Here is a 132440-nt window from a genome sequence, read left to right as displayed (position 1 = left end):
GGGTCCTGGCAGTCTGGCTGAGTGCTGTCTGTACCCACCATGGGCTCATAAAAGGGATAAGCATTCACCTTGATTGTACATTACACTGAGCCCTGATCATGCATGGGGGAAACTGTTACCCCCCCTCCTTTGCAGACAAAGCTGCTTCAAGCAGCTGAAACACACCTGAGCAATTATGTGGGAAAAGTCAGAAATACCCAACCTCCAGCTTTACCTGTCAGACTGACTAGGAAAAACAGACTTCCAGTCCTTTATTCTTTCTTAAAAGTTACAGCTAACATGCATTTACAAGAGTGAAACAACCTGCCATTAGCTATTACTTGTCATTTCTAAAAAGGCTTTGTTAAATTAATGGTTGCAATGCACTGGTGCCTGGACTCATTCAGCAGCATAAATTATGAATCTGCTTTCATACACACTGAGAAGGGACACAGAGTCTGGCTGTGTGCTTCCCTCTCACATGCACAGAGTAGAATCTTATTACATTATTGGCAACGTATAGAGAGACTCAGAAACTGGAAGGGATGGGGGAATAGGAGGGAGGAAAAACTACATATGGTCAAGGCACATCATGAATTAGTAAATCCAGGATCTTTCCTCACCTCAACAGTTAACTTGACATCACCATGAACTTATTTTTTTGTTTAGTTTTCACTCCTAGAACCAAGGTGAGTGCAACATCTTATATTGTTACATTTCTGGTATTGGCAAAACATATAAGCAGCACACAGAAAAGTCATCTCCCGTGTTTTGGCAGGTGAAACTGAGGTTAAAAGGAGCAATGGTGATTTGAGAAAGCAAAGATGGAGCCAAATTCTTCTCTGTGCAATCACAATGAACAAAAGGAAATGGGTGCAGACTGAAACATGGGAAATTCCATTTACACAAAAGATGACACAGGAGAAGGAGGAGGAGAAAAATGACACTTTTTTACTCTGGGGGTAGGGAAGCGCTAGGACAGGTTGCCCAGAGAGGATGTAGTCTCCATCTTTTGAAGATATTCAGAATCTTACAGAGCATGGTCCTGGGCAGACTGCTGTAGCCAGCATCAACTATGCCAGGATTCTGAAGCTGACAAAAAGTCATTGGCCAAAGGCATAATAACAAGAACTATTTTTCTTCAGGAAAAAAGAATTTCTTATCAAGCAAAAGTGAAATGTGCGTGGTACTCAGTCCTCAAATAGTATTTCTTTACAACACAAACACTGAATGGAAATATAAATAAATGGAGCAGATTAGTTCCATACTGGCAGACCTACCCTGCATTTTGACTTTTGACTTTATCAGTTTTTTTCCAGTAACTTCCCTGAGATCATGCTGCATTTTGACCTTTTAAAAAGTCCCACGGATTAAATCTCCCTTTGTTTCTGTTCATATTTGTGCAATTCTCAAGTGTTCTGCTCATCTCCTGTGCCCATGCTGTAACTTCCAAGGGTGACAAATCCTGTCAGCTGGACATGTCTGCTGCCCCATTCCTGAAGCAGCCTTAACTCGTTCATTCCTAGCAAGATATCTTCAAAACAGATGGCTAAAAAGAGTCACATGCTTTTTTAGAACAGTACAGAAATATTCCAGCTGGTCTCCATACCTCTTTGTCTACATTTACTAGATGTGTCTGTTCCTTTCCAATAGAACCAGTTAAGACAAGTCTTAGGAAACCCATTATTGAATTAGATTTGTGCTTAGGATTTATGCAGACTTGAGAAATGTTCAATATTCCCAGTGGGTTAAGAATAGCTCTCAGTTTCACCAGCATTTTCATAGTATGGTCTTGTTACAGATTCCTCTGGATTATAACAGCGGTAATAGCCCAGCAAAACATTCTGCTAAAAAAAATCCAGCTGGGTTAATAAGCAACAAAGCTGTGAGATGGTTTGGTAACTTTTCCAAAGAGAAATCAGAAGTTTTATCTTAAAAATGTAAAATTACTTCTCTGGTGCACTGCAGCCTTGGTGAGGGCACAGGGTTAATCACCCATCTGTGGGTGGATATTTTCTTTTATAGAATCCCACTTGACAATGTCCTTGCTCCCAGTCCAGCCATCCTCCATCACTGGTGGAGTACACGTGGCAGACAAACAACACTTAGGGCTCTGCACAACTTTTCCATCAGGAATCAGCTGGTTTGACTCTCCTTTTTCCCCTACAGACCAGCTGATCCAACACTGAATTATTGTCTTGAATCAGCTTTGACAGCAGCTAATTATGGGTGTGAAAGTCAGCATTTACCACCACAGTCACTTTTTCACCATTTGTGACACTGCTTTTGCCAGCTCTCAGCACGAGCTCTTTGCTATAACCAGCTGTCCTGGTGATCCTTCTCCTGGACTTCTGCTCCATCTTTGCTGTCAGCTTCAGCACAGCAGCCCCTGCAGGCTGGGCAGCAGGTCCTGCAGAGCCTGTCTGACACCAAAGCTCTGTCATGCTGTTCAAGTGCTGGGGCCTCCAACTCAGCTGAGGTTCTGGCATCCAGCACTGCAAAACCAGCTGTGCTCAGTGCCCAATTCTGCAAAATGTACGAGTTGGGGCTCCAGCAGAAAGCAATTCTGGTGGGTACAGCTCTTTATGTGCTGTCAGAAAGGATCAAGCAACCCCCAACTAAGAGTTACCCACAGCAATTATTACCTAGACTAAAAAAATAGAAGAATTTTTGCCCATTAGGCCCCATCATACATTCAGTCTTTCACCACAGTCACTATGGCTGACTGAAAAGCCAAGACCCAGGAGCAGAAGTACCACCCTCCCCAAAAAGTCCTCTCAGATGAAGCAGCATGGGTGTTGTGCTCAGCAGTGCCTCTCCAAAGGCAGTCTGAGAAATGGGAGCAGCTTAGGGAAAGTGATGCAATAAGCAGAATTTGACACTGCAGACACCACGCTGCCTAATCCCCAGTCTACAGTTCTGTCCAATTAGGGTTTCTAGGTCACATGTATTTGCTTCCCTTGGTATTATTTCTACCTGAAAGGCAGGTCAGTTACAGGAATTGGCATTTTACTGTACCATACCTCAGTAGATTGTAACTCAAATTGTATTTGACATAACCTGAGTGGATTTCTGGAAAGAAAAACATAAGCCTTGCTTTGCAGTAACCTTTTTCCAGAACTGAAGAGTCATGTTTGAAATGCATTTGAAAAGGCCAGCAAAAGTATTACTTCCAGTGCAGCTGAAACAAATATTTGCTTAGTAGAACATGACTCCAGGGTCTTGGCACAAAGGCCTTCTTTTCCTCAAACAATTGTCTGCAGTTTTTTTAAATTTAAATTAAGATGTGATCTTCCAACCACTGAGCAGCACTGAACACAACTGATCAGAGTACCCAAAACAGGAGTTTTGCCTGAAAGAGTCATTTATGCTCCCATATTTCCATGGCACTTTAAAAGTTCTGAAAACCGAAGATAATATTTCTTAACCCTGAGTAGCTGTTTGCTAATGCCAGGAAGTTGATTTTCTCCTTGCTGCTGACTGTAATACAAGCACTGAGGCATCAGGAGCCTTTCCAGGCTGAGGTATCCAGTTGCCTTTTGTTTGCTCATGCAGGTGTTTTACGTAATTGCCCCAGTAAGGCTGACGCTGACGGAAAGCAGCTGCAGCACAGGCAGTGGTGGAGGTGCTCACCCCTCACAGCTCAGCTCAGCTCTAAGAGCACAGGAAAACAAGCCCTGTGCCCCCTGACAGGCAAATGGAAGTGTTCAAATTGTATTATGGCTTTGCATAAAAATATAGAGACATTAAAAAGGGATGGGGGGAGCCCACCAAAACTGTTTTTCATCTTGTGTCACAGTCGTGTCCAGCCTAGTCTAATGTACCTGAATTAATTATTAATTCAAAGTTCTTATATTAAATAATAAAATTATCAAGAAAAACCTGAAGCTAACTTATTTACCAGAGAAACATAGGCAAAGTCCCCCTGTTTAATTTTCTAAAGAGTCTTAAAAACAGCTGAGTTTCCTTTCAACCAACCAAAGAGGGGCCTTCACCTGTTTAAATACTTGAGCAGATGAGCCCAGCTGGGAACCTATCTTCCTATGACAGGAAGGGAGAACTTTCTTAAGGATTTAACTCCTTCCCTACCTGAGAAAAGATGAGACTTCAGAAGCACATTTCTTTTAGGCAGTGACTGCAGTATGCCCTTTGGAAAAGGGAAGAGCTCATTGATATGTATGAATATCTGCTGGAAGGGAGTGGAGAGGATGGAGCCAGGCTTCACTCAGCAGTATCCACTGACAGGACAAGAGGCCATGAGATCAGATTGAAATACAGGAAATTTCACTTAGCAGAAAAAAACCCAACCTTTTCTGCTGGTAAGGTGGTAAAACACTGGACTATGTTTCCCAAGCAGGTTTTGGAGTCTCCATGCTTGAAGACACCATAAGCCCAATACAGGACGTGGTCCTGGGCAATCTCTCCTGGAGCTGACTCTGCTTCCAGCAGGAACCAGGTGATATAATCCCCAAAGGCCCCTCCCCACCTTGAACCATCCCATCATTCTGTGTCCCTGTAGGACACAGGACAGACAGACAGCCACCACAGTGTGACTGTGCACGATCCTCTGAGGTCTGTAACTGTTCTCTGTTATCTCAAACAATCTCTCCATGTGAGTATACATGTGAAGAGACTGTAAATCCCAAGAACTAAAAATGTGATGGTGGATGAGTGAGGAAGCCTCTGCCTTCCCTTCAGGAGACCCTGTGCAATAATTAATTAAATGGGCTTATTTTTTTGCAACATTATTGATTCTTCATTGAAGTAATATTTTTTAATTTCACTTCTCCTCACTTCCTTTAAGTTTTCCCTTTTGGTCAATTTGCCCAGATTCAAGGGTGAAAGTGACAGTGCATCATCTCCATCTGAGCAGTGTGTCAGTACATTTAATTCCTTCCCTTAGTACAAAGGAATTATTATTTCATTTTATTTCTGTTGGCTACTACTGGGAATACACCCGGTCATTCACCTGTGGGAATCCTTTGTACCAGGATTCTGTTTTTAGAAACATCTCATATGAGTTGGATCAAGGATTAGCAGTTGGCATTTGTGGTCACAATTAACATCCTTTGGGCTTCTTCTACTATCAGAAGGAATTTTCTTCTGCCCTTCCTGGAGTATTTCCATCTGAAACTAAATGAAATTATTCATTGGTCAAGGAATACCACATTCTTCCTGTGAGCAATCCCATGATTTGCAGACAGCTAGACTCTTTCCAGAATAGGCCAGAGGGAGATTCTGCTAAAATCTTTGTGAAATAGCTTTTAAGATTTGTATTTGGGCACTAGCAAGGCCCTATTTCTACGGCCTCAAAGGGAAAACAAAAGCAAACCTTTGTTTTCTCTGCCCCTTGCCTGTATGGATTGCTCCTCCATTAAGGCTTATCTACTTTCACATAATGAAGCCTGCAACTTAATCAAGGGAGGCAGCAACAGGCCTGGACTTTCAAGACAATTTTGGCTCCTCACACTTATTTATCCATTTTACCCAGCCCCAAGTAAACCTCATTTAAAAAAAAAAAAAAAAAAAAAAAAGGATGGTCTCAAGCATGCAGGAGTTGTGCACCTTTGTGTTTCTCCTGGCACTGAAGTAAGTGCTTCAGCCATGCTTGGAGACAGGACAGATTGATTCCACTAATTGTATGACAATGACTTGGGCAAGGTATGCATCAAATCATCAGCTGAAGCAGGAATTCAATGCCAGATCCCAAACTGTCCTTTGCCCTTGCTGTACTGATATCTTATCTGCTTCAGCAAGGATTCAATAGCTGAGCTGCTGAGGGCTGTAGCTCTCAGGCACATTCCTGATCAAAACACAATTACCTGGCAACTTGATTCTCTGGGCTGTGAAACCAGGGAAAGGGAAGGTGAAAGATGCTGACCCTGCTGCAGCCTCACCCAGGCTGTTTGAGTGTTGATACTGCAGGTCTGTGTAAAGAGAGCCCTGCCTCCAGTGGCTTTTAGCTGCTGCTCAGAGACCAAAATCTTATTATCCTCAACACAAACTTACACCATATTTGGGAATCCAAATCCACCCGTTGTAAAAAGACCTCATCCTCCCTCTGAATACAGGGCTCCTTAAAACATTAGTTTGTGCAAATATGAGTGGTGTGAAAACAGTCCATTGAACTGATGTTGTACCAAGGAGCTGCAACAGAGTTCAGGATGTATTGTGTGCACAGACTGTCACCCACTTAGGGACCAGGAAGAGTGAAAAACACTTCCACCTGAAGTTTATAGCCTGCAAGCCATAAACAAGAGCAGCCTTAACTTGATAACAGCCTGATCCTTTATCCTAAAAGCAAACTAGCCCTTCTCCCCTCTCCTGTCCTACTCTACAGAGGTCTGCTCCACAGCCACCTCTGAACACCTAACACCTCAGAGTCTGAAGTGTTAAACAGCAAAACAAGGCACAAGAGCACGACAGTAATACCAAGCAAGACAATGCTCTTAAGTATTCTTAAGAAAAGAAACCCAGCAATGTAAAAGGCAACCTAAAACTTTATTTAGTAGGAAACTTTCAGAAGACAATTTGTTTTAATATTTGAAGCACTACACGGACAACATACTCAATAAAGACAATTCCTGTTCTCCCAAGGTATAATCCCGTTTCATACTGCACCCTTTATTTGTTGCTTTCATCCTGACAGAGAGGCTGTAGAGCTCTTCTTCTGCAATGCCATCAAAAAAGAAATCCTCATTGAAGATGGGGTTTCTGCTTCTCTTTATAACTGTGCTTCTCTGCTTCTGCGCTTTCCCTGGCACCAGGGAGAAGGAGATCCGGCAGTTGATGTTTTTGGGCTCTACAGAATCGTCGTACAAACCCTCTGCACTGATCAGGCGGATCCGCAGCCTCTCGTTCTCTGAGCAGTACTCGGCTGACAGCCTTAACACCCCTCCCTTGTCCATGACCACAGTGCTTTCTCCCACCAGCCTCTCACGACTGCAAGGCAGGTCCACTGGAAACAAGGGAGAACGGGAGGTGCTGAAGCTCCGTATGCCAAGCAGCCCCTCGGAGGCTCTCCTGGTGGCACTGGGGCTGTTATCAGTGGAGCTGCTCTCCTCTGTAGAGAGAGAATTGTTCCTGGGCACTCTGTGTTTGCTCTTGTCTTTCAGTGCTCTGCAGAGCAATCCCTCCTGGCTCTGTGCTTTGATCAGGGAGCAGGGTCTGGGGGGTGACCTGCTGAGAAGTGGAGAACTGAAAGGAGAAGAATCACTGGAAGAGGCGGTGTCGCTGTCACAGGCGCCTTGCCTGTGCAGAGAGAGATGCTTGGGCGGCAGTCTGACCGAAGCAAAGCTGATGGCAATGGGATTAGACATACTCCCTTTGCCACTGAAGGTGTTAGCTCTGGACCGAGACAGTTTCAGGCCGGGCAGAGCACCACGTGGATCCCCGTGGAAGATGGACTCCTTCCTCCTGGTGTGGGGGCTCTCCAGCAAGGTGCAGAAGCCGTAGGAAGTGGGGGCTCTGGGAAAGTGGGGCAGGGAGAGCGCTGCTTGGGACTGTGGGTCCGCATTGGTGCTTTCTTCCTCCAGGGCTGAAATCTCCTCTTCAACACTTTCCACCTGAATGAGATGTGGGAAAGAGCTATAACCAGAAGTAAGAGCTCCATCCACTGAACTGTGATCCTGCTGGAAGCCGCTGTTCTTAATGGAGCCAGCGTTGGTCAGCTTGGGGGGAATGCAGAATTCAGGGATTCTGTCAGGAGTGATCACATTTGGAAAAGCAGCAGCCCTCAGTCGGGCTTTTTCTGGCAGATTTTGGCCTTGTGGCAGTCCCAGGAAGGAAGAGCTGGGGAGGTTTCCATTTTCATGCGACACTCTCATCTTTTCCAAGAACCACATCATTGTAGCTAGGCAGCAGGTCCTGAAAGGGAAAAAGTTTGAAGGAGAAATCCACCTGCAAACACACAGAGAGGAAAAAGGACATGAACATCCTTCTTGGACACACTACTACCAAGCAAGGCACAGAGGGTGCCATTCGAGGCAGGACTAGCAAACCCCATGTTCAAAACAGCACCCACCCAGCACGCTGCCCTTAGCGAAGCCAAACGGTGCAAGAACGGAACAAAACCACTAAGGGGAGAAAACAGCATCGAGGAAAGAGTCCCTCTCGCATAATCCCTACCGTGATTTTCCCTTAGCAGAGGACGCACCTTGCCGAGTGCAGCCTCGCTCCTCGCAGCAGCCCCAGCGCGATGCGCGGCGCTCGCCCCGGGCAGCGCTTTTGTAGCCGCGCCGGGCGCCTCCCAGCCCGGGGAAGGGGCGGGCGCTGCACCGCACCTCCTGCTCTCCGTGCTGCCCTGCCGGGCACCGGGGCCGTGCCTGCAGCAACGGGGAGGGACTTGCCAAAGGGGCCTCTCGCGGGAAAGCGCTTTTGGAGCGGCTCTTTCGCCCCCGCAGAGCGGCAGATGCTCCCGGCGCTCGGCATTGCCTGCGGGCGCGGGGGGACGCGCCCGGCCCCTCTTCTTTCCCCTATGTCCAGTTTCTTTTTGATTAGTATCTGTTTACAGAGGCGTCCCGAGGTGTTTCGAGATAAATAACAAACCCAGGACAAAAGCAACATTGTCCTGGGGATTCTTTTCTTCCGGAGATCCTGGCGGCTTTCCATCGTTAGAGCCGTAGGAAGCGGGGATTGCGGTTTTCAAGCTCATTTGCAAAGAACTTTGTTGCGCTTCTACATCTGAATGTGTGTCCACCCCCTCGTTACTCACAAAGAACGCGAGACGGCAGAACCCTGACAAAGTGTTCTTATCACTGACACTGAGCAACAACAGAAAAGGGAATGCAGATGCAGCGAGGAAAAAGACAAGGCACAAAATGCCTTGGCAAAGTCACCTTGAAAAGCAGCGTGTCAAAAAGCCAGGCACGCGTGACGCTTGACAGAATGTACAAAGCCAGGTGGGATCCATGAGCTTCCTCACCAACGCTGCAGATCCTGAACGGACCTCTGCAAACTCTGTTTTTAGAGCAGCAGAACTATTCTGCAAGCTGCAAATAGGAATCTTCAATGCAAAGCCGAGGAAGGCCTGCCAAACTGGTTGGCTAAATACTCTAACATAAGGATAGTAGACAAATAATATTCTTCTTCCCTGTTCCGCTGAAGAGCTAAAGTGCATGTTTATGGAGTGCTTGGAATAGACGACATGTGCTCAGAGAAAACAAATCCCGTGGGCAACAGGGGTAGGGAACATTTTGAACCTGCTGAAGGATTTAGTTGGGTACACACGTGTTGCGGGTGTAAGCCCTGCCTTCTCTCCTGTTTGTTTTATACCAGTTAAGCTTCATTTGCATAACAATCTGCTAGTGATTAAAATCTGATAAAACCCTTTCTGCTTTGTAAAAACGTTCAAGACACACCAAACATCCCAGTGACATTTCAGCTCGTGTAGTTTACTTAGATGAGCTTACTTGATACGGGTGTGCTTCAAATAATCTCCAATATAATTTAGAGCCTTCTGGAGAGGGTTAGTACTCTCTGCAGCCAATGAGACTTTATAGCAGTGTAGTAAGAGGAGTTACTGGAAAAGCTTCTCTTTGGGAAGCAGTATGTGCACTTATAGCTGTTGTTCATTCATACCATGGATGTTACACCACGTATCCACTTCCAAAGAGTGAGTTTGTTCCAATATATATGCACCTCTGCCTTTAACACCAAAGAAAAAATTAACTCTAAACAGGGTGAAAAATCAAGGAAATGGAGCTGTTTAGTGGAAATCTTATTGCCTTCAGTAACAGGTCACAGGAGTTGCTCATATACAGCAATCATGGCAACCAGCCTCAGGTGTACAAAGTTCACAGCTAGCATCAGGGATGAAATAAAATAGCTACCCTGTTATAGCTACATGATTTCAGTCTCTTTACTCTTCCTCTACCACCAGGGAAAAGAGTTAGGGCTTTTTCCAGAGGTGATCAGAGTCTCTGGATCACAGCTGTCTCCCTCCAGTGTGTGTACAGAGGAAGCAGTGCCTGATGCTGGGTGGATCCTCCCCTTGCTATGCAAGCCAGCCCTTTACAGACATTCAACAGATTGCTCATGTGCTAGGAGTTCAGCAACACTTAAGCACTTGTACCTGCTCCTGGAAACAGGCACTCAAATGTGTATGTGCAGCTTCCTGTGTTCAGAGCAGATTCTCTTTGCTTGATTAGCTTCAAGCATAATTAAAATATGCTGCCAACAAGACTTCCTGTTGCTATAAAAAATGTGGCTACAATGATCCACTTTTAAACCGGATACAATTTGTGGCAAGTCTTTATTACAACCCCTGCACCAGCAACAGGTGAAACCCTGGGATCTGGGAAAGGGCTGTAAAAAAGTGGAATCTCCTACCAATGCAGGAAAAGTGGAATCTCCTACCAATGCAGGAGAAGTTGGGAGTTTTCCTGCATGTGTTATTGATATTATTTATCTCCTGCCATTCGAGAATCCAAAACATAGTTGAAGCTGACTGGTTCAAGGGCCTGGAACTGCAAGGAGAACCCTTTCAAGTGGTTTACAGGGGATAGGGAGGTAGGAGAGCTGCAGGAGCTGACAGCCCTTGGAGGATGTGCACCAGGGGAGAGGAAAACATTCCCTGCCTGGTCAAAATGGCTGGAAAGATAAAAAACCAAAAAACTTCTGCTATGAAAGGGGGAGATGTGAATGCCAGTCCTGGATGAGACAGCACATTACAGCTCACCATTCTTAAAGCAATGGCTGTGCATTGTATTACCTAAAATATTCAAAATTTCCACAAGCTTTTGTGAGAATAGAGAACCCAGTACAGCTTTATTTTCCTAAAGGATGCAGCAGTAACTCAGCTGTAGCTTACTGAAAGAAGACTTCAATCAACTGACAGGCACTTAGATACTTTTTTTTTTTTTTTTGTTAGAGATTGATATCATGAACAAATATAGCACATTGTATAGCACAATAATTCCTTCCTGTCACTTTGACAAATGTCAAAGATATCTATTAGTAGACTGCTCACCATTTCTGGCCTAAATCAATGGCCAAATCATTCTGCATTATTTTCATAGTAATATGAAGTAGTAGCAGAGGCTCAGCAAAACTCATCTGACAACTTGACCTTTCTTTTTTGTATCAAAGTAGCTTATATTTTATCTCTGCAGCAAAGACAAGTTTCTGCCTAGCTTTACAAGAAATGTCCATGCTCCTTTCAATGAACAAATGAATGAACAGATGCCAAGTGCTGGCAGCAAGAGCTCAGGAGCTGCAGGGCCCTTCAGGCAATTGGGGACTTTATGCCAGATATCTCAAGTATGTCGTGTCACAGCAGTGTGAACTGTAAAAATCTAAAGGTATGAACTGAAGAATTCATTCTTGATAGCATATTACATAGTCCTGTTACTATGAAGCTAAGAATTGCCATGCAAAAATCCAAGAAATGTGTGCTGTTCCTAATTCCACTCAGCCAGTTTCCCAAAACAGTAAGTTTCTACAGGTTGATAATCAGGATAAAAATTCAACAGCAAAGTGGAGCAGATTTCCCAGGACCAGAGGGTTTAGTAGACAGCCTGGGCAGTTTAGGTATGCTGATGGAAAGGATCCTAAAGAAGTCTGGAACTAGTTTGAGAGAGGAAGATAAAAGAAAGTGAGATTATTTATTAAAAAAAAAAAAAAATACAATAGGCAGAAAGATTGCTTGCTTCTGGGAAAAAGAATAGGAATTTTTGAGCTGTGTTACACAGCTCCAACTTTGAAGGCACATGTGACTCTCAGCCAAGGCTTGGCAAACTGCTGCCTTTCAGTGTGCTATTTCAGTGACTTTCAGTGGTAAATCTTAAACTTCAAAGGGGAAAAGGGCTCAGGTACTCAAAAGGAGGCTGCTGGTACCCTCTGTATGGCCATCATTCTGAAGCATGAAAGTGTCTGATCTTTCTCCAGTGAATTAATATAACCAGCAGAGCTAGAGGATGTCCAGTCAGGAAGACAATTTTGTTGCTGGACATGTGCTCACTGAGAAGCCAGATGTAAGGTCACAGCCAAGTCATGCAGACACAAAGAATGGAAATTGCATTTCCTTTAAAAGATTTACATTCCATAGAATACTCTGCAAGTGCCTTTAATTCACATTCTTGAAGCCATGGCAGTGGCAGAGATGCACAGTGTGGGCAGGATTGCAGCAAGACAGAAGGAATGCATATCCAAACTGATCCTTGCCCATTGGATTGTTTTTCCTCCAAGAAAATGGATGCCACTATAGACTTAACCAGTTTTTCATTTTCATTGTTGCTACAGTCACAGCTCTGACTATGCTGCTATTGCTGAGACATTCAATCCTGATGCTGGCTGCTGAATCAGGGCCTAGAAAAACAATCTGACACACAGAGCTTTGTCAGAGTGGTAGATCGAGGCAATGCAAAGAAAATCCTGACAAAAACAAAAGGAATCCAAAGGTGCCAATAGTTACTGAAGCTCTGTGGAAAATACATTTGACAAAGTAAGGGGGTTTTGAGTATTGTAACGTGTAGATCAATTGACATTTAATGGCATGGATGAGTTCTCCCCAGACACTGAGTGCTGTACATTGTGACGCTTCAGTATCATTCCTCAAAGTGCAATAGTGAAGGGAAACTCATTTTTGCCCCTGGTGTGGCAGTATTCCTGCTAAATCCATCAGTGTTTGTCTCACAGAGGTGGCTGCACCTAATACAGTGTAAGTAAGTTCTATTATATTTATTTAGGTGTTTGGGCAAATCTGCAGTTTAGACTCCTGCATGGAAATCCAGATTAGTAGCCACAAAAGAGATGACACTTCTGGGCAAGGGAAGACTATTCATCTCAGAAAGCTTAGAAGACAAAAATGGTTGGAAATGTGCCACCAGAGAAAGTTACTCATTGAGCTGAGCAACAATTGGAGACATTATTACAATATCTTCTGGACAGAACTGTGGAAAAGTAAAAGTAACACTTTTGAATGACTGATTATTCATAGACCGATTCTCGATCCCATAGACTATTCTCTACCCCTCACTTCCTCCACCAATTCAGAGCAGGCTGCTTCACAAAGGCTCACAAAAGCCTAAGAGCATTCTCTGCAGCTCTGACATCTGGAGCACTCTCCTGCATTTCTCCACCTTGCCTCTTCTGGCTGCACACCACATAATTTTGTCTGTCTGTAAATATCCATGGGTGTCTGCTACTATTCATCAATAGTTTTCCTGACAGTTGTTTTTAAAGCAGTATCTGTTTGATTTGTGAAGTGGCTAATGAGTAATTGAATGTATTCTATTTGGAATACACAGTGAATGCAAGCCAACCACCAGAGCTGGCTCAAGGCTTATCAGCATAAGCAAACTAGGTGGTGCTGCCCTGAGGATGAAGTGCATATATTACAAAGAGATCTGGCTTTTTCTGCCACAGAAAAGTGAACAGGATCCAGGAAAGGTTCTCATGACCCATTTTTCCTGAAGTAGCTGTTGTTTCATACATTCTCATCCCCTTTCCTGGCAGCAGCAGCTGCCAGGCTGGTTTCCAGGGCTTTGCCAGAGCCCACTCTGCCATCACTGCTGCTGCCTCCTTTGCCTGTGCCTGGATCTGGCCCTGCCAACTGAGAGATTAGCCCATTCAAAAGTAAAACCAAAATCCCCAAATCAACTCTGCCTATGAGTTTTACCTATGCATATACTTTTATCTTACCAGAAATTATTTATCTATCAATAACCTTGCCTGCAAAGTTGAAACAAAATTATGTGCAGTATGTCTCAATTCCCACCTTGTCTTGAGTTAAACTCTTACTGAAATCTGCTGCATTATATTAAAAGGAAAAAAAAAAAAACCACCTCTACCCAAATTGCCAAGGTCCCCACTAATTGCTTCTCTTTGGTAAATGACTAGGCATGCACATGCACACACATTTCACAGACACCTACTGCATTCAAAAGGCAAAGAACTTGTTTTGTGCTTTATTTGAATGATCAAATTTTTGCAAGGTCATTTGAAAGAAAACACAAACTCTAAAGCCAGCTATGCACAATGCAGGGTGCAGAATGGCATGTGAAGCCTGAGAATGACACCAAGTTCCCATTAGGATACATGCCCCAGTGAAGTCTCAGCTCATGCTGCATAATTAAAAAAGGTGTACTACACTTGAGAAATCTCTCAACAGCCTTCATGAGCACAAGGGAGTGTGATATAAAAGAACTTGTACTGCTCCCTTGCTTTGGGATACATCTTTTTCTTAGCAACTGACCACAAAATGTGTAATAATGCATGCTCCTACGGAATACATTCCAGCAAGTAAAGCATCTGGGATTTATCCACACAAAAGTTTCAGATCTCTCATTCCCTCTTCCTGCAAGATAAGGAGGAGGAGCATACAGCACAGTGAAGACTAAACCATTCTGGAAGGAATGCAGGTCTGCACTGAAACAGTGAATTTTGCTCTTGAGGTCATAAATACAATCCAACAAGAGCAAATAATTTTGTAGAATGCATTACTTCTGTGGGAAGAAATCCCTGGGTCCATTTTCCAGAGCTTGGACAAGCTGTCTCAGGTACAGCCTTGCAAAGTGTTAAGCTGTGGGAAGGAAGGGGTGGCTTGGCAGAAATGATAAAGCTGGTCAGGGACTAAGGGAAAACTGCCAAATACACAAGCTCTGATTACAATTAGTAGATCTAAAGACTCTTCTGTTATGAGATCTCTAAAACGAAAAAGAAAAGGTTGGGGGATGTTTAGCCCTGCTCCAGTGGTATAGATGGGTGCATTAGCTGCCCCAGGATTCCCCACCTCATTGGCATTACAAGCAGCAGAAAAGCAATGGACATGGCCTTTCAGGGAATAATGTCCCTAGAAGGGGGTCGATGGCAGCACAGGGCTGGCAGTGCAGCTTCCTAGAGAAATACAAGGGACTTGTGCTTGGAGTGGTGTGGGAGAAGGAGCAGTGCCAGCCATGCTTGACTTCCCACCAGCCAGCAGGAGATGGGGCAACTGAACATAAACAAGTCCAACCCTGAAAGTTAAAATGTCCCCAAAAACCAGAAAGCCAAAGGTGTCACACAGTTGAGAATAAAATCTAGAGCCATAGCTGTTGCACTTATGCTCCCCCCAGACCTCAGACATGCCAGAAGTAGTACAGCTCTCATTAGTAACTGCTATTATTATTTTTAAAAAGCTCATTCAATCATTATTGACTTAATATATCAACAAAGATCATAACAATCAAGAGATTTATCAATGAAGTCACAGAAAAGGCAGCTTACTTTCAAAACAGTCTAAGACAAGGATTCATAGGACACAAAAAGGATGTACTGATCTATTTTTATAGAAATATAAATTACATGGAATATTATATTATGTGCTACCCATGATTTCATATGAAGAGTATGAATTTTTCATTTTACTGAGGGGAAAATCTAATTTGCTATTCCCATGGCTAAAAAGCTGATTATATGTGAACTTGACAATCATAATCAGAAATTATTAATTGCTTGGCTGAGACTTTTATTCTTATAAACCTATGCATGAACATAGGTTCATGAGGAACATATGTATAAACAAAATTATGTGCTCTGGTTAGAGCAGGAAGCAGAAATAAGAGCATTAGCACAAATGTCTATAAAATGCCTCTGCAAATAAGAATACAACAAGATCTAGACATCACTTCAGTTAGATATAAGCCATCCTGGTGTGAATAAAGAACATGCACACAGGTAGAGGTTGCTTGCTCAGTACTGCCAGACATTTGCACACTTACCTTTAAGACACATTATGCAGAATTATGAATTATGTATAATCATGGTCTCACACTTAATGGCAGAAGTGGCTCTTTTCTTCCCACACAGACCTTGAAAAACTTGATCTTTTTCATCAGGTTTTTGTAATGTTGCATTCTTCACCCATTTGGATGAACTGACCTAGGACTTTATTGTAGAAGACAGATTCTTAAAAATCTACTGCCCTCTTTATGGTAACTCCTTTTATCCTCCAAGTTATTGACTGTGGGTGTCTTCTTCCCTCTTCACCAAATATCACAACTACAAAACCAGCACACCTAGTTAAAGAATTACAATAAATTTACTCTTTATTCCAGAAACAGAGTTAATGTATTGGAACATCTGGTGATCCAGGGAGACAGCAATGCATTTCCTAAAATACCTGGCATTGTTCCAGTGCTTTATCAGCATCCTGAAAATACAGGCAATTGAAAAAATACCATTATTGCTGCATGATGTGAATTTCAGACAAAGCAAAAGGTTCAGCATAATTCCATACAAGTCACATCCAATTTGGATCACATCATGTGGCAGGAAAAGACAATCTTAGAAGTGAAGTCAGGTGTCCAATAGAATGCCTTAATTTCAAAATGTTTTCTAAATATAAATAAAGCCTAGAAGCATTACTGAAATAATCAAAGCTGAATCCTCACATGACAGATTGACAGAATACCTTATTCATTACTGCATTATTTTTATCAAGGATTCTTACTGTAGAGTGCAGGTATGTGCTCAGACCACCATTTGATATGACACAAACAGAGGGGGAAAAAAAACCAAACAAAGCTGGTTTGCTCCAAAGCAAGTCCCTAGCTGGGCACATAGGGAAATAGTAAATGTGTCCAGACACACAGATGTACTGGGAGGAATAAGACACAGAAATGATACAGGGGAGCCTGGTCTGGACATTGCATTCCACATTGCAGTGAAATTTTGTTCTTTGGGATTGGGGGTACATTTACTGACATTCTGCTGAAATGTCTTTGCAGAGATTTCAAAGGAGCTATTTGAGGTCAATGCAGCACAGAGGTTTAAACAGCTTTTCTGTGAGGTGAGAGGAAACAGAAATGACAAGGGCAAAAGAGACTGGAATTGTGGCCTTGCATGTTACTATGTGAGAGAACACATAGATTAGGAAAAGGTTTAAAAGTGAAGGGAGAAAAAGATAATGCAATCGAGTAAAGTCATGGAGTACAGGAAGTTTCTCTTGAAGCAGTATTGCAGCCAGGAAATAGGATACTACTACATAAAGAGAAGAATTAAATGTATCATTGTGCATATTTTTAGAGGAAAGTTTATGCCACACAGGGAAAACCACATTGTTGGAAGCTTATCATCATGGCAGTAATAGGTCAGGAAAAAACTCAAACCAAACAAAAAAACCAACAAACCAAAACACCCCAAACTGCTCTTTATGTAAATATTATGATGTTCCCAGGTAACTTACATGTGCAAAAGTACCTCTAAATCACAAAAACATACTTTAATTAGCCTTGTTTTAATAACAGGTTGGATAGTATCTCTTTAGTAACAATGATAACAATAACTCCTTTGTAAAACTTGTAATATTGTCAAGTATTGGCATGCTATAAGGAAATCCTGTGTAGCCTCTATTTTAGTTAACAGCAGACACTTCTTGTTTGTTTGTTTGTTTGTTTGTTTGTTTGTTTGTTTGATAAAGCTGGCACAGCTCAGGATAACCATTTGGGATGTCAAAATTGTGACGCCTTAGATTCTGTAGGGTGGGTGTATAGAATAATCTGGTTGGGTTTTATATCTACAGAATGCCTTAAACATGCCCACCAAGTGTATTGCTACAACCTGTGTAACTGTTGGATTGTGTCACCATGCATTGTGAGTGTCTCAAGATTACTCTGAAAGGAAAAACCAGCTGTATACTGACAGCTCTTTTAAACTGGTTCCAAGTAAAAATATTTACTAATTACTTCACTTCAGTTAAATCAGGTGAAATTTTTTAAACTGCATGATTTTCAACTCTTGCAGTTGTTTTTCAGAGGCCCCAGTATATAGGGCACTAATCCATTTAAGGCTCTAAGCCGGAGTAGGTATTTCTTTTCTCACATTTGTATCAATATACTGCTGTGAAATATACATTTACACTTATACAACATTACATTTATACAACTCTAACAGTGTCTTTTCTCAGATTTGTATCAATATACTGCTGTGAAATATACATTTACACTTCTACAACTTATTACATTTATACAACTCTTAACAGTGTTCAAATGTTACAAACTGTGTAAGGGAAGCCCGAGGTCTCCCTCGCTGCTACAGCAGTTCATGTGTTGGATCCTGGTCTGTTTCAGGAATAGCGTGGCCAGCAGGACAAGGGGTGGGATTCTTCCACCGGTGGGGCCACACGTGGAGTTGTGTCCTGTTCTGAGTCCCTCGATTCAGAAGAGACATCGAGGTTCTGAAAGGGGTCCAGGGAAGGGTAATAGTGCTGCACAGGTGTGAGGAGCGGCTGAGGGTGCTCAGCCTGGAGGAGGTGCAGGCCTCCATCACCGCACACTTCCCTGAAAGGAGATGGAGCCAGCTCGGGGTCGGGTTCTTTTCCCAGGCAACCAGTAATAGGACAAGAGGACGCAGTCTTACACTGTGCCAGGGGAGGTTTTGATTGGACATTAGGAGGAATTTCTTCACAGAGAGGGCGATTAAAGACGCGAACAGGCTGCCCGGGATGGTGGTGCTGTCACCATCTCTAGAGACGTTCAAGAAACGTCTGGCATCACTAGAACTCGATTACCTCAGTTGTCTTTTCCAGCCTAATGGATTCCGTGATTTATGAGTGCTTAGCACGACTCTCCGTGGGCGGTGCGGGTCCCTCTGCACGCCTGCGGACCGGACCCAGCGTTTCTGGCCCCGCGGCTCTGGAGGCTCCTGAGGGGCGCTCGTGCCCCACAGTGGCCATTGCTGCTCGCGCTGCCCTGCGGGGTCTTTCCCCTCCCCGTGGGGCTGCTCCAGCTTTCCTCCTCCTCTCCCAAGGAGCTGCCATGCCCCGGTGCGGGGCGGGCAGAGCGAAATCGCCGCTACCTCACTGCCCGGCTGAGGGCTGTGCCTCCCCCTCAGGCCCAGGTAAAGGCGAGCTCCGAGCCGCAGCCCAGCCGGGCGCCGCTCCCGGTGCCCGGGTCCCTCCGAGCGGGCCGGGCGGAGGGCGGCGGAGCGGCCCGGAGTGATGACGCGCTTCCTGCCCTCCCTGGCGGGGGTCTGCGTCTGGAGTCCGCAGCGGCGGCGGCTGCGGGCGGCGGTGGAACCAGCGGGCGAGAGGCGAGCGGGGGGAAGGAAGGAAGCGAGAGAGCGGCGGGGCTCATGCGCTCCGCAATGCCGCAGTAACAGCGTTCCCGGTAGGAGCCCGCAGGACCCCCGCAGTGCCCCGCCGTTGTATATTGCATGGAGCGTGTGGTCTGTGCGGAGCCGCCGGGAGGGGGAAGACTCGGCGCGGGGTTGAGCGGCGGCAGCGCGGGGCTCTCGGTGCAGGCTGTCCCCGAGCGGCGGCAGCGCGGGGCTCTCGGTGCCCCCGAGCGGCGGCAGCGCGGGGCTCTCGGTGCCCCCGAACGGCGGCACCCGCTCCGCCTGCGGGCAGCGCTGCCCGCCTAACAAGTTGCGCGTTCCAGGGAGGACAGCGGCAGCCCGGCCCAGCGCCGTGAGGGCTGAGCCCGGGGAGGGGAGAGCGGCCTCGGCTCACCTATCGGGATGAGAGGCAAGCAGCGGTCTTTCGGGGTTCCGCTGGGTCGTGTAGGGCTGGAATAGGAGGTGGGTGCTGGGGCGGCCGGCCCCTCGCATCATGCCTGGGGCAGAGCGGCGTGGCCGGCTCGGAGCTGGGTTTGTCCGGGGAACGGAGCTGTTGGGCGCTATTGGCGACCGTGATGGAGAAAAAAAACCTTTCCGCGGTACGTAGCGAAGTGACGACCTCCCAAGGACGATCCGCGTCTCCATACGCGCGGATCTCCATCTGTCTGTGTCTCCGCTCGCATCTTCCCACGAGGCCGGCGGGCCGGTCCGCAGGAGCGGGATGGGCGGGCGGCGCTCTGCGGGCTCCGGGCTCCCTGCCCCGGGCAGGCTTCGTGTCCGGGGCTGAGCACAGCGCAGAACCTTCCGTAGAGCAGGGCTGGGCTCCTCCTGTGTGCCCGCGTACCTGTGCTTCTCCCACGCCCTCCTAGCAGATCGCTGTCTGTGCCTTCGGGTGTCCGGAGAGCCCCGGCGCAGTGTCACTGCCTGTCACCTCTCTGAGAGCTGGGGCCTCTGCTGGCTTCATGCTCACCTTCTACAGCTCTTTTGTTCTCCTGACCAGCCACTTCAGTTTTTCTAGGCTTTACTTTTTGTGCATTAAAATGCTGCTATGACGTCTAGTTAGAAAGATTCATCGATCCAAAAACCTCTTGTCAGATTAAACAATTGTCCCCTTACCTCCAATTTTTTTAAAAAGTTTGTTTTGTAGACCTATATTTTGGGAGCAAAGTTTGAACCGTGTTAAATTTCAAGGCATTTCTGGGTTTGGAAGTATGTTACTTAGAGGCGTTGAGGAGTTGTGCATTCTCAAAAGAGCCCTGTAGCTATGGAGCAGTGTCCCTATGATTTAAAAACAAAGAAGCAACACATTTCTGGGATTGCTCTTGCTTATATAAGACAGGACTTACTTGTATGTCCATGGCAGTTTTAAGTAGGAATGCAAGCTGCCAGTGTTAATTAAAAATACCTTACAAATTATAGTATATGAAAAGCTTTCACATCTGTATGATGTAATGGTCAGCCCTACTTCCAACAGAACAGCTGTTAGACAAGTTAACTAAGTTAAGTTGGCTGAACTGCCATTTCTGCTTTAATTTTCATAATGTGACATTTTCAAGGGAGATTAAAGGTTATCATGCAGCTGAGGAAGGAGGGGAAGTGTCTCTTGCCTTTTGGAAGTGCATTTCATTTGAGTTTCCTAATACCTCATTTAACTCACTGGTCACTGCAGAACTAAAGGGTTAAGTGGAATTCTAGCTTATCTATTTGTGACAAAATTATTTAGCGTATGTAAGATAAGAATACTTCTTGTTTCTGGTTGCCAGCCTAAGTGGGTTAGCTATGGCAAACTTGGATAATATTCAAGTTCTCTGCATAAAGTTAGATAAAGTCTACAGCCATTACATATGCCATACCCATTCATTTTACCATTCAGATTACAGGAGTTTATCCTGAATAATTGTTCTGTGTGTTTTTAGAGTAACATCTGTTGCATGATATCATGTAATGGAATGTAGCACAGCCTAATTTAAGTTGATTTGAGACATTGCCATTGCACTGTAGTAGTGCCTGAGAGGGCGAGAGGTTTTGTGGTGCCTGTGATGGATAGATTGGTTACAAGTAGACAATATTGAGAAAGATGAACTTGCATTTGAACTGCAAAGGATTAAGTAATTTTACTCTGAGCTTGGTTTGTTATAGTTTTACTTAGACTTCTTTCATCATTTGCCAGCTAATGCAATGACTGAATTCTACTTATTTTAGGAAATCCATCTACAGTTATAAATATAATTGTCAATACAGAACACCACTACAGTAGAATTTAGTCTTATTTTGGAGTGGGAGAAGTGAGCTTGAAAGAACTGTCTAGCTGTGTCATAACTTGAACTGCATGATGACTTAGAAGTTTTGCTGTGAAAACTTTCTTGTATTTGGTATTGTTTCTACAAAGATTTGACTCCACACAGCAAGGATGTTCTGAGGCATTAATATTTGTCTTATCACTTTATATACTTACCTATGTGATATGTATCTATTAAGCCTGTGCATATGTAGTTTAGATGGCTTGCAAAAATGGCAGTGTGTAATTAGCCACCATAAACATCTGACCTCCATTCCTTTTTGTGGCATTGTAGTGTCAGATGACTGTTGGGTTATCAGTGTTGTATGCTCATCAAATATGAGCAATACTATTTGTTGAAGTATCCCTCCAATCCATAATTTTAGCATTATAATACTGAAAACACCCTTTGAGTTGATTCTCAGCTGCCAGTCCTGTCTGACCTTTGGAGATTTTGGTAAGCTGCCAAATGTGTAGACATCTTGATACTGTTTTTTTTTTTTTTTTTAAATATGCAGTTTCTTGCTAAGCAGTGTTTTCCAGATGCTGCCTTTGCACCAGGCCCTAATTAGGCAACAAGTGTGAATGTCTTTACAGACTACTGTACCAGCTTTCAGAAATTATTTCCTCCTCCCTGCTTTTGAATCTTTAAAATTTTTGGCAAGTCTGCTTATGCATGTTTCTACAGACAGTAGAATGCTGATGCAAATTGAGAACAACAAGCAAAATGTTGGGTGTTGTTGCAAATGAGGGGAGGATGTCTTAGTAAAGTGATGTGATGTTTCATTTGTTTACTCTTGAGACATTTTTCATTTGGGACAAATGAGGTATTATGTTTCAGTTGGGACAAATGGAGGTGGAAATTGCAGTTTCAGGTAGTCCTGGAGGAGAATGCAGGCTTTTGCTTCCAGGGTTCTGCTTTTGACCACATATGGTTATAAAAATACACAGTAAATTGATCTGCAAAAATTTTGGGGCAAAGGAGATGCAAATGATAAAGCAAAAGGTTTTTTCACAGTAGTTTATCTTACAACTTCTAGAGATGATGTTAAGCAAAATAATCTAGGGTTTTGCCACTCAGTGGATGAGATTATGGTTATGGATATCATGCTGTGTCTTAAGATCTTTTATACTTTATTGTTGTGATTAAACAGTCTATTCTTTTATGAGAATGCCTGGAAGGTAGGCTGAGCTCTTTAGATGTGTAAGTGCTAATCCACAGCACGTGATACAATCCTGGGGCTGATCAGTGTTCAGAGAATTGTGCCTTTTGTCTCTGGGTGCAGGGAAGTTCCACCTTTGGAGTGAGGCTGGTATGCTTGAGGATCAGAAGGAGTCCTGTGCTTGATTTTAACACCAGACTTTTAACTGTGTACAATGAATTCTGTAGCTTTCTGTCCCTGCTAAGGCTGCTGAAAAACCCATTTCACAGCAGTCAGAGAACCATTTCCCATGACCCATGCTTGTATTGGAATTGAGTTTGAATCAGCCTGCATACTTGAACAAATTGTGATAACATTTTGGTATTTTCCACTTCCAGTTGCAAGCTGGAATTTCATCCCCAGACATCCACCTCCTCGATTCTCAAAGCTCCAGCACCTTTTTACTCAAGCATCTTCATAAAGCTAGAAAATGCACTGACTGACTTCACAAGGTGAGGGTGACTACATAGCAGTAAGTCTTGGCTTAAAATATCTTTATGGAATTACAGTGCTGACTTATTTGTAGTCCATTTACTTGGCAGCTACTGGTTGATTTCCTGCCAAGATGGGCCAGACTGGCACTTGAATCTGCTTTCCTTTCATTCTCAGTAGGTAGCTCATCTTTCTGTGCTTGGGCAGGGAAAAACGTATGGCCTGAAGTGAATTGTAAATGGACATTGTGTCTTTCTCTATGGCAACTTTTTTAAGGTTGAGATTTCCTATTTTCTTGAGAAATCGACATATAACCCAGGAACAAGCAGGAGACTCTCAGTCTTCTAAATCACAGCAATAACAATTGAGGTGATAAAGAATCAATCATTCTACATGGGCTGATTACTTTTTCAAGTTGAATAAAAATTTACATTTGCCAGCTGTGGTGATTTGTTGCTTTAATATCTTGAAGAGTTTAGTGTTTTGCTGAAGTATTTGGTGTAGTGGTGTGAGAACCTCTTAAACAATGGCATTGTCTTCAGCTTAAAAAGGCCTTTGGTTGTGTAATCCTTTTCTTATTGCATGTTGTTTATTTTCATATAATGACCTCTCTTTACCTTTCTTGAGAGTTGATATCTGTAATGTGCTAAGTAACCCTTTGTCTCAGCAACCTCAAGTCCAGCCTATCCTGTGGTTTGGTTTCAGTCATGTTCTGTAATAGCTGGAAAGTTCTGATGTTTCTGGAATGTGTGATTTAAGCTTTGTGTATAGTTGACAGAAATATACGCATAAAACTGTTCCAAAAATTGCTCACTTGAATTTGTACCTATGGAAACATTAATTAGACTTAAAGTAATTTACAGCAAGTACCTTTTAGCTTTGTTCAATTTACATGTGCCAAGTGCTGTGTAGCAGGAAATGGCAAAGTGGGACTTGGCAGACAGAACAGCAGCAGGAGAACATTATCAATGTCTGACAGAGGTGATGGTGCCTGTTTAAGAAAAGTCTGATGATAGTAGGAGGGATGGTGTCAGGAATGTGATGGTGGTGCACAACTGATGGGCATAATCCCTTAGACACAATAAATCTATTTAGATGCCATCAAGAAGCACAACTTAAATATTTCAGTTCACTGTAGTTTGCAATTTTTGTAATTCTTGTAATTCTTTATCATTTGTGACTGAAAGATTTTCTTAGATGATTTTTTGTTGTGGTGTAAGGACACATCTGACAAGGGCATGTCTGGACTCCCTGGGGAAAGGATTGAGCCAGAGTCATGACTGCACAGCCAGCATGCAGGGTCTAGCAAAAGGAGCCAGTGGTGTCTCCTGGGTCAGGGTATCACTAAAGGCACTGGTAGAGGGGGGAAGAGATAAATGTCCAGCTTCACTTGAAAAAGGCAAAGGCTGTGGGAAATGAGATCACTCTGCTGTGATGTTTAAAGTACACTTTGGAAATGTTATGTGCAACAGCTGAGGATGTACAGACCCCAGGTGAGAACCCAAGATGCTGTAGAATGCACCAACTCTGAAGAATATTTGGGTTTTTTAAATTAAAAATAAATAAAAAATCAGTGACTGTGTGAGTAAGGTCCAGATAAGCCTGGTTGTTTGCTGGGTTGCCTGTTCAGCTGCACTGTGATACCAATGAGACAAAACCAGCTGATTAGTATAGGTGTGTGTACTGAAGACTAAAACCTGTGAGAAAAGGGTGGCTAACTTTGCCTCCTGAGCTTGGGCAGACCTGACTATGGATTAAGTACAAAACAAATCCAGACATTGAAGAGGGGCTGCAGGGGATGTAATGAGTTTTTATGTAGGAGGTCAGTTCAAATGGATCAGAGGTGGTGTATGAGTGAGTGAAAATTTGTTCTCTCTGTCCTAGAGAATATATTTTTAGAGTTTTCATGTCAGAGCTTTAGCTGACTCTGTAATACCACTCCCAAGGGAATGGCAGGGCTTTGGTGATGAAGAGATGAGGCAGAAAACAGCTTGACTGGGTACAGGTGTGTGGTTAAGGTGAGTTACTTCTACAGCAGTTTGCAGCTGGAGGTCATTCAGCACAGATAAAGGAAGCCTGCAAGCAGTAAAAAGGGTAGATGTGGCCTGAGGAACCAAGCAGATCAGGATGGGAGCAACTGCAAGGCCAGGCTATGAAAGCAGCTCAGTAATGAGTGTGAATATCTGTGTGGGAACAATGTGTTCCTGCCTCAATGCCATTATCATTCCTTTTCAGAGATAAATTGCAGTCTGAAGTGGTACAAATGCAGTCTGTATATCAGGGTAAAAATCCTCTGGTACTTTGTGTTGAAAACTAAAAACAAAGCACTCTTTTCCTTGTGAATCTTGGTATAATCAGCCACTGCCTTAACTTCTCTGGGATAATATTGCCACAGCCTACTGGGTCCTTTAAGGCAATGGTTTTAAAAGAGTTTTTTTTTTTTTTACTCACACCTTAACACTAAAAGATTTGTGAGCACACACACCAAAAATATATGTATTATTTTTAAATTTACACACCTACTACTCTACTATTATTATACACATTACACAGAAAATAGAAATTAATAAAGGAGAAGACACATCATTAGAATTTTTTTTGTTTTTTAACAAAGTCCTTTTTTACTTTCATTAAGGAATAATTCAGTAAGAGCTATGTTTTTGAACATGCCTCCATAATTTTTTTTTTAATTTTGGTTCATCACTTGTATACAGCCACTTTAAGGGCTGGTTTTAGGTCAAATTTATTTCAATACTTGATTTTAATGACTTTCCTAGCCAAATAAGATGCCTCACAAAGACAGATCCAAGTGGAAGAAGTGCATTGTTGGTTGTGCTTACTAAATAATGATACTAATTTTCCACTCCTATATACTAACTATGCATTCTTCTTGGGATTCATCTATTAAATTTCCATCTTCCCTGTTGTCAATTACTTCTTATTGCAGACTAGTGGGAAGATGTTGCATTATTCTCTTTTCCTGAAGCACTTCTTTTGGGAGATTTTTAAAAATGTTGGGGTTTAAAAAAAATATTTTAAAGTTTAGGAAATTATGTAAAGCTTTTGGAGGTTTTTATAAGAGATTTTTCCAGTGGAAACATTTCCAAACATCTATTTTCAAAGCAGTTTCTGTAATGTGAATTTCTTCTGCAGAGCAGTTACTCTCTTGCTCCCTGTTAAAATGTCAGCTTCACCTTGAAGGAACACCTTAGGTGTGCAGTTATTTGAAGATATCTGGTAGGTAGGATAATGCTGACAGCTCCTTGTCATCACAGAAAAAAGATCAGCCAGTTTTGAACAGTTGCCTTTGTAGGAAAAAACATGTTGTGTCATTAAGTTTGAGAACTGGTCTAAGCCCTTTGCTACAAGATAACTAACAGAACTTACTGTGGGAATGTGAATTTCATGGTCACTCCCCATCTTGTAACAAGGTATTCTACTGCTTGAAGATCTTATTTTATTTTTTTTTATATGATCAATGACATCCTGTAGCACTTGGTGCACTTCTGCCTCTGGTGTTGCTGTGTTGGTTTATCCATGAATGATTCAGTGAAAGAATTTCATGTGTGGTTATGGAGTGACTGCTTTAACTGGAATAAAAAAATAAAAGGATTCTGGTGTAAAGGTCACAGATAAAATCACAGAAGTGTACACTTGCACAGTTTTCTCATAAAATATTTTTTATATTAAAGAAATAATTTACTGTTGAGTCTACTCTGATACATCATTCCTGCAGTGACTTGCAAAAGAGAATTTCCCAGTATGTTTCACTGTTGAAACAATCCAGCATATACCCTAAGATGAGGCATGGAAGAAACTCCCACACTGCATAATTTGTTCTATTATTTGTTTCCTCAATACTTGCTTCCTCAAATCTTCAGCTGCTTTCTGTGAGTATTCCAGCAGTATTTGCTGACAAAGGGATGCCATATTGTCTTCCATGTATGATTCCAGCCTTTTTTCACTGCAATAGGAACACCAAATACTTCCCCAATGCTATATGCCTCTGTCTCCTCTGCTGTAAAGTAAGAAACCTTAAAAAAGGCTTTCCAAGATTTGCCATTGGGTTCAGGTGGTTGGGGTTTAAGTGAAGTACTGTGTTGAAGAAATTGTAAAGATTTGTCCTCACCTCACTGGGTACTTAATATTTAAATGCCTTGCTAATCATGATGGCTTCATATTATCATCTTCTAATATCTCAAGGCAAAATGTGTAGTTAGAGTGAGGTTCATTGTTAATGATGGTAGCTGTAAATCCATATTTCAAATTGTTATCATCCTAACTTCATTTTTTTGGCCATTTTTTTGTCAGATCTGATTAGATTGTTGATTTTTACCTCAATGTGTGTGACAAGTAGCTTTTACTGAGAATAGGAAGTCAGTTGTTGCATATGGATTTTAAAGCAGATCTGTCTTTGCATCTGTTTATCTGACATAATAACACAGAGTCTTCAGGATCAGAGGTGATTTTAGCAAGATTTACAGTTGTAGAGGGCCCTAAAGGCCCTAAACCATTTGTGTGTTTCTCTGGTTAGAATTCCTTGCCTTAATTTTTCTCATGTTACCATACTTGAAAATAAATTTAATTATGTGGTCCACAAGTCTTGTGACAGCATTCTAATTTCTATAAGCATGCCTTTGTGAATTGAGGTCTTGGGCTGTGCCAGTTAAACTTTTAGAAATAAGCATTCCTAGATAATGGAAGTTTTATTTTGGTGAGTTTTGGTCTTTTTTTTTTTTTTTTGCATCTGGGACTTGTAAGAAGGGACAGCAGTTCTTCCAATTTGTTTGTAGCAGCCAATATAGTGTAGTTCTCATCCTGCTTGAGGCTGCAGCAGATAAATTCCAATTACCTGCAAAACATCTGCTATCAAGCACCAGTACTGTCTTGGTAGCCACCCAAAAAGTGTATCTTCTCACGTGCAGCTTGTCTTTCTGTAGCTGCCAAGGAGTGAAACACAATTTTAGCCCATGAAGAAGATGCAAAAGAAAGGTGGGATTGCAGATAATTGTTTTGGGTAAAAAGAGAAGATAAAGCAGGGAGTTGCTTTATAAAAGTTGTTTACAAGACACTTAAAACTAAAGGAAGAAATGTGGAATGAAGACAGAAAATGGTAGAATAGAAAGAAAAATGAAAAAATGCTTTTCTGCAAACTTTAGTTACAGCTTTGTAAGGACTGAAGATTTCAGGTAGTGTATAATGAATAATTGTTTGGTTGGGTTGTGGGGTTTTTTTTTGCTGGACTGTATACTCATGCCAAATTTCTTGCTTCATGTTTACCTCTCATTATTTTAACCAGAACTTTATAACTGCTTGTCAAATACTCTTTGTGTTATTATGACCAGATACAGAAAGGAACCCTGTCATCACAGAAACAGACCTTCTAGAACAGCTGTATTTTGTATCAACACTTGCTCTGATGTCTTTAGTAGTTTTGCTATTTCCTTCTGAATTTGAGTTGTTCTGTAAGAACTCTCTAATTTAGCTTTCTTTTATTTGGAATATTTTTCAATACATGTATTCTATGAGATTTAACTCTCCCATGATGTGATGAATGAATCAGGGTGCTGGAGACCTGTGCAAGTGAAATTTGTCCTTTTTCTGGGCCTCTAGTGTTTAGTAGAAGTTCTGTTTTTTTCCTGGTTAGTCTACAGATGCTTGAAAGAAATACTTGTGCTTGTTAGAAGTGTCCATTTGAATCTAAGCAAATCATACTTTAGATATCTCCAAGTACCTTAGAAGTAGAAAAGCTTTCATCTGGCAACAGTCATGGGATATTGAAGTAAGCAACTGCTTTGTTTTTTAAGGTGCTCTTAACAGTCATACGAGCTGGAAATGCAAAATTGGGCCACTAATAGTTTAGGTTTCCATGGTGACCATGGGATCTTGAAAATAAAGGAAAGTATATTTGACTTCCTAGGACTCTTGGTTACTCCTATGAGTTTAGGCTTAGAGTGGCAAAAAGTGTTTCTTCAGGTAGTGTGGAAAACTATATGCAATATAGAACATAAACCCCAGGTTTGTAATTACAGGAGAGACACCTTGGTAGTGTTCAAGTAAAAAAGCAATTGGAAACCTTTGAGGGCATCTACAGAGATGAATTACACTTTACAAATGACTTCACAACAATCTTATAAATAGTACTCTGGGCTGCCTTCATAAAGTGCCAAAATAATAAGCTTGCTGTATGGCAAGTTACTACACCTGAAGACAATATAAGTTATTAATGAGATAGTGAAATTGTGCTTTCTGTTGCATATATTTGATATCTTCTAATCTACTGAACCCAGATTTTTAGTTAGTTCTATACAAAGGCACGAGTCAAAGTCATTGAAGCTCTGTTGAAATCTGAGGATGAGGAACAGCTCTGAGGAAATGTCTGTAAAATGAGCACATATATGATGTGTCACATCTGTCTAAATGTCTAACAGCCTGTGGCTTTGCCAGTTGATTACTTATTATAATTCAACTCTCACATCAAAATAAATTCACTTATTTAGTGATTATGGTTAAGAAGAATAAATATACATTCATTTTGAAAAGTGGAAATAACATAACTTCAACATGGTTTGTGTGACTTTGCAAGGATAAATAGGCCCAGAAGTACATGGTGTTGATTTTGAGTGCTTTAGCATAGTTACTATGAGTTGGAGACAAGAACCAGTCTTTATTGACATTGAATTGAAATCTGAACTATTTTTGTAGCATTCTCCTGTGTAGAATGGAGTAACATACCCAGTATCAATAAATTACTGGCATTCATGTTTTGTTTCTGCATTCTCCTTTGGAGAAAAATGGGTTTGCTAGTTGAAGGCAAAGCCAAAAAAAAGGTTTTTTTCCTTGCATTGCATATGCAGGCATAGCTGAACAATCAGGATTTTACCCTTCTCAGAGGCATTAGAGGTAGCTAATTGCTCTGTCAAAGGTAAAGGCAGAAATCTTGATGGGCAAGGGCAAAGTAACTTTGTGTGTCGCAGCAAATTGAGTTCTTGAAATGTCAAGTTTTTTCAAGATTTGAAAATTTAATTTGAAATGCTGACTTTGAAAGTATATTCTGACCTACAGCTTGAGTTTTATTAAACTTGCATCCCTCTACCCTTTCTTTCTCATGCCATTCTCCAATAATGTTTCATATGCTCACTGAGCATGATGGAAATAACAAATCTGAGTTGCTATATTCTGATGATGCTTAAGAAACTCATGAAATGAATGTTGCACACCAGTATTAGTAGTGTGAAAAGTCTCTTCTAAATTTGCAAAAGGATATAATTTTTCAGGGAAAAAAAGACTAATATGTTCCAATTGTTGCATTATTAAAAATAAAAGCCAAAAAATTGGCAGCAATTCAGGAGAATTTAAAAATGCTGCAGTTTCCCAGGGATGTATTTCTCTTTTTGTACTCAGTGGCATAACTGATCCCAACTTGCAGTGACATGTAATTTAAGTTTATTCCAGCTTCCTAAGCATTAATGGCACTTCAACTTGAAGAACTTGTAAATAGGTTTTTAGATTGTGCCTTACTCTCTCTTTAAAGTACCTTGTTTAGGATTTAGTAAGTTAAAAGTTTAGTTATAATTAAAATTAAGGTGAACTGTTAAGTGCATGATTTTAAGTTGTTTGTTTCTAATAGCCAGCTAGAGAAAGGGGAAAGGTCATGCTAAGCAGATTGCATCCATCTGGAATGTGAGCAGCCCCTTTTGGTATGCTGTAAATATTATGCATTCTTAAAGTGAAGATGGATCCAATCTCAGTTATGTTCTGTTACTCTTTATCCCAAAGCTCAAAACGAAGCTTCTTCAATCTTGGTTGTTGGATTTGATTCTTGAATTTGTGCTGCCTCATTCCCCTCCCATACTCCAGCTTTTTGGGCATTCTTTTCCCCCAGAGTGCTGCTGTGGGGAGCATTACTGAAATACTTTTCAGCTGCATATTGGTGTACAGCCTGTGACAATACAGGGGTCATTCCTTGGAAGGTGAGTGAGTACCTAACTCGCTGAACTGTGCAGCAAACCCTCATTGCTCTGCACATTGCTAGAGTTAGTACTCCATCTTTCTATTTTATAAAGAGATAATCCCATTTTATTAAAATTAAGACTTTGGGAAAAAAGTGTCCCTCTAGCAAGGTTTGGGTTTCAACACTTGGGCTGAATACCATAAAAATAATTTCCTGTCCAGCTACCACTTGCCCTCTGCAAGAAGCAGCTCTTTGTTTGAAGCTTGTCAGGTTACAGGACTGACACTTGCTTCCCTTTGGTTCCTCCTCAGCTGCTCTGAATAGGGAACATATTTTCCAGTTGCCTGCTGCTAACACTGAAGTGAAGCCTTGTTTTTAAATGTGGGATGAGTTTGGCAACAAATACCTAATTTCTTATGGAATATCTAGAAATGTTCATTACCAAGTAACAAACTTTATTCCAGCATCACAAAGCACATCATCTGTATTTAGCAATTGTTGTTAATGCTATTTTCTTCTCAGATTGTCTGTTCTGTGTGAAAATAGGGATCTTATTCACACACTGGTGTTTATTGAATCTTGCATGAATACTGCTGTCATGGCACATTAAGGGGTGGGATTTGGACATGCAGCAGTTGTTTGCAAACCAGTGAGGACTCTGCCCTTGGTGTGACATGCAGTGTGTGGTGCACGTGGAAATTCTGTGAAGCTGGAGATGCTGATGTTGGGTGACTTGTCATCTTTTTCTTAAATACAGTTTTTGGAAGACTTGGACATGTTAAAAAGAGGATGTTAATTCAACTAGTGCCAAACTTCCTGGCTGCTAATCTGGGTTCTACTGTGAGCTCTGAAAGAGAATCTCATCAACAGTTAATATAATTCCATGTGTCTTTTCCTCTGGAAACCCTTTTGTTTCATTTCGAGGAAAGTTATATTGATATGCTGTTAGTTTATGACAGCCTTTCATCAGGGGTGAAACTTCTGGTGCCAACTTTCAAGAACAGAATTCTCATCAGTTTTCTGTATTAAGTACTCTAGTAAACGTGGTTCCAGAGACTGTTTCCTGCTGTAGGTTATCAAAGAGAATGCAGAGCTCTCCACTGATTATTGTGGTTGTGATGAATTCCAACAGTGCAAAAAACTCTTTCACAGTCTCTTGTTGCAGAAACATCTACAAACAAGCTTCCTGATGGGATTAGCTACACTGCTGACCACTGTTCAGTTTTTCCTGAAATCAGTAGCTTAAGTGGACTGTAGTACAATATCTATCTGCTTGGTGTAGATGAGGCAGTGTATTAACAGAAGATTTAGTTGACTTCTAGTGTTTTTCTCCTCAGCCCTCAAAATTTGAAAGCATTCTTATGTTCATTATTTTAAATTTAAATGAGAGAGTGTTAGGAGAGATTCTGAATAACAGTGGGACAGAAGTTTTAATCAAGTGTGTGTTTTGATACTTTCGTTGTGTGAACGCAAATAATGATGTATATCAATTTACACACTTTTTGGGTTGAGCTAGAAACTGGAAATTCCTTTTAAAGGAACATTTTTCTGAGGAGTGAAGCCTTGATGGAACAGACTTGCTGCCAAACTAAATTGTCAAATGAGAACAACCAATGCAAAATACAGACTTTCAGCTGAAAAACTGTGGGGAAGCTAGTATTAGTTTTCCTTGTTTACTCCTTATTTCAGTGCCAGGTACTTCCAAGTTCACTGCATTTGGCATTAAAATAAATGTTCTACACAGAACACTAAATGTTAGCTTTTATTAATTTGTGTTGTAGAAATGGTTAATGTGTTTTGTGCAGGTGAAGCCTAAAAATGTTGTGTTTGGAATACTTCTACCTTTTGTTTTTCTCTCTTCCCTGCAGAAAAAGTTGCTTTAAGAACTGCCTGTGAAATTGGAAATGACCTTACTTGCCTTCAGTTATAAATAGCAGTAAAAGGAAGGGGATTCCCCTGCTGTCAAACCCCATTCATGGCTTTCTATTTTGGTTGAAGCCATGTCTTACAATGAGTGCACTGTTCCAGCCCTCAGCATGCTGCAACAAATGTAGTTGCATTTTAAAAACTTTATGCTTGAGGTCATAAACAGGTAACATTGCTCTGGTACAAGCCTTTTTTTTTTTTTTTTTTTTTTTTTTTTTTAAGTTAGTGGAGTTATAGATGTCACAATAAGTATTGAAACAGTGGTCATGTGCTGATTGTTTGCCTCATGCATTCCTTTAATCTCTGTTGAATAATGAGAAGCTGTTCATGGTGAAACACTGCTGTACCTGAAATTTGAAGTGAAGAAATATTCTGTATATGACAGCTTGGAAGGGCAATCCTTTTCCTTTGTTCATATTGCTTTCCCTTAGAGGGCTGTGGTTCATGTACTGCTGAAGCAAAGCACTTGAAATAAATGGCAAAACACCTTAGTCATGTTTTGATGTGTGTTCTTTAAGACTACATTTAAAGATAATTTTGAAAATATGTTGTATAAAATGTTAGTAAAAATACACCCTAATTTAATACTAGAAGTATTAACTATTCTCAACAATTTAATTATATATTGTGTATCTTACTAGCTGATCAGTTTTCTTGTTAAAATTAATCTTTGGCCAAATGTCAGTTGTTACTGGTGTCCTGTTTACACCTCATTTTCAAGTCACACTGTTTATATCTTCAGCTCTGCAATTCAGTAAGTGTGAATGTGTTGGAGGAAGCATTTGATCATTTAAAATATGATCACATGATACTTGATCTTGCAGGTAGTGTCACTGCACAACAGGATTCCTAATCAAAGGTTTATGGTGAAAAACCAGCTTCTGTAATGCAGTGCAAAAAGCTCTGTATCTGTGAGGTGCAGGGCATAATTAGTGCTATTCCATTATTTTGTACATCACTATAACCTAGATTTGAAGGGAGAATGAAGGCAGACTTGGCCTCTGACTTCAAGTTCTAGTTAAATTGCTTTTCCATAAGTAGTAGTTTTGTGTCATTTCCCAAAACAAGACAACAGAACTGTAGGCAAAGGTAGAATTAGTTTGAAAAGTGTCATCTGTCATAGGCTCATGTCAATCCTTTTCTGTCCTTTTGCTCATGTCAGGCAAACTAAAACCAGATTTCTCTGGTTCAGCTTCTCTCTGATTGACACAAGTAGGTTATGAGTGGTGATTGTACTTTCAGTTGTTGAGATTAGGAAATAGCTGCAGTTGTGGGTTTTTCAGTGCTCCAGTGCTCTTCAATAAATGAAGGAAGCTGCTCAACTTCATCTGCTTCTCTTTGCAAAGATATTCTGTTGCAGCCAAAGCCATTCTTTACATGTATCATGCAAAAATTGAGTATTTAGTCCTGTATGAAATTTAAGAAGATTGTGGTATGTGTGGCTGTTAATAAGGTATAATTTATCTTGACAGAACATTGACTATCTCCTGAGACAAGGATAATTTTGGGGTAATTTAGATCATCAGGTTTAAAAGTATTAACCACCATCAGCTATTCTTTGTATTTTTGTTTTTGAAGGGAGCAGCAAAAGACCAGAATATTTATATAAGTATCAGTCTGGGAGGATGTATGAAATGTAATTAACTAGCTGAACTGCATGGAAATGAAATCAGTTTTGTGTGCTCCATCTGAGATGGCTCTAATGATTTTTGAGTGACTAGCTTATCAATATTCAGTACCTTGGCAATGTATTCCTTCTCTGACTATGTAACCATTTGAAAACTGGGTCTGGGCAGTTTTTATTCAACACTGCAAGGACTTTGACATGCACAAACTGAAGCATCTTTGAATTCAACCCAGATGTCACAGAGAAGAGTCTGAATTCTGCACTATTTATGGTATGCTGCTAGTATTTAAGTAGAGATTGACTGCAGGTCCTTACTGATCCCTTATCTGCAATCTCAGAGTATTCATTGTAGAATTTTGTAGCATAATACTACATTCTTTACCTTATAAACACGGGGACTGTAGTTTCCTATTTTGGGAACAGCTAGTCTTGTAAAAATTCCCCAAGAGTGCAGCAAGTTCACCCAGTGCTACAGCAGTGCTGGCTGTGTTGTGTTCTCCCCAGTTCCCATCCAGTGGGTTGCTGAAGTCTTACAGTTGCAGTGCAGAGACCTCAGAATTTAACCTGGCATTTGATGTTTGAGGTTCCTATTTCACTAATATCTCTGACAGGTCAGCAGTCCTTAAATGAGGTGAGGTTGGTGGTGGCAGCAGGCACAGGATCAGTCCAGTAAGGACTTGGGGTAAGATAGATACTAACAATAGATTGCAGTGTGGGTTTGTTTTGAATCCCCAGTTATTTCTGGCATGGCTTCAGTTTTCTTATTTAAGATTAGCATTGCCCTTATCTGTAAACTCTAGAGATGAAATCACTTAAAATAGCTTGTACATGTATATGAAGTACTACTTTCTACTGAGCCTTAAAACTGAAGGAAAGCTATTGATGCACTTCATTTTCCTTAAATCAAAGGGAAAAAGGCTAATATTTTACACTAAGTTTTGTACATTACCTTCAGTAGGTGCAGAATAGTGAATTGAAGGGCAGGAGGGCAGGTGCTCATTTTTTGGATTGCAATATTTGCTCCATTACTGGCTCTAGTGTAATTTTTTTTGCTTAGTTTGCTTTGTGAAGTTTAGCCTAAATATGTCAATGCTGAATTGATGAGTTGCATGAGAAGGAAATACGGGATTTTTAGAAATAAGTTAAATTTGGCAATTCTTAAAGGTACTTTGTTATGATTTGGCAAAAATACTGTCATTTTTGACAGCCTCAGACTGTGGCCTTCAGGTTCATAGATGTCAGTGAGGACAAATGACTTTGGCATTTAAAGAGAAACTGGATTCAGAAACAATGAGAGTGACTGAAGTGTCACTGATTCTCTGTAGTGTTTTATCAAAGATATCTTGAAAATTAGGATACCTTTTCTACAAGTAAATGTTGGGTGATGCAGTGACACTGCAGATCTTAAAATTATCTATCAAGAGTTGCTTTCTTCTCCACACATCTCTAATATGAATTTCTTGGAAGCATTGATCAAATGCTGTAGGTATGCTATAGCCCATGTGTGTTTGGACAGCAGTTGCTGCTGTCAGGTCATTCCAGCTCAGTTCTGCAATTTGAGCTGCCTTAGTTTGATATTAACTTTACTCTGAAGGACTGAAATGTGGTTGCTTTGCTGCCACGAGCCAAGTTATTCAGGTTTTTGTTATTTGGCGTGGTTTGTCTGTCATTTTGAAAAGCAGTGTCACAACATGCTGTTTCTTTCACAAACCTCTCAGCTTAATCTGAGCATGTCTCCCCACAAGTGTACTCTGATGTGAGTTGATACCTAAGTCTTGCTTGCTGCTAGACTATTTCATTATTTAGAGATCCCAGACTGGCAGGAAGGAACTAGTAAATACAATGATATGGGGCAATATTTTACTGACATTTAATGCTCTACATAACTCAAAGCCAGTCAGAGTGTGTGCTCTAAGAAACCTGGCAAAACCAGTGGCCAGTGCCAGCATTTATTTTATCCTTAGTCTTTAGTGGTTAGTATATGCAGCTGACCAGTAATCAGACTTTAGGCACTGCTGTCTTAGTACTGTGTTTTACATCTGCATCCCTTAAAATATTAAATATAAAAAAAAGGAGAAAATTATCTTAACATAACTATCTTCTTTAGAGTCCTACCATCTTAGAGAAAATATTTGACTCCATAACTCATAAAATTGTATCAACAGGAGGAAGAACACTATAAAGTATTCAAAATAACAATATGATCATATTTAATTTGACAGTCTGGAGTTTGGTATGAGGAACTTTTGTCTTTGACAGGACAGTGCCTTTGCTGCTTGCTGCTTTGTTTTGTTGCTGCAAAGTTGTGGATAAGACTAGGAATATCCTATTAGAATGATTACTCTGGATGAAGTGATATTATCTGTAGAATGGAAAATGAAGAGAATGGTTACTGAAATAATTGTTATAGCAAAAACAATGAAAAAGAAAAAAAGTTTGGGTTTTTGGTTTTTTTTTTGTGCAATTCATTAGGCTCTCCTTACTGGAGTGCCATAATAAACATTGCATAATATTCCAATATCTGTCATGCTAGAGAAACATGTGAACTGAAAAAAACCTGGTTTTTGTTGCCAGGATTTCATACTGTCATAGTTCAGAAATAGGAAATGCTAGATTATTTTTTTGTCATCGCCTCAATTTGCTATGAGAGGAGGCAGAAACATGAAAACACTTCAGTCAGAATGTGATTCAAATGTGATGGGAAAGTGCACATCTCCCTTTAAGAGAATCTATTGGTCAAGTTATCTTGCTCTGAAAACAAAGGTTTCTTCATCATATGACAAGTGTTTAAAATATTTTGTTCTTTTTCTCTCTCTTTTAATGAAGATTGGCATGGTAGTTTAGCTTCCCCAGTATTTTGAGACCATTTTTGGGCACAAGAACATTCAAGTGTAAATAAAATCCATTTTCTTCTCCCACTGCCATTCCTGTCTCCCTGGCATGGCTTTCTTCTGTCAATACAGTTGATTCTTAGTGTTAGTTATATTTAATTGTCTGAATACTGCCTTGATTTTGAAGTGCAAACACTCTGATCTGGAATTTTCACCCCTATACTGCCCTGCTGATATTTATCTCTCATATTTGGGGCTGCTGCTATACATCACTGGTCACAGCTACTGCCATGAAGTTTTGCCTCCTCTGTTCCAAATTTGAATACAACTAAGAAAAAAAAAGTGTAATTTACTTTCTTTCCTTATCTCACTATATATATATATATGTATGTAGAGTAACTCTTAAAAGCTTTGAGGTTAATTTATTTTAATAGGCTTAATTATATGCTAATTTTTAAGAAGGAGAACAGAGTATAATAAAAAGGGGAAAATGTTGAGCCTGACAGACCCAGGTGTACCAACCTCCACTGCATTGTCAGTCCAACAATAAAGTTACTGTTCAGGCAGTGCTTCCCAGTTTATTTGGCTTTTTGGCTTCTGAGGGCTTATCTTAGGGCAGCATTGAAGTTGTAGCTGAAACATTCTTTAATGTAGTTAGGGCTTGTGGTGTGTCACAGTGTTGCCCAAGTGTCCTTGACTTCTGCTCAGATTGAGCTCCAGGACCTTAGCCAGTTTGTTGTTTTTCAGCTTCTTCAAAAACCTGCTTGTGGTTTTTATTTACCAGTTTCAATACACTAATTTCCTAATCTGGGGATTTTACTCATTCTTTCTCTTCCTGCAGGGAATGTGGTTAAAAGAAAGGTGTCTACAAACTTGTCAGTACAGATTTGTCACTGTCAAGTTATATCTGAATCTCAATCTCATTATTGTGAACTTCTGTTTAGAGCTCAGCCATCCTTCCATTTATGCAGGGGGAAAAAAACCCAAAACAAACCCTGCATTTTCATTGCAGTTGTGCTCTAATGTAAAAATTTTTAACTGTTGAAGTCCATACTTGGATCATCTTTAAACAAGAATTTTGTTTGAGGTAAATTGAGTTTACTGGAAGGAGAGATGCTGGGGTGTCTCAGTCTTCATTTGATGCTTTAATTCTCCTAATGCTGCAGCTGCCTCTCAACCTCTTTTGCTACAAGCCACTGGAACTGTTGTGGTCCTGGCTGTTCAGTGTGCACTATTGCTTCATGGCACATTTAACTTACTCAGCACCTGCATGCTGTCAGCTTTCTCTTTTTTTGCAGCCTGAATTTCCTGACTTGGCTTTTTGCCTGCTTGCTGCAGAAGGCTCCTAAGGGAATAATATCAGAAAGGTCTAGCTTCTTTAATATGACAACTCTGTCATTGTTTGTTATTTTAAGTAGTTTTTTTTCACTTTCCCATTTTCAAATATTATAAATTATTTTTTATACCCAGTGTAACTTTTTAGTTGTTACTTAGAGTTTAAGGGTGCCATGCGTGTGGTTGAGGTCAGTTTTTCATTTAGGAATTAAACAGTTAGCATCTGTTTAATACTGCTAACATTCATTTAGCTACAAGTGAGGGGCTGTATTTTTTTCCCATTGCATCCAAGTGAAGTTGGTGCAGCTGAAAATCTGAGCTCTGAGCATGGGTCAGCAAATGGGTGACTTTTCCCTAATACTGACAGGGGGCTCTGGTGATGGGGCAGCAAAAGCTGCAGTTCTGCAGTGGATTGACTTATAGAGATATAAGATATTGATTTATAGAGATATAATTGCATAAGGCAATTGTTTTGGTGGTTTCCCAGATGTTCAGCCTCCTGTGGTTGAGTCTCAAACTTCTTATCAAATGTGAATGCCACAGATAGTTTTGTCATAAGCACTACATAGGAGGAGGAATTGCTGCCAAACACTTCTCTTTATCTTCCCCTTCAGTCTGTTGTTTTCTACCCTCTGGTCTTCAGGTTGCACAGCCATTGCTGCTCCATTTAAAGCTGTATTTTTGCTTTGGAAAGGGCACTGTTATTCCTCTCTGTATCCAGAGAACAGAGGCAGCTGAAGCAATCTCAAGCTATCAAGCACCTGTGCAAGGCTGTGAAAGATTTCATAGCTTGGCTATAGAAAAGAAATACTCAGTTGTGGTCCCCTTCCTTTTGTGGTTTGTGTGGTTGGTTGCCTTTTCAAGGGTAAAGGGCTTGGAAACCACAGGACTTAGTTTTTATCTGGGCCTTATTGAGGGGGTGGGGACCCTATTTATGTCTCAACCTGGTGGGGAAAGGGTCTTCTCCACTAATGGGGAGAGCAGTTAATCTCTTCCCATCTTGAACTGAGGATTTATATCAAGCAATTCTAATAGGAATTATAGAATTACGTTAATTATGTAATTAATAAAGAAATTAATAAAGGCACATTTGAGGCTAAAAAGTGTGACAAACCTGTCCAAGTTCTCCCTTGTAATGCCTGATTTTATATCTCTATGAGACTTAACCTAGCCCACAGAAACTTTCCATCAGGAGTTTAATATTTACTCTTAACAGTTCTCTTCAACACATGCATTGCCTTTTAGATTTAAATAGTGTAATCTGAGATGAGAGCCATATATCAGCACTAAATATATCCTTGCAGCAGGGCCCAGAAGTCCAGCATTTCAAATCTAGTTTTTGAAAATAAGAAAGACTTTGATATTTTTTATAACAATACTATGTAAACAGTCATTTTTTCATGTGGTAGTGTAATTTATTTTTAATTTATTTGTACATTCTCCTGAGGTACTATTAGGGGTATAGAAGCTGGTACTATGAAGTTAATGTGAAACAAATCAATTTAGGCTAAATGGTCATGTTTAGTTTGTGGGGACCATGGATTTGCTTAAGTAATAAGGTGTCAGACTATAAGTTGTAGGCTGTCCTAATTGTCATGTAATGCCATAATTTATTCCATTTGATGGCAGAAATGGTTGAAATAGTACTGAAGTGTCCATAGTGGAATATGTTAATTGAATGTTAATGGAAAAACACATAGTTGTTGAAGATTTCTGTATAATTATTGCATGAATATCTTTCCAGAAACTCTGTGCATGTAACTAAGGTGGTGTTTCATGGCCTGGATTTTAGTGTTTGCCTGCCTTTTTGTCATACTCAGAACTGTGTAGGAAAGTCCAGAATTAGAATCTGTTTTACTTTTCCTTCCACTTGGCTGGGCTGTCATTTAGCATGCCCAAAGTGCTCTCTTGGATAGTAGTGCTAAAAAATGTGCATATTCACCTTTCTCTGGTTCATTTTGTAAATTCCTTTTTTGTAGGCTCATCTTAGACTGAATCAAGCAAGAAAGCCTTGTATGAAACAAACCATGTCAGAATCAGAAGTCATTAAACTATGGCTTTAAATAGCATAGCTGTCAAATTACCTGAAATTATCTAAAAATGGTCAAAGAAAGCATTCACAGCATATTAACAGATACAGAAGGTATCAGTCTTGGCTAGATCACACCAGTGATTTTTTTTTTTCCCCCCATCTCTAAATTAAAACATTACCAGAAACATTTTCAGTTAAGTAGAAGATGCAGCTGACTGTGCAGGGCTGTGTTGTGCAGTTGTATGTGCTGTGGATTCTGATGCCCCTTTCTTGCACAGAGCCAAATAAATCAGCTGATTTCCCAGTTAACTCTGAGCATGCTCATGGTCTGCACACTTTGCATTGTGCATCCAGAATTCAACTGCTAAGTGAAGAGCACTGTACATACTGGTTGAAAATACTCATTTTTTGTAAGAAAGAATTAACGTTCCCCTCAGTTTGATTTAAGAAACAGAAATGCCCCAACATCAAACTAACAGTAAAACAACCTTTGCAAACAGTTTTCCAACAGAGAACTCTTTAAGTCAGTCTTTATTCTAATATTACAGTAGACATTCCTCAAAAATAAATTTAAGAGCAATACCAGGATGTCCGGTTGTCTAGGAAAAAAACCTCAGATTTCCAGTTATCTTTAGCAGATATCAAATAGCACAGTAATTAATTGTCTTGGAATCATTACTTCTGTTTGTAAAATTTAGTTTTGTTTGGAAATTTGACTTCTTGTGGATGAATTTTCTGACATAGTTGTCTACAAATCTTAGTTACAGAAAAGATAGAAGAACAACTGTTCAGAGTATCATTCAAATTTACAGCTTGTGTGGGAAGGCAAATTCCTTGGGAAGACTGAATCATGTAATCCCCTGAACTTACTGGAAACTTGTCTCATTGGAAGTTTCTTTTTGTGTGACTATTTAATTTGGAGCAGGGATCTTTGAAAATTTAGATTTTATAGTTCATAACTACAGAAACACAGATTTTTTTTTTCCTCTGGGCTAAATTCAAGTATTGTTAGCTCATATCACCCCACTGCAGTGTATTGGAATAAGGTCACAGCTGGAATTTGACCATGTGGCTGAAATGTGCTTTGCTTGTTGACAATGTCTTCTCATTCTCCAGCTCATATTGCTGTGCACAGTGCCTTCTGTGAAATAAAGCCCTGGAATTACAGTGGAAGTTTGTTCTGGACAGCTGGATTAAAGCAGGGCTTGTGCAGCCTCAAAGGAAGATGTGGAGGTCCAGTGCAAGTTCAGTAAGTTTTTACAGGTGTCACTTTCAGAATTCAGCAGTATTGTGCAGTAGGGAGAATTGTGTGGTTGCACTTATGGTTTCTTCTTCCAAGGGTAGTTTAGGGCCTTGGCATCTCTGCTGTAATTGTCACTTTTAAGGCTGACAGCTTACTCTAGTCCTCAGAGAGGGGTCTGCATAAATGAAAATAGTGAAAATGGACCACGTGGCAGAAACAACTGCTTGTTTTTTGGACCAGTGGGAAAGCTGGGAGTGCTTCTAAATCCCTGTGGAGAATGAGAGATGCCCTGGAACTTGGCCTAAGTCCTGGTTGTTATAAGGGAGTGCCTGGTAGGGGGAATTGGAAAGCTGTTGTGGAGCAGTTGCTGCCAGAAATGAAAGGTAAAGGGAAGAAAACCTCCTTTGCAACTTGAAGATGAAAACTTCAGAGAAACTGGGCTTCTAGTAGAGAGCACAGAAGTTTCTGGGAGAATTTTAAACCCCCCCCTTTTGAAGAAAGCTACCATGTTTTTGTGAGGGTACATTTGGGTCCTTTGTGGTGAAAACCCCTCAACCTGCCAAGGTCCTGGTTGTTTTTACATGTCCCTCTTTGCAGCTACTTCCATCTCTGAAATTCTTAAGAATATGTTTTGTTGTCTTAGAGAGTTGCAATCATTGGGCAGGTGAGCATGGCTAGGTGTCCCTTTCTTCCACAGTGCCTGATTTTTGTGATGGTTTTGTGCAGCAATGACCTGTCAGTTCAGCTGAAGCACAGATGTCAAGGCAGAAGTTCTGCAGATACAGCTATTAGATTATGCTTTTAGTGTTGTCTTGATTTTGTTGTAAATTTTTATTTTGTTGTTTTAAAAGTATTCTGTGATAGCTGTACAGCACCCTTATATACATTTCCTTTGCACAGAGGCATTTCCTCTCAACTCTTTAGTTTAATGTGTCAATATTACTTGTCTGATGACAGTGGTGCTTCTAAGTACAGGACTTGATCTGTCATCTTCCATGCCCTCTGACTGATGTGCCCCCTGTCAGTGTCCAACCAAGAAAAAAGTTTCCTCTGTAAATATTTGCCAGTTGCCAGTTCAGGGCAGTATTCCAAGTGGCAAACATGTCAACCAGAAGTGTGGTTCTTCCCACATGCTGTTCCCCATGCCAGTCCAAAAGGAGCATTTGGCTTGGACATTCCTGGCAGAATTGCTTCCAAAAGCTTGTCCATCTGCTCCTATAGCTGAGTGCTGTCCAAGGAGCCAGTAATGCATAGCTGTAGAAGACTTGAGTGTTAATCATTCACGAGAGCAGCTGGAGTGAAAGTAAATCCAGAGCACAGCTCTGAGCTGGGCTGCTCTGAATTTTCAGACAAGTCAGAAGCTTTACTTCAGCGTGCACTATGACAGAAGTGGACTCTATCACTTAAAGCTTAATGAGGAGCACTTAAAAAGTTATGATAAAACCCACTTATTATCTAAACCACATATTTACAAACAGGACAATAAAGATGCAGCTTGAATTCAGGTATTGCCACTTGGCCGTTTGACCTGTTAAATGCTACCTACCAAAGAGGATTTGTATTATTTCACCAGTGTTCAGGGACATCCTCACTTGCTCTGTTCATCCAAAATGGCTTACATATAATGTCATGCTAAATAATTTGCTTTGTGTTCGTCCATACATTCCTGTGATCTGTGACCAGAATGAGTGTTACTGAGCAGGTATTTTAGTTGCTGCATTTAACAGTCACTTGCATTCTTGGTAGACTGTTTAATTTTAAGATCTATGCCTTTTCACAGCAAGATCTCTCTGGGCAGAAGTTTCAGACTTTTTTGCATCTCTGATTAATGCCTGTTCTCTGATTGCTGGGTTCAATCTGTAGCTGAGCTGTTGCATTACTGGACCTCCAGACCTGAAAGTTACACATCAGCTTCATTTATCATTAACTGGAGTCTGCCTGGATTTGCTGTTGCTCTTCTCATGTGACACAATTTGCGTGTCTGTGACACTGAGGTCACTTGTCACCTATGTGCTAACTTGATCCAATAAAACCATTAAATGCAGAATTGGATGCAGGTCATGATTATCCAATTTTGCTTTTAGTGCAAATTCTCAATGTAGTGTTTTGGCTTTTTGGCAGAGAATGAGAAGGTTAGGGAGTGTTGTATGCAGATGCCAAGACTTAGCTAGATGCTTCTAGTTGCCTGCACTACAAGTTTTGGGTTGCTTTCATCTGCCTTCTTAAATGTATTTTTCTGCCTAAAAGTTGAATATAGGCTTTGTATGCTTGGAGAATTAATACACAGAAAAAATGTCTTTTCTGAAGTGAGGCTTTGGGATGAAAACCAGAGAGATTTTAGCAGAGCTGTTACAACGACTCAGCTGAGTTATAACAGCAATTTCTCCTTTCAAAACCTGGAAGGAATAAACACTTCAGATGTTTGTAGTGGAATCAGTCCCTTGGACAGATGTTGTATGAAAAAACTTTTGGAATGAACTTTGGATATCAACTATATGCTATTGTGAAAATACTGAAATGCAATATGCTGACTGGAGCTAAGCATGCAGTGTTTTACTTTTTCTCTTCCTTTTTGCCTTCATTCTGTGCACACTGATGTTACAGGGTTTCAGAAAGACCAGGTAGGATAATTGCTTGCTTTAGTTGTTGTTTTTTTGGCTTCAACTCCAGGGCAATGAATGGAAAATCAGTGAAAATATATCTTTCTGGGATCTCTGTCATTTCAAGTCAGTTAGAAGTCAGTTCATTCTTCCATACAAACTGTTTGATCTGTTGCTGATGTGCTGAATGTGGTGTAGTTATGTTTTAATTTTTTTTTGCATTTGATGGTTTTGTTTTGGGGGGAGAGCTTTGGTTGAGGGTTTTTTTGTTTTTTTAGCCACAGAATCCTGCAGCTGTATAGGGCAACTATGCTAACTCCACTTCTCAGTGGCAGGTAAAGGGCATTTTCTCCATCTGCAGCTGCAGTTTTGCAGGTCTACAGTCACCATAAGCAACTGAAACCAGTTCTGAGCGACTGAGGCTGTTGAGTACTTGTAGTTTTTTTTTGCAGTATTTAAGTAGCTTAGTTGACCCAAAGGCAAACAATGCTTCCTCTTTACCAAATTGCCTCAGGGTGACCTGATTTAAGTTTTTTCACAGCAGGATTATGGTGGTCTGGGCTGGTGTGTGGAGGAAGCTTCCAGGAGGTGACTTGAAGGTGACCCATAGTGAGGCAGGAGATTTGAAATGGAAGCAGTTCCAGGATGGGGGAGATTGGAAAGGGCATTACTTGGGATTTGACAATCTGTGTACACAACTGGGGGTCTGACTTGGTTCAAGACTGTGTCAGTGCACAAGTGTGATGGAGATTTGCTTGCTCCTCACTCTATTGAATAAATATAAAATCTTTAAATAAAAATCCCATGGTCTAAGACCACCACATATCTAGAAGTAGGGGGAGCAACTTGAAAAGTATAATTTCATTTTTTCCACCCTAACTAAGGTGCTGTCTCATTCCAGAAGCATGTGCTTGGAAAGCTCAGTCTGTCAAGAGAAGGCATCTCTCCTCCATTTACTGGGAGGGGGGAGTGAGAAGGAGATTGAGCTTCTCATATATTCGATTTCAATTGAGTATTAACAGTATGCATTTCTTAAGTATGTGTTTTCCAGCATTGGCTCTCCTCCTTTCCCCACTTAAATAGCCCTTCCTGATGGTGTTGTCCCCTAGGACACAGTAAGTGCTGTTCATCCTGTCTGTGAATTCTGCAAGGCATTGCTTTTGTTCTTTAGGGGACTTGAAGGGAAGTAATTAAAATGACAGGAAGTGCTTGGGACTGAAAGATTTATGTCTGTGGAAAGATCTTATGAAATTCAAAGCATATTTGAATCAGGAAGAATCGATTTGGCAGCTGCATAGTTAAAGAAGTGCTGTTTCTTTCTGAAATACTGAATTAATGTCCTCCAAGGCAAATCAAGCAGAAAGGGAACTGCTTTATGCACTTCTGGTATAGTGAGCAGCAGTAACATGTACAGCCTGTAAACACTGTAAATTCTCAGTCACTGAGGAACACTAATAAGTAGTAGTGATTAAAGCTGCCTTTTAAATTCCCCTTCCCACAGTCACATCAAAAAATATGTACCTCCTTCAAGAAGTAAATGCAGGAGGTAGACACTCAGCTGCTTCATCTGTTTGATGTGTTTTCACTCACTTGCATAAATGGCTGTTATATGGACAGGAAAGTGTATTCAAATTAGTTTAGAAATCATGGTTGGTGTTGAAATTTTGTATAGGAGGCTCGATACCAAATCACAGTACTGGGAGAACATGAGCTTTGAGAATACAAGAAAATCAACAAGTTGTGCCTTGGCCTTTACTTCCCCCAGAAATGGTTTATTGGATTTTCTTCCTCCTACTGGAAACTTCTCTCCTTGACTGTGTTGAAATGCAGAGTGAGCTTTTGGTGATGGATTGTGGACAGCACCTAGCTAAGGCCATGATGAGCTCTGTGTGCTTGCATGTCTAAACAAATATCTACATATGTCTATGTGTATGGAGTTGGCCCAGGATTGCTTCCTCCCACACCTCAGTGTAGTTGCATTTTTTTTTGGTAGCCAGGTTTCAGTCTCAGGAGGTCTAGGACTGGTGCTGTTTGTTCATTCTCTGATGCAGAATGGCCTGGTCCATCAAAGGTTTGTTGGTATGCTAACAGAAATTAATTTAAATTTGTTTTGTATCATTCTGGTTTGATTTCAAAATACTTTCTCACTCCATATGGCATAAATTTATATGTTAACATGAATTTTGAATATTTAGTATATTGATCATAGAACTAAGCTCTCCAATGTTCCAGATGTCCTAAACTAAACTTTCCAATGTCCCAAAGTAACTATTACCTTGTCTATAGCTTTAAAATATTAAGCTCTTGATATTAATTAATTATTAATTATTAAGATTCATTCAGCAGAGGTGATACAGTAAAGGGATGGTGAATGCCAACAGGATTGATGTAATGGACCATAGATTATTATTTGGATATGGTGAAAACCCCCCAACAATCAAAGAAGCACAAACAAAAAGAACAGCCCACAAAATACAGCACAGGAAGAACCCACATCATAAACCCAAAGGAAATACATAGGCAGAAATATCTTCCACATTCAGAAAATGTAGTATGAGGTGATGCTGGAATTTGTGTTTAATCTCAGTGAGCCTCAAGTCCAAATGCTACTGGATTAAACTGTTATCACCCAGAATTTAGAGAATACCTAGGAAATATCTGTTAAGGCGAAACTGTAATTTACTTCTAATTCATAGCATAGAATCTGCAATAGATTGGAGAAAAGCACTGAAGTAGAATGCACTTTCTTTAATCATAAATAACATCACTAGCATTTGAACCAAAAACATTTCATAGAAATGTAGCTGCTGCTAAGGAAAAAGAAGGAGAGGGGGGAGCCAGGAGTCTACTGCTAAGAAATACTCCAAATATTCAGAAAACCCTTTGTAGACTTCTGGAATTAGGTGCTTGATGCACTCATTGCTCCCACCCTCAACAGATTGTAAACAAATCCTGGGTTCAGGGCAGCTGCTTTGCTGACTGGGCTTCTGGGCACTCCAGTTCCATTTCTGACTGCATTCCAGGAAGTGAGGACAATGGAATAAAAAGACAGTGATTATGAGTTTTTTTTATTTCCCTGTTGATAAGTAAAAAAATACATGGCTGCTTCAGCAGTAAATAACCCATTTGAAAAATGAGTTTTGTTTCCACAGTCACAGGCTGCTGGCATACCTTTAATTGGACATAGCTGCACATTATTTGTGCTTTACTGGAGACTTGGCAGGCAGGGAAAGTTGGATGAGTGTGATCAGAGATCTGAATTTCAAAGTAGCAAACTACTGCATTGCTAATTTTAATGCAGGTGCAGGTGATCTGTTGGGTTCTGAAATAATTGTCTGAAGTATATTGCATTTACTCTGGCCTGCATTGCATCTGGTAACCTGCAGTTAATAGCTGTGTGGGCATAGAGCTGATGTTGGTTAAAAGTCCACTGAAAGCAAAAAAGTCACTTTTCTAACCAAACAAGACAAGAAAAACAGTCAGTGATGAATTTGTTTTATCAGAAATGTTTTTGCCAGCTTTGGTTGGTTAACATTTGCAAGAATTCTTCTGTTGCTGTGGGCTTTTCTCAGCTAAAAGGCATTCCCTGCTATGTAATGTATGAAAGTGTAACTTTATTCTTTAGCAACCTGGTTTTTCTAAATTGATGCATGAACTGGTTTCAAATTTGGATAGCTGCTGTGGATCAGAACTTCATTTGCACTTTTATGTTGTCCAGGAGGTATAAAAATGGGATGAGAGCCTCCCATACTGCACACATGGAACACAATCTTTGCTAGCAGCACGACCCAGGCATGGATAATGCTGTGCCTGGAGGTGCTTTGAGATGCTGGTGTTTGTTTCAGAGCACTGTGGGGCTCCAGAATTGCTAAATGGCTCATGTGCAAACTGATTTGCCCTCATGATTATTAATAATCCCCATGGTTATTAAACCACTATGATATATTAGCTTTTGTTAAGAGTAAAAGCTGACAAAAGATCCTGAGAAACCTAGGGGAAAAAGAAAACAAAGTCTAATGAAGCCTGAAAATATCCAAACAAGAAAACCTACTTCTTCAAAACAGCTGAAGCCTTGAAACAGAGTTTGTCATCTTTTAAAACCAAACCAAAACAAAACTCTATTTCTACCTTTTTTCCACAATCATACTTAAAGAAGGGAGGTTGCCCAGAGAGAACTGAGTTGTGGTGCTTCAGACTGTATTCTACACAGGGACAGTAAACCATGGAAAACCACAGTTAATGCAAAATAAATAGTTCTGAGAGGTCAGTGTGATAGTTTAATTTATGTTAACACCCAGACTTGTGCTACCAAGTGTTTTCATAATTGACTGGCCAGTTTCAAAGTGTTTACCTGTGAAAACTCATTAATTAATTTATTATAAGGTCTCATGTGTAATTTAGAAGCCTGGACTGAAATTTATTTTCTTGAGCACAAAGACATCTTGGCAATGGAAATTCTGGCTCCAGAAGGGAAAAGGAAACTTACAACTTCCTGAGTTGTTTTCTTTCCAGTGTGTTGACAGAGAAGGTACTTGAAAAATAGAAATTGTTGAACTGGGGATAAGAAAGTAACTTGTTTGTGTTTTGTGTTACAGACTTGATTGCTGGAAGCCTTCCATGTGATCAAATAGTACTTTCAGACAAACTTATTTTCTACTAAATGAAGTTTAATTTTGAGGTAAGGTCCTGTTTAGTTTTTTTTTTTGTTATCCGTATAATGACATAAAACCTACAGTAATTTAAAACCTTGTGTATATTAGTATAAAAGTTTCTTTATAGAGTCTGTGAAATATATACTTCTGTGGCTGTGTTTATGAAGAGAAACGTTGAGCTGAAAAATAAATGTGATGTGTGAATATTGAAGTGTCAAGTAAATATTGTCCCTAACAGCCTGGAGATTAACCTATAACAGACATTGACTGTTTTGGAACAGTTGCCAGGGAGACTGGAGAATATGATCATGTAATAAGTGATTTCTCTAAGCCTTAAGAAAAAGGGCCATGACTTGAATTGGTATGAAACAAATGGCTGAGAAGATGACTTAACTCTTTCATCTGAATATGTGTAAGAAGTGGCAAAAAGAACAAGGAAAAACCATTACTAGAATGACTTAGATACATTAGCATTTCTATGGTGTAATGCTCTCAGAAGAGAATGCACAAAGCCAATTTTACCATTGAGTGACCAAATGTTGATAAATCTAATCCCATGTTTTCTTAATCCTGACTGCCATAGTGAAGGCTCTTGCTCCTGAGGCTTGTGATTTCTCTGTTACAATTAGCTCCAGTCCAGCTCTTTGCTTATCTTATCTAAAAGCTGCTTTAGCTCTGTTTGGGACAGTGACATTCCTCCTGTAGCTCCTTGTAATTTACACTTTCTTTTGAAGATACAAGCAAGTTAGTTTGCAAATATGCCTTTTGACTTAAAAAGCAAGCTGAAGTTCAATTGCTAATAAGCTGACTGTCCTATAAACAGCTCTAAGACCCAAATATTTTAGTCTCTTACATAATTTGCTTGAGGGAACTTCCTTGCAATGTTCTTAGCAGAATAGATGCTGTTGGTGTATGACTAAAAAGTGTGGACTGAGAATGGCATCTATTAATACTTGCTAATAATTACAGCCTGCTCTCATAGTAATCTTTCAAAGCTTGTCCTGGTTTATCTTTGTTCTGCTGTGGGGATTTTTTTTCCCAAGTAGTTAGTAAAATTTCATACTGCATGCTACAGATAAATGCAGTGAATTCTTCCTGAGAATCTTGAAGGTTTTTAAAGTGAACTTGGTTATCAGGTTAATCAGGGGTGTGTGTGTGCAGCCAGAGTGATTGAGCAGGGGTTTTTCTTAGGGCAAGGGGGCATGTGAGAGTTCTTGCATTTTAATTGTCTGTGCATACTTGCAGACAGAATAAACAATGTTTAGTGATGTACAGTGTGAAGTTCCTTGTATTCTAACCAGTGAAAGGAAGGGTTATACTTTTTTGGTTCTGATCAGCCACCCCAGACAGACAGTGTGTATCTGAGGATGTCAGGCTACTTCTGGACCCTCCAAACTGATATCTTTGCACTTACTGCCCATTTAGGACATCAGCTTTTACTCTGGTTTACTGCTCTTTCCTCCCACTTTAGCCAATTGGAGGGAAACTGAGAGAGATTGTTTTGTTTCCTTTCTGACCAGAAGAGATTCCAGCCTTACTGACAAGACAACTTCCAGCCCACTGTTTTTCCAAGTGTGATATTTATGCATGAGTGATTGTTACCCCTGAAAACACCTCTCTACACAGTTCCCAGTGGAGTGGCAATAACCAGTGGTGACATTTCCACAGTGCCTTGTCCAGCAAGGAGCTGATGGTGGCTTTGCTGTGGCATGTGGACATACGTTTCAGGCATGCAACCCACAGATAATAGTTTGGTTCCTGTACCATTTTTGGTGGAGGATCAGCTTAGTCTTCTAAGAAATTCTATTAATGGAATTCTATTTAGAATTCCAGTATTATAGAATTCTGGAAATTCTGTTAATTCTATTAATGACAGCCCTTAAGCCCTGTTGAGAGCATTGTGGTAAATGAGTTACAAGCTGTCAGGGATGGAGCACTGAAGAGAGGGCTCCTTGAAAGCTGCAGTGTTGCCTCTTTTATGTTAAAATGCTGACATAGGTGCCATTGTGAGTTAGAGTAAAATGGGTGATGTTACTCTCTATGCCTGTGCAATCAGCTGCCTGTCTGCCTGCCTGGATGTTCCATTATTCTTGATTTTTGACAGATGATGCTTTGATTTGCATTCATAATTTTGGAAGTATACAAAGCTATCAGTTTAACTGGGTTTGTATTTCACAGTGCATTTTCCTCATAGAGATGGCAGGCACCAGTCCACTAAACAAGTATTTCATATGTATGATAGAATTAGATGTTCAACCTCTGTGATCAGCAGAAAATGTCAAGTGTCCTGTACTGCTGGTGCCCACTGCCAGCAGGGAGTTGGTGGGGACACTGAAAAGAATAAAGGACTTCTGTTCCATTGGATTTTGTTACAAATTTAGTCTAGTATAAAAAATTTGTAGCTTTGCTTCTACTAGCATGTACACATGCAGGTTTTTAGGCTGTGACAGTCTCATGACCTAGATTTCTGTTTGCTCAAGCTTGAATGAACCAGTTAAGAAATATCTCCAGGGAGACAGACCTTTACTAAATCATGGCAGAGCTTTGCTTTTAACCATAGCACTGGCAGGGACAAGTTCCCTTTAGCTGAATGGGTGTGGTCAGTGTGGTGGCTGTTTCAGGGTTACTTGGTTTTGAAATGCAGGTGCTTTTGGGCTGTGTGACCTCAGCACTCAGCTGGTGAGGATGTGAAATGCACATACTACCCACATAGCACTGAGCTGACATTTTGTATTCTCTGTTTGCTTAGCACTGCAGTTCAGAATATACAGATAAAATCTTGGCCTCATCAGCTCAGACACCACAGATACCAGGGTAGGAATGGTAGAATTAAGCCAGCTGAGTGGGTAAATGATCAGGGAGGTCAGTGTGCACTAACTGGTCTCCTCTCTAAATCCCCTTTCTCCCATGCATCTTCATTTTGCTGTTTTATTTTATTTTATGCTTTTGGCTTAATGATAGTTGATTCCTGTTGAAATTAGGTGTCTGTCCTTGTCATTACTGGGAGAAACAGCCATTTACCTTGTGTTACATGTCTCTTGAGAGGCCTTGTAAAATACTTGATAGTTTTGCTGCCCCTTCCCTTGATCTGTCTCTGTGTACAGCAGCTGATGAGGCCAGTGCCACCTTCCAGTCTAGCAGAGCTGGACTCTTAAGTACAATTTAGTTTCTTGGGAAAGCATTTCTGGAATTTCTGTAATTGTGGTTTTATCATGTTGTTTATCTCAGGAAGGTATTGTGGAATGGAGACCTGTTTTGTACATTACCTGAGGCTTACATTCAGAGTATTGGTTTGACTTGTGAAATTTTCAGTAGTGTAGAGTTGGATCCTACACTAATTTAGTAGTCACTGAATGAGTCTGACAAAAAAATGATGGAAGCTCTCTAACTAGGGAGCTTGATCATATGTGTGTCATCCATCTCAATGCTTTTAACATTTTAACATAGATGCTTTCACAGAAGCAGGCAACTCATTTTTGCATAATGTTACAGAAGGTTTTTTAAGGAGCTGGTTGAGAAAGCCATTTGTTGGTGAAGCAGAATGGCACAAAGAAGTTTGGGTGTAAATCCATGTAAAAGCTGTTCATTTGCTATGGTGGCACAGGCAGTGTATAGAAATCACTGTTTAATTAGAAAAAGCTTGTTTAGAAATTACTGTTGGGACTGATGGAGGAAGAGGTGCAGTAAGATATGAATAAATTCATTTGTTGCTCAGCTTTGGCAGTCCTTCTAGGTGTTGTTAGTTCTATTTGCTCCTCTTGGATGATACCAGGAGGAAAAAGCAATTTTAAATTAATTTGCAGTGGAAATTAAGGGTGGGGTTGTTTTGGAATCAACTTTCCTCCTGTTAATTTCAGGACATTTCTCAAACAATATTGGAGCTTTTGTTCAAATTATTGGTTTGTTACTTGTTTTACTTTTCAGTCCTTGATAACATCTTGGGATAATATCTTATTACTTTCTTTATATCTTATCATCTTGGATAGTTTGTGGTTGAAATATTTGTGCTTGTTTGCTTTGTTGGCAAGGTATCTCTGTGATATTCAACCACTGGTTAGAATTTTGAATTGTTCAGATTTTCCAGAGCATGAGCCCTGTGATGGTTCAGTTCAAGACCTTGACACACACACTCTAATATATATCTGCAGGCACTGGGTTCTCTGAGTTATGCTCTGTGGCTTTTTTAGGAGCTCAAAGCAGCTTCTATCCTTCCCAAAGCTGTCAGATCCATAATTTATTATTCCAGTCTCCCACCTTACAAGCACAGATCTGTCACAGTCTGATTTAGAAATTTCCTACTTTATTACTCTCAGAGAATTAGACAGTAGCAGGCAAACTGTTTCATGGAAAATTTTCTTAATTTCCAGGATCCTTTAATTTTTGGTCAGGGATTCTGCAGACTGAGTGATTTTGGGTGAGTCCATTACTTGCACAGAGAAATATTTAAATGTGGTGTGAATCAATGTATAGAAGATAAAGGAAATGTGGAAGATATTTTCCCCTTGTTTTTTTTCTTTGATCTCAGCCCTTGTCTTGACCAAGTTCTTAGATCTTTTGAGAAAAAGCAGCTGTCCTGTTCTGGCTGTTACCCAGGAGATGGGAATTGTCTGTCCCATTTATTACTGAAAGCCAAGTGGGGAGATTTAGAGCCTCAGGATATACTGGAGGAGGCAAATGAAAACATTTCTCTTGAGTTTGACAATGCAGTATTGGGGGAAGCTAATAAGATGAGCTCTTTTCATAAGTTCTTTCTCAGATGAAGCATCCTTTGGTTCTCTGAAACCAAAAGCACTGGGCTGAAGGAAACCAGACCACAAATGTATTTAGGTCTTTCTTTCTTGGAGTTGAATTTGACCCTGGGGAAAAAAAAAAAAACAAGGGTGGTGGTGAGAGGACACAGTAACAGGTTTCCTGAATTGAGGAAAACAAACTTCCAGCTCTTCAAGTTAGTCATTAGAATCCCCTGGGAAACACACACACAAATTTATGCAGAAATTAGTTGGGCTTTCTAGTGCATTCTGTATTTATGGAGAAAGGATTTAAGTTCTGAAGAGTTCTTGGAGATCATTGTGGAAAGTCTAGTGATGGAAGAGTGGTCTGGACAGTTAAAACAGCAAGGGAAGACACTGGAGACAAAACCCAGACTATCTACAAAATGAAACAATACAAAAAGCATCTGTAACTTCCCTTTTCTGTAAAAAAGTGCTGTCAGTTTCTGAAATATAACTGAAATGAAAAATAGCTGTACTTGAAGCTCTCTGTAGCTGTGCAACAGGCTAAAAACGTCTAGCAGGTCTATGTGGAGACTTGAGAAAAACCATGACACTGTATTGCACACTTCAGAATCTTCAGGAAAGAGTAGTTATGTGCTAAGAAAATCCTACTTTTGATGAAGCAGTTATTTTAAGCTGTTGCTTACCAGCTAATAAAAATGTATGGTGAGAGGAAGATAATTTTCTGTCAACAGTAAATGTGTTGCCAATATACCCAATAAGTATGTTGGTTTTTTATGCATCATTTCAACCTACCTCAAAGAAAGTGTGAACATTTTGTATATGTACATGAAGTTTTTGAGAAATGAATTTTTGTTATACCAAGAAAAAGACATATTTTGGCTAGTTTCTATCTTGAGGATTCTAATGAGACTAGATAGAAGTGCATTTAAATAAATGTAATTCTACTGAACTGGTTTTATTTGTTTAATGAAAAGGTGAGTATATTCAAGCATGAAATGGAAAACTGTAAGCAGCAATGCCATTACTGCTTTTTCAGGTACTTTAGTGGGAACCTGCAGTGAGTTGGCACCATGGTGGCTCTTTCCTTGAAGATCTGTGTCCGTCAGTGCAATGTGGTGAAGACAATGCAGTTTGAGCCATCCACTGCTGTGTATGATGCCTGCAGAGTCATCCGTGAGCGAGTGCCAGAGGCTCAGACAGGGCAAGGTGAGATCCTCAGTTTGTCCTCACTCAGTTCCTTGGCTGGATTGAAAATGGAACGTAAAACCATGGGGTTTTCTGACATTATCCTGTTTCTTCTTTTTTTATTTTTTTTTTATTTTTTTTTTTTTTGTTAGAGGGATTTTTATTTTTTAAGTTGTTAAATTTAAGTTGTAGGGCTCTGGTGTGAAAAGAAACAAGTGCAAACAGATTTTTAAGCAACAGAAAGTAGCTGAGTTGTTTTTCTTCCTTTTGTCCTGACAAAGGTTTTCCCACAATGGATGTCTCTAGTGAAACTTTGACTTCTTAAATAAATATCTTGTTTGCCTAATGGATGAGAAATTGTTCTCCTACTTGGAGAGCATTTTTTTTTCTTTTGGTATTATCTACTTAAAGCAGTATTTCTGGCAATGTTTTCTAAGAAGATCTGCACAGAATTATTTTGTGCCTCAGCAAAGGAAGTGACAACATGAATTACAGAAGAATAGCTGGATGCCTCCAAAATGTGCAAAGAGAAATGTTTGGAACTAGCTAATAACTAAAATCATCACCATGCTGTGCATACCATGGTTACCATGGTGCTGCATGTTAATCAAAGGTAACTGTCTCTACCTATTGAGTGAATTAGGTGAATATGGACTGGGAAGCACCATGGACAAAAGATCTGGTTTTAGCACTGCCAAAGGTGTCAAAAAACTTGGGTTCATCAAAGCCCTTTGGTGCTGCATTGTAAATAATGCTACCAGAATGTGATTCTTAAAGCAAGTTGTTTATTGAGGTTTATGCTCTCAGTCTTTACAGCCATTTCAAAACTCTTGTCTGAATTGTTAGAAATTGTTACTAGTAGTGAACTTCATTACTGTTACTGAGAATTGCTTCTCCTTTGCAGAATCCTTTGTAAATCTTTGTTACAGAGCTTCAGCTTTCAAAAAAAAGTTGTGCATTTTTGCCATTCTGGTCTCTCAAGGCAGTGATTGTAGGCAGCTGTTGAATTCGGAGGAGTTGAGTGATAAATATCCCTGAAGATCATGAACATCAGAGAAAAGCCAAGAAGTTCTCAGATTTTATAGTAGGGCTTTTTCTTTTGGTTAAGACTGCAGTGCAGTGACAAACTTCAAAAATGAAGTTGGGTGATGAACAGAAATGTTTCCAACAATTCCTTTCCCTTTTTTGTGGATGTTAAAATGTGTGTGTTTGCCTTTTAGTTCAGAAGACTCACAGTGGTGCAGCAGAGTTGATAAGCTGGTTCTGCACAGCAGAAAATGTACTTATAGCTATCAGCTTTGCACATTTCACTTCTCCCACAAGCCTGGTCCTAGCACAAAGGTGACCATGATTTTCATGTGCAGAGCTCCTGCTACTGCATTACCAGGTGCATAAATACCAGAAATGAATATCAGAGCAGTCTGTGCTTCCTTGGTACTGTGCTCTGTGCAAGGCATTTTGTCTGCTTCTAAAGGTCACAACCTATTTATAGGCACAAATTCTAAAATCTTACAGAATGATTCTGTATTCAATCTGTATCATAAGTGTCCCTCTATGTACAGATCACTTGACATTTCAGGGGAGTTTTTAATTAAGGTCAGCAGGAAAGTTTTTGGAAAGGTTTTTCCTTTTAAATTTGGTATCTGTAAGTCAGTTCCACCTCTATCAATTAAGTGTATGGTCTTTTATATAATTGCATAAGCAATCTTGTGTTTAAGGTAGATGCCGTTAAATGTAAATTATTGCTATGTGTGGCGTTTATGGATGAAATATTATCTGAAAATTGTTGGTATTTTTACCTGGCTTTCCTAACACATGGCTGAAAGTAAACAAGGTATGGCCCAGAGCTGCTGTAACAGACTGTGCTGCTGGCCCTGAGAAGGGGCAGCTTAACCTGCAGAGCTGCAAACAGAGCAGGCTCAGCTGCTGAGTGGTTGTTTGCTGCTTGTGAAGTATGATCTGTATTGATTCTTCATGCATATGGATAGGCCTTAAATTAACAGTCATGATTACTTCATTTTGTGTATCCACAGTTAAGTCTTTGTGAACTAAACCTGGGTTTGTTTTTGTGTGGCAATGGAAATTTTATAGTTCTGAAGGAATCAATTGACATTCTTTAGCCTTCAAAAGATACAAGTTTTTGCTGTGTTTGCTATGGATATAATTCTAGAAGCCTTGTGTATTTTTAAATACCTAAATTTGAATCATCTACCAGAAAGATTTCCAAGTTTGTAAAAAACTCATTTGTGGAGAGTTGAAAGCAAACTGTGTTTTGAAAATAGAACTGCTGCTTGAAATAGTGCACTGTGGTTAAGGCCAAACTTGCTTGTATTCTTGGTTAGTCAATTCCAAAGCAGGCCCTGTGAGCATTTCAAAAAGGTTGTCTCAAAGAAAAGTAGTTACAAATATAATACACAGTTGATGTGATTGCATAGTGAAGCTTTTGTTTAAGTTGTCTGTCAAGCCTGATGTACCCTGCTATCTGCTGCTGAGCTAAATATTTCATGAAGCATAGAAAAAAAAATTCTCTCTAAGTTTATTGAGAATGGAAGGTAAGTGTAATGGAGGTTTAACCCTGAATAAAACCATGTTGACTTTATTAGGTTTGCTATTTTTCAATGTGTCTCTCTCTGTTCTGTTCCACAGCCTCTGACTATGGATTATTCTTGTCAGATGATGATCCTCGAAAAGGGATATGGCTGGAGGCTGGAAGAACACTGGATTATTACATGCTGAGAAATGGGGTATGGTGAAAGTCTGTTTCCTTCATCACCATGTTCTTGGAAAACTTGTTTCCTAAATAGCAAGAAGAATGTTTAGCACTTAGAGGGGTAGAAAGGTCTTGGGTCTGTTCCTGAGCTTGACCTAGTCCTGTTCCTTGCTGTGCCTCAGATGTCAGTTTTTTCCTGCATTCAGGTTGTGACTGTGAGCTATTGTGGTCAGTAGTGTCTTCATAGAATGATTAACAGAAAGTTGAAGAGTAACTTTTGTTATATGCTTTATATTTGATGTGACCTTGTGTTGGGGCTGGTTTGAGGTGGTGAGGTCCTACTGGCTCATGTTATGGCCAGCTTGCTGCAGTGCTTTTGAAATTCTGGACTAGATTTCACAGCTCAAAGGTTCTTTGGTCTCTCCTGCTCTGACTAGGTCTTGCACTCAGGACAAGTCTTGAGAAATGACATTGGCAGATTTCAAAGTAGTCACTGCTCAAGTTTATTAAATGAGTACATTTGCCTATACTGTAACAAAGGAAAAATCCACCCTTGGAGGGTGGGAAGGGAATCCTGTTTTAGGCATCTAAGCCAGTGGGTTGGCTTGTGGTGGCTTCCAAAAGCATTTAGAAAGTTGTGTTTGCTTCCTAGGATATACTGGAGTACAAAAAGAAACAGAGACCTCAGAAAATACGTATGTTGGATGGTTCAGTGAAAACAGTCATGGTGGATGATTCTAAAACAGTGGGAGAATTGCTGGTTACCATTTGCAGCAGGATAGGTAAGGTTTTGGGACCCACATGCTTAAGAGTTTGTTTTCCTGTCATACTTAAATGTTGGTTGTTAGGGTGTTATGTGGCTAGAATTGGCATACATGTGAAAAATTTAATTTTGCTTCAAGTTACTAATTACCAAACACTTTCTTGAAACCTGTTGTTCAGGTTTTATCAAAGTCTGTAGAGAGTCAGCTGTATCCTTAAACTTCATTCAGGATTTAGCAGTTAAAGTCACAAGGTTATCCAACAGTACAGGTACCAATTTTTTTATTGTACATTACATTTACATACTCTTTCCTGCTATGAGATAGAGATTTAGAACTGAATTTATACTTGGTGTTAATTGGACAAAAGAGGAACATTGTTGACCTTGTAATGTACCCAAGCTTAGGACTTTGTGTTGTTATGATTAAGAGTTGATCATAAAATTGTATCATTTGTAAAACAACATAGAGAAGCCATTCAGAGCAGCTGGTCAAAAATGTGTCCTATTGCTTATAGTCTGTCTCAATACTTAGCTAAATAGACATTTTTGAAAACAAATTCATACTTAATACATGCACTACAAGTATGCATCCAACATAGATTAATTTAAGTCTTAAAACAATGCTTAAATCTCATTTAGAATTCAAGCAGCCTTAATTTGATTTTGATCACTTTACTTGAAAAGTGAATTGTCTGTTTCAGTTTTGAGGTTTTGTATGTTGGGTTCTAATGTGCTGTAACTAATTTACCTCAAAAACTAGTTTGACTTATTTTTGTGAATGAAAGTCAGGTGAGCATTTAATTTGCTGTCTGGTATAACATAAACATTACATACAAAAAAAAAACAAACAGAACAAAGATAGGGGAACAACTTAGCACATGAGCTAAGTATTTTGAACTGATTTTTGATTCAGTTTCAGGTAAAATTCACAGGAAGGGTTGAAATAATAAATAATAAATTTCACGTGGCTTCTGTTCCTCAGTTGGCTCTGCCACATTTCTTTTGTATCATGGACATGCTGAAATTACTTAGTCCTCAGGAAGCAATTGTAGGCTGAATTTCCATTAATGGGAATTTACTAGAGCCTGTCTGCATTTTGGAATTTACAGTTATTTTACATTCCATCATGGCAGCTTCTCTTGGTAGGCATCAGCAAAAAAACCCTTATATTTAACACCTTTCTGAAAGTGGTAAATGCAGCATATGACAAAGATACCATGTATTGGATTTATTTGTAATTCCAGGAATAACAAATTATGAGGAATATTCATTAATCCAGGAGAACCTTGAAGAGAAGAAAGAGGAGAGTACAGGAACACTTAAGAAAGACAGGACACTGCTACGTGATGAAAGAAAAATGGAAAAACTGAAGGCAAAGCTTCATACAGATGATGATTGTGAGTAATGTATTCCAGGGTAATTCTTTGATTAATGTCTTTCCACAGTATAATGCAAAGAAGCCATGCAGAAATGCATTTTTAGACTATTCAGTTGGTTCCTGGCTGTATTTTGCATCCCTTTGTGTGTAGTACTGTCTGCAGCTGAGTATTTTTGAAATGAAGTGAATGGGCAAGTTGATGCCTTTGACAGTTAGCAGGTGTTTTGAAGTGTTTTTTGGTTTGGTAGGTGAAGGTGAAGGATTGTTTTTGTCCCTTCATTGAAGTTGGATATTTAAGAATTTATTCCTGCTGAAAGCCATGAAAAAGTAGTTTTGTGTTTGAAGGTGTAAGTTTTAACTGTAAGTGAAGTGTGCCAAAGAACTAAGACAGTATTTGATTTGTGTGCTAAGTTATGATAAATGGTTTTTTCTGCTTTGCTGTAACACTAGGGTTAACTGTAAGTGGCAGGAAGATGTTTTAAAATTGTGTTCAGGGATAAGAAAGATAAACAGAATCACTTGTTTTAGAGGTAAAATGTGGCAAACTTATTTTGTTGTGAAGTTTGAAGATGTGAGTTTAGTGGTAAAACATTACTATAGTTGTTTATTCAATATTAACAATGATTATGCTGTAGATTATTATTTCAGTTCTCATTTGTAGCAAACCCTAAGCACTGATGATTAGAAACAGAAATGAGAGTACCATTTCTTGTGAAGTTCCCCCCCACAGTGGAACCCCCAGTTATCCCATGAGTTTCACAAGGCTTTTAACACTTTTCCCCAGTTCCCAGTGTGGATTTAACCACGTGCATGTCTGTGGCTCTGTTGCAGTAAATTGGCTGGATCACAGCAGGACCTTCAGAGAGCAAGGAGTGGATGAAAATGAAACATTGCTCTTGAGACGAAAATTCTTTTATTCAGACCAGAATGTAGATTCAAGAGATCCTGTTCAGCTTAATTTGCTTTATGTTCAGGTACAGTACTTTCTATCTTGTCTGAGGAAACCTATGTTGGTTAGTTAGAAAAAATTTGCTGCTCCATCTTCTAGAATTCCAGTTCTGGATGTGCTTTAGTTTCACTCTTTTGTCTAGCCTTCCAAATACACATGATAATACAGAGGCTTTGCTGATTTTTTTTTTTTTTGATTAAAGATTTTGAACCCAGTAATGGACACTGAGCCAAAAATCCACTGGCTTTCACATCCCAATTCCTTAAAATTGGTACATGTCTTTAGTCCCAAATTGCTGGTTTTAGTGCTTCTCCCTCTTCTCTGGATGGTGATGTGTAATCTCAGGTCAGTCTTGTGAACAGCTTTCTGTTTCTCATGTCTTTTTCTCTTCTGCCTGATCAGTGAGAGAGTTTCTTCTGCACTCCTTTCCAGTCTTAACCCAGACAGCACACAAGGCAGCAGGCTTTCTGTCAAGGGAACCATGTCATGTAACACAGTAGGAGTCCATCTAGGCAGGTTTCCTGAACTGTGCATACCTCAACAAAGCCAGGAGCTTTATGCAGAAGACAGGATTTAACTGAAGGTGCCATTGCAGTTGCCTGCAATTCAGTCAGAAAAATACAGGCTTTTAAATTTGTTAAAGTTTTGGGGGCTTTTTCCAAAGAAAAAAAAAAATTGAAAGTTTAATGGAATGTGCTGTTGTTATACTTGATGTTGCTATAAATTGCATTTAAAAAATCTGAGGCAAAAGGTAAGGCTGTTCTATTGCTTGTAGAACAGTGGTACCTTTTTGAAGTATTTTAGAAGGCTATCACACCTGAGGTGTTGTCCTGCCACTAAAATATTTCATTCAGGCTGGTGTGAGAGTGTGTTGATAATGCTTTGTCATTGCTTTGTCTGTGGGTAAATAAGATGGAGCCTTCTACTTCCAGAACTATAAAATCTGTCATCTTCAATGACCACCAAATCTACATGGGAGAAAAATGCTGTGTGCTTGTCCCCGTTGCCATATCTGTAACAGTAATTTTGTTTTTACCTACTAATTATGGAGATCTTTTTCCTTTTTATATAGGCAGTGGGATGAAAGCTTTTCAATGTGTGTGTTTGCACACACATGCATCTGTACATATGTGTCCACACACTAAAGTGTATGTGCATGTTGTGTTTTATTTACATGTGCATCAGGAAATGGCTGTCAAATTGTCTTTTTGATCAAAGCTGATACAATCATAGCTTAAATAAATCTCCATAGATACTCACAATGAAATGATCTAGCCCTTTGTTTTATTAGTCACATACACATCCAGAATGGAATAACTGCGACATTCAGAAGGAGAAGGGTGTGTTGCTGGCTGTTTTCAAGATTTCAAGGAATTTGAGATGGAATAGTTGCTTTGGGTGTCTCTGACACATCTTTGTTTATCTCCTCCAGGCTCGTGATGACATTCTGAATGGTTCCCATCCTGTCTCCTTTGAGAAGGCTTGTGAATTTGGAGGCTTTCAAGCACAGATCCAGTTTGGACCTCATGTAGAACACAAACATAAACCTGGATTTTTAGAGTAAACACTTCTAACTTCTAAATTTGGGTGACCTCAAGTGTAACTAATATTGAGTTGTCACAGATTAAGCACATTTTGTTACTCCAAGCAGAGGTAATCAGATTCAGTGTATTTTCAGTAGCAAATCTCCCAGTGAAAGGAGCTTTATTGCACAAATCAGCACCCTCAGCTGATGAAGGGACCTTTGGCAGTGGCTCATTAGACAGCACTAATAAGGGCACTGGCTCCTCCCAGAGTGCCAGTAAAGTACACACTTAGGACCAGGAAAGTACAAGAGTGGAAAGAAGTTTTGTGATTTGAAAAAAGTGAATACTCCTGTGTAGAAATGAAAATTTCCAAACTTTTTGGGATTCAAGCTTTGTCAGATTCTCGTTCTCATGGTGTTGTATGAATGGATTTCTACAACTGTGCTCTTTGTTTCTGGCATGGACAGAGGTCCTGCTTACAAGAGGCTCATCCTTTAATCTTTATTGTGATACTTAATTTGCTGCTGTCAGGAGGGCAAGTTAAGTTTAACTGCAATTTAGATGTCCCATTTTTCTACTGATTTTGATTTTCTGATTGGTTTACCTGCAGTAGAATTAACCAAGGGCCGAAGTCTGAGGAAAGCAATGTAGGAAGGTAAAAGAGATCTATTTACTGCACAGTCCATCCAGCCTTGCCTACATATGAGGCTCATAAATACCTTAATTGGAGGCACAAAACAATGGGTGGGTATTTGCTTTCTGTCCTGTTCCACTGGCAGAGTGCTCAGTGCTTCCTTTGTGAGCCACTTTGGGTTTTGTGGTATCTTAGGGGATCTCTTTGAAGTGGTGTCTTGCTGTGGAACGTGCAGTGCTGCAGCACTGGCTGTTTGAAACACTTCCCTTCTCAAGGCTGTTCCTGAAGTAGCAGTTCAGTTGTGTGAATAAACATCTTTCAGTTCCAATTAATCATCTTTTTACTGTCTGTCTGCTCCTCATTGGCCCATGAACCTTTCCTATTAGAACTAAGAATTGCAGTGTAACAGATTCAGTGTACTCCTGATTTTTATTTCCTGGAGCTGTGACACAACAACTTTTCTCTGGGATTTGTCCATTGACCATGTCTAGAGTATGTTTGAGTAGAGAGACCTTTCATGTCCTTTTTTGTCATTGCTCAAATATTCTTGGCACAAATGAAGATCATTGCCTGTGTCTTGCTAAGACATTGGTGTTGGTTGTTGGAATTCCCTTGAAGCTCATACCAAAGTAAATTGTGAAAGCATTAAACTGTTAATTTAAAAGTAGTCCTCCTTCATGCCCTTCATGGTACAGATGTAGTTTTGCATGGCACCTTCAGAGGGTACCTTGAGGCTGAATTTGCTGAGAGAATATCTAATAAAGAGCTCACATTGTTCATCTTCAGGTAGGAAAGGGGCTCCTCAAACTGCACACCTCCACTTCTTTGCAAACACACTGACAAACAGAAAAGCTGCAAATGATAAGTGAGCTTGATGCTGATTAATTCTTAAATTCTTAATTCTTAAATCAAATTTGGTTTGCTGAATTAAGCTGTATTTTTCAAGAACACACTTATGCTAATGAAAAACAACCAAAGTGTCAGCGCTCCTATGATTTTTTAAGGGACTGGAAACTCAGTGTAAGCCAAGTTAAATCAATGCTGCTTGCTATTAGCTGGTTTTTTTGACTGAGTTCAATGTCCATTCTAATATGTGTAATTTAAGGGATTAAAGAAGGCCAAATGATATTTCCATTCTTTTTGCTAGCTCCATTAAAAAGCAAAATAAAGTGAAACTGTGTCTGCAAAGAAAATATCTGGATTATAGGTAGAATTAAAATACTTTCAGTCTGTTCCCAACTGGCATTTCACTCTTGCAGCTGAGATGATCAGTTGCCTCTTGATTTAAAAGTAGTGGAAGGTGATAGAAGGAAAAACCTTCCAATCCAACTGCCACCCACATGTGCAGGGGTATTACAATTGAGCATTTTTTTGCAAATTTTGTTTAAAACCATTCATCCTTCTCAAAACATCTCACTTTGTATCCTAGTAGATAGTCTAGCCTTCAATGTTGCTTGTTTACTGAATAAATCAAAACAAGGAGGACATTCTCCAGTCATTCTCTTTCTGTGATTCTTTCTATGATTCAAGTCCAAAGTAGGGGGAATCCTTAGGGACTAATTATCTTAACTGTGCAAGTTCCTTCAGGTGGAAAATGACCTTCTGAATATATGACATGGTTTCATCAGAGTAGAATATTCCAGATGGGAAGGTACAATTCAGAACAGTTGTTAGTTGAAGTGTCATGCTGCTGTGCCATCAGATTAGGGTGAAATCTGGCTGAGATAAAGGGTTATTTTATTATACAGCAAGGAGGGGCAGATGAGGTGTTCTGACTGAGCTCTGTAAAGGAGGGTGAACTTGTTTGATTTAATCTGTGTTCTGAGAGCTTAGTGAGCCTGAGTGCTGTAGAAATTAAAACTGCTCCTTTTTTACTTTGTGACAGCACAATGGTATTAAGTGTCCACTTAGATTACTTTCTAGTTTTTCAGTACAATATTAGTGTTCTGACACTTCTTGGGTGACACAGAGAAAGAACTTGGTCCCATATGCCAGTAAATCAAAGTGATGCTATAAAGTAAGAGCAGTGTCTGAACTCAGAGCTGGCTCAAGCCTCCATGTCCCCTTCTCCCAGATTACAGTAATTTTAGTTGCATTTAGATGGGAAACCCTGCTGAGAGGCATCCTGTAATTTAAGAATGGAAATGTCCCAGCTGTTGTTTATTTTTGATGATTTTTCAAAACATTAAAAGGTACTGCATGGGGCAGCTACTCAAGTGGAAAGGTAACCACTTGTTCTTGCTCTACTTAGTTTTGTTGTGGAGTTATTTAACACCCATATTAGAAGGCTGGGGGACCTAGTGCCAGTAAAGATGTATGAAAAGCATCCCTCCTCAAGAAAAAAATCATTAACTTTGGAATTTCTTTTTTTTTTCCACCCCCCCAGCCTGAAAGAATTCCTGCCTAAAGAATATACCAAACAAAGAGGGGCTGAAAAGAGAATATTTCAGGTATTTGTGAGACTGAAAAAACTATTGTAATTTCACTACTTTTATAAGAAAAAATCTGAGATTTCCTAGGTGTGTACTTTGTATATACTTGAACTATATCAGAAAATGAAGTATCAAGTATTGGACAGCTTTTATTTTATTTCTTCAGCAGATTTTTTGTCCTGAAAAAAAAAAAAAGCCAGTTTTAATTTCATGCTTCATTCAAACGTGTGCCTCAATTCTGCTTGTTACTGCTTGAATTCAGTGGTGTGTGTGGGAATCTCCCCATTGTAAAAGACTGGAGAAGTTAAATATAAATGGTAAAATGTACTGATACTGTTAGGAGTGGTCTCAGTCTGAGTACTGTAGATGCACCAGGTATCTCTGTCCATGAAGTACAGGTTTGGCAATACAATGGAAGTTGGAGAATTCTGAGGTCAACAGGGGAGATGAAGTCCTATGGAAGGACACACCAGTGATCTGTGATCTTAGCTAGGGAGACAAGTTGAAGAGAGGAACAGGTCACATCCTTTCTTTTATCTGCTACACTCCCAGCTGAAAAATACTCTAACTTAGTGAGTCTGTTCTGCCTTGAGTTTTCAGTACTTCCTTGTAGATGAGTGTCTCTGACACTTTTATTATGTGCACCTTTAGGTGGTTCATTGACATTGCAGTTTAAGCAAAAACCAGATTAATTCACTTCTGACTGTCATGGCCATGCTGTTCATAGCATGGGATTTTCACCCACGTCAGTCATGAGCTCTGAGTAGTTTCAATCATTATGTGCTTTAGTGCATGGACAGAAGCTCATCAGTGAGGACACTGATCTGGGCAGAGAATTGACAACAAGGTAGAATACATGAGCTGTATTTTTGGAAAAAACTCAGCTGCTTCCCAAGTCATGAACTTCTGGAGCTTGGCAGGTGCTACATTTGTGCTCCTTGCTCTTTTGGGATCCTGGTTGTGTTGTCTGGGCTGAAGCTGACAGGTGGGAGCAGCCTGTGTTCTTGGGATGCAGGAGGTGTTTGGAGTTGCAGTTGCTCCTCCCAGCACTCCCCCTTGGAGGTAGGAACAAGAGGAATAAAAAGGAATAAAAAGGTGTTTCCCACATACCTGGTGCTCCCCCTGCTGCCTTCTGTGAGCATCAAAGAGGTGGCAACCAGCAGTTCAGACTCACTGAGGGGAAGATGGGGTGGGATAGGGAATCCCCAAGCAGGATTTAAATAGTGAGACATTTGGATATGGTTTTCAGCACAGTGGTCTGGATAGCAGAGCAGGTGCTGGGGTGGAATTTAACCATAAGATGGGTACCTGTCATTACTTACATATATTCATCAATCTACTAATGACCAAATTGTTTAAATAATAAATAGATACTGAGTTACAGAACACACTTAGATGAGTATTTCAGGAGAAACTATTCAGAGAAATTGTTTGTTACTCAGCTTTAGAATTATTTTCATGTGATGGAAAAAAAATTAAGCTGTGTCAGAAGGGATTTAATGTACATAGTCTGAGGTACAGATTGAATGGTTGATGGTCAAAGAGGAGTGTTCTATTTGCCCAGGTTGCTTATTTTCTCTGATGTGAGGCATTATATGATAGTTTTGCTAACATTTCTACCCAGTATTTTTTAAAATATTCTAATTGTATTGATTATTAACTAAGCATCCTGAAATAGATAAAAGCTGTACCCTTTTCCTTTTTCTTTGTTTCTAGAAGGCTTTGGTTCTGCCTATTTGATTCTGAACTCTCTTACAGGAGCACAAAAACTGTGGTGAGATGAGTGAAATAGAAGCCAAAGTGAAGTATGTGAAGCTGGCACGCTCCCTGCGCACCTACGGGGTCTCGTTTTTCCTTGTCAAGGTACTGCAGCTCTTGCTGTGACCATCCTGCATCCTTGCTCATGGATTATCTCAGCTCCCTCTGCCTTGACCACTAAGATATTTCAGTTTCCTGGTGGAGTGAGAAAAGATACTAAAGATTCACTAAAGACCAGAGCTTCTTAATGCACTGCTGAAAATCATTGTAAACAGACAAACCAAGCCTGGAGTTTTTAATTGTCACTGTCTGCATGCCAGTTGCTTCCTTCCTTCTGTCAGTATATTCTATCTTGCTTTTCCTTTGTCCTGTGGGAAGCTGCATTTGTATGGAAAATAATCTTCCACACCTTGTTATAGGAAAAAATGAAAGGCAAGAACAAGCTGGTTCCTCGTTTGCTGGGGGTCACCAAAGACTCGGTGATGCGTGTGGATGAGAAGACCAAGGAGGTGCTGCAGGAGTGGCCACTGACAACTGTGAAACGCTGGGCTGCCTCCCCTAAGAGCTTCACTCTGGTAATCCTTCTGTGGAGATTCAGAGGATGAGGGATTTATGTGGCAAGGAGACTTAGAACAGTTTCTGTACTGTGATTTGTTGTATCTCTAATTTTCTGGCTGTACAGAGTCACTGAGCCCTCAAGTAATAAATTGGCACATACTGTAGTCAGGTTCAATCTGTAGTTTGGTGCTTCTAGATAGACCAGTTTCTCAGAAGTACTGTTTAAATCTGTCAACAAATCACTGTTTAAATCAGGTTTGTTCCTAACTAATAAAACAGTTAAGAAAGGATTATTATTCACACTTGTGTAAATAGTCATGGTGCTTGTCATTCATAATGTACTTTGTGACTTGCAAGATACATACACAAAGTTGGCTCATCCATGTTTTTGATAATTATGAATTTAGAGAAGCTTCATGAATGTGATATTTTGCTAATTATTTGGTCCATAGGAGACCACTGCAGCATAAGTTTGTATATGAAAGGTTGTTTAAAGTGCTGGAGCAAGAGACAAAGGGTAGAAAATTGCATCCACTTGATTAATGTGCATCTAATTTACAGTTGCACAGATGATTATGCTCTAGGGATTAAATTCTAAAAAAACTTTCCTCCATCCTCAAGTGACTGATAAAGTTAGATGAAGTATCTCTTGGGTGTTTCAAGTTATGAAACATCTGTGATTAAACTGAAATAAAAAGCATTTTTTTATTTCCTCCCTCAGTCTTGCATGCAGACTGGTTTAGAGTCTTGGAGAAGTTTAACTTACTGTTGGATATAATAAAATGTTGATATAATTTCAGAATTTGAATTTTTGCACTCGTATTCGGTACTGTTTCTTCATTTACTTACTTCACATTTTCAAATAAGATTTGGGGTTTTTCCCTTTTTTTTCAGGATTTTGGTGAATATCAGGAAAGCTATTATTCAGTACAGACCACTGAAGGAGAACAGATCTCTCAATTAATTGCAGGTTACATTGATATCATCCTAAAGAAGGTACAGTATTAACATCTTGGCCTGTAGCAAAAAAGCCAATGCAAAAACTGGAATATGTGCAGACTACAGTTTTTCTCTCATGGAGTCAGTGTTGAATCTTGTGTTTTGATGCTGTATATTTTTGCCTGTGAGTAAGGCACTACTTCTGGAAAAATCAAGGCTGTTTATTACATTTAAATTTAAAACAATGGATCTATTTTTTTTTTTTTTACTTCACATTATTACAGAAGTAAAGCACAATCTTGACTAGAAATAGGGAGTTTCAATTCATGCATAAAATCAAACTTTACTAGTAAAAACTTTTCTCCACAATTGTGTGTTCATGTAGATGTGCTTGAGGAGTTCCTCCTGAATGGAAGGTCATAGTGGATCTCTATTTATATTCATCTCTGTGGACTCAGACTACAAATCATGCAGCTTGCAGGAGGGAAAGCAGAGAGTTTCTCTGCACTAGGCAACAAGTAGAAATAGGCTCTTTTTATAAGGCACATTTCTGTGATTTGTAGCTTCCTGTTGTTTCAGTGATTTAGACTTTGTGCCTTTGTGTATGTTTACAAATCTCTCTTGGCACTAAAAAACCTCAGTCTTCAGCCTGAAGTCAGACTGTCCTGAACTTTAAAGTACCTATGATAAAATGACTTTTTATTCAATTTATTGTCCTCATTTATGGCTATGTATTTCCTACTGCCTTTTTCAGGCTTACATAGCAACAGAGGTCAGACAAAGTTAAAATTTATATATATTTAATGAAAGGCCTTCAGGTACATTAAGGGCAAACAAAACCTCCCCAAGGGGCTACACTCAAAGTGGATGATGGTCACTAGTTTTTCAGACAGATGTAAGTTTGATCCATTTACTTATCAGGGGTTAATCCTCCAATTACAGCTTCAGGTAATGAAGTTGTATTCCCCCAGTTTACTTTTGTTTATACTTTTTGGGGCCTGAGGCTGTGGGATATCCTTGGATCTCAGACCTAGAGGAATTGTTTTGTCTGACCAAAATGTGAAGACAGTTAACTAACACTTTATATGGAGTTTAGAGTTATGCACTAATGCAGTATGGGATTTGAAAAATATAAAGGCTGAAATCATAAGGCATCAGTAGGTAGCACCATACAGTAACAATTCAGCACTTTCCTTTTACCTTTGTTCAAAAAGGCACCAGCAGGCTTTTTTCCTTTACATGCTTCATCTGCCAGGGTATGGAACCTGGGCTGTTAAATGCTGAAGAGTTCCTCCTCTCTGGAGAGGTTGTATTGTCACTCACTGCACAACAGCCTGGTGTTCAGCACCAGACAAGGCTCTGCAGGTCATTTGTTTAGATTTGTGATAAATGGCAAGGAAATGATGGAGAGAAAGCAGCAACACATTGTTTAAATTGTCTTTTTTTTCCCCCCTCCAGAAACAAAGTAAAGATAGATTTGGGCTTGAAGGTGATGAGGAATCAACCATGTTGGAAGAATCTGTTTCACCTAAGAAGTGAGTGCATGCAACAGGAGAAAATGATCTTTTAGAGTGGCAGCTTCTTCAAATGAAGTAGTACAGTTATTACTGTTAAAGAATGGTTTTCTGCTGAGTATTTCAATAGAAGGAAATTGAAGAACAGATATTTGTCACAAAATTGTTGTTTAGGACAGCCAGCAATGGCAGCAGTTTGTGCTAATTTTACCCTTGAACAAGGGCACTCAGGCTGTAATTCCATAAAATGCTGGGGCAGAGAGGGGGATGGTGAAGCAGAGCTGAAAAGTTGTATTTTTTTCATCTTCATGTATGATTTTCAAGGTTTTAGTTGCTTGTGTCTGCTAGTTTCATGGTTTACAGTAGATTTGACACCTGTTAGTTTAGTTGTACACAGTGTTATGAGCAGAGCTGGCTTATTTCACCAGCCAAACCCATCAGACATTTGGTGTGGGTAGAAGAAAGGGTTTGCTACAAGTAGATCAGGTTAAGGTTTGATGGGAGAGGAACTGGATTCAGCAAAACACAGAACTGTAGAGTTGCCCACACTCTTGAAAAGGAATGTCAAATCTTTCTGTGCAGTGAGGCAATAAAAACAAATTTGTAATTTGGGACATTATAAGCTGTAATGAGCCACTCAGGTTTTTTCTTGGAACTCTTGAGGGTGTCACCAGTGTGTATGTGAAAAGTCCATTTGATTTATTGTTAAGTGTATGGTTTATGAGACATTGATTTGTTAGGTATTTCACGTGGCCTTGTGGTCTTTTGATGGCTCACACATGTTCAGATATGCTTTATTTTCCTATGGCCCTTTCCAAATCACTTCCAGAATATACTGTTAATTAGGTGCTGTGCAGAGAAGCCCAAAATTTGTAGTAGATAAATACAAGGTTTTTTCATAGTTTAAATCTTTTTTTTTTTTTTTTTTTTACCCCTCAGCAGAATGTTGTTGTTGCAGCCTGAATTTCTGTCAATGCTTCTAGCTATTAAAGGTTGAATCATGTTGAAGTATGAGCAGTATATCTGGCAAAGCAATTCATGACCATGGATGGCAGTAACTTTATTTATTATTCTCCAGCCCAGTATCTGATGGAACTGCCAGATTATTTGCAAGTACTGTGTGTGCTTGTTTGTATAAAGGGGGAAGAAAGAAAGTTTTTATCCCAGTTCTTGGGAGTACTTGCAAAAGATCTCCACAAGGTTCATGCTTCTATTTTCTATTGATCAGCCTGTGATACAACTGAAATGAAGCAGTTGTTATTTCATAAACCCTGTTGTGATTCTGTCTGCCATGCTTCTAAAAGGGGTAAAGCTATTGTATCATGTTTAACCAAACTGCACATTGCCATCTTTTCTTGGTGCCTGATCATGAGTGCAATTAATAATTGATGTACCAGAAGCCCCAGATTATCTTTTTTCCAATAGGATAGAAAATTATTAGAAGGAATAACCACAAAGCTTTCCAGCTTCTCCAAATGACAGAACTGGATTTTCAGGAGCTCACTAATGCTGTGCTGGATGTTTTTTTGCCAGATCCACCATTCTGCAGCAGCAGTTTAACAGGACTGGAAAAGTGGAGCACGGCTCGGTGGCGCTGCCGGCCGTGATGCGCTCCGGCTCCAGTGGCCCTGAGACCTTCAACGTTGGCATCATGCCCTCTCCTCAGCAGCAAGTCACAACTGGCCAGATGCACAGAGGACACATGCCCCCACTTGTGAGAAGCCTCCTTGTTTTGAGGGTGAAACCTGTCTGTGCAGCAAGTAGTCAGAAACAGAATGTTATGCGCATTTCTAAAACCGGGAGTCCTGGCTGTTATGTCCTGACTGTTCTACCAAACTTAAATTTTGAGTGTCCCTTAAATATTTAGGGTGTCACATTTTGACTTATTTCCTCATTTTCATTAAAACACACTCTTCTACCCTCTTTTAGTGCTAAGTAGTTAAAACAAGTATTCAAAAGGGAAAAAAAGAGGTTTAAAGATTGGCAAAGGTAAGCAATTGTAAGACCAAGGCTTACTTCTAGCTTATCACTAGATGTATATGTCACTAACTTTGAAATTTTTTAGCAGGCTTAAAGCTGATAGTGCTTTTTCCCATTTAAATGGAAAGACTTTCACAAGCCCTGAACAGCATTTAGAGAATATAATCAATGCTTAAAATCATGACATACTGCTAGAAGTATAATCCATGTTGTGAATTGACCTTGGCTGTTTGCCAGATGCCTGCTCAGCAGGCACCCCTACTCCTCAACTGAAGGAGTGTGTATATAAGATTAAAGAAAGCTTTACATCAGTGTAGGTCAAGATACAGACAGGGAGATCATCAATTTTGTTCATGGCCGAAACAGAATCAGCTTGGAGAAAATGATTTTGATTAATGGTCAATTAAAATACAGTTGGATGTTGAGAAACAGATGAAAGCTAAAAATCCTTCTAGCATGGGGCAGCCCCTGGCTAATTCTCACAGAGGCAACCCCTGCAGCCAAAACTTTGCCTCAAATACCCAATACAGACAGCATCTTGCTCTGCCTAAACCCCTTCAGTTTTCTGTAAGCATATGCACATTGATGACAATTGAGTTTTGGAATCATCCTTGATTGTATTGGGAGGCTGTCCCAGGAAATCAGTAATGGTCTTCTAGAAGCAAATGGAGTTTTCATGTTGCTTGAATGCAACAGTAGGTTTGTGTGTCTGTTGGCCATTGTTTGAGCTGAGAAAGTTGAGCAGTTTATATGTGTGTGAAAGTAGTGCAGAGTGTAAAATGGCATGAGCAGGATCAAGACTTTGGGAAGACTTTGGGCTTGGCTTTCTCCATTGTGCCAGGGAAAAGGCAGCTCTGCAATGGCCTGATGTGGTTGCTGGGCTGCTGTCACTCAGGCTCTCTGCATGCACACATGTGCTTGCAGTGCTGTGTGGAGCACAGCCCAGCCATTGCCTTGCTCTGCCTTGCAGACCTCAGCTCAGCAGGCCCTGATGGGGACCATCAACACGAGCATGCACGCGGTTCAGCAGGCACAGGCTGACCTCAGTGAAGTGGATAACCTGCCACCTCTGGGGCAGGACATGGTGAGTTCTTCTAATCCATCTGAAATGGGCCTAAGGGCTTTGGGTTAGTCATTGTCCTCAGATCTAAAGTGATACTGCTAAAGCTTTTAAGACAAGGTAAAACTTCTCTGCTCTCTTTAAGAAATTCATTTACAGTGGTTCACCTCAGTCTTCTGAGATCAGATGTTGCAAACTTCCTTGCATAAACCTGCCTGGAATGCTGCTGTTTTCTGGGCATATGTACAGTTAAACACAAACTATGGTAACATTAGTGGTTGGACTTAGTGCCTCACAGAGACGTGGAAAATAAGAACATGATTGTGTTGTTCATGATCCAGGTTAGGGCAGGAGGACAAAGCCAGAGGGTTATTGCTTATGTGGGACTGTCAGTCAAGAGTGTTTAGCTTTTCTTATGGCATTTACCTTAAAAGGGCAGCTGTTGAAATGGGAGAGCAAATCTAATTAATGAATTAGCAGAAGAAAATGCTTGCTTTCATATTTCACTCTAAGAGCCTGCTGCTTGTCTTCTGTTTCACCTTGAAAATTTCACAAAGGAAGGGGATAAGTACATAGTATCTTGCCTTACAGAACCTCACTGCAGTTCTTAATTCTTCTTTTTGTTCTTGTTCTTTAGGCATCAAGAGTTTGGGTTCAGAACAAGGTTGATGAATCAAAACATGAAATACACTCTCAAGTTGATGCAATCACTGCAGGAACTGCATCTGTTGTTAACCTTACAGCAGGTAAATTTCAATGGGAAGGATTTCCTTACAAACATAATTTTTTCTACCTTCAGTTTCTCTAAAGGTGTAACAGTCAGTGAAGATAAAATGTAGCTTGCTTATCCAATGGAGTAGAGAGTGCAAGATTACTACATGAAAGCATCATTGATCTGGCAGTTCTTAAGGAGAGATTATGTTTTTATTGACAGAGGGTTTTTCTTCAGTATATTACAAGTTGAGGGAGCTGTGAGTGGCTTAAAGGAGACAAGACTATTACATTAAGTTCTTTTAGTACTGAAAGAGGCTGAAACTTCTCAGCAAATTGTATTGAATGAAGAATCATTCTATTAGAGGATAGATTATTGCAGAAGAAATGTAGGAATCTGAAAATTTATAGCAATCTAATGGGTTTTTTTCAGTGACACATTATTTAGTAGGAATTGCTTGGCTGTCTTGAAATGTCTCTTATCTCTCACCAGAGTGTAGCTTGTTGTAGCTGCCCCTCTTTCCCTTTTAGCCACTAAAGCATTCTGATCATTGGAAAACATTTGCCTTGCAGGGGACCCAGTTGACACTGATTACACTGCTGTGGGATGTGCAATTACAACTATCTCCTCCAACCTCACTGAGATGTCCAAAGGTGTGAAACTGCTTGCTGCTCTCATGGATGATGAAATTGGAAGTGGAGAAGACCTCCTGAAAGCTGCTCGAACCTTGGCCAGTGCTGTCTCAGACTTGCTGAAGGCTGTGCAGCCCACTTCAGGAGAGGTGAGCAAAGAAAAACTTCCCAGGTTCCCTCTTTCTTGGCCATATTTCTTGCACACTAATGCAGAAGTTCCTTGAGGAAATCTAAAATGCAAGTAAAGCTCATTTTCTTTGAATTGATGCATTTCACCTCTTCCCAGCCTCGCCAGACAGTTTTGACTGCAGCTGGAAGCATTGGACAAGCAAGTGGGGAGCTGCTGAGACAAATTGGGGAGAATGAAACAGATGAAAGGTTCCAGGTAATGAGGGGGTTGCTTGTCACTGTCAGAACTGTGCAGTTCTGTAATGAGGAGGTCCCTGCATAAAACCAGGCTGCTTGAAGTGTGGTTAGAAAATGCTGGAGTTTCTCTGTGTTAATTGAATCAATTTTGAAGCTGGTTTTAGCTACACAATCACAGAGTGCTGATTTCATAGGAACCCCTGCTTTGTTTTGTGCATCATACAGATGCTTCATAGAGAGCTTTTTGTACTATGTTTCTGCTCATTAAATATAGTGGGGTTTATGTGTTTTCTGTGTCTGTATGTATACATGCAAGTATGTAGATATACATGGTAAACTGAGTAGAAAAAAACCATTGTATTGCAAACAAAATTTCTATAAGATGAATCATAGCATCAATTACAAAATCATAATGCCTTATGACTTAACAGTGTTTGCTGTTAGCAGCTTAAGACCAGTGCTCTTAAATCCTCTGTAAAAATCATGTGTGGATTTTTTCACTGTGTGCCAAGGACATGTTTGCACCAGAACCAGGGGAAGGTACTTTTCAGCAGGAGATAGACCTCTGGAGTGCACTGTGTGTGCTAATACAACTTATAGGCCACTTTTACCACTTCATCCAGCAGTGAATCTGTGAACTCCATCAGAATTCTCATTTGTGTTAAATATATGTATTACAGCTCTTGGCTAAGAGAAAGATTTTAAGCATTCTTATCTATGTTAGGGAGTGTTGGAGAAAGTGGGTAAGGAAAGAGATGGTTTATCATATCTAAAAGCAAAACAAAAAGCAGTGGGTTTGATTTTTGAAATGCAAGATTTTCTGCCTGCTGTGAAGTTTACATTATAAATAAATGTATTGGAAGTATTTTCTTTACTAGAAAACCAGGTCATTTTAACAGTAGAGGCATTAAGAAGACTCCATCCTACTAAAAATGTGAAGTATGGATGAGATTTTAAGTGGGGAAATGGGAAGAAATTATTTGAACTTAGGGATTGCAGGAATTAACACCTGAGTGCTTTTGTTGTCTCAGACTGAGTTGCCCTTTACTTTACCAGGATGTTCTGATGAGTTTGGCCAAAGCTGTTGCCAACGCTGCTGCCATGGTGGTGCTGAAGGCCAAGAATGTAGCCCAGGTGGCTGAGGACACTGTCCTGCAGAACAGGGTCATTGCTGCTGCTACCCAGTGTGCACTCTCCACTTCCCAGCTTGTGGCTTGTGCTAAGGTGAGGCAGTGGTTCTTACAAAGGGGCAGAGCATCGTGTCCAGTGAGTGCTGCTGCGTGCTAGGAATGAGCTGTTAAGTGTTTCTGGATGCTCTGGGCGCTCTCTCCCTGCAGGTGGTGAGTCCCACCATCAGCTCCCCAGTGTGCCAGGAGCAGCTGATTGAGGCAGGCAAGCTGGTGGACCGCTCAGTGGAGAACTGTGTGCGGGCCTGCCAGGCTGCTACAGACGACAGCGAGCTGCTGAAGCAGGTGAGTGCAGCTGCCAGCATCGTCAGCCAGGCGCTGAGCGACCTCCTGCAGCACGTGCGGCAGTTCGCCAGCCGGGGAGAGCCCATCGGCCGCTACGACCAGGCCACCGACACCATCATGTGCGTCACCGAGAGCATCTTCAGCTCCATGGGGGATGCTGGTGAGTGCCTGTCACTGTACTCACACCTGTGCTGTCGGAGTCAGTGAGTTCTTCAGAGAAATCAGAGTGCGGGGATTGAATCAAAGCCTTGGGATGGATTGAAGTACATTAAGCCGCTCGCACATAAAGCAGGCATTTAAGTAGAAGTAAGTCAGTAATTTTAGGGTGAGCTCTAATGATTTTAATAAGTGAAAGCTTTCAAACGCCACAGTAGCAGTATGAGTTCTAGTGAAGTTGAAACATACTGATATCTTCAGTAGAGGCTCCAGGCCCACAGTTGTAGACAGGACTTAGACATAAAGGAGCTCTAGTAAGAATATTGCTGACATTTTTCAAATAGAACAAGATAGGGTGTATGTGTAGTTCTATAACCTGGTGTGCTGAGAAACTAGAATTCTAATAGGTTAAGGAGTGGTGGTCTGAGCTTGCATCTTAGCTTGTTGGAAAAATCCTATATAAGAGTTTGTATTGGGGAGAGTTGTTGCTTTTAGCCATTGGCTTTTGCCAGGGGTTTTAGCCATTTGCATTCACTTATTGACACTGCTTTTGCTATTGCTTTGAGACTGATGTGCTTTGTAATAAATAACCTTTTTAACTGCTTTGCTTATTTAAGATAACCCAATGAAGTAGGAGCCAAGAGCTCCAGAGTTGGTGCCATAGAGCACCAGAGGTCCAAGAACCTCCACAGTACCTTTCAAGTCGAGAAAATAAAAAACCTTCTTCTCTGTTTTGTGCTTCTAAGCTAGTGCTGTGTCACTATGGGTGGTGATCCAGCCCATAATATAAATCAGCAACATGCACATAGCTGTGTGCTGGATGGGGTAAATATTCAGTGAAAACAATCAATACCGTGCTAAAGGAACACAGTGATATTTTGTCTGTTTTCTGCTGCTGCTTCACTTCATAGAATTGTATAGCAATTTCTCATCTCCAGATAAGAAGACAGGCAGCTGGGCAGATATTTAGCAGTAGTTGGTGTTACTATGCATAGATTTTGTTGTAGGTTTTTAAACTTACATCTGCTTTTTCTTCTGAGATGTTTCTAAAAAGTTCAGCTTCTAAAACAAGGAACAAGATGGTTTTGGCTAAAGCAATGGTGCTAAGTGTTTTCTGACAAAGTTCTCAGTTTATATTAGACAAAAGATTATTCCCCAGAAACACTGGAAGAAGATGGATAATTTTTATTAAAGGAGTGAAATCTTCACTGTGATTTGAAAGCAAAATTATTAGTCTTTGCTGGGACAGGAGTTTCCTTGAACTGTATATTCAAAATTACATAAAAATACAGATTGTGTACAGGTTTTTGTCTTGCTATCTAGATTGCAAATACTACACTTTTTTCTTGATTCTACTGTTGTGGTTTCTGTCATGTATATTGGGACCCAAGATTTGTTTACAAAACTTTCAAGTTACGTGTATATATATATATGTGTGTGTGTGTGTGTGATTTTCAAATGGAAAAATACTTCAGCAAATATAATTTCATTTTTGCCTTGGGAAATGATGCTGAATTTTGAAACCAAGACTGAAATGCAGAGAGGAGAAGGTAAAAATGCAGCTGTGCTCCCCAGGTGAAATGGTGCGGCAGGCGCGGGTGCTGGCGCAGGCGACCTCCGACCTGGTCAATGCCATGAGGTCTGATGCAGAGGCAGAGATTGACATGGAGAACTCCAAGAAGCTTCTGGCTGCTGCAAAGCTCCTGGCAGATTCCACAGCCCGCATGGTTGAAGCTGCAAAGGTACCAGAAAAATGAAGCATCAACTTAAAATTGTAATGTATAATGTAAATATATGTAATACCCTCTCTTCGTTGTGTATGTGGGATTTATGGATAGGATCTGGCTGATAGTAAAGATGGTTTCTCTCATCCTGTAAAAGTTTGGCATTTAATGGCTTACCCTAGGTACATTCAAAAAAACAATTTATTAGCCAGCTGAATTTTTTTGGTTTTAAGATATCTTGCACTGCTTTCCTGTGTGCATAGTGGTCACAACTCAAGCCATGTAGGGCAGTTACCACCTGCTGTGGTGCAGAGTTCTGTATCAGTACAAATGGAACAGCAAAACCACTGCAATCTCTTACTCAAGCTATTACAAACCAACAAGAAACAGTTTCCTCTACCTGGGGAATCTTGCCTGTGTTGTTCCCCTCAACATCCTTCCTTCCTTGTTCTCACAAGAGAGGCAAATATCACAACTTTTCTTCCCTTCTTGTGCTGGAAACCTGTTTCAATCTGCTAGGGGAGAATATGTCCTTTGAATTGTTTCCCAGATCCTGCACTAAAATGATTTTTATGGCAGCAGGGCCAGCCATTCTGCTGAGACTCCAGAAGTCCTGTATGCTTGGCTGCCTGTCCTTGACTTTCCTGTATTTTCTGACTTCAAATGAAGAAAAATCTACCATGCTGAGCTTCAAGTTTTGGACTGCAGTTACTGAAAGACATATCGAGTTGGGAATTTTAAAAACTGGGATTTTTTCAAAAACCTGTGTTCATACAAGTACATTATTTCAGATCATAGGGGAAGCAGTTAAAAAAGGCTTTTTTCCCAAGCACCTGAAGTGGTATATGAATCAAATGTTCAGCTCTCTTCCTGTAAGTAGCAGACATAGACAGTAACAGCCTTCCACTGGAAACAGACTTTCTCCTTTGAAGTTTTATAATACGTCAGTGTTTTTTAAGTTTCCTTAAGATAATTTAAAGAAAATGAATGCTGATGTAGCAGATGCTGTCTGAACTTAAGTCTTGATGTTCATCCATTTTTTTCCATTCATTTTTACTCAGACTTACGGTTTTTGCTTGGAAATTTTGTGCAGGGAGCTGCAGCCAATCCTGAAAATGAGGATCAGCAGCAACGTCTGAGAGAAGCAGCAGAGGGGCTGCGGGTTGCTACAAATGCTGCTGCACAGAATGCCATCAAGAAGAAAATTGTCAACAGATTAGAGGTTGGAAACCATGTAGTGGAAGTGCTAAGCTGAGAACGACAGCTCCATAAACTCAGTTCCAGAGTACAAAGCTTAGAATTAGACGTGCCAGTATATCATGACACAGTCCTCAGGAAATTGAGTAACTTGTATCACAGAAATGATGGTGTAAGGATTTGACTCAGAAGGCATTTGGTGATGGCTTAGTCCTAAAATTAAACAGCTGAGCTGAAACTGCTTCGTTGCTGTGTTACTTTATCTCTGTGATGAGCCTGTTACACACAGCATCTCTTGGGGACTTTAATAGGATATAGAGTTCTATATGAATTTCTGCACACAGTTAGTTGAATCACAGCATATCCAGTTGAACTGGGAAATTACTCAGAGTCAAGAAGCAGAAATGGAAGTAAAAAGTACATCCTATCTAGTGGCCCAGCCAAGAGAGAGGCAATTTAGTAAGGATAAAATACCTTGGAAGTTTGTTTTGTAGGCAAAGTTTGATCTTCAATTCTCAACTAAAATTGAGAAAAGACAGATTAAAATAAGAAAGGTTTTGTAATTCCTAGTTTGCAACTGTGATTTTTACATTGGTATAATTCAAATACAGCAAGGTGACCATGTTCCAGAAATACATTAAGTTCCTATATCTGTCTAGAACTAAAAATCAGAAGTGCTTTAGGAAATAAAGGCTAATGCCTGTAATTTTCTAACTGCATTCAAGAAAGTTCTATGCAAAGAGTATTTTTATATGTTTGGCTGTTATACACTGCCTTACAAAAACTTCATGCTTGCTTCTATTTAGTGGTCCTGTTAGTGCAGTACAACCTTGCATGACTTGTTGAATTTTTATTTTTGTAATGGGGAGATGTAGATAATAACATTTGAAGAAGGTCTTCACAATGCTTTTAGACTCAGAAATATTAGTATTTTGTACCTCTGTGTCATTTTAGTACCTTCATTTTTGCCATAGAGCAGTCTCAGGAGAAATTGGCTCCCTTGCATCCTGGGTCAGAGGTATCAGTGTAGCAGTGTGAGGCATTGTGTGCACTTTGCCTGTTTTCTCTGGCCTTCATTAGGAGCTCATGGTTTACACCATTTTTGCTGTTTTTAGTTCACTTATCTTCCTCCTGTTGGAACCTAATCTGTGAAAGTGTAAGGGCATAGAATGCTTCTAAGTCTGCCTTTTTCTTTATTGGTAAATTAGATATGGATAGCAGTATTCAAATAATTTTCACCTTGAGAGAAGAGCAGTGGCAGTCAGTTGAAGTTTTCTTAAGGCAAGTCAAATTAAGGGATAAAAGGTATTAATTTGTTGATGTTGTTACTGTCAAAGTTACCTATGGTAATGTATATTTCATCCTCTGAATTACTGTTTTAGCACTGATTTAGCTTTCTTTTTCTCCAAAGATTGCAGCTAAACAAGCTGCAGCTGCTGCTACCCAGACTATTGCAGCTTCTCAGAATGCAGCTGTTTCCAATAAGAACACAGCAGCCCACCAGCAACTTGTACAGAGCTGCAAGGTAAACACAGCACAGCCTGTGACAAATAACTCTTGAGTTCTGCTTCATGGGGAGCTGATGAGATCACCTTCTGTAATACTGTCACAACCTCAAAAGGAGCTTTAAAAAAAAAACCCACAACAAAAACCCCACTATATATGTTCATGTGCATGGATTCTGGAGAGCCCCCATTTACTGTGCATTGCTGTTTGTAGAGCTTTGCAAAGCTGAGCTACTGTTAGTGCCACGTAAGACTTGACTTACACACACCTTAGAGAAGGATGCTCAGGTGGGTAACTGCTCAGTAACAGCCAATTCACCTGGAGTAGGTACTTTTTGTACAAGTTTTGGTACAGATCAGCCAGTGGTGGAACATGTGCAGAGCTGTGCTGAAAGCACTGTGCAGAGGGGTCCAGTTGCTCAGGAATTTGTGATTCCCTGACTCTGATTCTAAGCCTTGGCCGTGCATTCAGTGCATGAGTGTGATCTTCAGCAAGGGAGCAGTGCCATGATCATCAAAACAGGCTCTTGAATCATATATGCAGTGAAATGGGACTGGGGGATGTTGTGGGATAAAGGTAACCTTTGGATTTTCTGTAATGAAGAATGGAGTAGCAATAGTGGTTTATACTATGATGAGTGAAATTCTTGTTTAACTTACCAGTTATGTAATTGGTCATAAACTAACAACTCCTCCTGCTGTTCTGATGTTCCCCTTCCAAGCACCTGGGACCTTAAATGTCACCATAAAAACATAAGTGACAGACCTTACTGTAGGGTTACCATGATTCCTAGCTTGAAGTTAAAGCTGTAAGATCTCAGATTTTAAGGTATGCCTGCTGGCGTTTGAACATGTGAAGAAAATAATTAATACTAGATGTACACAATTCTGCATAAAAATCTTGGATTGTCTTGTAGGAGCCTTTAATTAATAAGTAGATTGAATAATTATTTTTTTTTTAAGTAGAACATCTCTAAAAAAGTATTATTGAATATTAATTTGGTTCCATGCATCCTAGATTAATTCTGTGACAGCACAGGAGTATTTTACTTCAGAATGCTGCAGTTGTCTTTAAGGGGGGGTGGGAAGCCTGCTTGTTTTATTTTCAGAGGATTTTGAGTTTTTGTTTATTTACTAAAAATCTTTTCCCTTTCTCTGTTTTAGAATGTTGCAGACCACATTCCTCAGCTGGTGCAGGGTGTGAGAGGAAGTCAAGCTCAGGCAGAAGACCTCAGTGCCCAGCTTGCTTTAATAAATTCCAGCCAGAATTTCCTTCAGGTGAAGTGAATCAATCATTGCAGTGGATGCAAAAAAAACCATTTTTTTAGTGCTGTATGTTCTCATGTGTGACAAATAACCAGTAAACTGTTAAGAGCCATGTGAAGAAGTTCAGTGCTGACTATGTGCCATAGATAGGGAGAATTTAGCTCCTTTAGGTCTGAGTCTGAATATGTGACAGGCTTTTTTAACCTTTTTAGGCAAGGTGAACTTAGCAACAAGTTTCAGAATTCCTGAGAAATAAAATGGAATTCTAGTGTGGATTTTTAGATATTAGGCTGCATAATAGATCTAGATTGACAGTTGGGGGAAAACACGAAATTTGACTGCATGCTTTTTCTAAACCATCTTAAAATAGATAGAATATTGAGTATTGATAACAGAACTATTGGCTTATTGTTAACATTACAAGAAACAACACCAGAAACCAATTCTCTGTGTAATGCTGAATGGCAAAATTTCACATTTCAGTATTTTGTAGTAGTCTGCATGAGTATTCAAAGTCCTCAGGCAGACTTTGGAACCAAGGGAGTAGTTGTTGTCCCAGTAAAGCAAAGATGAGCCCTGCTGCAGAGGACTAAGAAATGTGATAGATTTGTGACAGGATGCTCCAACTTAAGGAGCAGGAATGTGCTAGTCATTGAAGAAAAATCTAGGAACCTCATGAGTGTGTGAATGGAGGAAGCAGTTTGTTTACTGAATCCTAAACCTTCTTTAAAGAAAATGAACTGGCAAAACCAATTGTGTTCACTGTTGTTCTTTGAACAGCCTGGAAGTAAAATGGTGGCATCTGCTAAAGCTGCTGTCCCCACAGTGACTGACCAAGCAGCAGCAATGCAGCTCAGCCAGTGTGCAAAGAATCTTGCTACCAGCTTGGCTGAGCTACGAACTGCCTCCCAGAAGGTGGGTAAATGCTGCTTTTAATCAGCTGAAACAAAAGGACTTCTTGTCTCCCCTGAGGGAATGGCTCATGCTCCTTGTTCACCTCTTACTGCTCTGTTTTGTGAGCACTTTGCTCACACTCCCAGGTGTCCTCAGTATCATGAGAGAAAGGGGAGGGAGAAGTGACATGAAAACTTAAAAAGCTTGTGCTACCCTTTCCATACCAGACAAATGTGAGCAGAGTATACAGGGCAGCACATCAGGACTCTGAGCTGCTGTTACATTCCAGGGAGACCAGGAAAAGGGAGCACATCTGTGCCCACCAAACCAGTGAGACCCCAGCTGTGCTTACTGCTGTAATTGTGAACTGGAATCATCACCTCTAAAATTCAGGGAAGCAGAGGCTCTCAGTGTCTCACCCACAGATTTCTACACTATGTGGGCCTTTAAAAAAAGATGCAAGTGGAAAGTCTGATCTTTTTTGTGTGCTTATTTGTACACTGAGGCCTGAAACCAGGATTGTAGCATTGAGGTGGCTACACCTGAGCTAATGCTAAAATTTCTCACTTGTACTGATGAGTGTGGGCTGCCACATCAGGGGGTCAGTGTGGGTTTGAAGAAACATGTACACAAGCCAAGTGCACCTCATTCCCCTGCTATTATTCCCTTCACAGACTGCAAATATTGTTCAGGAGTTTGGAATCCATGCTGTGTAACATTTAGAGGGCTCACAATGGCCTCTAAAGTAGGAAGAGGAGATTAGATCTGAAGCATTTTCTGTTTCTGAAAGTTGTGTACAGCTGCTAACAGTGGCACTGATCTGCTTTCTGAACAGGCTCATGAAGCTTGTGGCCCAATGGAAATTGATTCTGCTTTGAATACAGTCCAGACACTCAAAAATGAACTGCAGGATGCGAAGATGGCAGCTATGGATGGACAGTTAAAACCTCTTCCAGGAGAAACTGTAATTGAGGACGGATGTTCTTCATTTAAAAACAGACAAAGTTAGCTGTTAAAAAACTTAAATCTTAGAGACAAAGCAAGTCATGAGGCTTTAGATAATGATGATGCTGATAGGATTTGGCACTGATTCTCTTAAAAAGAGTCTACTACACCAACAGTATGTTCTGTAGTAGAGTTATTCATAGGACTGTAGGGCCTCCTTCTCTATTGTACAAATTACAATTTGGTAACAGTAAAATTTTGGTCCTGTCAAAAAGAATTTGTTTCTAATAGTGACAATGATGAGAACTCAGGAGAGCCAGTTCTAGTAGGCTTAGAAAGTGAAATGGTTTATTTTGGGAGAAAAAAAAAAGTCCTTCCTAGGTGAAGGTATTTACTTCTGTTGCTAATTGTAAAATAGTTTTATTGTTCACACTACCTAATATGTTAATTTATTTAACAACCAGCTGGTCAGATTTCAGAGAAACTGTATGTATTCAGTAGCTGAGGTGAAAGTTCAGGTTTTTTGTGCAATGAGGAGTTTTTCAGTACTATTTAAAATGAAGTGCATTTTTGTTGAGCTTAAACTAAGTATTTTGTCCTTTGCAATTTTTTACAGCTTGAGAAATGCACTCAGGACCTGGGAAGCACATCCAAAGCAGTGGGTTCTTCAATGGCCCAGTTGTTAACTTGTGCTGCTCAGGGCAATGAGCACTACACAGGTACTGTTTTATTCATAATGGCTCTGAAACCTCTGCTTTCCATCAAATACTTGATGAAAAGTTTTCTTGTCAAAGACTACTTAAATCAAGGAATTACTCCATTTTTTTTAGTACTGGTAGTGAATTGTGGCAAGTTACAAAGAATTGTAACTTCATAAAGGAACAGTGATGCAATCTGCTCTGTCTTTAATAGTTTAGCAACAAAAAATACCTTGATAAGAAAAATGTTCTACAGGAGGGACAAAAGTTTGCTCATAGATGTTAAAATGTTCTGTGACCTTATTTCTGTTAGAAATGAAAACTGCTGTTGCAAATGCTCCCATAAGATTTTTTTGTCTAATATTACTGATAAAGTGTGTTATGGCAATAACCACATCATTGGTTATGATTGCCATCTGAGCTCTAGAACTTACAGCTGATTTCATTTGCAGCAGATGGAATTTCATCAAGGTAACTCATGTTTCTGTCACACAGCTGTGCAGAAGCAGGCACTGGGAGTCAGGCAAGGGAGTACAGATACTTGCAGCTGATAATGAATAGCTAAATCTAGTAGCTCTCTTATCATCAGATTGTAGGAAACCCTACAAAGCAATGAGTTCCTTTTCAATAATTTCATAAATAGAAGAAGACCATTATTCGTGTAATCCTACCCCTTAGCACTGGAGTTGATAGATGTCCTTTAGACAGAAGGTAATTTTATTATATCCATTCTGTGACTTCATTCAGTAATTTTTATGTTTTTACTCACAGTGATGTTAGATTATATCAAGTTGTATCATTCCTAAGAATCTCTTTTTTGATTGTTTGAAGTTAAACTATTGTTGTGCTGTGGCTCTGAACACCATTCTTGCAGACAATCACTTCCCCCATAGCTTAGAGTATGAGTTTTTCCTCATCTACAGGTTTTAGCTTTTCTTTTTCGGTGCTTGGCTAAGATGTAGTCACTGGTGTAGAGAATTGTGCCCAGAATGTGGTCTTTGGGCTACAACATTTACTTTATGGCTTCACTACAGTAATTTCTCTCAGCAAATTACACTGTGTGTTTCAAACAGGTTCCTTTTTGAAGATTTTCTTTTAAGTTGCACTTGCAGGGTTACTTTGCAATAGGATCATGTCATGAAATACAAAAAGATTGTCTTTAAAGGTACTAATAGAATCCTTGGTGCCATGTGACCATAGGAGTTGCTGCCAGAGAAACTGCTCAGGCCTTGAAGACTTTGGCTCAGGCAGCACGAGGGGTTGCAGCATCTACCACTGACCCTGTGGCAGCCCATGCCATGCTGGACTCAGCCAGGGATGTCATGGAAGGCTCTGCAATGCTGATCCAAGAGGCCAAGCAGGCCCTGGCTGTCCCAGGGGATGCAGACAGTCAGCAGAGATTAGCCCAGGTAAGCTGGGACTTGAGCAGCTGCATGAGCTGTCAAACACTCAGTGAATTTACTCCAAATCAGCATTAAATAAGGGAAGAGAATGGCAGGAAATAAGGCTGCTAAGGATGTCAACTTTCTGTTCCTTTCAACAGCTCTCAGACAATAACATCATGCCTGTGTTAAACAACACAGATGGTATAAAGTATGGTGTTTTAGTCATCTCTTAGAAAATTATACAAAGATGCAGCTCCATGCTTTTAAATATGTGAGGAGGCTGCTTGACTGCAAAAGTCAGATAGCCAGTAAACTGATAATTTTCAAATAAAAGATCTATATCCATGTTATATTCAAAAAGTGAGTGCCTGTTTTCTTCATGTGTGCCACTACTATGTTTGAATACTTTAGGAGTGATGGGTTCTTTTTTTTACTTATTAGAAAAGTTCTAGAATTGGCCTGCAGGTCAGCAAACTGAGAAAGTTCAAGCCTCAAAACTGCTCCTGTAAGGGTCAGAATGTAGGAATTGCTGGCTGTGGAGTAGCTGTGCCTCCTATTAATGAGCACTTAAGCCTCTCTCAGTGTGAGTGTGTTTATTTGTGTGTTGTAGGTGGCAAAAGCAGTGTCTCACTCCTTGAATAACTGTGTGAATTGTCTGCCTGGACAAAAGGATGTGGATGTGGCCTTAAAGAGCATTGGGGAATCCAGCAAGAAGCTCCTTGTTGATTCGGTGAGATGGCTTTTAATGTGGAAATATGTTTTAGAAAGCTGAACAGCAGATCTGGGTTCCCATGTGTCAAATCATTATTTAGTAAATGTAACCTAAATATACTTTGTGTAAGCTGTGTTTGAATTTATGCACTTTCAAGCAGCTGCTACTTAGACTGAAATACTGTTTTTGTAGTTTTATGGGTAAGCTGAAACGTGTCTGAGACTTGTGAAAGCAGTATTAAAATTTTCATAAATTGGTATAAACCTTTTGGTTTTGAAAATAGCAACTATGACTTAACATTCCAAAGAATAAGAAAATTAGAAAATTATAGTTTGTCTCCCACCTAGAAGTGATCAGTTTACTTGAAGAAGCAATGTGATGTGTCAAAAAATGCTTGGTCATTTTGTGTAAAGAGTAGAATTGTTACTTTGTTTAACTGCATTCATATCAAAAAACCTTTTTTGCATTATACATTGGAACAGCCTTTTTTCTGCATCTGTCATTGACCTTACTGTCCTGTGAATGAAGGAGGAATTGTGTTTTAATATGTTTGTGCAATGCCTTTTGATAAAACCAGGGTTTTTTTTTTTACCAAACTGGTTTAGTAGAGAGAGTTTAGAGTAATTCTGAAGAGCTGCCAGTACTTGTGTCCCTTGGATATCTTACAGATTTGTCTGTCCATTGAAGGAAACAGCAAGACACAAGTTGATGAACAGATTTCTGGTTGACAGCTGTCCATAGTTCCAGCTCCATTGCATTTGCTATTCTCAGCATGTGTTGAACTCTCCAGTTAAGAAAGACTGGTGTGATGTGGCTGACAATGAAATATTGAACTTTGTCTCTTCCAGCTTCCTCCAAGTTCCAAGTCATTTCAAGAAGCCCAGAGTGAACTGAACCGGGCAGCAGCAGACCTGAATCAGTCAGCTGGAGAGGTTGTCCATGCCACACGTGGCCAGAGTGGGGAGCTGGCTGCAGCCTCTGGGAAATTCAGTGATGATTTTGATGAGTTTCTTGATGCTGGTATTGAAATGGCTGGCCAAGCACAGGTAAGTTCTGGATCATGCTAATTGAGGGATGATCTTGGCCATAACCTCTGGCAGGGGAGTACATTGTTTATGTAGCATGCTGGTGTGTGAAGAGATGTTTGTTGTGAGGGAGTAATCTGGGGCTGTTATCTGGAAAGAAGGGAACTCAGCATTTGCATCTTCCACAGGATATTGGTATTTGTTCCTGTGTCCAGTCAGAGATAACTCTTTGTCCTCCTCTGTGTAGTTTGAGCAAAGGTACAGAGGTGTGCTGAACCTCTGAGCTTGTGGGAAGGGTTGCTTCTATTTTGGTGGAACCACCATGGATCATAACTGAGGTGAACACTGTTCAAAATGCAGCACCTTTCTTTGCTACTTTTGAAATGCTTTGGAGTAGATGGAGGAAAAGATGCTTTGATATCACTCCGTGGTGCTGTGGACCTGCTGCAGAGTGGAGCAAGCACTTGCAGAGGGCTGCCTAAAATGCCATCCTTGGATCTGACAGCAAGCACTTGGGCTTGTGTTCAGTGATTTAAAACCTGGCAGAATTCTACTCTGATGAGCTCTTAACAACCAGGAATGTTGTCACATGTTGCTGAGCTCGTTCATGGTAGCTGGAGATAGCACCTTCAGTTGTGCTGAGCTACAGTAATTGGTCATTTGGCAATGATTTAGCTTAACAAATGTCAGCATGTGAAAAGGAATTGTGTATCAGAAGAGATGGGAGGACTTGCACAAAAAAGAATCTGCAGGTGGTTTTGCCCTGGTTAGTAGGAGGACCCTGCAAATCTAAAATGATTGCCACTGGAAAATGGCCAGAAGGCTCTGACACTGTCACTCCTTTGAAGTCTTTTATGAAACATCTCTCTGGAGCAGATGCTTTGTAGATAGAACTGAGTAGAGAGATTTGGCAGTGGTTGGTGGTTATTCTCCATCAGAATTTCATCATTCAGCTTCACATGTGTGAAGTGAGTTGGGCTCCATATGCAGCTGACTCTGAAAGTGAGTAGTAGTGGGTACCTGACTGTCTCTCTAGCTGGGGACCACTTTGACTTTTAGAATGTTTTGTCTGAGGTGATTCAATGAAGGCAAAGGTAGAAATGATACTGCAAGTGGCTGCTTGAAATGAGAATCCAGGTGCTGATGACCTTGTGGCCCTTGTGAATTTTCTTATCCTGCTGACACAGGAGATGGTAACCATCTTAGTTATTAATGGCTGATCTTTCAAAAGAGAAGGCCTCCTGTGTGTAGTCATTTGTCTGAACAGAAGCAATATTAGGTATTTTGGGTGACAAGCAAAATGTAGGGGTAGGGAGGAAGTAGAATGTAGTAAATATAGAGTGAAAGCTGTTCATATCAGCTGAATAATATGCAACCTCTTCACATAAAACAGACAGACTGTTAGAAAAAATGGGTTGGCTTCTACTGATGATTGGCAGAAGAATCTAGTCACAGCTGTTTCTGTGAAGATGCAATACTTTTCTGTAACTGTGTTTAATTACAGATTTCCCTTTTCAAGCAGTGGCTTAAAATAAGTAATAGAACATCCAAGTCAGAATGTTGACTGAAGTGGGCTTGTAGAAACCTATTTTATTAGGAAAGATGACTTTCTGGAGGATCTTTTTGTATCAGCAATCCCAGTTAGATGCTTGAGAGCCTGCAGGCTGCACAAAGGATGCCAGAATACAGAGAGGGTACACTGACTGAATAATGTGAAGCAGTTGTGCCAGGCACAGACACATGAGTCTTGACAACAAAAGCATTGTTCAAAAAGTAGTGAAGTTTCTCCATTGCTCATTTGTGAATACTACCATTATTAGAAGCCAAGCTATTTGTTGTAAGGGTCTTTTTCTGTGATGGGAGTGAAGCTACCTGTCTGGGTGAACAGAGGCTTGGGCCATCCACCTCTGAGCTCATGTACATCAGGGGTTTCAGGTGGATAAACAAGCTGGTTTTCCATGTGTGGTTTTAGCACACTCTCTTGATTGCTAATTTTGTACTTAATGTTATGCTGCTGTGGCCTTCCAGACTAAAGAGGACCAGATTCAAGTCATAGGTAACCTCAAGAGCATTTCTATGGCTTCCAGCAAGCTGTTACTGGCTGCCAAATCTCTGTCTGTGGATCCTGGAGCTCCTAATGCCAAGAACCTCTTAGCAGCTGCAGCAAGGTAAGGATGTGTTGCTTGCTTTGTTTTCCTGGGATATTTGCTTTTCTCTGTGGTATTTATATTGTGTTTATATATTCTTCTGCTATTGACAATTAAGTCAGTGGTTGGAACCTGTAGTTCTGTTTAAATTTAAGTAGGCCAGAGGAGAGTTACTTATGTTGGAGTAGTTCCCCAGCTGGTATAACTTGTTACCCTTAGTGGAAATAGGAGGCAGCCTTTGAAGACTTGGCCTGGTTTTTTAAAGGAACCAGTGTATTTTATGTGCTATTTTCTCACCATCTGTGTTCTGACAAGGCAGTAGCTAACACTAAGCCTCTCAATTCCTGAAAGACAAGAAATTGAGTAATATTCTTAGATAAAATGTGCTTAAAAATTGTAGCTAACTATCACTAAGTGTGCACGTGTGTATGATCAGGAGTGCTTGAAAGGGTTAGATGTTACATTTCTTCAGTGGAGCATCCCCTTACTTTAAGGATTATAAATCCACTCCCTCAGTAAAGGGCTTCCTTAAGAACTTACTTCATTGTAGTTTGTTTAAAAAAAATTGCATCTGTCTTGTCTCTCTGGAAATAAATAGCATCTATGAAAATTGTAGATAACTAAGGCTGCTTAAAAGTGAAGGAGTCACATGAGACTTTGTTCCTGCTGCAGCATCAAACTGCTCTGGATTTCTGCTTTAGGCTTGGAGCATTCCTGATGAGTGTAGAGGGATTTCACCCCAGTGAAATCCAGGTAGTTGTAAGTTCCTGCCAATATTCCCTCTGTGGAAGTATGGAATAGGAAAAGGGAGGTGAGCCAGGTTGAGCCTTTAGCTGTTCTCTGTGTGCATGTGTGAGACTGTGCACAGACACCATACAGCTCTGTGAAGTAAATACTGCACCAGCTCTCAGTTTGTGTTTAAAGTGCCAAGGAGACACTACTTCCTTTCTCAGATCCTCTGTTCTGGCTTGTGACAAGCTTGTCAGGGCTCTCTTTCCTTTCCCTGCTAGGGTATGTTCAGGGTCAAATATTTTTATTTTCTCTCTTCTTATGAAAATAAAAAAAGAGGCACAGCTTCCTTATTACAAAATAGCTTTCCTTCTCATTTTTCTCTCATCATCTATGGTACTATGACTAGTCTGGGGGTTTTGTTGGGTTTGTGTTGCTTTCTTCCCCATTTGCACCAGCTGCAAGAGCCACTTCATCTTTTTCAGTAGCTTTGTCTTCCTTGTGGATGCATTTTTCTTGACCACCTCTGACAGGGCAGCAGCAGTGTTTGTGTGTTGTATTTGATGGAAACAGATGTGGGATTCAGAGTCCCAGCAGCTCACCTCCACTCTGGGATTGGTGTTTGAGGGGCCACCTTCCTGGTTATACTGTGTCCAAATGGTTTTCAGAATAATGTTTGTACATTGGATAGATTCCTGGAGAACAGGTACCTGGTGTATAATAATGATATTTGTGAAACCATGTGGCCTCCTCTACAAAGCTGGTAGTTCTCTCTTCAATTGCTGATACTCTCTGAGCCAGGGTCTCAGATTAAAATCAACAACAGACAAGATATATTTGTGTGAAGTTTCTTTGAGAGTGAACAGAACTTTAAAATTTTTGTGATGTATTACTATGTCTGTATGCAATATTTTTCTGATGCATACAAATCACTGATGTTCAGCAGGTGAATACCAGGTATTCCACAAGGAAACCAAAGTTTCTGAAAAGGGTAGGAGTCTCAGTTAAGCAACTATGTCTATTAGTTTCCATTATTTTTGCTCTGGAGTTTAACACAAACATGTTAAATGGAACAAGGACACCCTGTTTCCTTTTGTAACAGTAGGATAACATCCAGGTAATTATATTGTTGATACATTATCAAGTGCCTGTTTTCATAAGCTATAGTTACCCAAATGCCTTTCAGTTTCCAAGGCCAGAGGAAAGCATATTCTCCATGCACTCCAATTTCACTGATTTTCTCTTCTTCTAGAAGCCACTTTCCTGGGTTGTTAGTCATGAGTCTACAATGAATGTAGTTATAATGAATTTTATTTATTATCAGAGCATTGATCAGAAAGACAGATGGTGACTGTTTTATGTCAGGTTCAGCCTATGTCCAAGAGCTGTGAACTCAATAGAAAGAGAATGCCTTTGCACAACTTGTTATCTGTGAATATAAACTTATGGGAGAATATAAGTTATTAGTTAAAGAGGAAAAAAATTTGCTAAGAGACTATAGAGATATATAGCAGGATTGTGTGTATGTGTGTGTATTACAGAAAGACACAAGACTTTGCTAGAGAAAGGTAAACAACATTTACTTTACATTCAACCATTGTTTTCCATACCAAATACTTGTTTCTGTATCCTTTAGGCCTTCTGGGGTGGTAGCTGAGAAATTATTCAGTTAGTGTCAGACCTGGAGAAGTGCTGAAATACCTTTTAGCAGTTTTACACTCTGTGCCAATGTAATATGTTGGCCTTGGCCTGCTGCCAGATGGTTTTCTGTCCTTTGGCACCAGTGCTTTCCCAGAGATGCCACTGCTGGGCTCAGCCTTGTAGTAGGAGATCCAAATTTTATATCTTTATGCAGTGTACAGTTAGTGACAAAAGTTTTACTGAGAGGAATAACTCTTAGGGGTTCAACTTTAAAATCCACCTTTTTTCCTCCTCCTCTCCCCAGAGCTGTGACTGAGAGCATAAACCAGCTCATCACACTGTGCACCCAACAGGCTCCCGGGCAGAAGGAATGTGATAATGCACTCAGAGAACTGGAGGTATTACCATATTTCAAAAGTTCTTATAAACAGAAGTGGGTCCTGCATGTTTGTTTCCCTTGTATTCTTTGTCTGAATAGCTCCTGTTACTGTCTTCTCACTTGATATCTGTGGCAGGGTTTTAATTGGGTACAAGGTGAGCATGGAACCCATGTAAATACCTTGTAGGTTTGGCCAGAATGAAATTTGCTCCCCTGTCCCCATCTCATCTTTCCTGCACTCCAAAGATACAGTTTAGTCCCTATTATTCATACTTACTGTCACTTGAGGAAGAATCATGACATTTCTAATACCACCAGTGCACTGGAGGGAGCTGCAATATCTTGGTTTTGCCACTTGCAAGATGTTGTTGCTGACATCCCACTTTGGGATGATGTTTGCCATCTTCTACCTTGACCTTTCTTAGAGTAGATTTTTAATGCCTTGTTTCTGCCTTCTGTATCTAACTGAAATGATGCATGTGTCACACAGGCTCTTGCAAGGTATGTTATTGATCCTGAGTGAAATGTTTGGCTGGCTAAATAATGGGTCAGTTAAAAGACCTCCACTGATCACAGAGAGGGCAACTTTCAGTAGTAGGAAATAATAGCTTTTCATTTAAGCTAGATGTTTGTTGTTTACTCTCAAGGTCAAAACATCAAGGGGTGACTGGCCTGTGTCAAGAGCATAAAAAAATTAAACTTTTTATTTATAGCCCTTAGTGTCACAAGGATACAAAAGTCATTGCAGTGTATTCCAGGAGATTGTGAGTTTTTATAATATGCAAGTACATGGTTATCATCCCAAAATGCTGTAAGAGTTCCCCTAGGAGCCACTTTGTCCTTCTGAATTCTTAGCTTCTTAAGTTTTCTCTCCTTGGTCACAGGGAGCAGTAGCAAATCCAAAGAATAGAAACAGAAACCAGGAAATCAGTCTGTAATGTAAAGAAGCAAGCAGGGGGAATATTTTTCTCTTTCTATTCAAGTGCTATTTCTCAGGGCTTCCTGAAAGACTAATGGGGAGAGATCTGTGAAACAGTAGGGATGGGAAAGGTGAGAATTTCCAGCTAATGAGCCACAGAAAACTGAGAGCTTAGAGGAGAAAAGTGTAGTAATTATGTTGTTGTTGAGACAGACAGGACTGGCACCATCACCAGTCCTTTATTAAAAACTTTTTGTGCTTTCTGTCAGTGGGCTTTTGTCAGGCAACTCCACACAGCACCGACTCCTCCTCTCTGCAAGTTTCCTTCTGCATGACCAGCTAACCCCACCCTGTCTCTTACCCTGTCTGACCCTCACAGAGCATCTTGCCCTGTCTGCCCCTTGCCTGGCTGCATGTCCCTCCCTCCTCACATCACATCACAGCCAGCAGACCCCATCCCAAACTGCAGCAGACCCTGGTTCTCTAACTCTTAGCCAGCTAACCCATTCTTTTATAACACCCACCCTCACTGGACAGGCAAGGCTGTCTCCACTTCTCAGTAATCAGTACAGCTGTAATTCATTGAGGAAAATTGTCTTCTGCACTGTCCTTACAAACCATCCTCCTACAGAAATAACAAACAAACAGCCTTAGGAAGCCCTTGCAGAGGATTGTGCCAATAGCACAGAATCACACATGCTGGCATGGATTGTGAGCAGGGATGGCAAAGGGCAGAAGGGATCTGTAGCATTTTGAACTTCCCAGAGAGAGAGGGAGTTAATGAGAGAAGCCTGGATATATGGAGTTAAATTAATTTCTGGAAAAAGGGAAAACAAGGCATAGCAAACAGTCCTGAAATCAGACTCACATCAAAGTAACTGGAGGAACCAATGACATTTTAGAAGTCTTAACTTTTAATTTCTCTTTGCAGTGATTAAACTTTTGCCTCTTCCCTTCATTTCCCAAAGTTATCACACACTATTCCTAGTCTTTCTTGGGCTTCTTAACTACTAAAAAATCATTTTTTCTGTAGAGTATGTCTCAGCATGGATTTGATAGACTGTCAGTAGTCTCTGTGGTCTTTGGAGACTGTGGAATATGTTTTTAGAGAGGACCTTATTGTCTAACCTCCAATGAGGTAGCTAAACTTGCCCAGAATTGCAGCTGAAAAGAGTGCCAGGGGTGTTGCAGTAATTGCAAAAGTATGTTAGTGAGAAGTTTGTGCTGGCTTGTGTTTTGCCATTCTGTTCCTTAGATTCTGAGGGGCTCTGTCCCCAAAGTAGTGTAAGTGCTGTAAGAACCTTGTTTTCTTTTCAAGTTGTTATTTAATAGAGCACAACATGAAGAGATGCTGCAATGTTAATTAGTGAGAACTGGCTGATAGAAGAGACAACTGGAAATTGCTTTCTAGACACCATGTCTTCACCTTCTCATTTTTAATTGCTATAAGGCTTTAAGACAAAGTTTTACAAAGCAATAGCTGAGCTGTAAAAAAAAAAAAAAAAAAAAAAAAAAAGAAAAAAAAGTGGGTGTTTCCATAATATCTTAAAATTAGAAGTTGTGTTATGAGAAAAGTCCAAGTGTTTAAAATCATGCCTTGATTTCCTTTAGATGAAAAGCAAATGTCCAGATGTCAGATACACATGCTAGCATCTTTCTCTACTTAATTGATTTCACTACCATCAGAAGGATTAAAAGTCTTTTCTGCATGATACTTGGCAGTAAAATAGTGTTCCTTAAAACTTGGAAAAAGGTGTGCTACAGATATCTTTATGTATAAAAGACTTAATTTCCTGAATTTTGCAGCTTTTTACAAGTTTTGTTATCTAATTGCATTCATTCTTCTCATTGAATATATGACTGATTGTCACATTGTTATTTTCAGGACTCAGAATCACCTCAGAAAAAGAAATTAAATCCAACTATATGCAGTTTCCTGACAGAAATCCTCCCTGTGTTGGGGGAATCTGTTGACACTGTAAGAGGCAGGCAGGTGGTGGATGTGTAGTCAGTTCAGTAACCCTTTGTGTTTCCAGACTGTCCTCAACAAATGGCAGCTGTTCCTCTCATCACTCCTTTAAATTTTTGATTTCCTGCATGACACACCCCCAGCTTTGACAAAGGTGTGAGATTACACTGGGATAAGCAGGATAGGCATGATGGTCTGTGTTCTCAGCTCAGGATTTCTGACTGTCAATAATGAGTTTCTCTCATTATTTCAGACAGTTAAGGGAATGCTGGATAACCCAAATGAACCTGTGAGTGATCTCTCATATTTTGACTGTATTGAGGGCGTCATGGAAAACTCAAAGGTAATTTCTTTTTCCCACCTCTGTGTCAGTTATAAAGTGTGTTTGGATTTTCAGAAGTTTCCACATGCATATTGAATGTTAGAGTGTGCAGTCAGTGTTTATAGCTAAAATGTCTGCTACCCTCCTTGATAAACTCTGCCTGAGATTGGTCCCTTACAGGTAATTTCAGGTTTTGGTCACTTAGAAGGTGTGCTGCCTCAGTAAGAAATTTTAAATTAAGTGACTGGTGCACAATTCTCTGAAAGCTTCTCCTCTCTCCCTCCCTCTCCTGTGCACTAGACAGCATGTCATATTTTGGGGTGCTGTATTTTGACTGCAGCTATGTTAGAATGGCCCAAAGCATGCATGGGAGGGCTTGGCAATGAAATCCCATTGTATTGTTCTATGCAGAACAGCTTTGCCAAATGTCTGAGCAGTCCAGACACACCAGTACATCAGAAAACCTGTGGGAAACATCTTCAGTTATTTTGAATTAAACCTGTACTTCTTCCTTTGAAGCTGTCATGTTCTGCAGTCTGTGAAATGCACCTAGTGCAGGTTAGCTGTGATAACTAATGGAGGACAGCAAAATTAATAAGGGTTAAATTAATTAAGTTGTTAAATTGTACCCTCTTAGTCATTTGAGCTGTGGTAGTGCTTGTGTTCCTGTCAGTCCAGTGTTGGTGTACATGCCTGACCCTTCACACCACACAGAGGAATGTGCCCAGTTCAGTGAAGTCTAAAAGTTCTGGAAGCCAAGTCCAGGGGGTTTGTGGGCCAAAATTGGTTTCAGGCCAGCAATTGCTTGTCTCTAAATGGTATAGAAAGCATGCATATGAGATAACTTTGTTTTTTAATTTCTGAGGTTCTTGGAGAATCAATGGCAGGCATTTCCCAAAATGCAAAAACTGGGGATCTTTTAGTCTTTGGAGAATGTGTTGGAGTTGCATCCAAGGCTCTTTGTGGCCTCACAGAGGCAGCAGCTCAGGTAAGAAACTATATATAAGGCTATAAAGCAATTAAGTTTTTTTTATTTTTTTTTTAGCAAGCTCATATTCTGGGTTTGTAAATCTGAATGAAAGTCACTTCCCTGTGGTCAATCAAGTGATGACTTTGTATTACACAGCATTTTCTGTGTAGATCCACAGAAATTGCTCAAACTGCAGGAGGAGCAGAGTGCAATAACATGGATTTTCTAAGGAAGGTAAATGTCATCTAGAAGGAAGCTTTGCTGAGGATAAAGCAAAGCTGCAGCATATGGAATTCATGTTAACAGCTCAAGCTCAGAACTATAATATAATAGAAAAATGCACATAGAATTCACAGTTAAAAGTAATTAATCAGTTTCTAGTTTGTGAAATTCTTAAGGAGCACTACAAATTTCAGACATTGGAACTAAGAAAAAACCTGTTTCAGCTGTTCAGATACTTTGGAATAACCAAAATTTTTAAACTACTACAACAAATCAGGGTCTGATCTCTGTGGTGTCACTGATCTGATAACTGAGTGAACTATAAAGAGCTGATCCAGTCACCTTGGTGAAGGATTTGGCTGTGGGGGACTGTGCTCTGCATCTGAAAACAACTTGATTTCCCCAAATGTGTAATACCTTGGCATGGACTAAATCTCCTCCACATCTAACTCTGAGTTGCCTTACTGGCATATTAAGGTAACAGGTAATTTGTCTGTAATTGATGTGAGGAATCTTTGTGTATGATTGTGACAGTTCAGGTAAGCTGTGGTTGTTGAGAGGCATGAAACTTGTATCAGAGAGAGGAGGTAAGGTTGGCCATCAGCCACCTGGAGCTGCAGTAGCTGCAGGCCTGATGGGACCTGCACTCAGCAGAAGTGCCTTTGCTGGATTATTTTTGTAGTCTTGACAAAAACCTCCACTGCCTCCAACCATGGCTAATGCAGTAAATAATTTGCCAGTACCTATAACCATTAAAGCTCTCTCCCTTGGCTGTGCAAGTGACAAGTAATGTTTTCAAGGATAGCAGCTGTCTAAACAGTGGACTATTAGTTTTGTTTCAACTAATTAAATTTCTCAAGTGTAAGGGTTTTCTTGGTTTCAGTGGATTCTGGAGGTGTATTGCTACAAACAAATGGTAATTGTATTTCACAGATTTCTGAATCATCTCTGACCACATATGGCTGTCTTATCAGAGATCCTAAGCCCATGTAGCATGATTTATTAGGATTGTTTTCTATTTCCCCCATTTCCAGGCTGCTTACCTGGTCGGTATCTCGGATCCCAACAGCCAGGCTGGCCAGCAGGGCCTTGTTGACCCGATCCAGTTTGCCCGTGCCAACCAAGCAATCCAGATGGCTTGCCAGAACCTGGTTGACCCAGCAAGCAGCCCATCACAGGTGACTGCAGAGGATTGCAGGGACGCCATCCCTGTCAGCACACAGCACTTGGCTTTGTTCCTGTCCACTCAAAGGCATTTTGGTTTGACTCTGTTCCTGGCTGTCCTGGTTTGAAGGACAGGTGTCTGCCAATAAAGGCAGAAGCTTGTCTTTGAAATGGAGAATGTAAACCCCCTCCCTCCAAATTATTATAATTTTGAAATTAAGGGGCTCTCAGGCAAAAATAGGGGAATTAGGAACAACAGTTCTTTACTAGGAAAATTAAAATAGAAATACAGTATTACAAAGAACAATCCCAAACCCTGCCAGAGTCAGAATCCAAGCTGACACCCGTCAGTCAGTCAGGGTGTTGGCACAGTCCCATTCAATGGTGGCTGCATCCTCCTGCAGTGGCAGATGTGGTTCAGCTGGAGCAGTGCTCCTGGAGAAGGTGTAGTTTTCCTCTGAAGCTCCAGGGATGATGTGGAAAGGTCTGGTTTTCCTCTGGAATCCAGTGGAGAGAAGGTACCTTGGTGTCCAAAATGTCAGTTTTTATCTGGGTAGGAAAGGCTTGGCTCCTCCCCTGGCTGGAGCATCTCCCATGGGATGATGGAATTTTATCAGTCATGCCCTGGGACTCACTGGCCATGAACAGGAGATATCTCCTGGAGGGAGGATGGGCTGTGGGAAAGATAAAGATAATTGCCCCAGCTGGTTTTTAACACATGGCCCATTAACAGGAGATATCTCCTGGAGGGAGGATGGGCTGTGGGAAGATAAAGATGATTGCCCCAGCTGGTTTTTAACACATGGCCCATTAACAGGAGATATCTCCTGGAGGGAGGATGGGCTGTGGGAAAGATGAAGATGATTGCCCCAGCTGGTTTAAAGATGGCCCATGAGCAGAGAATGTGTGCCAGGAGATCAGGGTCACTGCCCCACCAGCTTCAGCAGGTGGTAATTTCTGGCCACACCAACCCAACACACACTGACTGGCCTTGGATGCTGATGTTGCAGAGCTGCAGTGTGGCTCCTGTCCCCCCCTCCAACACTGTGCCTGTTCTCTGCTGGTTTTTACAGGTCTTGTCAGCTGCCACCATCGTGGCCAAACACACGTCTGCTCTGTGCAACGCGTGTCGCATTGCCTCATCAAAAACAGCAAATCCTGTTGCCAAGAGACACTTTGTGCAGTCTGCCAAGGAAGTTGCAAACAGCACTGCTAACCTGGTTAAAACTATCAAGGTACAGATGCTGCTCAATTGTGCTTTCTTCTTCCTTTGTTATTTTAGAGGATTTTCTTTTTTGCTTTTTCCCCCCCCATTGAGATGGAATCAGAACAGTTAGGAACATCTTTTTATCTTCTTGGATATGCATGGCTTAAAAAAATCACTAATTAAGTTTTTGAAAATCTAATTTGGAAAACATATTCAGTGGTGTAACTGTTGAGTTCAAGCTGCAAAGAACTCAACAGTTTTAATACTGGGAGAGGCAGCTGGCCCATCCAGTATGAGACTCCTCAGGACTGATGTATTTAATGAGCTTGCACCGTAAGAATAATCTGCAAGCAGCTGAATGTGAAGGTGTGTAATGGGGTTAAGTTCCCCAGTATATGGAGATTTTTGGAGCTATTTCTAACAACTTTACCTTATCTATAGGAGAGAAAAAAAGGAAATAAGTAATAGTGGGAACCAAACAGAAGCAATTTATGTTGCTAGTCTCCTGTTAATATTAATATTTTATTTTCCAGATTCCTGGTAGCAGTAGGTTTTTTCCTTGCAAGCAGAAGTAATATTTGTGAAGCCATGGAGAATTCACAATTCTGAGCCCTTCTGGAAGCCATTAACTGATCTAATCTGATTTCATTGGCTGAAATGATTATTCTGAGACTGTGAGAGAGATCAGTTGACTTGGGTGAAAATGAGAGCAATATATTACTCATTTGCTTAAAACAGAAATAAGTAAAAAATTTCAAAATCAATCTGTAGGAAACAACCACCTTCACAAACCACAAAAATGTGGGAGTTTGCCCCCTCCACCCTTTGGAGTATGAGGTCCTGGGACACATGAGAGACTTGGGAGACTCATCAGAGTGCAAAGACAGAAAACCTGCAGCAGTTTAAAGTTTGGGGTCAGTGACCAGCTGAGGAAAGGAACACACACCTAAAAGATCACATTCTTTGCATCAGCCTTGTTTGTGGAGGAGTTTTCAAATATCATCAACACACAGCAGTTTAAAACTAGGAAGGCTTAAGCCATGTTCCTTCAATTTTGCTAAAGAAACCAATTCAGAGCTCAATCCTAACTTCATTTCCAGGCACTGGATGGAGATTTCTCTGAGGAGAATCGCAACAAGTGCAGAATTGCCACTGCTCCTTTAATAGAGGCTGTGGAGAATTTGACAGCATTTGCTTCAAACCCAGAGTTTGTCAGTATCCCAGCACAGATCAGCACTGAGGTAAGGCAGGATACTGCTTGTCCATCCTTCCAAAGCTGAAAATATTGAATTAATCACATGTTGGGAGAGAGTGAATGTAAAGACCCCAAAGTTATTTCCTTGGTTTTCTGGGTGTTCACAGGGCATTCTGCTGTCTTTTCTTTAACCTTTGACCTTGACTTTTTTACCAGTAGGATTCAGAGTTTGGCTACACTAAGTGCTGCAAGTCTGCTGTTAGCAAAGCCATACAGCACAGATTATTTGCATGTTTTAGTAGCTGCATTCTTCAATGCAGTACACTTGTAAATATCTCCTTTGCTTTCTCTCAAGAGCAGTTTTAAGAAATGGAACCTAGTTAGTTCTGAATCTAACTGAAATCTAAGTGTGTCCTCCAGGTCTGTGGTACCTGGGTTTATCAGATGATTTACAATAAAACAGATACACAGATGATAACCCAGTCAGGAGTCATCAGTCATAACTTGGAGTTAGTAGTCTGACTGGGGAAAAGGCACATCTGTGGATGACAACAATTTTTGTGACAAAGTGTATTTTCTATAGTCTGCAACTAGACAAGTGTCATTGTTTCTCTTGTATGTCAGCTGGAAAATGCATTTCTTAACTTCAGACATCTTTCTTAAGTATGTTTCAGAGAAAGCTGTTGGACTGATTATTTTTGTTCTATTTCTGTGCTGACTATCTGTGAATATAATAGTATGATGGAGGAAACTATAATTCCATTTTAATGCTGTTAAATAAATAGAGTTTTAGGACCAGAAAGTTTGGATGAACTTGAATAATAATTTAAATGTTCTTTCTGTTCTTACACCTTCCTGACCACAGGGATCACGAGCACAGGAGCCAATTCTGGTTTCTGCTAAGACAATGTTGGAGAGCTCATCTTTATTGATCAAAACTGCTCGTTCTCTGGCTATCAACCCCAAAGACCCTCCCACGTGGTCTGTACTAGCAGGGCATTCCCATACAGTCTCAGATTCTATCAAGAGTCTTATTACCTCTATCAGGTATGTCTTTTGTAGTAACTGAACAACTGTTCATCAAGAAAAATGCCATATGGCCATTGTGTTATTTTTCAATGATGGAAATTACTCTGTGATGCACAATATCTCCCCAGTTGCACTGGGTATTTAATCATAACTGCTGACTGCAGCACCCTGCAGCACAGCAGGGTGTTTGTATTCTGTGTTTGTGTCCTTCTCTGGTCCCACCCTCAATTCACTGTAAGGTGAATGAAATAAAGAATACTGTAGAAAATGAACACTAGCTAATATTACCTCCATGTAGATCGTGTACCAACATGCAATATGTGGGAAATTGCTTTTTTTATTATATTTTTTTAAAGTGATCCTGTATGGATTGGGGAAAAACCCTGCTCCTTGCCACCATGCTGAGTTTAGGGTCTGTGTCTTGCAGGGACAAGGCCCCAGGGCAGAGAGAGTGTGATTTCTCCATCGATGGGATCAACAGGTGCATCAGGGACATCGAGCAGGCATCACTGGCTGCTGTCAGCCAGAGCCTGGCCACCAGGGATGACATCTCTGTGGAGGTGAGGCACAGAGCTCAGCTCTAACACAGGAGTGCTGCACACCCTGCTGCTCAGTCCAGTGCAATCCACTGCCAGTGAGGGGAGAAATGTCCTTACTGGCACCTTTCTAGGCACAGTCAGACCAAAGTGCATCACTTCCTCAAAGATCCCAGAACCACAGGGAATAGTAGGGTGAAAGTAGTTATTTTTTACTGCCACCCACATATTGCTCTGACTTCCTATGCTGATCTGGCAGACTGACAGAGTTTTTGTGGTGCCTTGCCATGTGGAGGCCAGGATTAGTTTCTGGAGATTCATAATATGTTTGTTTCTGAAGCTAGTCTACTACTAGAAGCATAATGATGTAAATGTCAATGTTTTATTTTCTTAATGCCTAGTTTGTCCTTTAATAAGTGAAATTTAAAGTTGATGTTAGTGTGTTCACTTTAAGAAAGTTTCCTTCTCTGCCCTCTTCTGTGTCTCAATTCACATTGAGATTCTCATCTTGGTATTTAACTCTTTTCATACTGCTACTTTTTGAAATTGTGTGTTCATTGGAGTGGTTTCTTTGGGCTGTAACACTGCACACTAAAAGCACGTCAGACCAAATGAAGCTGTGCAAAACAAGTCATTGCAGGAAATAGGTCATAATTAATTTTAATTGAAATGATGAAGTTGTCTTGTTCACCATCTTGAACTGAAGCAAATGTTACCAAAATTGGCAGTTATTTATTTAAGCAGTAAAGAATGTAACAAAGGGCAAAAATAATCTTTTTCTCTCTTGCCTATGAGAGTGACCTTAATCCTTATGGCTGCCAAGATCTCAAGGGCTCTGATTCTCTGAAGGATCTCTGAATTAAAAGTATTTATGTCTTGACTAGGCCATTAATATGCTTTTAATATGTTTACTTCTGTCCTGCAGATTGTATTCAGGAGGTCACTCCTCATCTCTGTCCTTCAGAGATGTGAAATTTTTCCTTTGCCAGTGGATTTCTCCCACGAGCTTCAAAATTTTTTGTTGTTGCACTGTATTTTCTGCTTTGAAAAGTGTTTCTTCATACTTAAATCAGTGTTCCTAACAGTTTTCTGATTGGTGCAGTGATCCTCAAAGGGCAGAAATAGCTGGGGAGGTGTTATGGTCTGAGGGTGATTGTCAAGGGTGGCACAACTGGATAAGAGAACAGCTGTGATAGCAAGTGACAGTTTCTCTTCCTTTTAGGCTCTACAGGAGCAGCTGACATCAGTTGTACAGGAAATTGGGCACCTCATTGATCCCATAGCCACTGCAGCTCGGGGTGAGGCAGCTCAGCTGGGCCACAAGGTACTTCCCTGCCATGACAAAGGCATTTGAAGTCTTGGAAGCTGAATGTTAGGGAAGACCCCAATTTCATAGCAGTTTCTCTGCTATGAAGAACAGAAGCAGAAGAACAAATTTGTAAGGAGAAAACATTTCAAATTTTCAATTTCAAATTCTCAGAGCCAAGACCAAATAAACCTTTCTACATTTTGGGCCAGAGGAAAGATATTCTTATTGAGGTTTTTGGATAAGGGCTTTGTGTAAATGTCTTCATCTATTATATGGAATATAAGTAGAGTCAGACTCATGCTTATAAAATATCTGTCCAAAAAAACAAATGTTAGAATGCACATTCCAAAAGTATATTTACCATGGTTATTGCAAGATTTAGGAGTTTCTCACACAGGAAGTTCTTATCCCATATATTCTTGAGAGTAAAAACTGTAGAGGCAACAAATATTGAGAGGAGACACAATCCCTGGGCGCATGATCCAAACCCAGTGCTGTACAGTGAAGCATTGTGCTCCCTGAGCTAACCCACCTCCCAGTGGTAAAGAGGGAATGTTTTCTCTCAGTTTCACCTGAGAAATGTGCTTCATGCCTTTCTGGGGCTCTTCTGGCTTTCTCAGGTAACACAGCTGGCAAGTTACTTCGAGCCCCTTGTTTCAGCTGCAGTTGGTTTGGCATCCAAGACACTGAATCACCAGCAGCAGATGACTGTGTTGGACCAGAGCAAGACTCTAGCAGAATCTGCCTTACAGATACTGTATGCTGCCAAAGAAGGGGGAGGAAACCCCAAGGTAAGGTGGTTGTGTGGCATTAAGGGTGAGAGAGGAAGGCAAGTGGGGCGGAAAACCCAACCTGCTGTACAGTCAAGGGAGATGTTTGCAGTCAAAGTGCCAGTGACAGCTCTCCTGATGTCTCCTGAGCCTGGAAAATTTTCTCCAAGACAAGATTCCAGTCTTCTCACAGCATCCACTCAGGGGACACAAAGTCAGGGTATGACAGCAGCTGTCTAGGCTCTCATAGAGAAAGCAAATGCTTAAAAACCAGGGCTTGTCTGGTGCATGGCCAATGGGATGGGGAGCCTTGCCAGGAAAGAGCAGCAGCACACAACTGCTCATAACTCAGGTGTGATTTGTGCCTCAGAGAGCTGCCATCCTTAGAGGACATTTAAAGACTGGCACCTGAGGCTGAAAGTGTCAGGAGTTAACAAGTTTTATTCTGTCCACTTTGCTGAAGTGTTTTACTTATCTTTGCACAGAAGTGTTACTTTCAGTGCCTTTACTGTTTTAATTTCTTATGCTTCTGATTCACACGTTGTTTTGCAGAGAGAACATCCTCTGACTATCTTGGTTTTCTCATTCTGTCTTCTCCAGGCATCTCATACTCATGATGCCATCACTGAGGCTGCACAGCTGATGAAGGAGGCTGTGGATGACATCATGGTCACTTTAAATGAAGCTGCAAGTGAAGTTGGCATGGTTGGAGGTATGGTAGACTTGATTGCAGAGGCAATGACCAAGGTGAGCATAGAAATTGGCCCCTTCCTCACTTTGTGCTTGAAAGGTGATCCACATTGCAGAGCTTTGGGCAAACTAGTACTGTTTCAGTGGTCAGTCATGAAATGTTGTCACAGAAAACCTGAAGATTATTTGATTTTGCATATTGTAAAATAAAACTGATATGGGCCATGGTGCTCACATTTACAACCTACATGATATGTGTTAGGAGATTTCCTACAAAATAGTTTGTTCAGTAATATTCTGGCATTTAACTATGACCTTTCTTAGGTCATCCTCTTGACCTAAGGCCAAGGCCAACCTTGAAGCAAGCTACTTTCAGAAAAGATGATGTCAAAGCCTGAAACACTCTGCTGTGATTTGTAGTGCATTCTACTGAAGATGTATAGTTGCAAAGTGTATGAGTTCAATCCAAATATTTGGCTTGTCCTATCCTGACTTAGAGATTGAAGACTTTAGCACATAAAGATATCTTATCTTCTGGCATGAACTTTTTGGTTTGTAATTGTTGCACCTTCCTTTATTAGCTGAGAAGAGCAGATTGCTGGACCTTGCATGAGAAGCAAACCTCATGCTCAAAACCTTTGCACTGTATGTTCTCTGTATCTTCCATAACCTGGGCTCATAACTGGGCTTAAGTATTTTCTGAGCTTCTCTGTACATCTCTTGTGTGTCTTGAGAGAGAGGAGATCATAGAATTGAATATTTTACTGTTGCCTGTAAATTATGCTGTTTATTGTGACTTTTTAATGCTGTGTTTTTTCCTCTGTCTTGTAGCTGGATGAAGGGACACCTCCAGATCCAAAAGGAACATTTGTTGATTATCAGACCACTGTTGTGAAATATTCTAAAGCCATTGCTGTTACAGCACAGGAAATGGTAAGAAATTACCTTAGCAGGGTCCAAACTCTGTGTACATAAGGAATGTGGAATTATTTGCTTAATATTGAGACACTCTTGATCATCAAATTTTCAATAACCTTATCTCTTTTGGGGTACTAGAGCAAAAGGAGTGATGATTTTGTCAATTTAACTCTTCATCTTGGTGGTGTAATCATTGAGGGGTCCTCTGCAGGAGGAGTGCTGGATTGTATTGTTCCTCTTCTGCACAAAAGCTCTTTATCTGGCTCATTTTTGAGTAAAAATAAAAGGAAAAACACATGCTTTCTCTTCAGCCCATTTAAGTGGGCTGAAATGCCACCTTTTGTTTATCAATGAATTCAGGATATTCTTTCACACTTATTGTTTCATGTAGCTAGTGAAATAACATCAATGTTTTCAGAGCCCTTTAATGCTTAATGAATGAATGCAGACCAACATCATACACTGTCCTTTTTTTTAATTTCTATAACTCACCTGGGTTTAAAAAAAAGAAAAAAGTGACAGCTGTTGAATTGAGATTTTTCTTGACTTGTGTTTCACAGTAATGCATCATGTGTTTTCCCTTGGAACAGTACTGTGGTTTCTAACTTGTTGTTGAGAGAGTTGAGGTGACTGTTCATGAGTGCTACAGACAGGATTTTTTACAAAGTTGATTGCTCTTGCAGTCAAGACAGGTCCATGATTCTGCTATCTATGACAGCAGAAATTTGACTAAAACTAGCTTTGCCCAGGGATGGACCTCTGCTGCTTTTACTTAAATTAATTTGAGACAGAAGAACTATCTATGTTGAAAGGTAGGAATTTTCTAAGGAGAGGTTCAGTTATACTGATGTTCTACTAAGACATTCTGTGTCATCCTGTCTATTTCTTCTCCATCCTTTCCCCTCATCTGAGATGTGTTTTGCATTGGTCCTCAGACTTTTCCCACTTCCGTGCTTCCACGTCTCAGCTGAGGCTGATGGGGATTAGCTCACCTCTGACAAAATAAGGTGGCTGGCACACAAACCCACTTTCCAGCCAAGTCTGAATAGCTGTACCTGGCCAGTGGCCCCTCAAAGAATGAAGTATTGACTCTAACTGCTGCTGTTTGACTCTGTGTGCAGCAACTGCCCAGTTGCCATGACTCTAATAAAGCATGTTTGCTTGAGTTTCCTCTGCAATTCTTGCTGGAGGACACCTGCCTTCCATGGCAAGCAGATTCCCCCATTGTATCAGTGTGGACAAACAGATGAGCGTGCCTCTAATCCGGGGTGTATTAACCAGTTATCCTCACGCCTGTCCATTTTCTCTTCTCCTGCCTGTGTTCTCATTTCAGATGACTAAGTCGGTTACTAACCCGGAGGAGCTGGGAGGACTGGCGTCGCAAATGACCAGTGACTTTGGGCATTTGGCTCTCCAGGGCCGAATGGCTGCGGCTACGGCAGAACCAGAGGAGGTCTGCAGCCCCTAGACCTCTTTGTTCTCGGTGGTGTTAGCAAGGGTGCTCTTTTACTGTGGCCAGCACAGTAAAGGTGACAAGGCTTGTTGTAAGAATTGCCCAAAGAACAGAAATCCTGTGTCAGAACCTCTGTCTGGCTTTAGAAAGAAACAGCTCAGGATAAAAGTGGATAAATTCATAGACCACAGCAGAACCTCCTAAATTACTTGAGGTTTTCACTTACAGTCAACTTGCAAATCCAAAGATAATTCTAAACTTGCAAATCCAAAGATGCCTCTTAACTTGTTACTCTGCGGCTTTCCTTCAATCTTGCATGTTTTTTGACAAGTTACAAATATGTATATGCTTTTTTAAAATCTTACCTCTAAGTGATTTTAAGTATAACTTTGCATCCTGAAAGTGGAATTCATGCAAGCAGTCAGAGCACAAGTGTCTTTTGCTGAAGGACACCCTCCATAGCTCAGAGCTGGAATGTCATGTGGGAGAAGCATCTTACTTGCCTTGTGCTAAGAGAGGAGGATGGGCTGGTGCCTCAGCAGCATTAACCTGTTGTGGGAGTTGCTGCATCTTCTCTGAGCAAACTGCACAGCTCTTTCACCTCTCTCTTCTTGCTGGAGCATAGACAACCTTTGTCAAGCAGATGTATCAGGTTATCTACATAAAAGCCCTTTAAAGAGTTTTTGACTTTGTGCTTACACATCCTGCTGATACACTTACTTAAATATTTTGTGTTCAGTGGCTACATGAAAAGCAATGCTTGCACTTGGTTTGATATTTTTAAATTGAATTACCATTTCTGCATGTTACTTTGTGCCTGAGGTTAAAATAATTCCATTTGTGATACTAATGGCTGTGATTCCTGCTCAAGTATTAATCCTAAACCCCACTGGAATGACAGCATACATGCAGGGACTACAGATATCAAGTTTCAAAACAGGGATACACATCTTGGAATGTAGGATTATTAATAAATCAGTAATAAAAGGATTTTCCCTGTTTCAGTGCTCCACATGGGTGTGATTGATTGTGGAGAGTGAAGACCAAGTGAAAACCAAGCAAAGAGAATCACATACTTAGATACTTTTTGACCCAGTGTCAGCAATGTACAGTACCATGTGCATTTTACCTGTTACACATCCCTGGAGTACAGCTCAGGCTGACAGGGCAGTTCTGGATGATGAAGTAGCATTGTTTAAATGATGAAGTAGCATTGTTTAAATGATTAAGTAGCATTGTTTAAATGTGAAGCTGTGTGTGCTTGAATTATGTCCCTTTGACTCTGGTATCTGCCTTACCCCTTCTCTGTCCCTGGCTCTCCCAGGGTCATTCCTGCCCTGTTTGATCAGAGAGCCTTTTATAGGGCTGTCCTTCATGTGTAGATGGAATTACATCTGTACTTTTTTTTGGGTCTTTGCAGAGGGTATAGTGGTGGGTGGAATATAGGTATTCACCAGAGAGGTGGTGTTTCCATTTCTGTTGACACAGTGTACCAGCATTACATTTATTTGTTTATTTTCTTCTTTCTTCCTTTTTTCTGTGCCTTCTTTACCATCTAGATCGGGTTCCAGATCAGGACTCGGGTGCAGGAACTTGGCCATGGGTGTATCTTCCTTGTGCAAAAAGCTGGAGCTCTCCAGATTTGCCCTACAGACAGCTACACCAAAAAGGAGTTGATAGAATGTGCTCGTGCTGTCACAGAAAAGGTAAAACAGCTTTCCCCATGGTGTTTGTCTACCAGGCTTCCACTGTGAGTCAACCAAAGTGGATTCAGGAAACTGTTTCTTTTAACTTTACCTTGTAGTACAGCAGTGTCTGAATTACCCAAAGGTTTTACTTTCCTTTCAAGCTTTCAGTGTTCATGTGTTGGATTAGCCCATGATTAGTCCTTCCTCTGCCTTGCAGTAAAACTTCAGCCTCCTATCAGAGGGAGATTGGTCCAAAGCAATATTTTAAGATGTGAGCTGGCTCTTGTGCCTTTTGAGGCACTCCCTGGCCATAGTTACTGTGAGGTTGGTCAATGACATGTTGTTTCATGTAGCAATATCCTCCCCTTTAGGGCAGGTCCAAAGTAACTGCCTAAAACTGTCTTCAAACTCTGTGAGGCTTCTTGTTCCTTGGAAACATCTCCTTCAAATAAATGGCCTGGATAGTTTTGTTGAACATTTTTGATGGTTTCTCTCTCCTTTTGTTGGGCATTAGGAGTTGGTGCCAGTGGCTTTCAGATTTCACCAAATGCCATTGCTTCAGCCTGTGTTAATGTGCTCTCAGCTGCACCATTTTCACATGTACCCCAGGAGCAGTGACAATTCCAAATTTAGGCAGGGGTAGGCAGTACCTTGTAAGTCAAGTTAAAGCTGATAAAGAGAGTAGTCATGATTCACAGGACCAACTTTCTTCCAATGACCACCTTGTTGCTTTTTGTTGTTTCTAGGTCTCCTTGGTTTTATCTGCCCTCCAGGCAGGGAACAAAGGCACACAGGCCTGTATTACTGCAGCCAGTGCTGTGTCTGGGATCATTGCAGATCTGGATACCACTATCATGTTTGCTACTGCTGGAACCCTTAATGCTGAGAACAATGAATCATTTGCAGATCACAGGTCAGTGTTGCTGAAGATGGAAGAGTGAATTCCCAGGGGAACAGTGGAGCTGGCAGAGGAGACTGGGACATGTTTTTTGAATGAAATTGAATGAGGCAGGGGAGTGAGAGGAGGAATGGGAAACCTGGAATTTGACTTATTTTGAATATGCAGTTCATAAACCATTTCTTCTTTTACCCAGATGCTGCTTTGGATTTGTTGTCTTCACATGTCAAAAAACAGATATGGGTGGGAGGGGAGTGGGGAACCCTGACAAGGACACACTCTCTGTTCCTGTTGCCATTCTTCCTTCTACCTTCCTTGCCCATGATTGCTTTAGTTTTTCTTACAATATGCTGATTAGTGTGGAGATTTGACAGCTGGTACTTTTCTCACAGTGTGGCCAGATTTTCTCTTGGTATTCAAATGCAATTCTCTCTAATGCTATTGCCCAATCTATTTATTTTCAGGATGGGCTTATTTTATTACACTGCCCTGCATTTGCCCCAAATGCTCTGCTGCTGTTTATTAATACTTGTTTTTGTTGTTTTTTGGGGTTTTTTGGGTTTTTTTTCTTTTTTTACTTACACCCTTGTCCTGTGTTACATTATGAATGGACACTGGTATGATGACTTAGATCAGCTCTTTCATGTAGCTGCTTGTCACCAGAACACTGGAAAAAACATTTTTTCTCTTTTCTCCTTTCCCACTCCTTCCTTGCTTCCTCTTCTTTTTCTACAGGGAAAATATCCTGAAAACAGCAAAAGCTTTAGTTGAAGACACAAAATTGTTGGTTTCTGGTGCTGCCTCAAGTCAGGACAAACTGGCCCAAGCAGCTCAGTCATCAGCCAACACCATCACTCAGCTTGCTGAGGTAGTAAAATTGGGAGCAGCTAGCTTGGGATCTGATGATCCTGAAACACAGGTGAGATGTTTTAAGATTTTCTGATACTCTTACAGAAAAGAGTTTCATATAGTAGAACTTTGTGTGATTTACATTTTTAAGCAACACAATATGTTTTGTCTCCTCTGGGACTTTTCTGGATGTACTCAGATATCACTTGTTTAGAATACAATCAAGAGCCATTGAGTGGAACTAGTCAGGCCTTTGTGTAACCCTTCTGCTTTTATTTCACTGCTGTGTTCCAGCTGGGATGCTTCTGGCAAATTATTTGTCTCATTAGTACTAACTTGAGATTGGAATTCTGGCTTATCCCATTTTTGTTCTGAAGAGCTTGCAGGTCTTTAAAGCTGCTTATCCAGATTATGTCTGTACTGTGCTCTGTATTATTTGTGTAGGCTGACAGACTCTTGCCATTTTCCAGCTATATTTATCTTGTTTTTTAATTAACTCTATAACTTTTCCATGTGGATTACTCCTAATATTACTTCAGTTGTTTGTTTGAATCTCAGTGAAATGGAGGCAGGCAAGCATATTGCAGATGTTAGCAAAAACATAGATTTTTTTTTTTTTTTTTTTTAGCTGTGTTCTAAAAATCACACCCTCACACAGACACCATTTATTGCCTGGGCCTTATAGCTATTTCTCATTCCATAGGTTGTTCTGATCAATGCTATCAAGGATGTTGCAAAGGCCCTTTCTGATCTCATCAGTGCTACCAAAGGAGCTGCCAGCAAACCAGCAGATGATCCATCCATGTACCAGCTGAAAGGTGCTGCCAAGGTAAAACCTTATCCTTAAGTTTTATTTGAAAGTGTCTGTACAATCACATTGGATAAACATGTGGAACTTTGACCTCAGCAATTTCTGATTGCCTGAAAACTCCTTTATTTGTTTAATTATCATGGACAACACAAGAGTTGATATTTAGTCCTAAAACAAGTAGAATTCATGAAGTCTCTTAGTCCCTGTTAGAAATTTAATTTGCCTTGCTGCATACCCTGCCATCTCTGAAAACAGGAGGAAGGATTCACCTGTTTTTGTATTCACTTCTCTCTTCTTCAGGTGATGGTAACAAATGTCACATCCCTCTTGAAGACTGTTAAAGCAGTAGAAGATGAAGCTACTCGAGGGACCAGAGCCCTGGAGGCCACAATTGAGTACATCAAACAGGAGCTCACGGTACAGAACTCAGTGGTTGTTGTGGGTTTTGCAAGTACACAAAGCTGGGAGCAACTTCTTCTTTTTCTTCAGACATTAAGCTTTCAGTATGATTTTATTTTCTGATCTGATGCTGTTCAATTTGTTTTTTTTTTGATCCTGGCTTTGGTAGTGTCTCCTCAGCATCACTCTCATGCTGTGTCTGCAGTTACAACTTGTTTCTGTTTTTCCCTTACTATGAAATGATCCTACCTGTGATGGCCTGCTATTGATATTCTGTATAAGCAGGAATTAATGATAGTGTGGAATTCTCTCCTAAATTAGATGTTATACCATGACAATTGTTTTCCTTCCTCTTTAAGACATAAAAGTATAGTTAAGAGGTCTTTTTACTAGCATAATAGTGAGTGACATAAATTAATACCTGCATGTTTGTGAAGAAGCATGTTTTTTTTCCTTCCTTACAGTCCATTTTTGTAGAAAAAACCCTGTAGACACAGTGTTCAGCAGGAAATGCTTTGTTGTATAGGCTGTGGATTAGCAATTCTTAGACCATAACTGCACTGTGGCAAGCATTTTGTCTTGTCAAATGCTCTCTATCAAACACCCAGTGTTCACTGTGTGGGCAAAGCTGTTGTAATGAGGAAATTTATTTTAAAGGAGATATTTTCTTTTAAATATCTGTTTATAGCCATTGGGAATTCACATGGCAGTTGTAAAACCCCCTGATCTGGTACCTGATCAGGCATGTTCTGTACAATATCTCAAAGTTTCTGTCATGTATCCTCATGAAGGTGTGGTGTTACATCCCAGCCTGTAACTCCAAGCTAAAACCTGTTCAGATCTGTCATTGGAGGATTGTGCATTATCATGTCTTTCCCAGTTTGGCTGGTATCTGTTTGAAATGTTCCTCTTTGGTTTGTCAGCATTGCTAAGGGATGGACCTCTGGTTGTGTTGTGGGGAGAACAGAGGGTGGCATGTAGCTACTCAAGAAAATGTGCCAGGCTTGATCTGGAATTCCAGGGGCTGACTCTGAGCAACATGAGGGGTGTCTTCACATGTATAACTAGAATTCATTGTTTAACATCATTTTTGTTTCTGGAGAGGGGAAATTAAAGAACTGATCAACCAGAAGCACAGGATAGACCAGGCTTGATTTTGTCCAGACAGCTGCATTCTGAAACCACTAGCCTGCTTAGGTTGCACTGTGTGTGGTCAAGAAACCTCTTGATTAATTGTACACTCCAAATTGCCTCTGCACAGTAAAAGAATGGCAATCAAATACAGACTAAATCTCAGGAAAAGAAAAAAATGTGATCAAAGTAAGGTTGTGCAGCTCTTGTTACCTATATCTCTCCACAGTTCCTGTATTTGTGTATTATCAGGTAATTTGAACTATTTTCACATGATCCACCCTTCAAAATTTTATCTTTAGTTTTCTAAGGGAGACTAAATATAGTCTAAGAGAGAATGCTCCACCTCTGCTTTTTCAGACACATTTGAATATTTCAGTGGTGATGTTCTCAGTCTCTTATGCTCTGTGCTGTTGCTGTACTTGGTAGGGTCCAGTCTGTGCAGGGGAAGGATCTCTTCATGTGAGTAGACCAGCCTAAACAGCAGTCAGGATGAGAAAAGAATATAATAAAAGAACAGTAAATTTTTTCATCTAATAAACAGCTGCAGGTATTTAAATGCAGATGAAATGAATGGGTTAACCTTTTTTATTGTCTCCTTCCCTGTTTCTCTCTGGTGTCTGTAGATAAGCAGGCTGATCAGATCCATGACAAGCAGGAATGATATCCAAGCACTCCAAATATGTTTCTAATTTCCTGCTGTTCCAAGGCTGCTTCCCTTGGCTGTCTTTCTCTCCTGGTTGTTCTGCTCTGACTTGACTGGTATCAGACTTCCCTTTTGCTTTCACTTTTAGGTGTTCCAGTCGAGTGAGGTTCCAGAAAAGACATCATCACCTGAAGAATCCATCAGGATGACGAAGGGGATCACCATGGCAACTGCCAAAGCTGTTGCAGCTGGGAACTCGTGCAGGCAGGAGGATGTGATTGCCACAGCCAACCTGAGCCGCAAGGCAGTGGCTGACATGCTGACAGCTTGCAAGGTAAAGATTCCCTTCCTTGCCTGAGGCAGATCTTTGTGTGTTTGTGTCCCTCTGAACCCACAGAACATCATCTATTGTGTTCAGTTTTCTGCTTTTCATATGAAGAAGTTAATGGGTAAGGTGATTTTAAGGGAGTTTCTCTCACAGAGGATTTTTTTGTGCCGTGCACTAATATTCACTGTTTTCTTTTTGTGAAAATGAGGAATCTTATTTGAGCTGAAATTGCCTGGTTTCCAGTCAGAAAACAAACAATCTGTGCAAGTGGTAGGATATACAAATATTTCTGTGGTCACAAATATAATCTCAATATTCCTGGAACAGTGAAAGGACTGGTGAAAGGATTCACTCTGATCTATCTTTAGTAGTTCTATTCCCCTTGACTAAATGTTCTGGTTAGCTCATTTTCTTTTGTGCTTTTCAAAAATGTGTGCAATTTTTATTGCAAATTTTTTATAAAAATTGTTGTAGCCCTATAAAAATAGTGTAGCTCTATTTTCTACACTTTATGCTACATAAATGATTGTTAAGCCATTTGGCTTTGTTCTGATGATAAAAACATCTATCTAGGCATAAAAGGAATAAATGGAATAAGGAATAAAAGTCTCCAAGAATACTAATTTTATGCATTATCTTAAATGTATGAGAAAATAGCTATATCATTTAACAAAGATTTTAAATACACAGTTTGAACCAGGCTTAATTCAGAAAATCTTGTTTCTACAAATTTTTAGAAATCTGATGCCATTAATTCTACAAATTGAATACTGGATGTGGCATTTCCATGATAAGCCACATATCTTGAATTCTAGTGATAGGAACCATCAGTCTTAACCCTACTATGCTGTAAAAGCTGTGATGCAATGAGACTTGGGTTTTTTATATTTGACAAACACTGGAAGAGTTTTATAGTGATATTAAGCTACTCTGTAGAATTAGCACTGATAAATTATCAAATTTTTATGTTCTTTGGGCCAAGACAAAAGTGCATGTATATGATCTATAGTAGAATTGTACAGAACATAGCTCTGACTTCCCCAGTGTCAGGAATTTGATTGTAAGTTCTATTTAATTGCCTGTTGCTTAAGGCAAGTGGCAGAAGGAGTTTGAATTAACAGTTATGTAGATGCCTGTGCTTGGTCTGCTATGGATGAATTTACAGAGCTGATTACTAATTCAGTTCTTAGAAGCAGATGCTATTTCAAAAGACAATAAGGATGCTTATTGTGGGTTGTACTGAGACAACTCTCATTAAATAATGTCAGTGGAAATTGCATTTATTGAATGTTAGAGCAAGCCCTAAGGTAACCATTTTTTTAATTATGTATTTGTATAAAATTAACCTGTGCATAGTATCACTATTTGTAGTGATTGTAGTGATGTTCTGGTTCTTCACATGCAATTCAGTTTGAGATGTTTGGGCAAATCTTCTGCCCAAGGCTGGAGGAGAAGACATTGCTGTTGTGAGTCCCCACTGGTGTAGATGTTCAGATATTTCTGGTTATGAAAATTATTTCCTAAAAAAACTTCTGTCACCTCTTTAGGCTGCTGTGAAGTATATAGAATTTATACTGCACCTTAAAAATGCCCCCAAAATACTCTGTCACCAGTCTTGGCTTTGTATGCAAAATATAGAAGGAGCTTTATGTTTTCCTCCTATTGATGCTTTCTGTAATTCCCTGTGTTACAGTGAAGTACTTCTGCTCAATTAAGAAGTTCCCTAGAAGTTTATTGTAGAAAGAACAAAGCTTGAAGAGGCTGCAGGTTTCACTTTTTATTAAAAATAAAATGGTTGAATTAGTCAGGCTTATGTCAGATGCCAGACATTACACTTGGTGGAAATCCTTACACAGACCTGACTCTACTGCAGCTTCTCTCTGTATTTAAACAGATTATTCCAGCACTGCTATTGCCATATAACTCTCTCTGTCAAGCTAGCACCATTAATGAGCCTTTACAGAACTGGAGCTCTGCTGCTTTTCCAGCACCATTTGCTCACAACAGAAATGGTCCTTAAGCTCAAATGTCATTTGCATACTATAAAAAATCTCCTCCCTACTCTTCCCCCTATCTCTCAGTGTTGATCTTCTCTTGTGGGAGCTGTTTCAGATGCTGATGTTGTTTTGCCTCCTCAGCAAGCATCATACCACCCAGATGTGAGCGAGGAGGTTCGGGAGAGAGCCCTGCGCTTTGGGACAGAATGTACCCTGGGGTACCTGGAGCTCCTGGAGCATGTTCTCCTGGTAAGGAGTCATCTGCATATGGGCCTGTGTGCTCCTCCCAGATACTCCAGTGTGTGCCTCTGTCCTGGATAATTCTGTCCTGCATTTGGGACTGAGAACTTGCAAGGCAGTGCCACTTCCCTGGTGTGCATCCAGCATTGTGGTGTCCACTGACAGTCACACTTCTCTCACTGGGCTCTCAGACTATTGCTATACAAAATAAATCCAGAGTGCCTTTGGAATCTTCCAGCATTCTGGAATCCTTGCTAATGTGCATTCTTTTTCTCTAGATTCTTCAGAAAGCCACTCCAGAGCTGAAGCATCAGCTGGCCTCTTTCTCCAAGCGGGTTGCAGCTGCTGTCACAGAGCTTATCCAGTCTGCAGAAGCAATGAAGGGTGAGTTGGGAAGCTGGGCTGCCAGTGTGGTGTGTTCACTACCCCAGAGATGATGATCTGATATTCTGTGTAATATACACTGCAGGGTCTTCCTGCTCTTATCAGTACATTATCCTTGGAAATGAATCTGAACCATGAGCAATTTTCATAGATGGGAACCCATTCTTTCTTTCCTCCTTCCCTCCTTATCTCTTAATATAGTTACTCTTTTTCATAGAACAGTGCTCTACATTATGCTATTTCCCTGTTCAAGTAGCTTTATTGAATTCTTCAGCTTTTCCTGCATCTTCTTTTATATTTCAAAATTCTAGTTTTATTTGCTAACAAGCAAGCCAATATCAGACTTCTATTCCCTAAGTGCTTTTTAAAAATCTTTATGTTAGTCTCATCTTTGGACACATTTATTAATTTCTGGGAAATTTTGCAATTTAATTCATTATTCATTAAATAGTAATATTCATTAAAACAAAAAAACACTTTTTATTTATTTTTTTCACTTGCTGCCCATAGAGGATGTCTTTATTCACTTTAGAAGCTTTTTTTTATGTAGGAAGTAAAATGTTTTTTTAACTATTCACAATTTTCTTTCCTTATTTTCATTTATAGGTACACAATAAAATCATCTCCTAAATTTAACATGTAAATGCTTTAACCTTTGTGAAATGCCTTTTTTTTCTTTTTGGTAGAGGAATTGCTACATTTAACAAATTTGGGGTTGACTGTATTTATTCTTGCTGCCGTATCTTATTTCTTTTTTATTTTTATTTTTTATTTTTTATTTTATTTTTTATCTGCCAGTATTAGGGTTTAGTATAGAGCATCTTCATCTTGTACAGCAGTTGAGCTGAGAAATGGTCTTCAGACTGTACACTTAGATGTTATGAACTTCTTCTGGATGTTTCATTGTTTCCCTCAGTTCTGAATATGGATGCTTTCTGAATCTTGTAATTCAGAGAATGGTGTTAGGAAATCAAAAATAATAATGTATTGACAACTTCCAAAGCTCTGAAACCACTTCAAACCAAGTATTCATTTAGTCAATCTATAAAAATTTTTTGAGAAAAGAGAAATGTGAAAAAGTCAATAGCAAAAAAGAGTTGCCCTTCAGATGTGATACAGAAACTGTTTTGGCCTTTTCTCCATCACTGTTAGACACAGACTGCCAGAAGTGTGCTTCCTCCAGGCAGTGCCAGCTGCATCCCCAGCCACTGTCACACACAGACTGCCAGCTCTGGGCTGGGGGTGACTGCTGGCTGCAGCCTGTCCTCTCTACATGATGTCAGACTTCTCCATGTACCCTCTGGCTTTGTCAAGCTGGGAACCATCTGAGTAAGACCTCTGATAAACACAAAGTTGAGTTTAGAAACTCAACAAAACAGCTGGTTTTGTTCCCAGTATGGACAGTGTTCCTTTTTGAAGCTTCTTTGCTAACACAAGTTACTTTCATGAGAGAATAATCCTGCTAAATACTTCTTTCCCCTCTGCTTTACAGTTTTCTCTGTGACATAAACCACTGATTTCATGCTGCTGATTTCATGGCACTAAAATCAGCTTTCTGTGATGTCCATTCTGTATTGGACACTTGAGGTGTGATTGCAATTCCCTCTGAGTGGCAGCTCAGTGACACTGCAGTTATTGTCTCCATCTCCATTAATTTCAGGGACAGAGTGGGTGGATCCAGAAGACCCAACAGTCATTGCAGAGACAGAGCTATTAGGGGCTGCAGCATCAATTGAGGCTGCAGCAAAGAAGTTAGAGCAGCTGAAACCAAGAGCCAAGCCCAAGGTGAGTGTCCATCCCCACTGTTTGAGGTTAACAAGGCAGAGGATGCACGTGTCCCATAGTTTGGTGTGTACTTTGCTACTGGCCACAGTGATGGTGTAAACAATGAAATGTTTCATGAGTCTCAGTGTCCAAAACACTGCTCTGGATGGCACTTAGCCCTGAGGGTAAAAAGGTGCTTTTCAGTCAAGCCATAAGCAAGCAAAGGAGGAGAAACCAAATGTTAGAAATGCTTGTAAGAGTTATGACATCATTACTTATTTACCTTTGTGTTTCCAAACATCTTTCACTGGTGTGTAGTCATTCTTATTTACTTACTGTTGGAGACCCTTTGTTCACATCTGAATTTGTGTAGTATAGCAGGAGAAAGCAGCAGTAACACAGTTGAATTCAAGGATTTTCTGCAGGATTTTCTAAGGCTAAAACCAGCATTTGATTCTGTGCAGTAGAGAAGGAATATATGAATATATGAAACAGGTTGATCCCAGAGAATTGCTACCTTTTTGTGTTAACAGGCAGGTTTTAGTAGAAATTACTATGTTGCATCTCTTTAAAATGAAAAAATATATTTTGGCTGTGTAATTGACTTCAGGAAAGGACTATGTATCTATTTTCTTCTTTATTCTACTTTGTAGGTGTATTCAAAGTAAAGCTAATGGGAAGTCTTTCTAAAAAGCAGAGCCTCAAGACCATTCATTCAGTTGGATGATTGTATTGGTGCAGGGTAGTATTTTGTTATTTAGGAGCATCAGATGTAATAGTTTTTGGAAGCTTCCACCCCCCACCTCCCTGTTTAGTGATAGGAATAAATTAGCTCATGAAAAAGAAATGCTCTTTGTCTGCATTTTTTAACAACTACATCCATTTTGTTTAAAAAGAAAAATGGTCTTTTATAATGAGATTCCACAGGCTGAGTCTGAGGAGTGGCAAAGTCCTCCATCGCCTTTTCTGTAGGATCACTGCACAATAGCATGTGTGTTGCTTGGTAACCATGGAGCAGTTTCCTTCCAACATCTAAACCCCTCCAGGGTCATTGTAATTTCCCAGTGAATACAGTTCTCACACCTGCTCGTCATTTAACATGTTAATTTGAGTATCCAGTCTGCTTGTGACTTATTGGTTTGTCATTTTCTTAAACTAAAATTCATATTGAGCTGTTTGTTTGATTTGAAATTTCAGCAGCCTTTGCATCCTTTTCAGATGTTTAATCTCTTTCACAGTTGGGATTATAATCCACATCCAAGGATTTGGATCCAATTCTCTTTTTCTGCTGCAGACTAGTAGCTTGTATCCTCCCAGAGTAGGATTTCCTGTGATGAACAGACTGTGGTTTCTAATGCCCATCTTTGACAACATACAGAATTTATAGAGTGTTGTAGTAGGAACACTTAACTAGCTAAGGGTTGCTTTGTCTTGTGCTCAGTCTATGAAATGCAGGAACAGAAGTTATTTTCTACAATGGAACAGACTATCTAGAAATATCCTGCTTTGGTTAACAGGAATCATCATCAAGTGAACTCACAGAGAAGTCCTCAGCTGGTAATTTTAGAATGACTACCTGCAGGAAATCTGTCATCTTCATCATTACTAGATAGTGGCTGAATCTCTATTTTTTGGTGAAGTTTTTTTAATTGGTGCAGGGAGTGGGAGTAATCTGAGTTAAGCTTGAAATTTTGATCATTGTGCTCCAGTTTTTCTTTTACCTCTATAAAACCCCCCAGTAGTTGAAGGTAGGGTTTCTTCTCATTTGTTCCACTACCTTAAATTTTTTCAACTTTTGGAATTTTTTCATTTCTTCTTTTCCTTATTTCCTCTTCATATTTTTGCACCTATCATACCCACCTTGATGCCTTAAACTGACACAAAGAGCATGAGACATCTTAATTTTCTTCTGCTGGGAATCATTTTATCCCAGAGGGCAATTTCTAATGAGACACAGTGGTGCTAACTGCTGCCTGTGCTTTATTGTGCAATGCTTATTTTGTTTGCTTTAAATCCTGGTTGTGAATGTGCCCCCAAAATGCTTAGTTACTAGTCCACAGCCCCACTGACACTCTGTAAATATCTGTATGTCTTCTAAGCTCCTGTCTTGGAAGATCTTCAAGGACTCTGTTGAGCAGGTGTTGTTACAACTCTCTGTAACACAAAACCTGTTCTTTTTGCAGTGTTCAAGGTGGGACATTATCTGAGAAGCCATGAGATCTTTATGGTTTTTTAAGCAGGATTTGGCTGTCATGTTTCCTTTAAGTAGAATTATTTTTCCTGGATGTGGACTCTTACTTTTTTCCATTTTCCATTTGGAGAGTCCTCTGTTCCTTCTGTTATGCAAATGTGCTGCTTCCTGTAAAATAACAACCCCCAAAACTAGTAATTTTCTGAAGGAGAAAACTATTTTAATAACATCTTCATGCTAATACTGGGCAAAAAAACCACTTTTAAGTAAAAAGGTGTGGTAGAGAAGGTACAACAGGAGAGAGCATTGCTGCCCCTGCCCTGTTCCCTCTGCTCTTCATGGTTCTGTGCAGGCTCTGCCTCCAGACATGGGTGTCTTGTAGTAACAGTTCCCTGCTGGTAGCTTTCAGCAGTTGGTCCTTTGTTTTAAACCAAGATGAATCAAACCTGGATGCCTTTTTCTGCAGGACTCTGTGTGATATGTTTGATATATTAGGTTGTTATTTAATCCAACTATATATCAAACATATTCCTACAGTGTCCTGCCCTGTCTCCGGGGGTTTTAACCTAGTAGAAGGCAATATGATGGAGTAGAGTCACCCACAAGCAGGTTTAGAAAACTTCCTGTAGGTTCCTAATCTAATCTGGTATAAAATACATACATGGATGGCTTCTTTATCAGTAGAGCTGCTCTTGGAGAGACTTCTAAATTGTGCAGGGCTCTTTGTGGCAGTGAGCAGCAGCTGTGCCAAGAACTGACTTTCACTGAAATTGTTTTTGTGCTTTCCATGGCTCAGTGCAGAAATTACTTGTATTGGTTTGCTCATTGTAAAATAGAAGATGAGAGGTGCTTGAAAATAAAACAGTTTGTCTTTTGTAATTTTTGTTACTGTTTTGCAATGATTGGGGGCTCATTTGTTTTCCTGTTAACCCTGACTTCATTTATGCTACCCCTAATAATGGAGATGCTGTAGAAAAATGGTTAAAATATACTAATAACAAACAACTAACAACAACAAAACCATATCTTTTTTGTTTTGTTTTCAGTGGCATAATCAACATTTTTAGCATATTTCATTCTGAGGACTATGTAGTGAGCCTAATGTTTGTCTGTTCTAGAGACTTCATTTTCCAATCCATTTATAGCTGTACATGGTTAATGACAGCTTAGTTTGGGCTTGAGGAAAATGAGATGCTGATCTATGGGGCTGCTTGAGGAAGGAGAAGCTAATCCCTTGTGTCATAGATCTGGTTTTCTAAAGAAACCTGCTCTAAAATCTCACAAGTTGATATTTTCTACCCTGTATCACATCATTGCTCTAACTTTATTCATGAAGGCTGGAACTGGCAGGTTGTGAGGGTAACTGTTCATGAGTTGTGCCTCCCCCATTGAGTATCCAGCCCTTTGATGTGTGTAACACCTGAGAAAGGTGAAGGGAAAAGCAGAGAGAAGGACTAGAAAAGAAGGGTTTGTTAGAAAAAATGAAAAGCCTACAGTGCTGTGTAAGGCTGCTACAAAAATATATTCTTCACAGAAGGGATCAGCTGTCAAGAGAATTTTTTTCTCCAAAAGTAAAAAAAGTTGTGAGATGTCAAAGAATGCAGGACTTGGAAGTGTGAGAAACTTGAGGAATGACTTGTTCTCCCAAGCCTGGGATTTCAATATAATTGGAAAGAAACTGATTTGGTAAACAGGGGAGAAAAAAATCTGTTACCAGATGATTTTAGCTAAGGTTTAGCTGTCTGTTCTCCTGTTGAGCTTCATCTGCTGCTCCATGGTGGAAGTTAACCCAGCCATTGTGCAGTGGCACTCTTGATAATGCCAGCTTTGATTTCTTGGCATTCTCTTTGAAAAGCAGTAATTTTTGCTCAGGACTTGTATGCAATATTTATTCTGCTCATTACTCTGAACTGAGTTTAAACAGCTGCTTTTCTTCAACATCTTTTTGGTGGCTGCTTTTTCACAAATGGAATTCCATCTGAGCACATACATAGCTGTCCAATAGATCACACTATGGCCATGAACATTTTATTAAATATCAACAAAGATTGTCACCTCCTTCGTAATAAATAAGCAGATATTGAAGTTCTCACTCATCTAAGTTTAAATTCCTGACAGTGTTGATATATAAAGAGTAATGCCCATAACATTTTTTATGTTGGAAATGAGAATTTAAGAACTTGATAGCAAGAAGTCTTGGACAAAAGTAAAAGTGCAGTAACAGTCTGTTAAATTTACTGTCAGTGATATTTCTGTTGATATTTCAGTTTCACTCTTTACTCAAAGTCTATAATGCATCTGTTTTAAGAAGAACAGTAATTCTGATAGAGACTCTGCTGGATTCTGTTTGATCACTCTGGCAATGTTATGATTGAAATAAGAGTTTCATAAATAAGACTTGAGGCCTCTAGAGGGCTGATGTGATTGTACTTTGGTATAATAATGGTCATGATGTGGCATTGCAAGCACTGCCAAAACTTTATGTGGAACATGACTTGCTCACTTTCTAAAGCAATTTCTTTTATTACAAACACATATACTTTAGTTGATGGGAATAGCCCAATAGCAAAGCAAGGCAAATATTTTTCTGTGGATTAGGTGGCTTTTCCTAAAAAAAAAAGAAAAAAAAAATAAACTTTCAAATGTTAATCATCTTTATCTACACATCAGTTTTGATTCTCAGATGATTTGGTTTTTCTGGTGTCTGTGGATGCTATTGTTTCATCTCCTGGATGTTTAGTTATGTGACAGTTCTGTGAAGTGCTGTAGGACTGAGTGCTGCATCATTTTGTAATTACTTATCATTATCCTTTAGTATTTTATAATTGACTATTTCATCAAACTGCATGAATGGTAACAGGAGAACTAAACCTGACTTAAATTTAGATGGGTGTGCTTAGACTTGCATGTGAAGTTCCCAATTTTTTAACTCAGGGCCCACCTGGCTGGTGTTTCTAAAGTTAGTTGTGTGACACAAGAATGTTGCAGTCACCATAGTTAGAATAAATTTGTATTTCAAAAAGTAGAATGTCCTGATGGTGTAGTGACTATCCTTACTTGTCATGTGGCCTTGAATTCCAGTAGGCTTATAATTAGACCACAAACAAAATACATTCTGCTGGGTTATTTTATATAAGAACCTATTGGAATACATGACCCAGGCCTGATTCAGTTTAAAATAACAATAACTGTTCATCTCTATCTATTTTGTTAACTGTTCAAAAGCTAGTAAGCATGCTTAGATGGACAAATGTTTTCAATATTTGTTTAAATTATTTGGAAGTCAGGAAAGTTTTTATAGAACAATAAATTTGCATTTTAAATAGTAAGAAACCTTTGGAACTTCCTATGTCCAAGGTCACTAAACTGGACTGCTGTACAAAGCTGCTTTCTGTGCAATGACAGCTCTTACTGGAAGCTGTTAAATCTGTGCTCTGGCTTAGTGTCTGCTTTACATTCCTTAGTGCAGGTGAATGAGACAGCACGCACTGATCATTGTTCTTTTTCAATGTCTTAAGTCTTTCAGTGTTTAGAAAATGCTTCTCCTAGTTTAGCCATCTTGGAAGCCACTGTTATGGCACTGCAGAGATAATCTTGATAGGAAAAACAAGAATTTCTTCTCAGATCTGCATTGTTCTGAATGTAGTTTAGAGTGGCTCTAGTGGACGTGTTGATGGCTTTGTTTAAATATCTTGTGATATTCTGTTTTAGTGTAAGGGCAGGCTAATACTTTATGTTGACTCCCAGCTTTAATCCTCACAAAACTCCTTTGCAGAAAATTATGTTAAAGGTTTTACTGACTTTACTGATATGTCCAAGAATCTTCCTGTCTTTTTATATGTCCTCAGCCTTGAAAGTATAATTGCTTTGAAGTGAATGTATAACATTGTTTTTTCTTGGTTATAGCAAGCAGATGAGACTCTGGATTTTGAAGAACAGATCCTGGAAGCAGCTAAATCCATTGCAGCTGCTACCAGTGCCCTTGTGAAGTCAGCTTCAGCAGCCCAGAGGGAACTGGTGGCTCAGGGAAAGGTGGGTAAACAGGACATGCAGCAGCAGAGTGGGGAAAAGCATCAAAATTTGATCTAGTCTCCTAACAGCTCTGTTAAAAACAGTAGGAAAGAAGCTTGGGAGTGGCTGATGAAAATGTAAATTGTTCACTGCTCATCACAATATGTGGCCCAGACCTGGTTCTGTTTACAAAATCCCACAGTTATGTTTATTTAAACCTCACCAGTGTAATCAAGTGCTTGGCTCTTGGCTTTTTTAGTTGTGTGAAAGTGTCACCATAGCCATGAGAGAACATATCTTCTGTTTATGTTGATGCTGCACTTAATGATTTTCATTTCATCCCCTGGAATTCTCATTATGTGTGAATGCCTGTTGCCATTTCTTTTAAAACACAAGTTTCTGGACCATGTTTACATTTTACATCTTTCAGCTTCTCTCCCCAAACCACCCAGACCCAGGCAGCTGGGGCTGTGGATCTGGCAACCAACTATAGAGTTTCATTTAATATGGGAGGAAAACTGTCTCCAAGTTGTTGGTGGTACTGCTGATGCCATGAACACTTCACTGAAATAGCCCATGCAGAAAAGTGGGCTGCTCTCCTAAAGTGCCATTATTATATTATAAAGTGCTTCCCTGTGAAGTTTTCTGATCTGTACCTTCCCACAGTGCTTGAATCAGAAGAGATGAAAGAATAAAGTAAATTCAAATGTATTGTGGAGAGAGAAGCAAGTTATTTTAAAGCTTGGGACTTAAGGAACTGCTGCTTCAGCTGTTGCTTCAGTTGTGGCTTCAATCAGCAGTGGATTGCTAATTGCTGGTTATTCTGGTCATTACTTCTGTGTGTTCCAAGAATGGGTCAGCTGCAGCAGTATAGTAAGGTGGACACTTGCTGAGCAGGCAGATTTGTGCTGGAAGCTCAGTTACTCTGACAACTGACTTCCAGTTGGATTTTCTGCTCTTGAATGTGCTGGGCACAGTCACAGGTACAGGTGTTTCCTTTTTTCATGGATTACTGCTTGTCTAATTCTGAGACAATTGTATTTTCTGTTTTCTTGTAACCCGTCTCTGAACTGTTTTTTCAGGTTGGAGCAATCCCTGCAAATGCAGCTGATGATGGACAGTGGTCTCAGGGACTTATTTCTGCTGTGAGTAACTACTTCTCTTGAGAAAACTGGCACCTTCTCTGAAGAAATAATATCCTGTGAGAATACAAAGTGACTTTTTTTATATACTGTCTTCTAGGCCCGGATGGTGGCAGCTGCAACCAGCAATCTCTGTGAAGCAGCAAATGCCTCAGTTCAAGGCCATGCTAGTGAGGAGAAACTCATCTCATCTGCCAAACAAGTTGCAGCTTCTACAGCACAGTTGCTTGTGGCTTGCAAAGTGAAGGCTGATCATGACTCTGAAGCCATGAGGAGGCTACAGGTACTTGTGTTGTTAATTACTGAAAGCCCATGGTGGTTTTTTAAACTGGCTACAGCCTTCTCTGACCTCATGCCCTACAGGCTCAGTCTGGAATGTAACAACTATTCCAGCTGCTTTTTTATACCACCTTTGGTGAACAGTGAAAATTCCCATTTTTCTTGTACTTGCACAGCTGCTACTAATGGACAGTGCAGCAATTCACATATGGCTATGCAGAATTAAATTCAACAGAAGTACATATGACTAAATATCTGTCTGAGCATGAGGAACTGATGTCATCATTTTTTTTTCACAGTAGAAAAATGGTTTAAATATTTAGGAGGAAAAAATAAATAGCTGTGTGAAAAATCTATTTGTGGTATGTGGATCCAAGTAGATTGAGATTGCCAAAGGGATGTGAGGGAGGAGTCAGTAACTGGAAGGTGGTTCTGTCCACAGTGCAGTTTGCTCTGTAATAAATAGGTGCCAAGATAGGTCTGAAGGAAAAAGAGACTTTTCTCAGCTCTCACAGGAAATTTGGGATTCTCAATCATTGTGGGAAAATATTATTAAATAGACATTGAATGTGAGAAATTGGAAGGGAATGTAAAAAGGAGACAAGCCCAAGCATGGACTGAAGGGGAACTTTGCCATTTTACCAATCTTCATTTTAGCCCCAGAATGAATAATGACAGGAAGAGCAGTTTGCACTTGGAAATCATGTCCTTTATAGCAGAAAATGTGAGTTGATGTATACTAAATATTTTTACTGGTAGACTTGCCAAAACTGAGACTTTTCACCTGGTTTTTCCCCCAGCAGAAATGTTTTCACATAATTTTAATCAATAGGTTGGATTCAGGACTTTGAGTGTCTTGGTTTTTTCCTTCATACCCCAATTTGAACTGCCTTTCCCATTAATGTTCATTTGGAATGCACTGTTGCAGAATCTTCCAAAACTTAATGAAACAATTGGAAATGTTTTCATTCTTTCTAAATGAGCTCCAGACTGAGCACAGCAAATCTCAAATAATTTATCCTTATTTCAATGAGAAAGACTTGAAAGTGAAATTCAGCTGGAAATATTGGATGGGAGTGGGGAAGGGCAGGGGACAGGTTCAGAGCTGCTCCTTCCTAGGAAGGATGGAAGGTTGGAAGCTGTGGATCCATTCCTAGTGCCAGTGTGTCTCTAGCATGTGTGAGCAGGCTGTTTTGGCCTGTTTAGGAAATTAAAAAAAAAATTTGGCCTATTTAGGAAATAAAAGTTTAAATGTCAGGTAACTATGGCTGTGTAAGTTGCTAACTTGCCCTGATTAAAAACCATTAATTTAAAAACTTGGTTATTTTATAATATCTTTATACATAACCTTTCATTTCTGTTCTTCTTTCTCAAAAAAAAAAAAAAAAAAAAAAGTCTGATCAGCATAATATAACTTGTAATTTTATCTACTGCTTTATTTCAAACTGTAAGAAGAAAAAACTCATTTGTGACTTTTCCAACTTTCAGCTTCTTAAACAAAGGAATTTAGTTCTCTCTGTACCACTGATTTTTAAAGATTAATTTGCTTTTCACTGGGGGGAAAAAAACCCTGTACCTTTCCTGTGCAGTCAAAGATGTTTGTTTTGATGCTCAGACAAATCCATGTTAGTTATTTTCCTTATTACTAACTTTCTTATTTCTCAAAGGCTGCAGGAAATGCTGTGAAACGTGCATCAGACAATCTTGTCAGGGCAGCCCAGAAAGCAGCATTTGGAAAAGCAGAGGATGATGATGTTGTGGTCAAAACCAAGTTTGTGGGTGGCATTGCTCAGGTTGGTACAATCACTCCAGAAATAAAAACCATCCCAGAAATGAGCAGTGTTACAGAGTCCACCTGTTGCATTGCAGGCTGGACAAATCTATTTAGAAATCTGTGATAAATTGTTTGATGCCTCATTATCCTGGAACCCCTGACATAAGAACATGGTGATGTGCTCTGTGGTATCTGCACTTCTCCACTGAGCATTTGCTGTAATAATAGCAGTTACCATTGTCCAATAGCTTTTAGTTTTCTTCTGATTAAATGAATGGATCTTCTCAGAATTCTCTTATGTACTTTAAATGTTCCCAAATCTTAATGAAACAATGATTTTACATATATTTAAGCAAAGAAATAGAGAGTGAGAGATAAAAACCAATGATGTTTTGTTACTGTGACCACAATAATTATTGGGAAATAATAACAATATTTTAAAGTCGCTTTCAAGGCTCTGAGGTACCAACTATAGATTCCTTATAATAAATTAAGTACATCATATACTGTACTCACTACTTAAAAGATCCTGGACTTGATTATTTCTGTATGTCTGTACTACTGTAATATTTTCTTTGGCATTCTGAGATGTAAGAAAATACTATGGACACCTGCAGGAAGGAATGTTCAATTTTATTGTCACTCATGGTGCTTGTTCTACATGTTCTAAACCCCCACCCTGCTGATTGTTGGGAGAATTCATCATGGATGCATGGTAAAACTATGGTGATAAATTATTTTTCTCTTTTTTTAGTCCTCTTTAAGAGACAAATGGGAATACAATACTTTTTTTGATGGCCTAGTCCTGGAATCTGGAAAAATTTGAGCAATTCTTGATGGAGTCATTGAAATTTGGTGCTTCTCTGGAGAATGCTCACAAGGGCCAACTGTGTCTGTGGTGTCATAGAGAAAGAAATATTATTTTACAGACAGTATTCTTTGCTGCTTCTGTTTTCTAGATTATTGCAGCCCAGGAAGAAATGCTGAAGAAGGAGAGAGAGCTGGAAGAGGCAAGAAAAAAACTGGCTCAGATCCGCCAGCAGCAATACAAGTTTCTACCCACAGAGCTGAGAGAAGATGAGGGTTAACTGTTAACCTGCTGAGATTTTTCTTCCTTTTTATTATTTTGTTTTCTTTTATTTTGTTGTTGTTTTCTCTGTTTTTCTTTTAAAGAAATAAGCTAAAGGGGGAGAGCACATTGAGAACTGCTCTGACAGCATCCTGGTCTGCCAAGCACTTAGCTAAATAAACTGCCTGTCATAGCTTTGGGTGAGCAGAGGGCAATAAACACTTGTTCCTTCCCCTCTGCTCAGCTGAGGTGCATGATGATCAAATAATGGTACAGTGTTATGTTCATCCTTCCTGTTCCTCCCTCCATCTATATCTCAGAAGAGAATGTTTCACTATTTACTAAAGATACTAAGTCAGTATTATTGTCACTTCCCTGATGCTTGAGGTATTTATTGTTCCTTGACTAGTTCTAAAACATGGATGATATTAAGTAGGAAAAGAGTCAAGAAATCTTTCATACAATAAATATCACATGAGCTGGTGATTCTCCCCCAAGTACCCCTGTAAAAAGAAGACCAAGATGGAGAAGCACACGTGGCTGAGTGGAGAAACACAAAGTGTGGGTTTGAAGGAGCCTCTCTTCTTTCAGTGTTATATAGCTGGTTCACCCCAAAACTGGAGGAATTGTCTCTGCAGCTGTTTGCACTACTAGTATTCTTTACCTGATACCAACAAGCTTCTTCTTGTACAATATTTAGGTTTACAAAAAGTGGCAATAGCCATTCTTTAAAGAGCTCAAAAAACAAAGAAATGGAAACCTTGTCACTGCCTCAGTAGCAGGTTCATGAAAGAAGATGCAGTTTCAATTATATACCTCTAATGTGTGACTACTTTTGCAGTATTACACACACATATGCATGCTCTAACATTGGACTGAATAGTTTGCATTATGTTTTTTAATTGAAATTATCTGGCTTGTACTGTGGTATTTCTGTTAGAATGTATCTCAGTTAAAAAAGGGAAATGCCCAGTACAACAAAAGACTATCAACTCTTTTTATTATTTTAATAATTGCATTTATAATTATTATGTTTTGAAACCTGTGGGAATTGTAGGAGAAAATAATAAGTGATTTACAAGTAGATTTACAGTTTTTCCTGTAATATATTTTTAAAAAATTTGGACTCTAGAGTTTGTTTTCATAGTTGCTATTGATGAAAAAGTATTCACCAAGGGATTGCAGAGAAGGGATAGCAGCAGTCTGTCAGCAATCTTTTGTCTTCATCTGCAGGAAGGTGCAGTATGCTCTCAGTATTTCTGTTGTGATGAAAACAATAGCAATGTGAGTAGAGTAACATATTTTGCTATGGCAAAGAGGACACAAATCACAGCAACTTTAAGCAGCAAAAGCTAAACTATTTAACTAACTACAGAAACACCATCTCTCCTAACAGTAGTTTGCAACATGTCTCCAACTCCACTCAAGACCTCCTAAACAATAATGGCAAGTCTGTTCAGGTCAAAGGATGTTGTCCCTCCAGTCCTGAAGGCTGTGCTGTCCTTAGATCCTGCCCATGATGTTCAGCTGAGCCTCTTGTGTTCTGTGCATACTCACCTGGTTGTTGTTGCTGCAGAAAATACTTGTCTTGTAGACTCCCCAGTAACCCCCTAGTGCTAGGTTCATCAGTTTAGATAGTGCTAACTCCTCATTTAAGTTATCTGCATGAGACAGAATTATTAGGAATTTTATCACACTAGTACTAAATATATAGTAAAAAAATTGCTAGAGGTTTAATAAATATTGAAGTGTAAAAAGGTTTTTATTGTCTCTTCTCTGATACTGACATATTTCAGACTCTACTAGTAGAGTTGGTGGAGAATCCACTATCATGAGAGAGAAAAAACTGGTATATCCCGAAAGGAATCACTGGCATTGACAGATGTGCTGTGATGTGTAGGCTTGTGTGTAAATACAAACCCTGTACTATCAGAGATGTGCAGTTCTGAGTTCTTTGATTTGCCACTTCAACACAATCAATTTGGGTTTTTGTTCAACTCACTGTGAACAGTGTCCCAGTCTGGAATTCTACACCAAGAAAAAGGCTTGCTGTAAGTCTTTGGGCAGAAGGCTAAACTGGTATTTACTGCTGTAAGACCTAAATAAAGACTGTTCTAGTGATGGGGGTTTTCTGCTGCTGTTGGAAGGTTCAACTCGTTTGCAGCTTATGCCTTGTCCTGTCTGGATAGCCTCACTTCCCAATCTCTTTTTCAGAAAGATCTGCAAGACAGATTTTTACACTGCTTCCCTTTCAACCTACCTTTAGCTGTTATTTGATCTCATTAAAGCATGAAGAAAGCTGATGCTCTCTTTAACACCATGCCACTGTTTTTTTGTAGGCATAATACCAATGTCATGTACTTTGGTCAGGATGGTATTTGCCAGTTTGGTATAAGCCAAAAAACCTTGTGAAATGCAACTATGTATGGAAATTATATAGCTAGAAAACTTTATCAGTATGTAGAAGGTAAGAGCATGTTCAAATTGTGCTCCAGAGAAAAGTGCTTGGGAAAACCATTTTAGCACAGCTATTTTGAGACTTTTCTGTTTCTGATTTAGTGCCCCTCTTACATGACAGAAAGTATTTTTTCCTTAGCTGTGTGCTCCATAGAGGAGCCACAGTCAGGTGCATAGCTGAGCTGGACAACTGTATTTTTTTACTCAGAATTTTGGGTCTTCATTTGTGACCCATTAAGAGAATAGAAGGTCATCCAAAGTCTCTCAGATTTTTTTTCTTGCTGTTATAATTTGCAGTATTACTGAAGTTCACACGTGAACATCTGTGGAGTTTGGAACTAGTCCATCAATTTCTTCAGCATGGGAACTTGCAGTAGGAAGTGACAAGTTGGAGTAAGGGGTAGATGCTAATTAGTAAGAAGACAGATGTTTACTTTGTTCTGTTAACTTGTGAAATGATGAATGAGCTCTGTTACATCTCACCCTTCTTCATGTGGAATTCACTCTTGAGAATTGTATGCAAATTAAAAACAAAATGCCTCCAAGTTCTTTGTGTACAAATAGTCTAATGTCATTTCACCAACTATTCAAAAAGATGAATATTCAAAAAATGAATGTCTAAACTTTTATACATCAGATGCCTCAAAAGTTAGAAAAGTTTTGAAACAAAAATTGAATTCCATTGAATTTTTTTCATATTTCCTTTTGATTTTTTGCATGTTCATTACTTAATTCCTAATGAAGGGAGGAGTATGTAAATTGAGAAACCTCCTCAACAAGTGTGTTCAAATCATGAGTGCATTTTTGTTTTTCATCAGTCCTTATCAAATTGATAAGATATTCAGCCCAGGAGTGTGGTATTTATCATCCCTACATATT

General features: G+C 40.0%; 3 protein-coding genes across 10 annotated transcripts; 1 reads left to right on the top strand and 2 right to left on the bottom strand.

Moving 5' to 3' along the window:
* Positions 1–6461: 6461 nt before the first annotated feature.
* Positions 6462–8284, bottom strand: LOC130257273 (C2 calcium-dependent domain-containing protein 4C-like). Of its 2 annotated transcripts, none has more exons than XM_056499626.1 (2): positions 8135–8284; positions 6462–7878 (listed from the first exon to the last, which is right to left on the bottom strand). In XM_056499626.1, the coding sequence occupies exon 2, from the start codon at positions 7824–7826 to the stop codon at positions 6531–6533; it is 1296 nt and encodes a 431-aa protein (XP_056355601.1). In that variant the 5' UTR covers positions 7827–7878; positions 8135–8284; the 3' UTR covers positions 6462–6530. The 2 variants fall into 2 exon arrangements, with proteins under 2 accessions (XP_056355601.1, XP_056355602.1); XM_056499627.1 differs by having other exon boundaries at positions 8107–8228.
* Positions 8285–17090: 8806 nt separating this feature from the next.
* On the bottom strand, positions 17091–19656 carry LOC130257487 (translation initiation factor IF-2-like). The gene is made up of 3 exons (XM_056500038.1): positions 19509–19656; positions 18467–19400; positions 17091–18236 (listed from the first exon to the last, which is right to left on the bottom strand). The coding sequence occupies exons 1-3, from the start codon at positions 19654–19656 to the stop codon at positions 18023–18025; spliced, it is 1296 nt and encodes a 431-aa protein (XP_056356013.1). The 3' UTR covers positions 17091–18022.
* TLN2 (talin 2) lies at positions 18873–132106 on the top strand. 7 transcript variants are annotated; one of them, XM_056499621.1, is made up of 60 exons: positions 19167–19420; positions 22830–22943; positions 41745–41877; positions 49067–49149; positions 54896–55065; positions 57691–57788; positions 58407–58536; positions 59762–59914; positions 60727–60869; positions 62277–62404; positions 65391–65454; positions 67195–67299; positions 67614–67769; positions 68647–68748; positions 70150–70226; positions 71739–71919; positions 73156–73269; positions 73883–73991; positions 74530–74738; positions 74876–74974; positions 76012–76179; positions 76293–76587; positions 78159–78325; positions 79401–79529; positions 80916–81029; positions 82174–82287; positions 83056–83190; positions 84005–84133; positions 84731–84833; positions 86013–86221; positions 86808–86927; positions 87758–87955; positions 89963–90102; positions 92756–92849; positions 95972–96061; positions 96906–97028; positions 98267–98410; positions 99470–99631; positions 100704–100844; positions 101664–101845; positions 102255–102387; positions 103586–103687; positions 104293–104463; positions 105043–105189; positions 105964–106065; positions 107384–107503; positions 109063–109209; positions 109938–110104; positions 110825–111008; positions 111642–111767; positions 112050–112166; positions 114074–114259; positions 116392–116499; positions 116769–116874; positions 118535–118659; positions 124736–124861; positions 125923–125985; positions 126083–126265; positions 127929–128054; positions 128995–132106. In XM_056499621.1, exons 5-60 carry the CDS (start codon positions 54930–54932, stop codon positions 129121–129123), a joined length of 7629 nt encoding a protein of 2542 aa, XP_056355596.1. In that variant the 5' UTR covers positions 19167–19420; positions 22830–22943; positions 41745–41877; positions 49067–49149; positions 54896–54929; the 3' UTR covers positions 129124–132106. The 7 variants fall into 7 exon arrangements, with proteins under 7 accessions (XP_056355593.1, XP_056355594.1, XP_056355595.1 ...); XM_056499618.1 differs by lacking the exons at positions 19167–19420; positions 41745–41877 and adding an exon at positions 18873–19064; XM_056499619.1 differs by lacking the exons at positions 19167–19420; positions 22830–22943; positions 41745–41877 and adding an exon at positions 18975–19064.
* Positions 132107–132440: the final 334 nt, after the last annotated feature.

The sequence above is a fragment of the Oenanthe melanoleuca genome, chromosome 10 (genome assembly GCF_029582105.1).
Source record: "Oenanthe melanoleuca isolate GR-GAL-2019-014 chromosome 10, OMel1.0, whole genome shotgun sequence".
In the NCBI taxonomy this organism is placed as follows: domain Eukaryota; kingdom Metazoa; phylum Chordata; class Aves; order Passeriformes; family Muscicapidae; genus Oenanthe; species Oenanthe melanoleuca.
Note: the sequence above shows the minus strand (reverse complement) of the source record. Positions and strands in the feature narration are given on the sequence as shown.

What these genes read in the sequence shown, in the direction of transcription:
- LOC130257273 (XM_056499626.1), bottom strand. Translation starts at nt 7,826, where the DNA reads ATGATGTGGTTCTTGGAAAAGATGAGAGTGTCGCATGAAAATGGAAAC.
- TLN2 (XM_056499618.1), top strand. Translation starts at nt 54,930, where the DNA reads ATGGTGGCTCTTTCCTTGAAGATCTGTGTCCGTCAGTGCAATGTGGTG. An exon ending in AAATGGCTGGCCAAGCACAG is followed by an intron (nt 87,956 to 89,962) that starts GTAAGTTCTGGA and finishes GTGGCCTTCCAG; the next exon opens with ACTAAAGAGGACCAGATTCA. An exon ending in AACTGGTGGCTCAGGGAAAG is followed by an intron (nt 124,862 to 125,922) that starts GTGGGTAAACAG and finishes CTGTTTTTTCAG; the next exon opens with GTTGGAGCAATCCCTGCAAA.
- LOC130257487 (XM_056500038.1), bottom strand. Translation starts at nt 19,656, where the DNA reads ATGGAGACGCGGATCGTCCTTGGGAGGTCGTCACTTCGCTACGTACCG. An exon ending in GCCACGCCGCTCTGCCCCAG is followed by an intron (nt 19,401 to 19,508) that starts GCATGATGCGAG and finishes CCGATAGGTGAG; the next exon opens with CCGAGGCCGCTCTCCCCTCC. An exon ending in GGCTGGAAAAGACAACTGAG is followed by an intron (nt 18,237 to 18,466) that starts GTAATCGAGTTC and finishes ATCTCCTTTCAG; the next exon opens with GGAAGTGTGCGGTGATGGAG.